At 36.6% G+C, this 117,190-nt stretch overlaps 8 protein-coding genes and 1 gene segment (V, D, J or C); 2 read left to right on the top strand and 7 right to left on the bottom strand.

Moving 5' to 3' along the window:
• Positions 1–22,981: 22,981 nt before the first annotated feature.
• crp1 (C-reactive protein 1) lies at positions 22,982–32,760 on the bottom strand. 2 transcript variants are annotated; one of them, XM_073863797.1, is made up of 4 exons: positions 32,733–32,760; positions 30,206–30,258; positions 29,161–29,757; positions 22,982–24,492 (listed from the first exon to the last, which is right to left on the bottom strand). In XM_073863797.1, exons 1-4 carry the CDS (start codon positions 32,750–32,752, stop codon positions 23,876–23,878), a joined length of 1,287 nt encoding a protein of 428 aa, XP_073719898.1. In that variant the 5' UTR covers positions 32,753–32,760; the 3' UTR covers positions 22,982–23,875. The 2 variants fall into 2 exon arrangements, with proteins under 2 accessions (XP_073719898.1, XP_055038963.2); XM_055182988.2 differs by lacking the exons at positions 29,161–29,757; positions 30,206–30,258; positions 32,733–32,760 and adding exons at positions 24,577–24,649; positions 26,187–26,335.
• A 7,282-nt stretch (positions 32,761–40,042) lies between these two features.
• Positions 40,043–67,494, bottom strand: LOC129425957 (C-reactive protein). 13 transcript variants are annotated; one of them, XM_073864260.1, is made up of 3 exons: positions 67,429–67,494; positions 42,735–42,794; positions 40,043–40,759 (listed from the first exon to the last, which is right to left on the bottom strand). In XM_073864260.1, exons 2-3 carry the CDS (start codon positions 42,787–42,789, stop codon positions 40,140–40,142), a joined length of 675 nt encoding a protein of 224 aa, XP_073720361.1. In that variant the 5' UTR covers positions 42,790–42,794; positions 67,429–67,494; the 3' UTR covers positions 40,043–40,139. The 13 variants fall into 13 exon arrangements, with proteins under 13 accessions (XP_073720361.1, XP_073720356.1, XP_073720358.1 ...); XM_073864255.1 differs by having other exon boundaries at positions 42,735–42,793; positions 67,424–67,486; XM_073864257.1 differs by having other exon boundaries at positions 40,043–40,756; positions 42,735–42,793; positions 67,424–67,476.
• On the bottom strand, positions 43,992–46,355 carry LOC129425961 (C-reactive protein-like). 2 transcript variants are annotated; one of them, XM_055182060.2, is made up of 3 exons: positions 46,275–46,355; positions 45,751–45,803; positions 43,992–44,731 (listed from the first exon to the last, which is right to left on the bottom strand). In XM_055182060.2, exons 2-3 carry the CDS (start codon positions 45,797–45,799, stop codon positions 44,109–44,111), a joined length of 672 nt encoding a protein of 223 aa, XP_055038035.2. In that variant the 5' UTR covers positions 45,800–45,803; positions 46,275–46,355; the 3' UTR covers positions 43,992–44,108. The 2 variants fall into 2 exon arrangements, with proteins under 2 accessions (XP_055038035.2, XP_055038034.2); XM_055182059.2 differs by having other exon boundaries at positions 43,992–44,734; positions 46,275–46,352.
• Positions 50,700–53,764, bottom strand: LOC129425959 (C-reactive protein-like). Of its 2 annotated transcripts, none has more exons than XM_055182053.2 (3): positions 53,622–53,764; positions 51,913–51,965; positions 50,700–51,417 (listed from the first exon to the last, which is right to left on the bottom strand). In XM_055182053.2, the coding sequence occupies exons 1-3, from the start codon at positions 53,624–53,626 to the stop codon at positions 50,795–50,797; spliced, it is 681 nt and encodes a 226-aa protein (XP_055038028.2). In that variant the 5' UTR covers positions 53,627–53,764; the 3' UTR covers positions 50,700–50,794. The 2 variants fall into 2 exon arrangements, with proteins under 2 accessions (XP_055038028.2, XP_055038027.2); XM_055182052.2 differs by having other exon boundaries at positions 50,700–51,420; positions 53,622–53,761.
• Positions 56,057–58,426, bottom strand: LOC129425762 (C-reactive protein-like). The gene is made up of 2 exons (XM_055181890.2): positions 58,372–58,426; positions 56,057–56,776 (listed from the first exon to the last, which is right to left on the bottom strand). The coding sequence occupies exons 1-2, from the start codon at positions 58,424–58,426 to the stop codon at positions 56,172–56,174; spliced, it is 660 nt and encodes a 219-aa protein (XP_055037865.2). The 3' UTR covers positions 56,057–56,171.
• On the bottom strand, positions 64,580–65,430 carry LOC141362021 (C-reactive protein-like; the record flags this gene model as incomplete). The annotated part of the gene is made up of 1 exon (XM_073863591.1): positions 64,580–65,430. A coding segment is annotated over one exon (648 nt), but the record flags the coding sequence as incomplete, so codon positions are not given.
• Positions 67,495–67,862: 368 nt separating the features above from the next.
• Positions 67,863–96,689, top strand: plekha4 (pleckstrin homology domain containing A4). 4 transcript variants are annotated; one of them, XM_055182895.2, is made up of 19 exons: positions 67,864–68,197; positions 75,480–75,552; positions 75,631–75,726; positions 75,872–75,944; positions 76,610–76,710; positions 76,800–76,918; positions 77,076–77,285; positions 84,657–84,879; positions 84,977–85,042; positions 88,386–88,454; positions 88,744–88,824; positions 89,404–89,541; positions 89,963–90,061; positions 90,141–90,249; positions 90,329–90,384; positions 90,794–91,255; positions 91,511–91,626; positions 93,677–93,757; positions 95,118–95,283. In XM_055182895.2, exons 1-19 carry the CDS (start codon positions 68,157–68,159, stop codon positions 95,131–95,133), a joined length of 2,229 nt encoding a protein of 742 aa, XP_055038870.2. In that variant the 5' UTR covers positions 67,864–68,156; the 3' UTR covers positions 95,134–95,283. The 4 variants fall into 4 exon arrangements, with proteins under 4 accessions (XP_055038869.2, XP_055038870.2, XP_055038867.2 ...); XM_055182892.2 differs by having other exon boundaries at positions 67,865–68,197; positions 93,677–93,768; positions 95,118–96,689; XM_055182893.2 differs by lacking the exon at positions 67,864–68,197 and adding an exon at positions 72,195–72,316 and having other exon boundaries at positions 93,677–93,768; positions 95,118–96,689.
• A 2,826-nt stretch (positions 96,690–99,515) lies between these two features.
• On the top strand, positions 99,516–106,942 carry LOC129426519 (uncharacterized). The gene is made up of 6 exons (XM_055182905.2): positions 99,516–99,657; positions 100,240–100,697; positions 100,792–100,887; positions 100,961–101,110; positions 102,900–102,990; positions 104,852–106,942. Exons 2-6 carry the CDS (start codon positions 100,413–100,415, stop codon positions 105,145–105,147), a joined length of 918 nt encoding a protein of 305 aa, XP_055038880.2. The 5' UTR covers positions 99,516–99,657; positions 100,240–100,412; the 3' UTR covers positions 105,148–106,942.
• A 662-nt stretch (positions 106,943–107,604) lies between these two features.
• LOC129425785 (Ig lambda-2 chain C region-like) lies at positions 107,605–109,275 on the bottom strand. The segment is given in 2 exon segments: positions 107,605–108,063; positions 109,144–109,275. Coding segments are annotated over 2 exon segments (339 nt in total).
• Between the last annotated feature and the right edge of the window lie 7,915 nt (positions 109,276–117,190).

The following is a 117,190-nucleotide window of genomic DNA, read 5'->3' on the forward strand; positions in this document are numbered from 1 at the left end:
TGGAGGGCCGGTGTCCTGCAGAGTTTGGCTCCGACTTGCTTCAGCACACCTGCCTAAAAATTTCTAGTATGCCTAGTAAGACCTTAATTGGCTGCTTCAGGTGTGTTTAATTAAGGTTGGAGCTAAACTCTGCAGGACACCCGCCCTCCAGGACCCAAGTTGCCCATCCCTGACATAGAGCATGGGACTGCCAGAACCGCAAACTGCCATCATAACTAGATATAAATACAAACAAGACTCCTTGGCAGGATCCTGACAATAGATAAATACATAACACAAGGAATCACAAAATTAAACTAAACAGAACAAATTTTCTGTAGAATTGGCAAAATAAGATAAGATAACAAAAAGCAATAATATAAACAAAGAACACTGCCACAGCATGACAGTTAAACCAAAACTAACAAAATCATACTCCAAAACAATGCAATCAAATAACATTCAGGTTATTTATTGGTATTTATTCCAAATCTGCAGTTATTCAACATAATTTAAATGATCTTCTTTTATTCTTACAATTCAAGCATTAACAAAAATGCTTCATATAACACGAAGTAGAAACGAGAAATTAAGCTCTGTTTTTTGCACAGGCCTACTAAAGGGTTAATGGTGCCACATGGTGATCAACAGTAAAAATGACAAATTTTACCTTTTTGCAAAAGGAAAAACCACCATCAATCAAAAATGCATGATAATAAGGTGTCATGGCTTTGCAATCAAAAAATTTTGCTATAATGGAAGTCAATGGGGCAAAAATGACCACAAACCATAAATAAGGAATAAAAAAAATCTAATCTGATGCTGCACAAAAACTAAAAATTCATCAAAGCCAATGTTTTTTCTAATCGTTGAAATGCCCAAGACCGTGAAAAGGGTTTTTAAAAAATCCAGTCCAAAATCACTTTTTATATTGAAAATAAGTCATTTTGTGTTTTTTCCCAAATACTTATTTGGGAAGTTCACTTATAAACTTGGCAAATAAAGAGTTACAATCATGGAATTTTTGTAAATATTTGGTAATTTTGATCAGCATTGAGGTTGATTAACTGATTAATTTTTTTTTATATTAATCTGATAATTTTTTACAACAGTTTTATTTAGTGGCGTTTTTTGGCCACAAACAACACGATAAGGCAGTGAATTTGAACAATGCACAAGGGTTAACGTTGATAGGAGATGCTAAAAGCTATTTGGAACCTTAACTTTATGTGTTTTAAAGACACTCACAAATATTTTAACAGTTTACTTACTCATTTTCAGCTTTTAAACATACAAATCCACTATTATATTGTTCAACACAGCATGAGTAAACAAACAATCAAACAAGATTATCAATGCAAATTGGTGACACCTGCACCTGTGGATGTGTGTGTGTGTGTGTGTGTGTGTGTGTGTGTGTGTGTGTGTGTGTGTGTGCGTGCGTGCGTGCGTGTGTGTGCCAGTAATTTACCAGATAATATTACAGTTATTTTCCTTAATTGGTGCAAAGAGTAATTTACTGTAGTTTATTATTAGTGCAGCATAACTGCACCTCATATCACAGTAAAATACATTTCACTGATGTTAAAGCTAAATACTGTCATTTTTACAGTTATTTACCCAGAAATCTACAGCAAGGGTTAACAGTGTGCCATGGCCCCTTTAAGATATTGAACAAATAGTGTTTTGGAGGCATGAAAGTAAATTTCTTCATCTTAAGTTTTTTTCAATTTCTGAGTTGCAAGTCATCAAATCCAACCGTATATTATTTTTTTATCGCTGTCCTGTTACCTAAAACATTAGCCCATTTTAAAACATGTCAGCAACTCCTAGTAACTAATAGCTGGGATTGAAAACATTTTTTACACAGAGGGGTTAGTTGTCACAGTGCTACAATGAAGCCTCAGGTATACAATGATAATGAAACAAAAACTAAATACTATTCATCAAAATGATAACTGTTAATACAATATCAGTGGAAATAACTCACAATTATGAGTTTTATTGTCTTAATTGTGTAGCACTTTCAAAAAATCTATTTATCTATTTCTACACTGTAAAAAATACTTTGCTGCCTTAAAATATTTTGTTAACTCAACTCAGATTTACAAGTCATGTCAACAGAGATGAGTTGTTACAACTTATAAAATATGAGAAAATTTAATTTAATTTTTAAAGTTATAACAACTCGCCTGTAGTTATAACAACTCATCTCTAGTCAAGATAAATAATAGTAAGTTGAAATGACTTGTAAATCCGAGTTGATTCAACAAAAATTTTTAAGGCAGCAAAGTATTTTTTTACAGTGTATGCATTGCTGCATAATACAAGGATGTTAGATGAAGGATCATGGATGGATGAATGTGTGGATATCTATCGATTAGGCAGATATACAAACAATATCCACCTTTAGTATATAGATAGAATTTTATTTTATTCAATTATTTGTGTTTAAACTAAATTTTACAAAAAAACTCTATGTTTGTTACAATGAACCCCACCTATGGGATAAGTTGTAACATTTGCACTCCTGTCACTTTCAGTGTAATTGTATGGCAACAGTAGGTCCCACAAACAAACTTTTAGTGTTCATTTGGAGCATTTGTGTGTTGATCGTGTAAAAAATAATTCATCTAATGATTCATTTAGACCCAAAGACAAATGACGTTCGTTTGTACCCCCTCTCCCCTAATTGTTTTCTTGTTTAAAGCAAAACTGTGTGGTAAAATTTCTCTTAAAGGTCATGGGTTCGAACCCAGGGCACACACATACTTATAAAAATGTATACCTTGTAATCCACTGTAAGTCGCTTTGGATAAAAGCATCTGACAAATGCATAATGTTGAATATTTTTACTAGAAAGCTAAAAAGCATCATTCTTAAAAAATGGTCCCTGAACGTTCTTCCCATCATGATTTTACTAAAGCGATTGTTGGTTTGTGATAAACCATGGTTAACCAAGTTTTGCCATAGTTTTTGTTACATTGTTTTATAGTGCTAATAAATGTGCCAAAAACATGGTTACAACACTTTTAAAAACAATGAAGTTATGTTTGGGCCTTTATTTGATAGACACTAGGAGAGAGGGGTACGGGATCAGCAGACCTCAAGTCGGGATTTGGTTGTTGAAAGTGCGTCTGCACCATGTGAGCACTTCATTGTTTTGCAGTGAAGCAAAAATCATCCACTAGAAAATGTAAAAACGCTCATCGTCATGCATTTGCAGATTTTTCCCAAGCAGGTTTCAAAGAGTACTTGAGCTGAAAACTGCAGCCCATTCAGATGTTATGAGAAGTCTGTCAGGATTATTATTTTGTCCAAAATAGCATAGAGAAGTGATGGAAAAAATGTCTCTATCACAACGCAGAAGAGATAATCAGTGCACATTGTCAGAGGAACCATGCAGTACCCTGCCCTGTGTGTTCATGTGTGAGTTATACAGTGAGACAGAGCGCCCTGTGGGTGTGGGGAAGACAAGTCCACGCTTTAGTACACCATATGTTCACCCATCTCTCCGCCATACATAAACAAGTCAAGAAGCCATAGCTAGAGGGAAGCCATGCTGCAATATTAGTCACTCTGCCACCCTCTCTCTCTCTCTTTTACCCTGTGTCTCTTTATCATTTTCCCTTGCTCTTTTCATATTCACTTTGAGTTTTTGGCAGTCGTGTTCTCCTCTTATATCTGCATCTCTCATCACGGCACAATCTTCCTAACGTCTATCAAAAGAGCCTGGCTGAAGCTCTTATTTGTTTTTTTATATTTGCTCTTTTTGTAGGTTTGTAACCTTGATTTGTTTAAATAGGTACAGGATTAAACATTGGACGCAGATGAGTGATTTTTGAAATCCAGTTTGTTAAGAAGACATCTGCTGTCACTGTTTAACCACTTTACTGTCTTTACTTTACTCTACTTTAACCTCTTAACTTTATTGTCTTGAAGCCTAATTTTGGTCTTGTTTTAAAGAAGACTAAGACTTTAGTTTTTTGAATGAGATGAGAATATTAAACAGTTTGTTTTAATAAATAAAAATAATGCAATAACATAATCATTTTATAAATAAAGTTATAAAAATGTAAATGTTTCATGACAAATGCTATAAACATGAAGCCTGCATAAGTCTCAAGTAGTTTTGTTTCAAATTTCAATGAGGTTTGTGTCACTTATTTAGTGGTTTTACCAACAGCAGCCACTAGGTGTCAACGGTTTGCTGCATACTCTTGTCACAAATTAATAAATTACTGTCACTGCATTATTATTACTGCTAAAAGGTTTTGAAATATGAATAATATTCATTACATTCTTAGAACTTTCCAATGATATATAGTTTGTCAACATTTTTTAAGATTAATAATATAGGAAATATAGTGTTATAAATATATACTAGTCAACATTTGAAGTGCATCAAAAATGTTTATCAAAGTTGTCCGAAGACAAGAACGGGTATTGGGTATTGATTTTAAGACAACTTTTCGAAAAGGTTTTGATCCACTTCAATTGTTGACTAGTGTATATTAAAATACAGTTTTTGCCTATTGCTTACACACTAAATCCGAATGCTTAGACCAAAGCCTCAATACCTAAACTTCTTGTAACATATGCTTAAACACAGTGTTACCATAGCTTAAACACATTGTCAACTTTGCACTTTGTTTGCAATTCTGTAGCACACTTATTGCGAAACACTACACACGTTTTCTTACATTAGACACATTTTTCAAAAACGAAATCATCTATTATCATTGGGAAAACACTCTGGTCAAAATGCAAAAGTCATCTGGCAATTATAGGCACTTACATACACACCTGAAAACACTTGCACAGACAACAGAACATCAATTGGTCTGAGCCTTAGCACTACAAATAGGCCTCAGGTAAGCCATTATGAGAACTTTGCAAGCATGGAGGCAATGCGAGTAAGAGTAAGAGGAGGACAAAGAGAGAGAGAGGAGTTGGACGTGGACGTGGACATGGAAGAGGACAAAGGACCAGTGCGGAGACGTGTATCGGATGACATCAGGGCTACTCTGGTGGACCATGTCATAAATCATGGCCTATCTATGAGGGAGGCTGGGCAAAGAGTCCACCCTAACCTCAGTCGCTACACAGTAGCGTCAATACTAAGAACATTCCGACTGGAGAACAGGTATATCTTCAAGTTTCTACTCCTGTACCTACTGTATGTGTCACATGATTCTGTATCATATTACAGTATTACTCTACAGTACTATTTAAAAATGAGTAGTGCTGTGAAGTATATGTCGCCTGTGATGTCGACGAGGTCTTGTGGCCAGATCCGAACAGAAGGAGGGATCCATAAGACCCCCCAGGCCCCCACCACACACATACATGCGCACACAAACACAAAACAAGTGTGTTTTTCCCCACAATAGCAGTTTATCCAGTATTTGTTTTGTTTTTTACTTTTGTTTTGTGGTTAAATGTGATGACTTGTGGTTCTATTTTTCTTTATTTCTTTAAGAATGTTTTTTTTTTAGGGTAAAAACTCTTGTTTGATTACTGAATAAATTTAAACAAATAAATATATCTTTAAATAAATCTACTTTTGAGTTTTACTAAAGACTGAGTCTAAGAAAATTACGATAAAAATAAAACCACAAAGACTGCAGTGTTATATATAAAGCGGATCAGTGTGTTGCTGGTGATATGAAAAAGTAATTCAAATGGTGCTTGTGTGTATGGTTTTGTTACAAGAATTTCATTTTTAGAAAGGAGTGCTAAGTTTTGATTGCAGTGTTTCATTTTGGCATGGATGTGAGTTGTTAATCTCCAAGTGCTATGTCTGTGTGGCTTGTGTGTAGAGTTTTGACATAATGAGCCAAATTTTGCAAAAAGTGTGTAAGCAATAGGCAAAAACTGTAATATGCATTCTATGGGTGGGGGTGGGGGTCATGTAACAAAAAACTGTCACAACATAATTTCTATCATCAGATGACTGAGAGCTTTCCAGCAATATATTGTTTGTCAAGGTTTTTTTAGGTTTAGAATAGGGTTTTAGTTTTATAAATATGTATAAACAGATTGGGCCCACCTGTGGGCCTGTGACCTTTTAGAAATTGACTCTCACAATGTCATTTTATCTGCAAAATAGTGATGAAATATGAAAACAACACTCTTAGAGCTTTCCAGTGATACATTTGTCAAGGTGTTAAAGGTTTGGAATATAATTAGTGTTATAAATATGTAATAACAAATTGGGCCCACCTGTGGGCCCATGACAGGCCCACAGGTTTAGAAACTGACTCTGACTATGTCATAATTTTCCAAAAATGGTGATGAAATATGAAAACTACACTCTAAGAGCTTTCCAAAGACAGGGCCGTGCACAGACATTTTGAGGGGCAGTGGCCCAAACCAAAAAAGGGGCACGGGGGGCACAATTTATATGGTTTTAACAATATGATGTGTTATAGATTAGTATCAAATAATATAAGTGATTATAATGGAAAATAGACTTTATAACAAGATTTAGAGTGTGACAAAACTTCTTAATATTCTATATGATTTACATGCTGAAGCTTTGAATCCATGTTTGCAATTTTTAACAGCTTTTGCAGCCTCCCTTCCAACTCTGTCTTTTTTTAAAAAAAACATTGTTTTTTATTTTTTGTTGACAAAGTTTGCCAACAACAGCAAATTTGGTGTTATTTATATTAGATCTCATCGGGTACATTACACATTAGACAATCACTGTAATTCTAAAAATGTTTGCTAAGTTGTTAGCACTTTAAGAAGAAAGAGAGCAAATCATTACCCACAGAAATACAAAAACATAGGAAAGCCGAGAGAGGTCATCCATATTTTTATTTTTGCTGCTTGTTTTCTCATGATCTCGAGATAAAAAAGTTGTTTTCTCGCTATCCAGACATAATAATCCAAATGCCATAATGTAATTTCCTGTCCACAATATTTCATTTATTTTGAAGTGGACTGCTGACGCACATGGAGTCTTCGCTGTTACCCCGCGTAGCTAATTGTCGATAGACTTAATAAATAAATAAAGTTTGATGTTCGTGAATTTAGGGACCATCTCTAAAGTGCACTGTACACGTTTCTATCTTCAATACTATTTAACAGTTTATTTGAATACATATAAAACATCTAAAAAAGTGTGCATTATAGTTGACAACCACGAACACTTTACATTTGGTTTTGTGACTGTTTGTTGACTTTAAGTTATTCCATTGTAATGCTGTTTAAAGTAGAAACGTATATGGAGTACTTTAAAGACGGTCCCTAAATTCACCGCGCCATCAAATGGTCAATTATTGGCATATCTGTTTCATCTTGAGCGAATCCCTGATCTAAGTAAAATCTCATTTGTTCATCCATACTAATTTAGCAAAATATGCTTTTGCTGTCTAAAAATTATGTTCTATTGAGTACACGTAAGCTTTAATCACATCACAAGAATACAACTTTTGTTATGTCAAGATCACGAGAAAACAACTGTTGTTATCTTGAGATAACGAGAAAATTAAGTAGTGATCACGAGAACACAAGCAAGCAAAAATAAATATAGAACACGACCTCTCTCGGCTTCAAACTACCAAATTAATTGAGCAGCTAAACAACTGAGGTAATGTAATGAATCTACCTGTTAATACAACAAACTGTCGTCTTCGCCCTTCAAAGAGCGGACACAGAATGTGAGAGATGCTGCGGAGCGGGCGGGAAAATACGAAGTGGATTACCAGAAACAGTGGATCTTTAAACGAGCGGTAACAGAACACTTTGACTTTGGCGAGAGGGGCACCTCAGCCGATTAGGGCAGAAGGGCAGTTGCTCTAGCCACCGGGCCACCCCCCTGTGCACGGCCCTGTCCAAAGATATATAGTTTGTCAAAATGTTTCAGTTTAGAATAGGGTATTATTACATAAGTTATAATAAACTATCTTGTATTATGTGTTACAATTTATAAGCAAAACTAGAAAATATTAATTACCAAAAGTATATTTCTTCTTTACATTATTGAAAAATTCCTTTCCTACCAAATTCCTGTACCTCAGCATTAGCAGTGTTAGCAGCAGAAAGGTCATAGGTTTGATCCTAGGGAACACATACGGATAGAAAGTATACTGTAGGTGTCAGTCACTTTGAATCAAAACATCTGCCAAATGCATGCATGTAAATGTAAATTGCTCGTCCTGGAAAATTTTGATTTTAAAATCCAAAAGATCAAACCATTATTTTTAACACAAATATAAAGTAAGACGCAAACCTCGATGTACATTATATTAGCATTTATTTCTAGATAAACCTGTTTGATTGACAGCCGAGGGTGTTAAGAAATGACATCACATTGAGTAAGTCTGCCTCAGGCCGAACACTGCCCATTACTGGACTGATGAAATAAAACACAACATCAGCTCATGTACACAACACACAAATATCTTTCTTTATTATCACCAGACTTTATCTTTTATAAAACTATAACTGTACACGTGACCTGATGCTTTAAAGAAAGGTGTTTGTGTGCTTTTGTAGCATGTTTACTTTATTGTGGAGAGAAACATCTCTGTATGAAAGAGCTGAATGCAACTTTTATGCCATAAATTTGTTGCTTTAAAAATGTATCATTTCTGATTCGTCTGGTTTCAGTGACATCTATTATTAACACAAGACTTCTGTCATATGTAATGTTTATTCAGAGTAAAGAAAACTCAACAGAAATAAATCTGTCTGTCTGTCTATCTGTCTGTCTGTGAGTTTGCAGCCTGTCTAATAAAAATGTTATATAAATTTGTCTGTCTATTATTAAATCTGTCTGTCTGTCTGTCTACTATCTGTCCAGCTGTCTGCCTGTCAATATGTCTATTTTAAAATTTGTCTGCCTGTCTGTCTACTGTAAAAATCTGTCTGTCCATGATAAAATCTGTCTGTTTGCCAGCCTGTCTGTCTCTGTGTCTGTCTGTCTCTCTGTCTGTCTTTCAACTAAACAAATCTGTCTGTCTGCCTGTCAATATGTCTATTTTAAAATCGGTCTGCCTGTCTGTCTACTATAAAAATCTGTCTGTCTGTCTGTCTGTCTGTCTGTTTTTCTCCTATGAGACCTGTCTATCTCGTATAAAATCTGTCTGTCTGTGTATAATGAAGTTTGTCTGTCTGTCTATCTATTATAACATTTGTCTGAGTATTATAAATTCTGTCCATCCATCTCTCCTCATCTGTCTGTGTTTTTTAAGCACAAATGTGTACACAGAGAGGTTTGCGAGCGCTGTATGTGTGACTGGTCTGCTGGCGTGTTACAGGGTTTGACTGCTATAGGATGTGCCAGGCCAATTGACCAAATCACTGATCTTTAAGACTGACTCGGAGGGGTTGTGTTGAGAGGGGGTGGGCATCACTAAACACACACACACACACACACACACACACACACACACACACACACACACACACACACACACACACACACACACACACACACACACACACACGCACTCACACACACGCACACAGTAGCTCTAATCATGGAACATGGTCACCACAAAGATGTTAACAAGAAACGACAGCTTCTCTTCGCTTGCGGCAACGACCAGCTCGACTGTGCAGATAGACCGGCAGGCACGAAACCAAGCGAGAAAAATAAAGAGAGAGAAAGACAAAGTGTGTGAGAGAGGTGGAGTGATAAATAACAGACTGAAAACTCAAGAAGAAAACTCAAGAAGCATTTAAACCTCCATACAAATATACATACATAATGACATCTCTACCGTTTCTGACTCTTAACCCTAAATGTGTATACGAGAGACAGAGAGAGCAGGTGAAAGACAGAGATATGACAGGTTGTTAATGGACACTTCAAACAGACATTTTAGGACATATTAGTAACTGTTAATAATTCACCAGCCCAAGAGCACATCTCTGTCCCTGGGTGACCATTTTTTTCTGTTTGTCTGTTTATGTCTTCCTATGTGGTGGTCCAGATACGTGTATGGACAAATACATTGGACAAAATGGATGAACTGTAAAAATTCTTACATATAGCATTAGATAAGGAAATGAAGAGTTTCGTTGCAAAACGAGATAAATCCATTTTTTAACATTTTTGTCAAAACATGTTTATTTTTATGTTATCATGTTATTATTTTGTTTTATGGTGCTACTTAGCTGTATTTTTTAAGTAATGAAGGTTTAAATCAAAACAAACCAACTGCAGTTGCACTGAAATTAATTGGAATGCACAACCAAAAAACAAGATTTCTGATCAATTAAAAAAACGGTGGTTATCTCGTTTTGCAACGAAACTCTTCAAATGTTTATTTTACCTAGGCGGCCTAAGCATATTTCTCAGGGAAAAATTGACAAAAAAAGAAAAGTTTGTTTCTTTAAAATGTTAACAGTAGATACTGTACAGTGACTTTTACAAAAGTTATGAAATTATGTGAAACATAAAATAATTTTAAATTGACGTAGTTGACATATATGTGTTTCCCTGGGTTTGTTTCTCTCTCTCTCTCTACAGGTATCTCATTCTCTGTATGTGTGTGTGTGTTGCGTGTTTCTCTATGTTTGTGTCTCTGTATATGTGTGTGTATGTGTGTGGATGCATGCGTGCATGTGTCTCTGTGTTTCTTTGTGTTTGTCTCTGTATGTGTTTGTGCATGTTTCTCCGTGTTTATTTGTGTTTCTGTTTGTGCGTGTGTCTGTGTGTCTCTGTGTTTCTGTCTGTGCATGTGTTTTTTGTTTCTTTGTGTTTGTGTCTGTATTTGTGTGTGCATGTGTCTGTGTGTCTCTGTGTTTCTTTGTGTTTCTGTCTGTGTGTCTCTGTGTTTCTTTGTGTTTCTGTCTGTGTGTTTCTATGCTTCTTTGTGTTTCGGTCTGTGCGTGTCTGTGTGTCTCTGTGTTTCTTTGTGTTTCTGTCTGTGCATGTGTTTTTGTGTTTCTTTGTGTTTCGGTCTGTGCGTGTCTATGTGTCTCTGTGTTTCTTTGTGTTTCTTTGTGTTTCTGTCTGTACATGTGTCTCTGTGTTTCTTTGTGTTTCTGTCTGTGTGTTTCTGTGTTTCTTTGTGTTTCGGTCTGTGCGTGTCTGTGTGTCTCTGTGTTTCTTTGTGTTTCTGTCTGTGTGTTTTTGTGTTTCTTTGTGTTTCGGTCTGTGCGTGTCTGTGTGTCTCTGTGTTTCTTTGTGTTTCTGTATGTGCATGTGTCTCTGTGTTTCTTTGTGTTTCTGTCTGTTTGTTTCTGTCTTTCTTTGTGTTTCGGTCTGTGCGTGTCTGTGTGTCTCTGTGTTTCTATCTTTGTGTCTCTGTGTTTCTTTGTGTTTCTGTCTGTGCGTGTCTCTGTGTTTCTTTGTGTTTCTGTCTGTGTGTTTCTGTCTGTGTGTTTCTGTGTGTTTCGGTCTGTGCGTGTCTGTGTGTCTCTGTGTTTCTTTGTGATTCTGTCTGTGCATGTGTCTCTGTGTTTCTTTGTGTTTGTTTCTGTATGTGTTTGTGCCTGTTTCTCTATGTTTCTGTCTGTGCGTGTGTCATGTGTGTTTCTTTGTGTTTGTCTCTGTATGTGTTTGTGTCTGTGTGTTTCTTTGTGTTTCTGTCTGTGGGTGTGTCTGTTTGTCTCTGTGTGTATGCGTGTGTCTGTGTATCTCTGTGTTTTTTCGTGTTTGTCTCTGTGTGTGTGTTTTTCTCGGGGTTTGTCTCTCTCTCTCTCTCTCTGTGTTTGTGTGTGTATGTTTGTGTATATCTGTGTGTGTGTGTTTCTATGTTTGTGTCTGTCTATGTGTGTCTGTCTGTGTGTATGTCCCTGTTTCTCTGTGTTTGTGTCTGTGTGTGTGTCTCTGTGTTTATTTGTGTTTCTGTTTGTGCATGCATCTGTGTGTCTTTGTGTTTCTGTGTGTGTGTGTGTGTTTGTGTGTCTGTGTGTGTTTGTGTTTCCGTCTCTCTCTCTCTGTGTGTGTGTGTGTTTGTGTGTCTGTGTGTGTTTGTGTTTCCGTCTCTCTCTCTCTCTCTCTCTCTCTCTCTCTCTCTCTCTCTCTCTCTCTCTCTGTGTGTGTGTGTTTGTGTGTCTGTGTGTGTTTGTGTTTCCGTCTCTCTCTCTCTCTCTCTCTCTGTGTGTGTATGTGTGTGTGTGTGTGTGTGTGTGTTTGTGGCCGTACTCTCCTGTCTGACCCCTGAATATCAGTACAGATGTAGACAGTGATGTAGTCTGGCACCACAGGTCGCCCTCGATTGTCCCTGCACTGAAATCTATATGTGTCTGTGTATCAGGAGAGGTGATGGCTCATGACGGTCGTATGTGAGTGTGTGGACCTAACACACGGGTTTGTGTTCCTGTCTGTCCTCTGCTTGCTGTAGGATATATGGACAGTGATGTGGCACAGCACCGCAGGGTCCGTCCTGACTGAGATGAGTGACTGTGTGTATGAATGTGTATATGTGTGTGTGTGTGTGAGAGAGTGATGGGTTCTGGCACCCGAGGGCTGGGTCGACTGGTTCTGGGCTGGTGGCACGGACAGCGATTAGGAATGCGATATCAACCTGTCACTCTGAACAACTCGACCTGTCACTGAGAAACAGAGAGAGACAGAGAAGAATGAGAAGAGATAATGTAGACACTGAGTTAGTGTGACATCTCTGCAGACAGAAGAAATGAACAAAAATGAGGAAAATATGAAGAGTTGGAATCACAGTTAGATTTTGTTCAGTTTTTACTCACGTCTGACTGCTTAATTCTGTTCACACAGAGTCTGGTCATTTACTCACAATTTTACTGAACTAAATTAGACATATATTTGCATGCACCAGCCTGATCTCACAAGAATTTGTACATTTTACGAGTTGGCTAATTTGTATGAATTTGTACGAAAGTTAATTGTGCAAAAACGTACGATTATCATAAAAAACAATGAAACCCCACCCCTAACCCCAACATCACAGGGGAAAGGGGAAATCATAAAAACATTTTTCCGAATGTGGTCATATGAAGTAATACGAATTAGCCACCTCGTAAAATACGTATGAATCACCATGAGATAGTGTTGGATGCACCGATACAAAATGTTTGTGCCGATACCAATTGTTTTTAAATGATCGGCCGATGTCAGATAGTAGAAAAAAAAATGCTTTCTGTATCTGTCGATACTGACTATTGGACAATTTTGTTGCATTAAATCTGTACTATGTGTACAAAAACATCTAGTCTATAATAACTAGTTCAAGACATAATTTACAGCTCAGATTAATTCTGAAACAGTCTTGATATTGTGTGACCTCCTCACAGAGAGATGTGTCTTATGACAAAATGTTAATGTCGAGGTATTTTTCTTTCTTTCACTCAAAATAACAAAAACAAGCTGATATGTACCTTGTTTATAGCATTTTTATCAGTGGTGTATAAAGACCTTACAAAATGAACTGTTATGTATTTGTCACACCCCGGGGGCGGACCCGACTATGCTAAGGGTCACACCCCTCTCAACTCTTCCACCTCGAGGAGTTTCCCAAGACCACCCCAATGACCAGACAGACGAGTATACTACAGTTAAAACAAGCTTTATTAAATATTTAAAAGGAAAGGGGGAAGGGGAAAGGGTAATTTAAAACTAAGGTGTCTCTTCTTCGCCTCCAGGGCCACTTGGGGGAAAGACTGGGGACAGGGGCTCCTTTGGGGGCTCCGGCCCAATAATCCGTGGCGCGCTCCGCTTCTCCTGGAGGCAGAATCAAATTACAGTCAGACAGGGGTAAGGTACTTTGCTATTGGTCGCTGTTCGTTCAACACGGGACCTTCGTTGGAACGGTAAGTGATGGCTATAGACACAGGTCAAATTCACTCCACAGGTTACGTTACTCACAGTACTGGAGGATCTTCGTCCACACACAGAGCTTCACTTGTACAGGTAGGTAATTGCTATAAGCACAGAACAGGTTTACTTCACAGGTTACGTTACTCACAGCACTGGGGATCTTCATGCACACAGAGCTTCACTTGTACAGGTAGGTAATTGCTATAAGCACAGAGCAGATTTACTTCACAGGTTACGTTACTCACAGCACTGGGGATCTTCATGCACACAGAGCTTCACTTGTACAGGTAGGTAATTGCTATAAGCACAGAACAGGTTTACTTCACAGGTTACGTTACTCACAGCACTGGGGATCTTCATGCACACAGAGCTTCACTTGTACGGGTAGGTAATTGCTATAAGCACAGAGCAGATTTACTTCACAGGTTACGTTACTCAAAGCACTGGGGATCTTCATGCACACAGAGCTTCACTTGTACAGGTAGGTAATTGCTATAAGCACAGGACAGGTTTACTTCACAGGTTATGTTACTCACAGCACTGGGGATCTTCATGCACACAGAGCTTCACTTGTACAGGTAGGTAATTGCTATAAGCACAGAACAGGTTTACTTCACAGGTTACGTTACTCACAGCACTGGGGATCTTCATACACACAGAGCTTCACTTGTACAGGTAGGTAATTGCTATAAGCACAGAACAGGTTTACTTCACAGGTTACGTTACTCACAGCACTGGGGATCTTCATGCACACAGAGCTTTGCTTGCAAACAGTGGGCTTTCGCTACAGTGTTGGTGCACCGCATTCCTTCGCCCATCCACTCAAACGGTCCGGGCGTCATAGGGGCTAGTGGGTCTGATGACACGGAGCCAAACGCTTCCCAAACTCCCCCTCCTTCTTCCACGACCGGGGTCACGAGTTGGGGCGAACTTTCGTCGGGGCTCCGCTCACCACGAGCTTCTGTTGGAAAGGTCAGTACACACACTGCTACAACCCACAGTCCGCACGGTGCACACTTGGTAATACTCACTGGGTCTCACCACTGTCTGCTCTATGGACAACGAAGCTCTCGTCAACACACCCCGGGCACAGGGCTCAAATTTTCTCGCTCTCCTTAGGACCCAGGCCACAACGGATGTCGCCGTCTCGTGACTCGTCAGGGCTAGGCGGTTAGAACGCTACAAGCACAGCATACACACAGCAAGTAAAGCGTAAACACCATCAATCAGTGAAACTCACCCACAGCACTCTTATACAACTTCACGTGGTTTTTAGATTGCTCTTGCCACCTGGCTACGACGACCTCGAGAGGATGGTTGGGCGATCGCTGGACCGCCGATGAGAGTGAGATGTGTGTTATTCACAGGCCCGGCGTGTTGATTATCACTCCTCTGGCTCACCTGCGCTTCCTTTTTCCCACAGGGCCACTGTTCTACTGGTGAACGATGCTTCCTACCAAGTGCGTCGTCCGTGCTTCCGGTCAAACCACGGCTCGCCCACGCTTCCCTCTCCAGTGGGGCCAGGGACCTCAAAAACACAAAGGAACACACCAAACACTCTTTGTACAAGTATTGCACAGATAAGTACCACAGCTGTTACTCACACTTCGTTGGCAACAACAGCTATTAACTGCACTCTTGATGGCTCTGTGTACGCTCTTTCTCAATGAAACTCCACAATATTCCTTCGTCAGCTAACTGCCCCTTTCTCTCTTCCCCAGGAGAGCGATCCAGCCAGCGTGGTCCGTCTGCAAAGCAGCAACACGGCATATACAAAGTACACCACCAGCCCCGTTTGATGTCTGCAAAGGTGTTTTTATACACTGACTCTTCTCCTTGTCAGCCTATTAGCAACCGCTGTGTTAATATCCCCACCTGCGCGCAATCAGGCTTAATTTTGACTTCGGGGAAACCCCGGAAATGAAATGTGGAAGACGGGTTCCGCCCGTCGTCGGTTCAACCAAAGATGTGGAAGACGGGTTCCGCCCGTCGTTGGTTCAAAACATCACCTGTGACATCTTTATTCCCTTAAAATTAGCCGTTTTTTATCTACATCTTTCATGGAAGTCGCCGTCATGTTTCTATAATTGGTCAAACTGCTCTACAGAGCTAGTTTTGTCCCTACAAAGGCCCTGTCCCAAATGACGCCCTTCATGTGGACTTTCGTTCTTGTGGCCTTAAATTGCGCATGCTCGCTTGGGTCCGTAGGGTGTCCCATCTGTCATTTTTACACTCCGAAGTGTGCTCATCAGCGCCCCCTTCACACCCTTGATGCGATCTTCCGAGAAGCCCGCACTGCAGCAGGCTTCGCGCACTTTACCAACCCAGAAGTCCTTGCGAAAGAGCAATCAGACCAATCAGACAACGGAAGGGAGGAGTGTACACTGACGGGCAACTTCTCTTCCTATTTCCGGCTTGACGCTCGAGTCTGTCCCAAAATACGACTCCGGTGTGCCCTCGTAGACTTGCGTCAGGGGTCCCTAAGGTCTGCACTACATGATGTCATCAAAGTGTGCACTCTGAGGAAGTTTAAGGGGTTGTGTATACCAAAACTTTTAAACGCGGGCTGAAAACGCCTGGACAACGCCAGCTTTCTTCAGCTAAGCGCTTTGGTAGCTCTGATACGTCAGCTGTGAGACGGTTGGTTGCTGTGATACTTGCCCGCCCCACCTCCACTGTGATTGGATGGCCGCGTGAGAACTGACATTGACGAGCGGAGCTTTTCTTACAAAGTTGAACATTTCTCAACTCTCGGCGCTCAGCGCGGAAAAACCGCCGGGCGCCGGTTTTCAGCGCGGAAGAAAACCGCTAGCTGCTGGCTTATTTGAAAAACGCTGAGCTTCCATTGAAAACAATTGAAAACATGCGCCGGCCACGGGCGTAAAAGTGCTGGTGTGCACGCCCCCTATGTCCGGAGTGTGCCATTTGGGACAAGTCAATAGTCTCAGATGATGACGTGTTTGTCCTGTGGCGGCTACCGTAGCTTCTCTATGCGTTTCGAAAGACAGCGGTGAGCTGTGGACTGAGCCGTTGGTTGCAATTCACAATCTCATCACTAGATGCCACTAAAAATCTACACAGTGGACCTTTAAGTGACTTCTGATACCCTGAAGAGGAACAGTAATATAAATTCACTTTTGTATTGTGTAAGTTTACCAGAAGTAGTTAATTCAATGGTTTAGTGTTGAAATAAAAGCAGTAATATGTGAAGTTTACAGTGAATTGACGAATGGTTAAGATGATGGGTAAGAGATGAAGGTTGTAACCTGTGCAAATTTAGATTAGACTGTCATTGTGGATTCAGTTCTGTTTCTCTTATGAGATTCCCATATCTGTGATTCAAATAGAGTTTATTATCTATACTGCTGTTATACGAACAGCTTCTGCACTGTATTAATATCTTGTGTTGGTGGCCATCTAGTGCCAAATATAATATCTCCTTCATTTGTCTCTCGGTCTCTCTCTCTCTGGAGTCTGATGCAGGCTGGCAGCTCTTGCTTGCAGCCACAGGCCTGCCTAAAGCCATTGCAGATGATAGTTTTAATTGCTTTCAATCTTTCAGGCAAGTCCTTGCCTACTGGCACCAAGAACCGGTGTGTGTGTGTGTGTACGTGTCTGTGTATGTGTGTGTGACTTTAGTAGAAGTCCTCTTGTAGTGATGCTTCTACAGAAGTCAAATTGAGATATTTTTTATTTGTTTATGTGGATGAAAAACTGGATAATGAAGTGTGTACCGTCTGACTGTTTTGGTCTTTCTCTGTCCCAGGATGATAATGTTCCTGTGCTCATAGAAACGGTTTAGTGAGTCTGATGTGGTCCACACCTGAACCCCACTGATAAAGTCGTATGAGACCAGACCCTGACCTCACTGATGTGTTCCTGTATCCATGTTTCATCTCAAGTCCTTTCAGCGGAGAAGATGTCACAGAGATAAGATTGACTTTGGTGGATTATTTAGGTGTCTATGATGTGCATCTCAGTGTTAAAGAGAAAATGCTGTTATCATTTACTCGCCCTTAATACTCGCTATTCTTGTCCCTACTGTACAACAAAAGTAAACAGCATCAGATTTTCAGTTCAGTATCGAGTTGTAGATACAGTTGTGTCAAATTTCTCCATATTGATCTGGACATCAATAAAACATTATGCCATGTGCTGGGACACATCTTCGGTAATGTTAATGTCGGGTGTTCTGGTGTTTCAGGTTCTTTGAGCATCATGCACCATCACCCAGGTGACCCGGTTTCTTGTATGAACAATGTTTTGGGGAAAAGCTAACAATGACAATGATCGTATGTTTTGTCTTTCTCTTTATTCACATTTCTTTTATTGATGCATCTTCTTTCAGCACTTCTGCACGCTCACTGAATAATACTTATATTATCATATGCATGTTTATGTGTGTGTGTTTGTGTGCCATCTCTTAGCCATGAGGCGTATTAAGTCAACATTCCCACTGTGAATAATCTCTACATGTGATTTTTAATCATCTCATTCTCTCTCTCTCTCTCTCTCGCCCCCAGTCTCACCCTCTCTCTTGTACACTGGCAGCTTGCATATGTTCATAAGGGCGAGTGACTAACACCTCTGAAATCATGGAGGGGTGACGGCAGGGGAATCCAGCATTAAAAGAGACTCGGCTCGTTTCTCTGTCTGATGAGTTTGACGTTCAACTAGTTTATTTTTTTAAGTAATAAAAGTATTTTTATTTATTAGTTATTTAAACATTTTCTCAAGTCAATTAATGTATTACCGTGCGTTTACACCAGCCGCGGTAGAGGCGGCAAAAACGCGCTATTCGCGCATATAGTTGTACGCTTGAACATTTGAGTGCGTGAAATTCTAGTCATTCAATATATTCTCGCGGCAATTCGCGTCATGGGAGGGGCTTCCTATTACCAAGTCACTACTACAGCAAGGTCCTGATTGGTTAATGCGACAAGAAAATCCGCCGAAATTCGGATTTTTGAACTTGCGTGTTTCCAGCGGCAACGCTCAATTCCCGTGGAACGCGCCGCAGGATGCCTTATCGGGTCTTTGCATTGACTTAACTCTTTCACCGCCAGCATTTTAAAAAAAGTTGCCAGCCAGCGCCAGCGTTTTTCATGATTTTCACAAATGTTTAATGCCTTCCAGAAAATGTTCTGTTTAAATATATAAACATACAATATACCAAATAAAAGAACAGACCCTCTGCTTTCAAACTAAAAAAAAAACGTTTCATCCTACCTTGAGTATGGACAGACTGTGATGGACTTCTCATAGAGATCCCATTCAGAGCGATCTTTAAAACAAACACGGACATGCAGCAGCTTGCCATAGGGCAATACTTCCGGTTTTAAAAAGTTGCGGAAGGGCGCCACCTAGTGGATTATAGCGGTATTGCGGAAAGACGGAAATACTCGTCATTGGCGGGGAAGCGTTTTCTCTTGATTGACGAGATATCTCGTCAATGGCGGGGGAAGAGTTAACATGTAAATCATCCGCGCTTGCCGCCTCTACCACGGGTGGTGTAAACGCAGCTTTACACAGTCGCAACTGCAGTTTCCTTTCTACATCAATCATTTTCCTTTATCTTCATATATTCCACACATTATTTTTAAGTTAGTGCTTTAAGATGCTTACTTTCAACTTAAAGTTTGTGAATATGAAGCCGTTAGTTACGGCTTTTTTATTTTGCTGACTCTTTTAAAGCTCAATCCTGTTCTCTGACTCCTTTAATTGTGTGAAACAGCCGAAAAAATTATCAGTAGCTTATCAGTTTTGGAACTACTGTCCCTGTGCAGATGTCCATACCAATGGACCTGATTCAGGTCGTTATGGTTACTGTGTCCTGTAGGACAAATAAAGCATCTCTGACATACACACGTTACAGATGACTTTTTACACCTCTGAAAGATCACCTGACACTAAAGGTGTGAGAAAAGATGCCAACGAGGTCTCGGTGTTGAGACTCGGGGTATGAGGGTTGTGTCGTGCAGTACGGTCGCTCGAATGCTGCGCTTTTAAATGCTAAGCGTCTGTGTGTCTCTCTGTGTGTGCGCTGGTGCTTTTCTCTTTCGTCCTGATGTAGTTTGACTGTAATGGGACCCAGTGGTGAATTTTTCATTCTGCCCAGAGGGAAGCAACATTGTACTGCAGAGAGAGAAAGAGAAAGAGAGAGAGACAGACAGACAGATAGACAGAAAAGTATTTTTTTTGTCGTACTTGTCTTCTTCATTGCATTTAATGGCTATGAAACACCAGCAAACACTGATTTGTGTGAAGTTCATCACTTCAATTATAATCAACAAATCAATTTTGTCCAAAATTACTTTCTGGGCATTCAAGCTTAACATTTTGTCAGTAAGTTTTTCCCTTAAAAAATCAAACCCATGGCCTTCTGCGCTTCCAATGCAATGCTTTATCATTTGAGATACAAGAATAACATTTTAATCACACTTTTTGTCATTTTTGGAGTTGTTAATTCTTACATTCTCACTCCCAACTCCTCAAATAGTGACAATTGGTCAGGACACCTCGCATGCATTTTTTATGCCGGATACTTTTATTGTTTACAGTTGTTTGCTTTATGCATCAGATTTAATTATTTGCATTTGTCAAAGTGGAAATACTTTTATAAATATTTATACTTTCAAAGATATTTTGGGTACCTAACCCCAACTCGACCCTAAACCTACCCATAGGCTGAGTTCCCCCCAGACCAGAGCCAATTATGATTTTATCTTAGCTATTAATAAAAAGAAATATAAGAATTCATATTTAATTTGTGAAATCTTAATTTTTTAACTCATTCACCGCCAGCTATTTTTTAAAAAGTTGCATTTTTTTGTGATTTTCACAAAAGTTTCACAAAGTGCCTTCCAGGAAATTTTTCTTCTAAAAATATATAAACACACAAATATATTAAATGAAAGAACAGAACCACTGCTTTCAAACAAATAATAAACAAACAAACAAAACAGGAAAAAAAATTCATCCTATCTATTATGTTCTCTGCTTATAAACTCTTAAGTATAGGTAGGCTATTTTTCTTAAAAAATAAAAAAATAGAAAAAGCTGCAATAAATACATTTTTGTGAAGGAATTTGTTTAGAGATCAGATTTAGAATGATTATCAAACATACACAGATTTTAAAATGAGTAAATAATTTTTTTGCTTCAGTTTTTTAATAAATTGGGTAAGTGTGCCATCTAGTGGATAATCGCGGTATTAAAGATTAACATAAAACCTCATCAGAAACAAATTTTTTATGTAAATTTTTTCTCTTAATTGACCAGATCACTTGTCAAAGGCTAAAATGGTTTTAATGCATTTAAACCAGATTTAAAAATCATTAAGCCGCAGTCTCTAGCTAATCTAAAAGCATGCAATACCATTGTTTGCTGATATTTGCCCTTGTTGTGCCCTCCAAAGCACAAATACGAGCCTACTTCTCAACAACATAAAATATAACAGACAAAAGTGCACGCACAGGTATTTAGTGCAAAAACTGACTGAACAAGTTATACAATTATTTCAAACCACTTAAATTGCAAGTCTTATGAAGCCATACATTAACTTTATATAAGGAACAGAAAGGAACTTAATGTTTTTTTTTTTTGCTAAATATTGATTCCACTCCAACACACAGATAATTTTGTCATTTTTTAGACATTTATGACTTCATTGTAAATTATGACTTTAGTTAAAGTTAATAACATTCCATATAAGACTGGAAATGATCCATAACACCATTTATAAACATTGATACATTTTCTTCATTTTTATGCCACCTTACAGGTTACCCACTTTTATTCTTCAGAGATGATTATTATAAAGCCAAAGTTCAGACTTCGGGTTTTTTCAGGACGCAAACACACTTTTATGTTTGAATAAGTTGTAATTTCTGCAGGAGAGCCCAGAGATTATTCCATCTGTTCATTGAGCACATGCCTCGCTCCACCACGACTTTGAGCCCCGTCTAACTTATGCAAATATCTTTTGCCTTGAAATCTATTTGGAGTTGCTTGAAGCCTTCCAGAATGTTGCCCTGCTGTTGTCTTTACACACACACACACACACACACACACACACATGCGCGCGCACACACACACTCCTGCTGTCTGGCCCAGCGGCCTGCCCCTGTTCCTCATCTCTTCTGTCATGTGGAAAACTTTATACCAGCACATACACGCAGACACATGCCCAGAATAACCCTCATCTATATCTCTATGTCTCTCTCATCCTTAAAAGACACAAAATCATCTACAATTTTGTTATCTTCCTGCTATATTTTCTTCTCACAATACTGTCATGATATGAAATTCATACGAAATATGAATTCTACCTTTATTTTTCAAGTCCATGTTGCAATAAAATCTCCAGAGATTTGGATTGTATTACTTACGAACAACACCAGCACAAAGATCACAAAGTGTATCCCAGTTCGTACACTTGCTGTATACACTGTCAGAAAAAATTGTCAAAATATCTACCCCACCTGTCACTGGGGCGGTACCCTTTAAAAAATCTAGTTCTTACGTCAGAGGTACATAATGTTACCAAATCTTTTCCACATATTGTTTTTCAGGACACAAACACGTCATCTTGTTAAAAACCACTTGCTTATAATGATTATCAAATGCATAGCCTTCTTTATAGTTGATAAGCCATGAATGCAACGTGTGGTAAGCTCATAAATCATGCTCCAATCCATCATTATTTAAACCCTTCTGACAGACAAATATAAAAGAAAGCAAATCTATAGGTAATGCTTAGAGTCATACAGCTGTTATCAGGGTCTCGAATCATTCTGGAGGTTCATGTGATGTTTGTCAATGAGGTAAAGCTGTATCATTATTGCTTAGTCAATGCAAAGTCTGACTTCAATGCCTGCAGGCCGTCTGTAACGCAAGCACTGACATTAATAATCTGAGCTCAATCCCACGATGTACTGATAAAAAAAGCCTTGAATGCATACCATGACTTATTATATATTATATATTTTTGGGTAAAGTATAAAATGTATAAGTTACATGAAGATTTGAACATTCCAGGGTGTTTATTTATATTTTGTCAGTCACAGATTAACTGCATGGAAAACAAGATATTGTACCTTTGTAATTGCATTTTTAGCGTTATTTGTACACATATTTTCAGTGTATTTGGGTGTATATACAACACTTACGCATTGACATATGCATTCTTTACATTTGAAATTCCAGAAAGTATAACTTAATTCACACAATAAGACATTTAGCACTGTTTTGATCCTGTTTTAATACATGAAAGTGCATCTTGAGTATTTTAGGTTAGTGCTGCCATCTTGTGGTCACATTCAGACAATGCAATCTTACCCATGAGTAACTTAACACTTTCAACATATACTCATACATATTTTAATAAAATGCTAATAAATTGTTAGGTTTACTGTACATTCCCTATTTCCCCTTAATTTTTAAAATCATGACAAAAATGTTCAATATTGTTATATGCTGTTAAAATAATGCAAGCATCAGGCTTGTTTACATTGTATGTTTGAAACAAGTCAAACCAATTTTATCCTTGTAATATGTTGTATTTTTAGATGAAACATGACAATCAACATAAATGTTAAATCAGAGTTTGCAGTGGATTGTGGGGGATTAAAATCAGCAGTAAACAAAATCTGAGGAACTTCATCTCCTGGATATCTCCATGTATCTCAATGGTAAATATTCTTTTTTAAATCTATTGTTGTTTGTTATTATTGCTGTAAAATATTTGTTAATACTAACTGCACATTGTTGTATGTGTTCAAAGCTGTCATTGGGGTGGTGCCCTTTAAAAAGTCCTAATATGAATCATTTGGGTACAGATATATATCAATTTGGTACCAATATGTACCTCTATGGTATAATACTGTATGCACAAAGGTATATTTTTTAAAAGGTAGGCTTAGTACTGCCCCAGTGACAGCTTATCTAACTTTTTTGTGTGTTAGTGTTTCTCAACCAGTGGGCCAAACCTCAAAATTAGGTACTTAAAATTATTTAAAATATGCATTCAAATAATATTTTCCAAGGAATTGTGAGGGGTTTCAAATATTGTTGTGGAGAATGGGGGGCCTTAAAGTCAATAAGGTTGAGATCCACTTGGTTAATGTGTGCTGTGAATTATTCATCTTGCACCACCAACACATTCCCATGAATCTCATATTCAATGGTGCTCCAATCGAACACGTTTCCGTTGGGCACGCGCTGTGCGTGGTTTAAATACAGGGCTTTAATCTGACTCCCGGTGAGGACGTAATCCCACATGTTCAGATCCGTGAGCTCACCAGCAAAACTCTGCACCGTCTCAAAGTCACCGAGATATTTGTCCGCGTCCTGACCGAGAAGCGCGGTGCCGCGCGGACGGATGCTGTGACCCGCTTTGTACAGCTGGAACGCGGTGCGCCTCCCGTCCACCCAAAAGGCGGTGAGCCCACTGCGCGAGGCCCAGGTGAGGCACAGGTGAGCCCGGAAGGTGGAAAGAGGAGGCAGGTGGAAAAACGCCCCATCACCGCTGAGATAGAAGGACACGCGCCCGTCTTTCTCTCTCCACACGTTCAGCTCGTCATAGTCGGGTGTGCGGTACGCGAACAGGATGATCTGACGCTCGCCCTGCAGCTCTGTCGCGATGCGCATGCAGAGGGTGAACGCAGAAAGCGCGAGAGGTTTCTTAGGGGTCAGTTTAACAAAACTGAAATCTGTCTCGTATGGGAACAGCAGGACTTTGCCACTAAGACCCACTGCAAGAAAAACAAACAATAAAACAATAAAATAAAGATATGGAGCAAAGCTTTTGATTCATTATGTGAAATGTGGTACTGTACCTTCTGTAGCTGCTGTGGTCAGAGAAAACATAAAGGAAACTAAAAGCACTGATAAAATCATCTTGATGCAAGTCTAAGAGAAACAGAGCAATATGTTAATGTTAAAAGATAACAATTGAGTTTGAGAAATCAATGCAGAAGATTTAAAAAAATTCCTCTTAGGAGGCATTTACAACAAAGCATTTAGAATTGATTGGACGGCCGAGTGAAAAGTGACATTGACGAGCTGAGCTTTTCACCTAAAGTTGAACTTTTTTAAATTCTTGGCGCTCAGCGATAAGTGCTGAAAAACTGCTGAGTGCTGGCACTCAGAGAAAACTTTTTTTTGAAAATAGCGGCGCTTCCATTGGAAACAAATTAAACATACGCCAGCGTAAACGCTTAAAGGCGAGCGTGCATGATCTCTGAAAGCCAATGTTGATATTTGAAATCACCTAAACAAACGCGCCCCTAACCCAACAGAATCTGGACCTTCTTTTGATAGACCCATACGCAACCCAGGCAGCAATGTCAGTTTGTAGACACGCCTCTTACTGCTGATTGGCTACAAGTGTGTTTTGGTATTCGGCCGACTCCCTTTTCCAAAGTGATTTTGTTCAAAATCATGCACCCCACCTTTAAGGTCCACTTTGTAGATTTTTAGTGGCATCTAGTGGTGAGATTGCGAATTGCAACTAGCAACTTTTTCCCTTCCTCACTCCTCCTTTTCGAAACGCATAGAGAAGCTACGGACAAACACGTCATTGTCTGAGACAGTTTTTCTATTTAGGGCTTCACGCCGGTGCGGAATGGCGACTTCCACATAAGGTGACCCACAGTGTATGTAAATAAAAATGGTAATATACACAAAACGTTCATTAATATACGAATACATTCATTATCTAATGTCTTTATACACCACTGGTGATATAGTTATGTCGATTATGTTGCATACAATTTACACACTGCACCTTTAACTGATACTGTTAATAAAACATACTAAGACAATTTCATTCACTTATCCTGGAAAGGATCACATGATCGTAATTGGTGAATGACATAAATCCTGTCTTATTGTACACTCATAGACATTGCAGGTTATTTTAACAGGAACAATTGTATTTTCATATACGCAATTTTCAATATCCTGGACTGTCAGAAAAATGGTCGGCAGCTGTCACGCAATACCTTTAAAAACAGGTCCTATACATACCATTTAAGTACAAGTGTGTATACATTTACTGTACTTCTGACTAATATGATCTCTTTAAAGGTGTACTTTTTAAAATGGTACTACCCCAGTGACATCTAGTGACATTTTTTTGACCATTTGTTTCCTGAAGTACTTTAATACTATGTAATCTAAAAATATAATACTTTTTATTTTAATATAAAAGTAATAATCATAAATAAAGAACAATAAAATATACATTAGTTGAAGTGAATGAATGATAAATTTATGGAAAATCTCAGCATATGATTTATTTACCCTATACACAGTAGCCTAAATAAAATGAAAGAGATGCCACGCAAAAATCTTGCATTTTACAAAGTCTTACATTTAATATGATTTAAAATACATGATTTATAATGTTATGTAAAATACAAATGTAAGGTTTTAAATGACTTACTGTGTGGAGATGGATGTTAGTTTCTTTCTCAGAGTAAAGAGACACTGGAGATCTGCTTCCCTCCTGACACAATGACATCGCCTCAAACAAACCAAACCAAACAAAGGATGATACTGTGTGTCAATTCAAACAGTCATGAGACCAAAGTCACAAAGACACTTTCATATATATCAAATCATCAAAAAACATAGATTAATATAGTGCTGAAGAAAATTAAGTCAATTTAATTTGAAAAGTAGATACATATTAAATACTATACTTAAATACTATAAAAAAGAACTAAATACTGTATCATTTTACAACTTGTACCCCTTGTTATTGAATCTTGAATTGAGTTTTTAGGGTTCTTTCTCTCTCTTTGACACAGATTTTTGGGATGTTGGCCTCAGTGGTCCTGGTTCCTTGAATCCCACACTGTAAACATTTTTTGCTGCCTTAAAATGTTTTGTTGAATCAACTAGAATTTACAAGTCATTTCAACTTACTATTATTTATCTTGACTAGAGATGAGTTGTTATAACTACAGGTGAGTTGTTATAACTTATAAAATTAAGTTGACTTTTCTAAACTATATTTTATAAGTTTATATATTTTTACAGTGCAGGTAACACACATACGGATGACATGTTCCTGGAATGCACTGTAAGTCATTTGGCAGGGACGTGCGCAGACATTTTGAGGGGCATGGCCTCAAGTGAAATAAAGGGCACTTCTCATAATTACATTTTTTTTTAAACAAAAAAGTATATATATATATATATATATATATATATATATATATATATATATATATATATATATATATATATATATATATATATATATATATATATATATATATATATATATATATATTAACGCAACTCTGACTTCCTTTTTAAAATAAAAAAAAATTTTTAAATTAATTTTATCTTCCTCAAAATAACGCAATTGTTTCATTTTCAAAAGATGTCTACAAAATAATCAGTTGACACAGAAACCATGGTCTCCTTAGGTTTATAGAGCAGCAAAGGAAACCATTCCACAATGTGCATGTTTTGAAAACATTTTCTATGGTACTATACTAAAGTATATATTTAGAATAACCTAAATAACTGCTTCAAGCATAGGGGCGTGTTTTACTATTTGTTTATTTTTGCACATAAGGCACTACATTATTTTAATTATTTTGGTGTTATCAGAATACATAACACTTTAAAATCAACACAAATATTCACTCTCTTAACTATTTTGTTAACTTTACTGAAAAAAATCACTGCAAAAATGATTGACAAAATACAGCAACTTAATAATTATTTTTAGTGTTAACTTATTTACTCAGTTTTATTTATTAATGTACCAGATCCAGTTACACAGATTTAATACATTTTTTAGAGACTGAAAGGTTGGCACTTAGTTTAAATCTACACAATCTACACATGAATACACAAAAAAATTAAATGTTGGGTTTAATTAAAAATATTATGTCAACAGGTTACACACAATTTGATTAAGTAATCTCAACAAACAAAAATTTAGTTCATTTTACAAAAGAAGTTTAACAAACCTTAGCAGAGTCAACAAATAAAAATATGAAAAATATGAAAGAACTAAGTAAAATTGGCAAAGTGAAAGTTCATTTTTTGAGTGCCTCTTAGGTAAGGGTGAGTATACAGTAAGTAGGCTAAGTTTTGTATATGATATGGCTTTTGTTTTGTGTTCTTATTTGAAATTTGTACTTTGTATTTGTTGGAAATTGTGTGATATGTCTGGTGTTTGTTTTTGATCATCCTGTCTTGCAAAGTTCTCCAGATCAGGGGTCCTTGCCAAGGACCCCAGATATGATGAACCATTTGTGATGGGCACCCCTGCCTATTTCAGTTTATGTTTAATGTATAGAGAACGAATATAATTAGATGTAAAAACCTGAAGAGAATCATTTTCAATTTAAATGTATTTGTACTGCAGCCACTTTGAAAATAAATCTTGTTTCACAGCAGTTTTACAAGGAATGCTGCCTTAGAAATTAGTAAGAAAAACACACAGCAAATATAAATGATTCTGAAATGTTTATAGCAAAAAATAAGAGAAAAACTATAAAATAAATACATTTTATAAATTTTCTTTGCCGTTTTCTCAGAAATGTTCTAAGGACCACATAGAGCCTATTGGAGGGGTTTAATAACCGTTGATGATAATAGTAATAAACACATACCTTATTTCTGTATCGCTTTTAGGCTAAAATGACCTGACTGTTATTCAAGATACAGTGCAACTTCAATGACTTCATATCACGAAATTACGTACCTTTATCACGTACGGACCAACGTGAAAATGTCACGCCCCGCCGCGCCCGAGCGCGAGCATGCCACGCCACTCTGCCCGTGTCACTGTCACGCACTGGCCACCCAACCTTTTTTGTCCTAATTTCTTATCATTGTCGCTTCGGTTTAGGGTTTAATTTACATAAAATGACATGCCTACCCAAACCCAACTCTAACCCCAATGTCAGGCGACAATTGGTTAAAGTTTAGAAAATATAAAAGAATAAGTCCTGTATATTAAAGTGACAAATACTTAAAGTGACATATAACACAAGCACCAAATCTAACCCTAAACCGAAGCGACAATGGTTTGAAAAAGTTGAGTACAATACGCTACAGTGACACAAACAGAACAGCGCGACATGCCCACGCCCAAACGCGGCAAAACGCGACACCCCCACGCCGGTCCACACGCGACACAGGCACGTAATTTCGTGATATAGGGTTGCAACGACAGTATAAGATAATAATAGCATCTATACTGTTGTATAGGATCCCCTTCAGTTGTCAGCATGATTGGAATTTGTTATTTTCCCAATGATGCAAAAACACTTAAGTTAATGCTCAGAAAGATTTATTGGTTAAATCATATGAATGTATATGATGAACAGACTTAAAACAGATGAAAGAAATCTGTGTGTGAAATCAAATATCCACCAATTTCACATTGCCGTGTATTTCATATTCAGCTCTGCGCCAATTAATTACATTTGGCACTTTTGCTGTTGCTGTATTTGCATTTACTCCCTCAATCTCTTTCGCAGTGAGAACCTCATCCCACAAGTTCACATCTGTAATTTCACCTACAAAGCTCTGATCGGCCCAAAAATCACCCAAAAATGAATTAGGATTCTGACCGAGCACCACGGCGCCACCGGGACCGACGGTGAGACCTATTTTGTGTATCTGGTTAATACTGCGTTGTCCATTCATCCAAACGGCAGTGAGACCGGTCGATGAACTCCAGGTGAGGCACAGGTGTGATCGAAAGGTGGAGAGAAGAGTAGGCAAGTTAAAACGCAATTTATAATAATGAGGACTAATATGCACGCTTATGGATTTGTCTCTTTCCATCCAAACACTAAGATCACCCAAATCAGGCGTACGGTAGGCAAAGAGAATGACCTCTCTTGCTCCTTGCAGCTCTGTGGCGACACGCATGCATAAAGTGAAAGCTGTGAGGTTCAGGGGTTTTTCTGGAGTGATTTTAACATAGCTGTCATCAGTCTTCTGTGGAAACAGCAGTACTTTATCCGCCAGACCCCCTGCTAAACAAAAGGAGACAATTAACAAACATCATTACTGCACTACAGTATAAAAATTTGTTTAAAATGCCTTACTGTTTATATCCAACAGAGGTTTATACCCGGTGAGTTAGGACCCCAAAATCGTTACGTTCTAAAATGTGTTTTGTATTTGTGACTCTGTCTGTGAAATCCCGGTTGAAGTCTCAAATAATCATGAGATATGGAGCATCAAATTTAATTTTAGTCATTGATTTCATTTCAGTTTCTTTGACATGATCATACAAAATCAAAGATTTCAAGGATATATTTTCACAGAGTGTTCTTTACATAAATCACAAAAAACATGACTTTAAATGCACTCTTAAGAAAAAAAGGTAACTGTTGTATAAATGTAAATATTATATAATATTATAGAGTGAAATTCTGCCTTAATGAATTATTGTAATTTACTAAATATAACATTTGTTACCAGATGTCATAGGCAGCAAACAGAGGAGGAAAACTGCTAACTCCAGCATCTTGCTGCAGATAAAAAAACAGAGTAAGAATAACGATGAAAAAATAATTTATTTAATCAGTTAAAAATAACATTTCAATTTGACAGTAAAAAGTTGATAATAAAAAAAGTATAATGGACAACTAAAAATACAGTTTTACTATATAGTAAGTTAAACTTTATTTAATTGGCTATCCTGCACTGTTAAAAATAAACCGTAAATTTTACGGTAGAAAACCGGCAGCTGTGGTTGCCAGAACTAACCCTAACCGTCAAAAATAAGGTAGCAATATTATTGGTTTTACGGGATTGCACCCATTGTACTGTATATTTTACAAATTTTAAATGTTTTTTTTACAGTTTTTTTCCAAATATATTCTCTAAAAGTTTTAATGTTACATCAATAACGCATAATGCCATATCTATTATGCTGATATTGCTCAAGATTTTTTTTCCATTTTTATGGTAATACAGTATCTTGTTAATTTTACTGCAATAAACCGTATTTTTATGTTTTTAACTGTTAAAAGTCTGTAAAACTAATTAAAGTTTTTCACAGTGAATCCTACGGTTATCACATGTTTTGTGAAATACGGTTTTATTCTGTATCATTTATACGGTATTTTACTGTTCGATTTACAGACATTTTTTACAGTGTGTGTTAAATTGTATTAGGTTATTTCGCAATCTATCTTTGCACATTAATAATTATTGTAGCAAAAAGTTACCTTCAGAGCAGGACCGGCCCATGGGGTTGGAGCCCTATGTGAGACCATGAAAATGGGTTCCACTGGTTTAAAATTGTCATAGCACTGCAGTTTCACGACAAGTGAAATTAAAACACACGAAAATGACATTATAGGCTATATTTTAGTGTTTGAGTTTTTATTAAGTGCAACATATTAAACAATGTTGTTATAGTATAGCCTAGGGCAGTAGGTGTTGCCATAATAGCTGATACAAACGCAGTAAATCTCTACAAAAACATTTGTTTCAACTATAATACACGCACAAGAACCAACCTGATCTCACAACTTTCCGTGAAATAGTCACGCATTATCTTGCTCAGCTTTGCGTGCCATTGTCACGCATCTCCACCATTTTACGTGCCCGTGCCATGCATTTCTTTTCCGTGTGAGTTTTTCCTATTTTTAAACAATTGTCGCTTCGGTTTGGCGTTAGATTTGCTGTTTGCGTTAGGATGTCACTTTAAGTATTGGTTTATACTATTTTTTCGTATGCTTTATTGTCGCCTGACGTTAGGGTTAGAGTTGGGTTTGGGTAAGCATGCCATTTTATGTAACAGAAAGTTGTTCTAACCCCATAAGTAAAACAGTTGAGTAACCAATATGATGGAAATACGTGACAATGCCACGCAAAACTGAGCAAAATAATGCGTGACTATTTCACGTATTTTGTGGCGCACGTGCATTTATTAACTGTATCCACACATCCATCCAGTAAAACATTTAATAGAAACTGACAGTGAACAATAAATACAATAATTATACAATATGTTAGTCAACAACTAATATTATACTGAGAAACATATGCTGATTAAGCTGGTCTACACCTTCTGCTACTAAATCTTATTATAAAATTAGATTAAATATATAGCCTTGCCCTTACTACATATTAGTAAATGTTTATAATAGTTCGTGATGTGTTTGCGCGTAACGTTACTTTTGTTATTTTTTAAATTAATTTTTTTTAAATAAGCAAATAATTTCATAAGCTCATGTCTTAGGATAATAATACTATTTCCATAAAACGAAAACAATACTGAAAACATGTAATAGTAGTTTAATATGTTTATTATGGTTTGTTTAAATAACGTTCAATGTGTTGAATGAGAAGCATAAGTTACTGCTGCTGTCAGATCGCCTGAAGCTTGATGTGTCGCCATAAAAACTCAAACAAATCGATTAAAAATTGCCGTTTAAAAAAAACTCACACCAGAGGGACAGTTATGACATTTTAAACCATCACCTGAAAAGATTATAAACAGTCTCGGTATATTCCATGTATTAAACACTCGACTGACTGTCCCACTATATAGATACTGTCTGTTATGTTTCCGTGCTTTTATATTTGCGCATTGAAGACCCGTCACCCCCGAGGAACAACATGAAACGATTAAGTATATCTTCATATGATGTATCAGTACACTTCTTAATTTCATCCTCACACTGGCTCATACATGAAATTATGACCGTAATCATCATGGAAAATGCCGGCTCCGGTTCAGTGACAGTACGCGCAGAAAGTCGCACCCTAATTCGCGCAAATTTGCGTCATTGGGCGTAGGAATAGTTTGGATAAAGAATACTATAGTAATTATTTTGTAGTAATATCCATGATATTTGTATTAATTACTGTAGCCCTGTTGCACAGTTGTTGCACTTTAACAACAATACACTTAAATATATAAGTTGGCATTTTTTTGTGTATCAACTTCACCTGTCAAACTGCAGTGCTAGGACAATTTTCATGCTCTCACCTAGTGCCCCACAACCCCATGGGCCGGCCTTGCTTGCAACAGACAACAAAACATTTCCCAATAATTTTAGGGTACACTATTTTATCCTCAACTCATACCTATAGCGCATTATTATATGATAATATATCATTAATATGCAAACTATGGCTTCTCCCCTCATTCATTGACATACAATGTATAAACACACAATAACTCTTTACTTTAATAACATACACTACTTAGCTGTTTACTAAAACTTAATATTAAGAAACAGGCTAAACAAACTAGCACTGGTAAACATGAATAGCTGCATTACACTACATTAACACAACATAAGAACATGCATAACTCAATCAATTATTATGATCGTCTGCACTCCACTTATAAGACGCACATGGGCACACAATACAATGTAATCTGACGATTGCAACTACAAAATGGGACGTATTTTGTCCCGCACAGGTTGTAAATTCACTCGTCAGCAGCATCTGTTTTCTATTCGCTTAATAAAAGAAGAAGAGGTTTAAGTGCAGAATACTCACCACATATTAATATAAAAGAAGTTCAGTCAGATCAGGTGAACAATTTATCTGATCACAACTGAGCGAATGTTGAGAAATCAAATGCGTCAGGCAGGGGCGTTACAAGACTTTAAGGTCTACTGGGGCTCACGCCCCTCATTTTTCTGACTGTTTTCTTGAAAGTCTGCTGCATGCAAGAATTGCGCAACACTTCGATACAAAGTTTTTTGCTTAACCCACTATTCCTACACTGCAACAAGTAATGGGAAAGATAAAGTATTTATTTAAAAATATTTAAGTAGCATCTTTATCATACTTAATGGATGAATAAAGCTATACTCTTATGTTGAATAGACCTTGTACCAGAGCACCAGGGTTTACACGCAGGATCCTGGGAACAAATAAGCTACGGACAGGCAATTGCTTAATGCTCAGTTTATTGTGGGGTTACATGGGCTTTTTAAAGACAGTTTCAGGGTGGGGTCTTAAAACAAAAACTTTCTGTATACGTGGCATATTGGCAGACAAGAACATCTGGTATTAATAAAATAACCTCACAGTACCAAGAGCCATGTATACTAAAGCAACTAAGTTGTGAAACATTTCATGAAAGATATCTGGAGCACTACACTTCACCTAAACCCTTGATTATTAAAAATATTATTAAAAATGCATAAGAAAAGCAATAAAGCAGGTAAAAAGCATACCTTACTTCTGTCTTAACTGTTAGCACATACAGTATACTATTGCAAAATCTACTACACTTTCTGCCATTTATTCTGTACAAAATGTGCTGTACAATATGTATGTAACTTCTTGCTAATGCTAACAAAGTTTCTGTAAATTCCAACAAGTTAACCTTGTTTAAAAAAATCACCATTTGCCTTGGATAAAACAAGCAACCTAAAATATAAACATGTTGTACTAACATTCTTTTTACAAACCCCAATTCAAAATAAAGTTATGTAGATGTAATTAAAGAATGCAATGATTTGCAAACCTTTTTTCTATTTATTTATAATGTCTATTCTTCTCTCTCACCATAAAATAATGCGTTTGAATGATTGTGGCAAATATTGATATTTGTAATAAAAGTTTATCATTTTAAGTTGGTTGTTGTTTAACATTGATGCTTTTTTCTCCAGGATGGAGGATCAGGACAGAGTTGCCGCATGCCAACCAGAGACAAGGGCTGTGTCCGAAACCGCATACTGTATAGTAGGTACTGAATTAGATGAAGTACCTACTTACTTGGCGTTAAAACAGTAGGTACTGTATAGTATGAATCCAGGTAGTATGAATGAGATTAGGACGTACTACATCCGCCATGTTGCTGCATCACGTGACATACGTCGTCATCACGTCGTGTCATTTCAGCGCGAAAACAGCCGCGTGCCTCTTCTTCTTCGTTGGATAACTCCTCGTCCGGGGCATCATGGGATAGTGTAGCGTCCATCGTATGCACACTGCAAAATCTAACCGGAAGTAGTAGGTCATCCGGGTACTTTTCGCATACTGTTTTTCGAATACTATGTATTCGGACATACTACTCGCTTCGCCTACTGCTTTTCGCGTACTATATAGTATGTAGTAGGCGGTTTCGGACGCAGCAAAGGTCACTTATAAGCACACATACATAAACATATACGAGTTCATGCACACTGATGTGTGATTATCTGCTTACAGTGTCAAGAAAAGGTGCAGATGTTTGGAAAGAGATGACAGGCAGTGAAGAGAGACCCAAACTGTCCTGTGCTGATGAGAGGAGATTTACAAAAGAGGAACACCGACTTTTTCTCCCTACTTTGTTTTTTGTGAGCAATGAAATGCTAACTCTTACTGTCTCTATCTGTAGGACAGCACTGGGTTGAAGTTATGGAAGAGAAGATTGTTTTATAACTCAAATGCAGTGTCAGTCACTTTAGATAAAGGTATCTGCAAAGTGTGTAAACACAAAGCCAAAGTCGGTCCTGGACAGTATTCCTCTTTCCAGCTAAAGGATTCTGTACTGCTCACCTCGAGAATGCAGGAACCACAAATCTGTGTTAAAAATATAGTAATTTATTACTTTGTCACAACTTGTCACAACCTCCATTTCCATTCTGTACCATCTGCATTCCTGTGCTTACTGATGGTGATCAAAGACTGTTTATCCAATACAGTGGGGGTTAAAGGTGGTCTTCTGATTGATCAGTTTGAATGTATCATGTACGTTTAGTCACATGGTCAAGGGATAGAGGATAAAGGTTAAGGTTTTCATGAGCTCTGGGCTTTTGCCTTTTGCCTTTTTCTCTTTGCTTTTCTTCTTCACCTGAGTTCTTAGGCCAAGATTCCAGTTCTCAATGATTCTCTTTCTTTTACACTTTCTTTCTTTCTTTGTTCTTTATACTATCAGGTAATATCTCACATACATTAGAAACAGTTAATTGTTTGTATTATTTACCATTTCATGCATTTATAGTGTAACCATCTCAATTGTAACTTGTAACTCAGTACAGTTAGTAAACCTTTTCATTTACAAATCTATTGTTTAGTTTTGATTTAGTGTTAATAATTAAACGCTACAGACCGCAATGGTGAACGTGATTTCTGATACTGGTTTTAATCAAAGAAACCCCAAATTACCATTAACTCAAACCCTATACATTTTTTATCCCTCAAATTAGTATGAAACACTGGCAAGGCCAGACATTTTAAACAGAATGGGGTGAAATAGGGTGGACCTCAATGTCTACTTTCAAATTACATAATTTTACTATATAGTATTGGTTAAAGCAACACTATGTAGTTTCCATGTAAAAATGACTTACAGCTCCCCCAGGTGGTTGAAAAGCACAACAGTGCCTGGTATCAGACACTCTTCTGCAGGCAGGGGGAGGGGCGGGGCTGTGTTTCCTACCCTCCACCGCCACTTTCAGAGTGTGCTTGTAGCAGCTAGGAGGCTGCTCAGGTTGCAGCAACAGTAGAATTTGTCCAGAAATAATTTTAGAGACATTATTTAAAAGTAAAAAAACTACATAGTGTTGCTTTAAATGGATTACAATGCGTTTTTTGATTCATAGATCGAATAAATTTCGGATCAGCAAAACTGGGGGTGGAAAAATAAAATAAGAACAAATTAAGAAATTATGAGCATACAAAAATAAAAAAGAACAAAGTTACAAATAAAGTAAGATCTAACAGTAGTATTTAGGTAGCCTACATAAATAGAATCAAATGAATAACACTGTCTTCTTCATTTTATACATTAATTCGTCTTTTTAAAGATACAGAAGCGATTTTTATTTGTTTTCTGTTAATATAAATGACACAAACATAAGCAGATAAGAACTGCTAATTTCAGACCACCACAAAGATCTGTTATCGTTTGCACCCACTTTAAGACTGAATGTTTTTATGAAAATAGGTGTCGTATTTCAAGATCATTTTGTGTTTGCATGCTGTAGGAAACGCGCGTCTCCGTGCGTCCACTCATGAGTATGTGTGTACGTCATTGTCTGTGCGCACACAAAACAGCTCACTTTAACATCTTGCGGTCTAACTGCTTGCATGTTAACATTTGCAAGGTTTAAAAAACACATGCAAAAGATTTTATAAAAGTTATTTATTTCTGAATGATGCGTATTTGAGCTATTTGTATTAAAGAGACTGATTTATATCATTTATGCGTGATTTCTTCTGCTTTTCCCAAAAAAATATTTGGTGTCTCTTTTGACTGGGTGGACCAGCCGTCAATCTGAGTGGGTAGCCTCGCCACTGTTATGAAACAATACTTTGAGAATACTTTTTAAAAACCCTAACCCTAAAGAAACCACCACTGAGGTGAAAATAATCCACACGCAGACAAACATTAACTCGTCTGTCAATTCCTCCAGAAAACAGCACAAGGCGCACATGAGAGTTTATATTTATTTCAGACAGAAATCATTTGAATTAGTTTATTTAATTTAATATTTATATGTTTGTACTTTATGGGGGTCCCTCAAGGCTCATAGAAGGTCCGGGACCCCCAGACCCCCTTAATTCGAACGCTGAAACACATGCAATGGATTATGGGAAGAAGAATGTGTATATATATATACACTGCCTTCAAAAAAAGACCAATTAAACTCATCTTAGTAGACAAGATTTAAAACATTTCCACACAGAAACATCCAGACAGCAGGAAAACTGACCTGTGTAGACACCGACTGTGTATGATCAACTGTTCTTCTGACTGTTCTGAGAAAAAGATTCAAAGCATCAAAGTGTTGAAAACAGCACCATCTGTTGGCTAGTAAGCACTGAACACAATAAACACAAACCATGAAAGCTGTTTGTTAAGTCATCACAAAGAAGAAGACCCCTACCATTCTTTAACCTATGAACTTTGTAACATGAATGGCATAACTGTGTACAGCAGTATTTAACCAAAATCTTCACCCTTGAGAATGTTGTATCCGGTGACCTTTGTACGTCTGTATGTTGATGTGTGTTTGAATCATAGACTGTTAAAAATATGGACGTAGTATCTGTGATGTCACCCGTAGGTTTGTGAAGAGCTTTTTGACAGGCTCCGCTAACTATTGGCTTAAAAAGGACTAGTCGGTTTTACAGACTGGGTCACATGTTAACCCTTCGAAGCTGCTTCAACGAGGGGCCCTTATAGCTGGATTGGGTCAAAAGTGACTGCATCAACTTTAATGGTTTAAAACAGCTGTAACCCTAATTATTTACATTTAAAATGACATCTACACTGTAAAAAAATGCAGCATGAAGTTAAAACAACTTGGTTTTGCAAGTCAATTTAAACTACTATTTTAAGTTTTGGCTTGTGAAAAGTTGACATAACTTTAAAAGATCAAGTATTTTTTTAAGTTAAAGTAACATTAAAATATATGTTGATTTGACAAAAATGCTGCATTTTTCGTGTATTTAACAAACTTTTTCATGATGTAGTTACAATAAAATTGTCTGAACGTTTTCGCATGACAATTTTTCAATAGTACCATGCAAATGCATATGAACTCTTTTATTCCCAAAACATTTTGGGTAAGTTACCCAGACAGGTTCAAATTAGTCCAGGACGAGGTCTAAGTTATATTAGGACATTTAAGTTGTTTTTACAAACGTACCATACAAAAAACAAAAAACAATACTGGTGTGCATCTTAAGACAAACAATATCACTGATATTTTTAAGATGCATTGAGGCAAGTAAGGGATAATGTAGAGGCAGCCGGTAGTTATCCGCTTCGCGTCGGGTCCTGATCACACTGCCGGGGCTTATTTCCCGATAACTACCGGCTGTCTCTACATTATCCCGCTTATTACACGGCTACTTGCCACATAAGAAAAAAACTGGACATGAATATAAATTTGAACCATTTTATTGGCATATTTGTTTAAAATTTAAATTTTTCTCCTTTCGCGAAACTTTGCACAGATGCATAAAATGATCGTAATACCTTTCATACTTGTCTGTCTCCATTTTTTTCTCTTTTAGCCAGTCTTTGAGAAGTTTTAATGCCCATTCTGTGTTTTTTGTGTGTTGGCTTCGTAGCTGTCATGCTCTATTTTGTCAAATTCAGTCTCAGTAAACTCTCTGTGTCTTGTCGTTGTTCGTTCTTCTATCCAATGTTTTGTTTTTTCCGTACATGTTAAAATTAATGTCAAAATTTTCCATTCTTAATTGTGGCTGTCCAGTGTTTGTCACAAGATGGCGCCAAACAGTAATCTTTATTGATCTTTATTGGCGCGGAGCGATTTTACTCGTACAAGTAGTGCTGGCTATGCGTTATTACTTTGGAGCAGTTATTATTTGAAAAGAACGAACCTGCAAATGTCTCAACTGACCAATCAGAATCAAGCATTCCAGAGAGCCGTGTAATAAGATGTTTTAAAATGAAGGGAGCTCAAACATGCATTTTAGTCTGGGACTAGGATAAGCCCTGTCCAAAAAACACCCCTTTATAATGATGATAATGCACTTTAAATGATTTGCCCAACCTGATCTCACGAATTTCTGTGGTATAGTCATGGAATATATTGCTCATTTATCCGTGTCATTTTCACGGATCTCCGCACATTTCCGTGGCCGTACCACAGACTTTCTTTTCCGTATCAATGTCACGGATTGGTTTCTCAACTGTTTTCTCCTATTCTCCTACCATTGTTGCTTCGGTTTAGCCACCCAACCATGACACGAACGAGTGGCTGTCTTCAAAAAGACACATTTATTATTATTTTAGAGGAAATAACTCTTTCAGTGCTGAGTTGATGAAACACGAAGGGGAGAGCCAATGCACATCAACAAACACAACGCGTCTCAGACAATCATTTCGAAACCCAAACAAAACAGCACATTCAGTAAAAGACAGAATATAGAATATAGAAGCGTATTAGGACATTTAAGTTGTTTTTACAAACATACCGTACTGTTTTTTTTTACTGTAATTGTCAGATTTCTGTAAACAACAACAACACGGGAGTGGGAGGGAATGGGAGGGAATAGGAGTCATTCTTCTGGGATCGGGACAGGATTGGATGTTTTTTCGTGGAATTTGGATGGGACAGAATGTTTTTGTGGGAGTGGAAAATCCACTCCCGTGTCACCCTCTACCCCCTTTCTGTATCACTTTTGGGCTAAAATTACTTTTTTTTGAGAAAATACAGTGTAACTTCAGTGACTTCATGGGGTAATAACAGTATCTGTTACATTTTTAAGATCATTAAAACATCCCCTTTACTTGTCAGCATGATGTCATTTTTTTTCTATAGCACCTTAATAATTATTTACCACTGTTTTTCCAAATAATGCAAACCACTCAAGTTGTAATGCTCAGGAAGATTTATTGGTTAATTCATATGACTCTGTATATGACAAAGAGACTTAAAACAGATCAATAGAAAGACATCTGTGTGTGGAATCAAATATAATCCTTCACCTCTTCCACAATGCCGTATTTGTCAAATTCAGCTCTGCGCCAATGAATTACATTTGGCATGTATACTAATGTGTTGTGTGAATATAACCCCTTGATATCTTTCGCAGTGAGAACCTCATCCCACATGTTCACATCTGTAATTTCACCTACAAAGCTCTGCTCTGCATCAAAATCACCCAGAAATGAATCAGGATCTTGACCAAGCACCACAATGCCATTGGGACGGATGGTGTGACCTTTTTTGTATATCCGGTAAATACTGCGTTGTCCATTCACCCAAGCGGCAGCGAGACCGGTCGATGAGCTCCAGGTGAAGCACAGATGCGTCCGGAAGGTGGAGAGAGGAGGCAAGTTAAAATACACTCCATCACCACTGAGATAGAAAGATATGCGTCCGTCGCTCTCAATCCAAACGTTTAACTCATCGAAATAAGGTGTACGGTAGGCAAAAAGAATAACCTCTCTCTTTCCTTGCTGCTCTGTGGCGACACGCATGCATAAAGTAAAGGCTGTAAGGCGCAGTGGTTTTACTGGAGTGATTTTAACAAAGCTGTCATTGGTCTGCTTTGGAAACAGAAATACTTTATCAAGATGACCCCCTGCTGAACAAAACAAAAAATTAAATTAACAAACATCATTAACATCCAACAGAGGTTTAGTTAGGGTCCTAAAAATGTTACATTCTGAACGCCTTATTTGATTTGTATTTATGACCCTGTCTGTGAAATCCAAGCTGAAGTCTCAAAATATAATCATGAGATTTGGAGCATCAGCCGTTTTTATTGTTTTATTCTGTTGTCTGAGCTCTACTTATGATGTTTGCGTGGTTTTTACATTTAAAAGCATGAAATGCAATAAGTAATAGGCTATTTGTACCCTGGTTTTGAGGCTGGCTCAAGAAACGCACAATGTAACACACAATAGGCTTGATACCCATCTGCACTACTTCCTGAACTTCAGCCAGCTCCTTGTTTCCTGTCTGCCATTATTGGACAAACTTTAATTAATTAATTCAGGTGTGCCTGACCTCAGTAGTCACAACAACAATAATCAGACACACCTGGAGTAATCAGTTTGCTTTTACGCCAGGGGAAAGCGCAGCGTTTTAAAAAAAAGCCAGCAGCTTCACCAACAACTTTGGTGAAGAAATGTGGATGTTAACTTCAGGTGTGCTCGACTTTTAAGCAACATGTGTGTGGAAACGTCCGTAAACAGTCTGGGGGAAACCGCGTCACCTGTATAAAAAACTTTCCGATTGGCCCGCCCGATCTGTCAGCGCGGTCTGACGTCATCTAAATGCCGGTAATGCTATATTTTTCGTTCACACACAGCGCTTACCGGCAAATTACCGTTAATCTTACAACCTGTCTTACTGGTAAATTGGGAGCACTGATTTACCGGAAAGGTTCTGTTCACACATGACATGTTAACTGCAATTTACCAGTAAATTACCAGTAAACACTGTATGTGTGAAAGGGACTAATGTCATTTCTCACACGTCTGTCCAATCACAGTGGAGGAGGGGCGGGATAAACATCACAACAACCAACTGGCGCATTGTTCAATGACTGATAAACATAGCAGAAGTATCAAAGCAACCAAAATCCTCAGCTGAAAAAAGCTGGCAGTCAGCTGAAAAAAAGCTGGCATTCGGTGTCCACCTGGCGTTTTTTAGCCGCATTTAAAAACTTTGGTTTGTACCCCCCCCCCAGTCCCCATAGTCCTGGAGAAGCGTTGTTTCATTTCACTGTGTATTGCATCAGCTGTAGGTTTAAATGATAACAAAGCTTCTTGAACCTTGATATTGGGATTTTGTATTTTTATTTACTTTTCTTCAAAAATTAACCAACCGAAGCTACTTCAACGAGGGGCCCTTAGCTGGATTAGGTCAACAATGACTGCAACAACTTTAATGGTTGAAAACAGTTCATTTATTGACATTTCGTAAAATTACATGTATTTAACAAAATTTTCCCTGATTACAATATCATTGTCTGCACTTTTTGTGATTTTTAGATTGCATCCGCGCACTGTAAAAAATGCTGCATGAAGTTAATGTGCAATGTGGTTTTGCAAGTCAATTCCACCTACTGTTTTAATTTTTGACTTGTGAATACTTGACATATAAAAACTAGTTGAAGTTGTTTAACTTATTTTTTTTTTTTAAGTTAAAGTTGAAATAAAATATGTATACATTTTTAGACTACAAACTGCTTTAACAATTTTAAGTTATGTCAACTTTTCACAAGCTAAAACTTAAAATAGTACAGGGATGTTAAACTGACTTGCGAAAGTTGTTTTAACTTCATGCTGCTTTTTTACAGCGTAAGCTTTTTAGTCTGTTTGTATTAAAACAACAGTAACCACAAATTTACAATCCCACCACAATTATCAAATGTTATCTGTGGTATGTCCAAAAATGACCTGAAAAGCTTAAGAGCATTAACTTTGGTGTGTCACTTGATGCCTGATGTAAAATATGAGTTCTGAAGCAAAGCCTCTTGTGTAGAAGAGTCAAATCCTTCATTTGGAAATAATATGATTTTCTAAATAATACTTATAAAATGTTACCATTACCAAATCCTGATGTCATAGGCAGCAAACAGAGGAGGAAAACTGCTAACATCAACATCTTGCTGCAAAACAGCATGAATCATAATAAAAAGAATGAAAAAATCATAAATATAATATTTTAATTGCCAGTAAATAGTCGATAAGTCAATGGGTTAAAAGGCTTGACCTAAAATTAAAAATGCAATTTTATAATTGTGTATATAACAGGACCCCTGCACATCATCTTTATGTATACCAATAGTTTCTAGGCCTATAAAGGAAAGACTTAGTATTATACTATTTACTTTATTAATGACAACCATATAGTAATATCTTATCCCTACTGTATAAAGCATGCTTAATAAACGGTTTATATATCTTTAAAAGAAGATGTTCAAGTGCAGAAAACTTACTCACCACATACAGCTTGATATATATATAAGAGTTTAGTTATATATAAATATATAAGTTGAGTCAAATCAGGAAAATGGTTTATCTGATCACAACTGAGTGAGTCTTGAGAATTTAAATGCATCAGGGGTTGAGCTCAAACTCAGGTAGGAGGGTCCAGGGTCGCCCAAACATGTTAATTATTTATTTTAATGTACATGGGCAGTTGACATATAATATTACAAAAATATTTTTTGTGTGTTTTTCGCATTTGAAAGCTGCATACTTCATAAAGACGTATTTCAGAATAATAAAAATGATAAAATTGATGATTATTCTTGGTAATGGTAAATTGTTATAATTTTCTTATGAAATGCTCCTTTAACTTTAATAAACCAAGCTTGATGCCGTATGCAGCTGCAGCTTGCATATGCGACCTCCGGAGGTTGCGGATTGAGAAACGGTCGCAGTGCATGACGCAGGAAAGTGAAGTGCTAAGCCTAACAGTGCCCATATCATATTCCCCACATAAATAAATTTTAGAATTAGTCTTTGCCTTTCTCTCTGAAATTTTCTAAGGACCCCTTAGAACCTCTTGGAGGACCCTTGGGGGTCCCCAAACCCCAGTTTTAATCCCCTGCTCTAGATGATAATACACACATACCCCCTTTCTGTATCGCTTTTGGGCTCAAATTACCTGACTGATATTTTCAGAAGAGTGCAACAGTGACTTCATAGACAGTATAATGTAATAACAAGATAATCATACTGTTACAATTACAAGATCATTAAAACATCCCCTAGTTGTCAGCATCAATGGAATTTGTTATTTTTCTTCTACACCCTTAAAAAACTTTTTTCCCAAAAAATACAAAACCACTCAAGTTGTAATGCTCAGAAAGATTTATTGATTAATTCATAAGTTGTAATGCTCAGAAAGATTGATTGGTTAATTCATATGATGTACAGACTTGAAACAGATCAATAAAAAGACATCTGTGTGTGGAATCAAAAATCCACCACTTCCACAATGCTTCCTGGAATTATAGCATACACAGCTGTGCGCCAATTAATTACATTTGGCACTTTTACTGATGTGCTTTGTGAATATAACCCCTGAATCTCTTTCGCAGTGAGTACCTGATCCCACAGGTTCACATCTCCAATTTCACCTACAAAGCACTGCTCTGCATTAAAACCACCCAAACGTGAATCAGGATCCTGACCGAGCACCACAGTGCCACCGGAACGGATGGTGAGACCTTTTTTATATTTCTGGTAAATAATGCGTTGTCCATTCATCCAAGCGGCCGCGAGACCGGTCGATGAGCTCCAGGTGAAGCACAGGTGCGTCCGGAAGGTGGAGAGAGGTGGCAAGTGAAAACGCACTCCCGCACTAGAACTACCAAGATACAAGCCTATGGTTCTGTCTTTTTCAATCCAAACATTAAGCTCATCGACTTCAGGCATACGGTAGACAAAGAGAATAACCTCTCTCTTTCCTTGCAGCTCTGTGGCGACACGCATGCATAAAGTGAAAGCTGTGAGGTTTAGGGGTTTTTCTGGAGTGATTTTAACATAGCTGTTATCAGTCTTCTGTGGAAACAGCAGTACTTTATTGGCAAGACCCCCTGCTAAACAAAAAAAGACAATTAATAAACATCACTATACAAAAATTTATCAAAGGGACTACTTCTGGTGAGAAAGTAAAAAAAAAACGTTACTTAAAATTATTACTCTATTGTTTACATCCAACAGAGATTTATACCTGGTGAGTTAAGACCCCAAAATTGTGATCCTGGCTGTGAAATCCAGGCTGAAGTCTCATAATATAATCATGAGATTTGGAGCATCAAAGTTTACTTTTAGTCATTGATTAGACACTTCAGTTTCAATCTTTAACATGATCTTACAAAATTAAAGATATCAAGGTTATATTTTCACAAAGTGTTCTTTACATTATGTTGGATGATTTTTATCAACTCACAAAAAACATTTTTATGGGTTTCATACTGGTTCACATGTTGGGGTTTTGCATTTTTGCTTACTTTTCTGCAAAGAATGACCCTCTGGAGCTGAATGCTTAATTTTGTGCTTTTTAGATTGCATTTGCATGAACATTTTTCAATATTTAATATATAGACGGTTTCAGCAGAAACAACATAAACAAACAGCTTTTGTGGATTAAACGCAACTTACACTTCCACAGAGAATAAATAACAGCAGAGTCCTTTTATGTAGTTTATTTCTGATAACAAGGGAAATAGATGACAAGTAAATTTCCTTTGTTAATATATTAAGCTACATAATGCTTATCAACTATTGAGCTAATGTTACTGTGTAAAATGAATGTACAGTACAGTGTTAGCAACAGGTCATTGAATTATTGTCTGGCTGCCAAACATCTCAGCACAGCTGTGATCCATGCTCGTCATCTTCCCTCGTTTTTAGCAAACCAAAAAATTTTATTATCCAAAGGTATTTGTTTCAGAGATCAGTTTAACCACTAGCCAAACCAATAAATAAATTCAGACTGGAAGTTCAATCCGGTTCAGATGCTGCATGCTTCTGATGAAACAGTCTATATATTTTTTTATATTATAGAGACAAATTCTGCTTAGTGTAATTTACTAAATATAAAATGTGTTACCAGATGCCAAAGGCAGCACACAGAGGAGGAAAACAGCTAACTTCAGCATCTTGCTGCAGATCAAAAGGAAAACAAAACAGAATAACAATGAAAAAATATATATGTAATATTTCAATTTGACAGTAAATAGTTAGTTGGTAATAAATAAAGTATAATGGACGATTGAAAATATATTTTTACTAAAAGTTAAAATGTTAAATGGTATTAGGTTATTTAAAGATGTAATCTATCTTTGCACATTAATAATTATTATTGCCTCATGTTATTACGTTATGCAAATGTTATAACATACACACTGTTGTAGCAGGCCCAACTTAAATTAAAAGTGAAAAAAGTATAATGTCATACATAACAGGACCCCTGCACCAACATCGTTTTGTACGTCAATAGTTTCGTAGGCTAGACAATTTTGTAGTATTTACATTGTTAATAGCTACTGTAGTAATTGAAATTCACTGCTAATGATATTTCATAACTACGTGTAAAATGCGTAATATATAACAGATTAAGTGCAGAATACTCACCCGTTATTAATATAAGAGAAGTTGAGTCAGATCAGGTGAACGGTTTATCTGATCACAACTGAGCGAATCTTGAGAATTTAAATGCATCAGGGGTTGAGCCCAAACTCAGGTAGGGCCCAGCGACGCCCAAAAGTGTCATCATTTTTTTATGTACATGGGCAGTTGATGTAACATATTATTACACAAATATTATTTTATTAATCATTATGTAATGACACTTATTAATGGAGGCACACAGATAAGAGTGCACATACATACTTACAGTTAAAGATTTAGGATGGAGTGACTTAATTTAGCAATTTATTAATCACAAATCACATTAAAGTGAAATGCTTAAAAAGGATTATAATTGTGAAAACAGCAAATGATGACCATATGGAAGAATATTTACTTTTGTATTAACGATACAATGAATGATAAAGTTGTCATCAATAAAAGTGCTGGGTTTAAACTAAGATCTGGTGTAAGAAGTTTATTTCTCAGTGCTGAGAGTAAAGTAAGGATTCAGGATTCAGTGTTCATGGATGAAAGAGGGATTTAAATGTGTCCGCGTTTTTTTAATCTTATCAGGGTGAGTATTGATATTGTTTTACTGTGAGTGGTTTGTGTTTGCAGCTGTTTTGTTAATGTTAAATTATTTTCATCATTTAAGACACTGTGTGTTTGTGTTATCTATTTGACTTTAGCCATTTTAACAGTTTATGGTTTCCTTTTTTTGTGTATGATTGTGAGGCTTTGTGACTTTTCTCAATTACTCCACTTCATTAACATAAATAGGCTTTATGTCCAGCTGCACTACTTCCTGAAGTTCAGCCAGCTCCTTGTTTCCTGTCTGCCATTATTGGACAGACTGATTAATCCAGATGTGTCTGATTATTGTTGATTTGACTACTGAGGTCATGCACACCTGAATTAATCAGTTTGTCCAATAATGGCAGACAGGAAACAAAAAGCTGGCTGAAGTTCAGGAAGTAGTGCAGCTGGGCATAAAGCCTATTGATATCCTGATATATATATATATTCGTCAGTGATGCACATGATATTCAATCCCAAAGAAACTTATCTTAATCCCTAATGTACTTATCAGTCATATAATAACACTATAAAAGTTTATCACATCATTTGATTACATTTATGAATGTCAGTGTTTGATTAGGGCTGGAGCTAAACTTTGCAGGACAGTGGCCATCCAAGACCAGGAATGCCCACCCTGGTTTATATCATTTTAATATCAGTTGTTCATGTTATTAGCATGCTAACAGATACAAGTTTTAACAAGTTATTAAGATAAGATAAAATAAAGGCTATCCATAATATACACAAAGTCATAATAAAAAAGACAATAATCATTAAAATACTGCACATAATCAAATGACCAGATAAAAAATATATCAAATAAATAATATCAAACAAATAAATACACATATGTATAAACAGTCTTAGCAAGACTTAAACTTTATTGGTTGGTTATCCACAACATGGTAGTCCACAATTATAATCCATAAAACAGGTAAAGGTAAATACATGTGCAATAAATTTTTTCCTAAAAATATGTTTTTCACAATGGGATATAAAGGGAATCATGTCTTCTGAAACAAATTTACCTTCATGGGGGATAATACTATTTTAATTCATATGGGCATAAAATAAGAAAGAATTTGAGCCTGTGGTGCATCATTATATGAAAGATGAGGTGGACAGCACTATAATTCAAAACATCAACTTAGGGATGCAATACTAGCGTCTTATACCACGGGTCTGTTGAATGCTGCATTCTGATTGGCTGAGAAATGTTCTATGCGTGTTGATTATTTTTCTGTAAACCGCACACCTAATTTTTCAAATGTCTTAAAAATAGGCACCAGAGCAATGTTTGTGGTAACCGTGGTATAAGCGGAACAATTGACTCCGGTCCCCTGAACTATTTGAAAATAATGCACACCTGCGGTGTGCCGCATTACCACCTTGGTGTGCATTATTTTCTTATAATGCAATGGCCCGTCGTCAATTATTCCTTACTTAAAGTGAAATAAAGACAAAATCTATATTTGTATACTAAAGTTTAATGAATGGGGCAGTTAAAGTCATGTCAAAGATATGCATATATATGTAACTTTTGTAAATACATTTTTTATTTTACATTGTGTTTGTTTTTTGGACAATGTTTGTTTTGTGTCCATGCAGCACATTTGACAGATATCTGTTTTTGGATCATTTTAATCCCTTATATCATTATAAATCTGGTTAGTGCAAAAGTGCATTCTGCATAATAATTTGAGAGTAAAAAAGTGTTGGGAGTAAAATAAACTCGTAAACTTATGGACTGTATTGGAAGAATAAATTCAAATCAAAACTACGCCCTTGCAAAATATTAAGTGCCGTTTACTTTATGGTTTAAGTAAAGGCAATATCTGTGTTAACATTGTGCACACATGCACACGCTTGGCTTCTGCCTCGTCAATTCCAATGAAACCAAATAAAAAACATTTAGGAAAAACGTCATTGTTTCCTGAAGGGCTTATCTTCATCATATTTACAAAAAAATTTGATGGGCAGTGGTTCTTTGTTACAAGGAACAATAAAAAAGATAACACTTTATTTTATTTTGGGTGGCTCTTTACACAGTATAAGGTTACATTTGTTAACATCATTAAAGTTAAGTTTACATGAAGTAAAAATGAACACTACTTCTACATTATATGAATTTACATAAACTAATGCTTTTTTTGTATCTGTTAGCATTACTGCACAATGAGTTAACATGAACATCTGTTATAGAGGGTATGCACATGACGTCACCTTCGGCAAAAGTGACTGCGGTTACGCTCACTGAGTGGCAAAAGACAAAGCGGCAGAATTTCTGTACAGTGTGAAATCAGCAAAAACACGGTGAAAACGCGTCTAAATTGGAAAACGCTGTTGTGCGATATACTGTAGGCCTACTAACAGATTCAACAAGAATTCAGAGATACCGTTTTACAGGCTGCCAAGAAACACAGAAAGGAGAAGTAAAGATCATCCATGTCAACGTCCACTGACCACAGGTGGGTTGATAAGTTGCTGGAGTCACTATCAGGTGCAACTAAATTTCATTTTTGCTGATAATTCTCAGTTATACTGACATTTTCGCAGCCACCGCTAGAACAGCCAGCCATTTTGTTGAATGTTTTGCCACTCAAAGGAGAAGTAAATCAGTAGCAGAACCATATGTCAGGTATGTAAAATTTTGGGATAAAATCCTATAAAAATACACCAATGAATACTCTTATTCTGTGTAATTGCAAAGTTTTGTCAGTGAGCCGTCATGAAAAAAACATCCATTATGATGAGCCTTGTGTTCCACAAAGGTGGGATGGTTACAAACATATATGTCAGGAAAAGCGATGTCTGGCCATATGTCAATGTCCACATACTGGTTGTTTGGCAAGTTATTAGGGTCACTGCTAAGGCCAACTAAATTCAATTTAAGGTGATAATAGTCAGTTTTACTGCCATTTTCGCAGCAGCCGCTATGTAAACCAGCCATTTTGTTGAATTTTTGCCACTCAACAGGGCGAGCTCCAGTGTGGTCACGTGGAAAAGTGATGTAAATGCATACCCTCTATAGAAATAATATACAGTAAACTAACATTAACAAATGATAATAATAAATGCTATAAACAGCTTATTATTCATTTAAGCTAAGGCATTTACTAATGTTAATGAATAAGACTCTTAAGCAAATGTGTGTTTTCATGTTTGCAACTAAACTTTTGTTTGTAACATCAAAAGTTTCTTTAAAGTCAAAGACTCAAGCATTTAGGTGTGTATGGTCAACTTCATATTTGATATCACTTGAACAGATGTCAACCATGATGTGTTCTGAATAAACAGACCCGGGTCCAGAGGTTGTTCTTATGACCATGTGTGTGTGTGTGTGTGTGTGTGTGTGTGTGTACCTGGTAATTATCACGTTGTGGGGACCAATTGTTTGCCATGTTTGTAGTTCTGTGTAGTTCTTTTGTTTCATTGGTCTGTGTGGTGATTATTGCCCCAGGTGTTTCTATACCCAGTGTATTTAATGCCGCGTTCCAGGCAACCTGTAACCCGTGTTTTTCCAACCTTTTACCCGTGAAAGTGCATTGGAACGGCAGTCAAACCCATGACTTCCCACCTGTGAACTCGAGATCGATGTACTCCCAGTTCCGATCTCTGATGTCACATAGCCCGCGAAACCATACAAAATAACAATGGCGCTAAAATCACCTGATTGTTATTAAGAGGATACAGTGCAACGCCAGTGACTTCATAGACAGTATAAGATGATAACAGCATACTTTTTTATTGGATCATTAAAACATCTCCTTCAGTTGTCAGTATGATTGGAATTTGTTATTTTTCTTCAGCACTAAAACTGTTTTTCCAAATGATGCAAAAACACTCAAGTTAATGCTTAGAAAGATTTATTGGTTAATTCATATGACTGTATATATGATAAACAGACTTAAAACAGATCAATAGAAATACATCTGTATATGGAATCAGAAATCCTCCTGTATCACTTCCACAATGCCCTGTTTGTCATATTCAGCTGTACGCCAATTAATTACATTTGGCATTTTTACTGTTGCTGTATTTGCATAAACCCCCTTAATCTCTTTCGCAGGGAGAACCTCATCCCACAAGTTCACATCTGTAATTTCACCTACAAAGCTCTGCTCTGCATCAAAACCACCCAGAAGTTCATAAGGATTCTGACCGAGCACCACGGCGCCACCGGGACGCACGGCACAACCTATTCCATATTTCCGGTAAATACTGCGTTGTCCATTCATCCAAGCGGCAGTGTGACCGGTCAATGAGCTCCAGGTGAAGCACAGGTGCGTCAGGAAGTTGGAGAGAGGCGGCAAGTTAAAATACACTCTACTATTGGCCCGACTAATATACAAGGCTATGGTTTTATCTTTTTCAATCCAAACACGAAGATCATTCATATCAGGAATACGATAGGAAAAGACAAACATATCTCTTTGTCCTTGTTGCTCTGTGGCGACACGCATGCATAGAGTGAAAGCTGTGAGGTTCAGGGGCTTTTCTGGAGTGATTTTAACATAGCTGTCATCAGTCTTCTGTGGAAACAGCAGCACTTTATCGGCAAGACCACCTGCTAAACAAAAAGATGACAATTAACAAACATTATTACTGCACTACAAAAATGAGGCAAAGGTACTTCTTCTGGTGAGAAAGTAAAAAAGTCTTCACTAAAAATCATTACTCTAGTGTTTACATCCAATGGAGGTGCCCGGTGAGTTAGTACACCAAAATTGTTACATTCTGAAAATGTGTTTTGTATTTGTGAAATTTCGTGTCTGTGAAATCCAGGCTGAAGTTTCAAAATATACTCATGAGATTTGGAGCATCAAAGTTTAATTTGGTCATTGATTTAACTTCAGTTTCAATCTTACATGATCTTACAAAATTAAAGATTTCAAGGTTATATTTCAGTGTTCTGTATGTTGGATGATTTTATGTAGAAAACAGTAAATCACAAAACATGACTTTAACTATAAGACTGGGTCACATGTTGGGGTTTTGTATTTTGTAAAGTAAAATTCTGCCTTTGAAATTAATGTAATTTACTAAATATAAAATGTGTTACCAGATGTCATAGGCAGCAGACAGAGGAGGAAAACCGCTAACTCCAGCATCTTGCTGCAGATCAAAAGAAAAAAAACTAAGAGTAAGTAAGAATAACAATGAAAAAGTAATATTTCAATTTGACAGTATAGTTGATAATAAATCAAAGGACAAGTTCGGTATTTTACACTTAAAGCCCTGTTTTCAGATTGTTTCGACATATGCGGCTGCCCAGAAAATTTTCGGGTGTTTGTGTTTCACCTCCCACCTCTATAATGGGTGTATAGGTGCACTGGAACAATCCTTCCTAAAATGCATTAAACTTTCGTTTACAAAGACGTGAAACTCACCAAGTGGTCAGGGGTGTTCACTGATATGCTCACACAAAAATCGCTGCAAATTACTCATTTCAACAGGTTTTATCGTAGTTTTTGTCAACTCCATTGACTTGTATTAGATGTGCTGTGAGGTACGATATTACTCCGCGCCGAGAACTTTGTTTCTATTCTTGCAATTGGCAAAGGTGGATTATCACCAGCAACTGGGCTGGAGTGTCTATTATTCAAGCTCTAAGCGGAAGAATATATACGGGTGTGAGGCGTTTGGAAAAATAGGTCCACAAGTTAACAACGATTGCTAAAACACGTGTTGGAAAGCATCTTTCGCAGCGATTTTTGTGTAAGCATACCACTGAACACCCCCGACCCCTCGGTGAGTTTCACGTCTTTGTAAACGAAAGTTTAATGCATTTTAGGAAGGATTGTTCCAGTGCACCTATAAACCCTTTGTTGAGGTGGGAGATGAAACACAAACACCCGAAAATTCTCGGGCAGCTGCATATGTCGAAATTTCAGTCAAAACCGTTCTATTTCATCATAAACAATCTGAAAACAGGGCTTTAAGTGTAAAATACTGAACTTGTCCTTTAAGTATAATGGACAACAAATCTGCCAATGAGGTAAGCAAATTTTTCTTGAATTTTTCTTGAATTTAATGTTTAAGAAAACATTGCTAGGACATTGTTATGGACTTACCTAGGGCCCCATAATAATAATAATAAACTTTATTTTGTATAGCCCCTTTAAAAGTATCATCTCAAAGGGCTTGACATAAGATACACATAACATTACAGGCACTAAAACTAGCAAAAAATAAATAAATAAATAAATAAAAGCCAATAAATAACAAATTAATCACATAAAAGCTACCCTAAAAAAGTACGTTTTGAGGTGGGATTTAAAAACACCCAGGGATTCTGCATTTCTAATCTCTGAGGGCAAGGAATTCCACAATTTATGAGCCAAAGAAGAAAAAGCCTGCATAGTTAACCCCATGGGTCACCCTGCCTGCAGCAAACAACAAAACATTCCCCAATAACACCAAATTTTACACTATTTTACACTCATCTGTATAGCAACAGCGCATTATTACATGAAAATGTATCATTAACATACAAATTATGGCTCAAACACTGACATAAAATATATAAACACATAATATAACACATCTCTTTACTTTAATTTCAGTTACACTACTTACATAGCTTTTTACTATAACTTAATATCAAGAAACAGTCTAAACAAACTAGCACTGGTAAACGTGAATACAGTAGCTGCATAACACAACATAAGATGCACATGAGCAATTGCAACTTCAAAACGATACGTATTTTGTCCTGCACAGGTAATAAAAGTAATAAAAGAAGAAGTGGTTCAAGTGCAGAATACTCACCACATACAGCCTGTTATTAATGTAAGAAAAGTTCAGTCAGATCAGGTGAACGGTTTATCTGATCACAACTGAGTGAGTCTTGAGAATTTAAATGTGTCTGTCAGGGGCGTTTTGTAAGACATAAATCTTTACTGGGGTTCAGGCCCCTCAGGCTGTTTTCTTGAAAGTTTGCTGCATGCAAGAATTGTGCAACACATCTATACAAAGTTTTTTGCTTAACCCACTATTCCTACAATGCGACAAGTACTGGGAAAAATTATTTACTTAGAAATATTTAAGTATTATCTTTATCATACTTAATGTATGAATAAATCTATAGTACTCTTATGTTGAATAGACCTTGTTCCAGAGCGGTTACAGGTTTTTTTTGTAAAGACAGTTTCAGGGTGGGGTCTTAAAACAAAAACTTTATTTCTGTATACGTGGCATAGGCAGACAAGAACATCTGGTAATAGTAAAATGACCTCACAGGTTATGTCCCACATATTATAAAAGCACCTAAACTCACAAAGAGAGTGAAACATTTCATGAAAAATATCTGGAGCACTAAACTTCACTTAAACCCCTGATTATTAAAAATCGGTCCTTGGGGTCTTTATGACCCCAATCGACATTTCATTAGTTAAAAAAGTGGTTCCCTTCATCTCAGAGATATACAATTTTGTGATTTTTCCTACTGTCAATAATCTATCTATACATACTATACAACTATACATACGCAGGGCACAGTAAAACTCTCCCTCTCATTATGAGAGGGAGAAGGGGAGCGGATTTTTCAGGCGTGACTTTTAACTGCGTCGAGTCGAAGTATTCCCAAAAGTGCTATTCCACCATACATTATAGTTACCCTTTTTAACCCGCTTTTAAAAGCAACACGTTTTATTTTGTGCCACCATATTTGATCGTCTAACTACTCGTTTCAAATAAGAAAAAAGTTGATGTGTTTGGTCATTTCTAACTTTATCTCTGTTTGGTATCATTGAATGAACTGGGCTAAGCTAAGTGCTACCAAAGTGTCGACGCGCGCCACAGTGTTTAGATGATAGAGGTATGTATCAACTCTTCTTAGGCTCTGTTTACACGTACATGGTTATTTTTAAAGCAACACTATGTAGTTTCCATGTAAAAATGACTTACAGCTCCCCCATGTGGTTGAAAAGCGCAACAGTGCCTGGTATCAGACACTCTTCTGCAGGCAGGGCGAGGGGCGGGGCTGTGTGCTCTACCCTCCACCGCCACTTTCAGAGTGTGCTTGTAGCAGCTAGGAGGCTGCTCAGGTTGCAGCAACAGTACAATTTGTCCAGTTAAAAGTTGTTCTATCACTGAAATAATTTTAGAGACATTATTTAAAGGTAAAAAAACTACATAGTGTTGCTTTAAAAACTGAGAGATTTACTTTCGTTTGTGCCCCTCGTTTACACGCAAACGGAGAACTCGCCTCTGAAACCGATTGTTTCTAAAATCTCCGGCTAAAGTGGAGATCTTGAAAATCGTTGGTTGCATGTAAACAGAGACAAACGGATGTTTAAGCAGGCAACGTCACAGACTATGCGCCAGAACTCGTACCTACGTCAAAAGTGCGACCTATGTTTACATGTGACTGCTACTCTGGACGCTTCCAAGATCACATTTATGTTCGTGCAAACTCGTTTCGTGTGTTTGTATTCGCAAATACAGCTGCTCCATTATGTCAAGGAGTAGAGAGGAGTGCTCGGAGGTCAGCAATTTTACTTTTATTTGACTTCATGCGGCGCTGCAAGAACCGACAGACGGATGATGTCAAAGTACCGCGAGAGCGATTCGAAATTAGACCTCTACGTGTGATTCCTCAACTCGCTCTCGTGGTAGGTTGACGTCATCGATCACCTACTGCAACAACTCCTCCTTCCAACAAGAAGAACCAGTTCGCGTCACCACCAGCGCTGCCGTGTAAACATAGCCTTAGTTAAGGTAATAACATAGTTTAAAATGACAAAACAATGGAGTATACCTTTAAATTAATGCTGGATGTATAAACCTGAAGAGAAACATTTCAATTTAAATGTATTTGTACTGCAGCCACTTTGACAATAAATCTTGTTTTACAGCAGCTTTACAAGGAATCCTGCCTTACAAACCCCATTGAGTGAAATTAAGGGGATATAAGTAAGGAAAACACGCAGCAAATATAAATGATTCTGAAATGTGTGTAACAAGAAATAAGAGATTACGGAGCCCCTAAGGGGACATGGAGCAAAAATTTAATAAAGTCTAGTTTCATGTGCTCACGTGAAACCCTCATTCAAGTTTAGTTTTGCGAAATTAAACTTAAAAAAAAATTCTGCACATGAAGGTTTCACGTGAGCAAATGAAACCAAACTTTTTAGTTTCTTTCTATTTTTTTTACTACAATGTCACCTTAGGGGCTCGGCAAGAGATAAACACCTAATAAATACATTTTATTTTAAGTTATGTTTTTAAGAGAGACCTCATATAACCTCTTGATTTATTGGTTAATTATATGACTGTATATGATGAACAGACTCAATAGAAAGACATCCGTGTGTGGAATCAGACATCATCATTTATCACTTCCACATTGATACCTGGTAGTATTTCAGGTTCAACTGTGAACCAATCAATTACTTTTGCCACTTTTACTGATGTGGTGTGTGCATATACCCCCTTGATCTCTTTTGCAGTGAGAACCTCATCCCACAAGTTCATATCTGTAATTTCACCTACAAAGTTCTCCATATTAGGATACTGACCGAGCTTCACAACACCACCGGGACGGATGGCTTGACCTTTTCTGTATAGCTGGTAAACACTGCGTTGTCCATTCATCCAAGCGGCAGTGAAACCGGTCGATGAGCTCCAGGTGAAGCACAGGTGTGTGCGGAGGGTGAAGAGAGAAGGAGGCAAGGAAAAATGCACTGCATCATTATTACCACTAAGATACAAGCCCGTGCCTCCGTCTTTATCAATCCAAATATAAAACTCATAGGCATCAGTATGGTAGGCAAACAGAATAACATCTTTCTGTTCTTGCTGCTCTGTGGTAACGCGCATGCATAGAGTAAAAGCTGTGAAGTTCAGAGGTATTTGTGGAGTGATTGCAACCAAGCTGTTGTTAGTCTTTTGTGGAAACAGCAGTACTTTATCTTCAAGACCTCCTGCTAAACAATAAAGGAGACAATTAAAAAACATCAGTGAGTTAGGACCCCAAAATTGTTACATTTTGAAAGGCTTATTTGTTTCTGTATACTTGACCTTGACTTGAGATTTGGATTTCAATGACTGATTGTAATATTTGACATGATCTTACTCGTGCAGTCATATTAAATATATAGTCTTAGTAATATAGTCATATTAAATATATCAAGATTATATTTTCACAGAATATTCTTTAGGATGATTCTATGTTGTAAATCACAAAAAAGGACCTTAGTTGCACTGAAAAAAAATGATTCATTGAAGGTAAGTGGTTGCAATTAATTTATTTAAGCTACATTTAAACAAAAGTTTTATATTTTATTTTACTTTACTAATCTTTTTTTGTTTAAAAATAAATTAATTGCAACAACTTACCTTAAAAAAATTTATTAAATTCAATGAATATTTTTTTTCAGTGTGGGTTTTACAGATGGGTCACATGTTAACCCTCAACATGGGGCCCTAAGCTGGATTGGGTTAAAAGTGACTGCAACAACTTTAATGGTTAAAAACAGTTGTTTAAACTGTTTTGCAAGTCAATTCAACCTACAATTTTAAGTTTTGGCTAGTGAAAAGTTGACAATTTACAAAATTAAGTAATTTTTTTTTAAGTTGAATTAACACAAAATATGTTGATTGGATAAAATGCTGCATTTTTTAACATTGTATTTAATGACATTTTTCATGATGTAGTTACAATAACATTGTCTGCATTTTTCAACATTTAAGACAATTTTTCAATAGTACCATTCAAATGCAAGAACTCTTTTATTCCCAAAACATTTTGGGTCAGTTTCCCAGACAGGGTTTAAATTAATCCAGGACTATGCCTAAGTTATATTAGGACATTTAAGTCATTTAAAAAAAAAAAACAATACTGGTGGGCAAAAAATGTCAATGATATATGTTAAGATACATCAAGGCAAGATGTTTTAAAAGATGTTCTAAGACTAGAATAAGCCCTGTTCAAAAAACACCCATTTCAAATTTAAGCAATAATTTTTCAATTAAATTTAATTGTAAGTTTTTAAGTTAGATGTAAGTTACCTTTTCCAATAAATTAAATATGATTGCAATTGCATTATGATTTTGGTCCAAAGACTACAGCCTGTGTTACTACTTTGTTTTCAACAAATATATTTTCAGTGTGATAATTATCCACCAATGCACTTTAGATGATTTGCCCTTAAAATAACCCACAATTTGACTATAGTGAGCAACTTCAACGCAACGTAAGAGAGCTGACATGTGGAACGCATACAGCATGGCAGCGCTCCCCATAGCGTCAGCTCTCTGATGCAGCGTCTCGTTCCCTTCTCAGAGAACCAGGGTTACTGTACATACGTAACCCGAGATGTTTTTAGACCACAGTAACCACAAATTTATAATGATTTACTATGTCACCACAATAACCAAAAAATGTATCGTAAAGCTTAGGAGCGTTAACTTTGGTACTGTGTCTGATGTAAAATATGTGTGCTGAAAGCCACTTGTTTAGAAGAGTGAAAATCAGCCTTTGGATTTAATGTGGTTTACTTAGTATAAAATGTGTTACCAGTAGCAGCTCCTGACGTCAGCAAACAGAGGAGGAAGACGGCTAACTCCAGCATCTTGCTGAAGAATAATAATAAAGAAATAATCTATGTAATATTTTAATTTGACAGTAAATAGTTGATAATAAAAAAGAATAGTAGACAACTGAAAATACAGTTTTAGTATATTTACAATAGTAAGTTAAAATTAATGTAATTGGCTCTCCTGTGTTAAAAGGTATTAGGTTATATTACATAATGTAAATAATATATCTTTGCACATTAATAATTATTGTTGGCTTTGATGTAATTACATTATGCAAATGTTGTAGCAAGCCTGACTTAAAATAAAATGCAATTTTGTAATGTTATATACGTATAACAGGACATCTGCACCATCATCTTTCTGTACACCAATAGTTTCTTGGCCTATAAAAATTATTAATGGCAACCGTATAGTAATTGAAATACATTTTTTTATATTTCATAACTATGTGTTATAATGCGTGAAATATAACTCTTTAAAAATGATGCTCAAATGCAGAATACTCACCACATACAGCTTGTTATTAATCTGAGAGAAGTTCAGTCAGATCAGTTGAACGGTTTATCTGATCATAACTGAGTAAGTCTCGAGAGTTTAAATGCTTCAGGGGTTGAGCCCAAACTCAGGTAGGAGGGCCCATGACGCCCAAATGTGGGCAGTTGATGTAACATATTATTACAAAATTACTTTTTGATAGTATATTATTGTAATTGCATTTTTAAAATTATTGTTCTCAAATTTAAGTTTTATGTTACAGTTATTTTATACTTATGTCACGATCAAGTAAACAAACAATCAATCAATCAACACAATACACATTAAAACTTTATAACAAATAGACAATGTTTGCTTGTACCACCTGACATTTATTAGGTGGAGCAATCAAAAATATAAAAAAAACTTATTTAAATGGATTGAAATCTTGTTTAATTAACTTTTCAAAACACAATATTCCTGACTCCAAATATACATTCAATCTGTTTAAAAAGTATACATTTTTTGTAGCTTGTTTTGTTATTGACACATATATGCTACCCTATCTCACGTCAAGATTAATGTATTCATGTTATTGACACGATTTTCCACAGTTTTTCGTGCCACTGGAGCACGAATTCCTATAAATAGTTTTTCGTGTCTGTGCCACGACTTTTTTTATCGTGTCATGTTAAATATTTTTTCTCATCATTTTTCCTATTTTTAAATCATTGTCGCTTGGAGTAAGGGTTAGATTTGGGGTTTGGGTTAGGATGTACTTTTATGTATTGGTTTCTACATGTTTTCTTCCCACTTTAAAACTATTGTCGTCTGGAGTTGGGGTTAAAGTTGGGGTTTGGGTTAGGAAGTCGCAGAAAGTGATTCTAACCCAAATTCAAAGTGACAATGGTAAAAAAAAGGAAAAAACAGTTAGAAAACAAAATATAAAATGACACTATAAAGAAAGTCGTGACACAGACACGAAAAACTATTTATAGAAATTCGTGCTGAGTGGCACGGAAAACAGGCAAAATTCGTGTCAATAACACGAATACATTATTCACATTTTCCGTGACTAACTTGAATTTCCGTGAGATTGAAAGTAGTAGACATTTAATAGACATATTAAGTCTCTCTCTCTCTCTCTCTCTCTCTCTCTCTCTCTCTCTCTCTCTCTCTCTGTCTTTCTCTTTCTCTCTCAATAGTAAGTTGACATGACTTGTACATCTGAGTTAATTCAACAACAACAAATTAGCAAAGATCTTTTAACAGTGTGGTGACAATCAACAAAATAATTCAGATAAACCGCTGGGAGTCATCGATGAGCTTTAACCTGCATGAATTGTGGCATGATGTGGTTTTGTTATTGAGATTGTTATGCTGATTATGCCTGATTTATTTCTTCATGCAACAATTTAATCCTTAAAAGCATAAAAGTGTAGTTAACTTGACACTTTATGTTGACATAGCTTTGGTACCAGAATGAATTGCAAAAAAATTACTGTCGTTGAAACAAGTAGACCAAACAGATTTTGCAATGGTAGGATGTGCTAACAGTTAAGAGAGAAGTAAGGTAAGGATAATCTCAATATCTAAATGCTGAATCAGCCAGATGCATCAGACTGTGTGTGACCAACATTAATGTAAAATATAAACTTTGCTTCTGTGTCACTCCAATTATTTTCTTTACAGTAGACCTAATTGTAACAATAGTGAACCTTTATAGTACTTGTATTTCATTTAATGACGTCACTCGCAGCAGACATTGACTCTATGCAATACACTTTCAGCAGGTAAGTAAAATGTATGAATAAAATCATATCAGACTTAATATAATACTATATACGAATATATAATTCCCTGATATTACCAGTTTTGTTGTTAAGTAATCTCCTTCATGTTTTCAGAGTAAAAATAGAAATAAAAAATGTATTGTTACAAATAAGTAAACTAGAAATAGTTTTGAGATAAAAGATAATATTTTGCATTGGAGTAATGCAGAAGCAAAGTTTATATTTTACAGTAATGTTGGTCACAGACAGTCTGATGCATTTGGCTCATTCAGCATTTAGATATTGAGATAATACTTCCCTTACTTCTGTATTAACTGTTAGCACATTGTAGTATTGCAAAATTATTTTAGGTTTTGCACTTTTTGCTATTCATTCTGTACAAAACATGCTGTACAGTTTGTTATCTATTTAAAGTCTTGGTAATGCTAACACAGTTTAGGCACTGCTCAGTAGTGTTGTAGTCAAGACCACCTAAACCAAGACCAAGTCATGACCAAGACCAAGACAGGCCGAGACCGAGACAAGACCAAGACTTGAAAGGGTCGAGACCAAGTCAAGACCAAGACAGGCCGAGACCAAGTCAAGACCAAGACCAGTGCAAGTCACTGCATTAAAACACTTATGATAAAATGTGGAATATGCAAATGATTAGGCATTTCTTGTCTGTGTGTGTGTGTGTGTGTGTGTGTGTGTGTGTGTGTGTGTGTCTGTGTGTGTGTGTGTGTGTGTCTGTGTGTGTGTGTGTGTGTGTGTGTGTGTGTGTGCGTGCGTGCGTGCGTGCGTGCGTGCGTGCGTGCGTGCGTGCGTGCGTGTGTGTGTGTGTGTGTGTGTGTCATCAGAGAAGTTGATAAAATAATCAAAGGCATTGCAGATATGTGGGAATTTATCTTTGTCTATAAGCAAATAAAAGTGAACAAAGACTAAAGAGCTGAAATCAACTTAACCATTTATTCTGAACTGTCTTTCCATGGCTTGCCATCCACTTAACACAATGCAGGTGTTTTTAGTAATAAAATTAGAAAAATTGTCATTGGGAGAAACTTAAACAATGCTTAAACAATGCCAACATCATATGCCAAACCTGAATAAACTGCATAAAAATAATGATAAAAAATAAATTTGTGATGTGCCATCAATTGTGGTCTTGACCGGTCTTGAAATAAAATTCCGAGTCCTCTTTGTCTGAGACCGAGTAAAAATGCGGTCAATTCCAAGACGAGACCGAGACCTTTAAAATGTGGTCTTGAGACTGAGACCGGTCTCGAGAATTACAACACTACTGCTCAGTGCTCACTGTAAATTAACCTTGTTCAAAAAAAATCACAAATTGCCTTGAAAAAAACAAGACACATAAAATATGAACAGTAACCCCAATTCAAAATAAAGTTGTGAATGTAAATAAAAGAATACAATGATTTGCAAACCTTTTTTCTACTTTTTTTTAATGTCTATTCTCATCTCCCATCATAAAATAATGCATTTGATTGATCAAGGCAAATATTGATATATAAGATTAATTTGTAATTAAAAGTTTATCATTTTAAGTTGATTGCATTTTTTATCAATTAACAGCTCTAATTTCTAGTTTTGTCAGAAGGTAAACCTTCATGTATTTTTGCACCTGTTAAAATAAAATGTAAAAGTCAAAATTCATGTTGTTTTGCCACTTGTTATTTTAACAAAAATCTGAGTTGTCATTTAGTGTTAATTTGACCTTTGTTGTTGTTGTTTAACATGATATTGATGTTTCTTTCTGTTTCATTTCTTCAGGATGGAGGATCAGGACAGAGTGAGTCAAGCATCAAGCATTGCCACAGTGTCCTTCATGCCAACCAGAGACAAGCACACATACATAAACATATGAGTACATAATTCATGCACACTGATGTGTGATTATCTGCTTACAGTGTCATGAAAAGGTACAGACGTTTGGAAAGAGATGCCAGGCAGTAAAGAGAGACCCAAACTGTCCTGTGCTGATCAGAGGATGGCTTTACAAAAGGATAAAGACTTTTTTACATTACATTACTTCTACTTTGGTTTTTGTGAGCAATGTAATGCTTACTCTTACTATTTCTAGTAGACAGCACTGGGTTGAAGTTTTGGAAGAGACTAAGGTTTGTGTCTAGTGTTATACCTGGTTTTTTTTCAGTTAACCCTTGCTATGCAGTCTTATGGGCTATGGTAGTCCTAATTATCTATACTAGAATTAAGCTGTTATACAGCTATGTTCAAAATAATAGCAGTGCTACATCAGTAACCTGATAAAGCACTGTTATTCGTTGTAATATTTCTGCATTGGAAATGATTTACCTACAGATGTAGTAGTGTAATAGAAAAACAATAGACCCATTTGTAATGATATCCACACTATTTGTTCTGAGTTATACAATCATTTATTGAAAGTGCCATGATCAAAATAATATTAGTGTGAAGTTTAATTGGAAAATGAATCTGGAAAATCTGCTTTTGGCCCTTTATTAGGAAAGAGTGGAAGCACATGTTTCAGCCATTGTTATAAAATATATCGGTAACACTTTACAATAAGGGTGCACCAATAATCATGAATTCATGCTTAACTAATGCACAGATAATACTGAATTAATGTATTACTAATGATTATCTAAGCTATTCATTAGCTATTCATTAATGATCGCCTCATTAGCAACTAATGAAGAGTCTGTCTGATTAATATATTAGTTCATATGAATTGTTATTAATTAAATATGTAATTGTGGATTAATTCCATCATCACTTCTTTTATGAACTAATAGAGTTAATTAATTTGTTAATTACCACAATGAGCCAAAGCCTTATAATACAGGTAAACTAATATGCATTAATACATTATTAATTACAGTGTTAGTAGTGTGTTAATTAATACACTTACTAAATAACGAGTTAACAATGATGTGCCTCAACAAGCAAAGTCACAACATAATGATATATTTGCAAACCATTATCTAATGATTTATTAATAATTAATGACCATCACTAGAGTTTATAAAAGCTATTTATTAAACACTGCTTCCAAAAACCTTGCCAAAAACACATTTCCATAACACACTACATTTAAACACAACATTAAAAAATAATATAAAATGAAATAATACAGAAAGAAGACTGATCAAAATTAGACAACACGTTCAGATACCTCACAGATATCTGTTTTAATCTGGCACTGGTGCTAATACATAACACAAATGTACATTTTTAAGTCCAACCGTTTCAGTCTGTCAGTCGTAAAAATTGGATGGCAACAAACTCTGATAGAAAAAAAAAAACATGCACAGACAAATCCAAATTAAACCCTGCGGCTCGTGACGACACATCGAAGTCCTAAGACACTAAACGATCGGTTTGTGTGAAAAACCGAACAGTATTTATATAATTTTTTACCTCTAATACAACACTAACCCCAGAGCAACACGTGCGTTCACATCTCTTCACATCACCATCTTATTCATCTAATGTTTAATGGCGGGTTGCGAAACAACTTTATAGGCGCATACTGCCAAACCTGAAGAGAAACATTTTCAATTAAAATTTAATTGTACTGCAGCCACTTTGAAAATAAATCTTGTTTCACAACAGTTTCAAAAGGAATACTGCCTTACAAACCTCATTGAGTGAAAAAAGGGGACAGTAATAAGGAAAAAACATAAGAAACATACACTGTAAAAAATACTTTGCTGCCCCAAAATTTTTTGTTGAATCAACTCAGATTTACAAGTCATTTCAACTTACTATTATTTATCTTGACTAGAGATGAGTTGTTATAACTACAGGTGAGTTGTTATAACTTATAAAATTAAGTTGACTTTTCTCAACTATCTTTTATAATTTGTGACAACTCATCTCTGTTGATATATCTTGTAAATCTGAGTTGATTTAACAAAAAAAATTAAGGCTGCAAAGTATTTTTTACAGTGTACAAAGCAAATATAAATGATTTTGAAATTTATGTAGCAAGTAAACACCTAATAAATACATTTGATAAGTTTTCTTCGCTGTTTTCTCTGACATTTACTAGGGACCTCATAGAACCTCATGATTTATTGGTTAATTCATATGACTCTGTATATGATGAACAGACTTAAAAAAGACATCCGTGTGGGGAATCAGAAATCAAAATCATCCTTCATCACTTCCACAATGCCCTGTTTGTCATATTCAGCTGTGCGCCAATTAATTACATTTGGCACTTTTACAGCTGTGGTGTGTGCATATAACCTCTTGATCTCTTTCGCAGTGAGAACCTCATCCCACAAGTTCACATCTGTAATTTCACCTACAAAACTCAGCTGTGCAACAAACCATTGATCAAGCCAGTCTTTGTTCATCTGTTGTTGACCCAGCACCACAATGTTACCTAGACGGATGGTTTGACCTTTTCCGTATATCTGGTAAACACGACGTTGTCCATTCACCCAAGCGGCAGTGAGACCGGTCGATGAGCTCCAGGTGAAGCACAGGTGTGTCCGGAAGATGAAGAGAGGAGGATGCAAGTTAAAATGCACTACATCATTATTACCATTAAAATACAAGCCTATTCCATCTTTATCAATCCAAACATGAAACTCATTGGCAATAAACATACTGTAGGTAAACAGAATACCAGCTGTATTTCCTTGCAGGTCTGTGGCAACACGCATGCATAGAGTAAAAGCTGTGAGGTTCAGGGGTTTTTCTGGAGTGATTGCAATAAAGCTGTTGTTAGTCTTTTGTGGAAACAGCAGTACTTTATCGGCAAGACCCCCTGCTAAACAAAAATAAGACAATTAACAAACATCAGTTTATACCTGGTGAGTTAGGACCCCAAAATTATAACATTCTGAACGGCTTATTTGTTTTTGTATGCTTGACCCTGTCTGTGAAATCCAAGCTGAAGTCTCATGATATAATGATGAGATTTGGATTTCAATCATTTGATATTATCTTACTCATGCAGTCAATATTAAATATACTGTATCAAGATTGTATTTTCACAGAATATTATTTAGGATGATTTTATGTTGTAAATCACAAAAAAAGGACTATAATTGGGTTTTACAGACTGGGTCATATTTTAACCCGTTCGATGCTGCTTTAACGAGGGGCCCTTAGTTAGCTGGATTGGGTCAAAAGTGACTACAACAACTTTAATGGTTTAAAACAGTTGTAACTGTAATTTAATTACATTTTGTAAAATTACGTCTAGACTGTTAAAAATGCAGCATGAAGTTAAAACAACTTGTTTTTGCAAGTCAATTCAAACTACTATTTTAAGTTTTGGCTTGTGAAAAGTTGACATAACTTACAAAATCAAGTACATTTTTTAAATTAAAGTAACATGAAATTAAATATATTTTGATTTGACAAAAATGCTACATATTTTTTACAGTGTATTTTTCATGATGTAGTTACAATAACATTGTCTGAACTTTTACATGACAATTTTTCAATAGTACCATTCAAATTCAAGAACTCTTTTATTGCCAAAACATTTTGGGTCAGTTTCCCTGACAAGGTTTAAATCCAGGACTAGGCCTAAGTTATATTAGGACATTTAAGTCATTTTTACAAACATACCGTACAAAAACCCCCAATAATGGTGTGCAAAAAATGTCACTGACATATGTTAAGATACATCAAAGCAAGATGTTTAAAAATTAAGAGAGCTCAAACATGCATTTTAGTCTAGGACTAGGATAAGCCCTGTTCAAAAAAACACCACAAAATCAAATAGATGGTGTATGTGTGTGATTTACCAAAAACATTTTAAAGTTTTTAAAAACTACAGCCTGTGATACTTATTTGTTTTAAACAAATATATTTTCAGTGTGATAATTATCCAGCAATGCACTTTAGATGATTTGCCCTTACAAAAATAATCTACAATTTGACTATAGTGAGCAACTTCAACGCTGCGTCAGCTCTCTGACGCAGCGTCTCGTTCCCTTTTCAGGGCGCTAGGGTTTCATATGTAACCCGAGACATTTTTAGACTTTTGTAGTAAAACCACAGTAACCACAACTTTATTATGATTTACTATGTCACCACAATAACCAAAGTTTTTCTGTGGTATGTCGAAAAAATGACCCGAAAAGCTTAGGAGCGTTAACTTTTATACTGTGTCACTATTTGATGCCTGATGTAAAATATGGGTGCTGAAAAAAGCCTCTTGTGTAGAAGAGTCAAATTCTGCTGTAAGTCTTTGGATTTAATGTGATTTACTAAATATAAAATGTTGTTACCAGTAGCAGCTCCTGATGTCATAGGCAGCAAACAGAGGAGGAAAACTGCTAACATCAGCATCTTGCTATAGAATAATAATGAAAAAAAGGTCATATTTAAATTTGACAGTAAATAGTTAATAGAAAGAATAGTGGACAACTGAAAATACAATTTTACTATATTTACAATAGTAAGTTAACAATTGGCTGTTCTGTGTTAGGTTTTATTATGTACATAATATTTCTTTGCACAATAATAATTATTGTTGGCTTTGATGTATTACGTTACGCAAATGCTGTAGCAAGCCCGACTTAAAATAAAAATGCAATTTTATAATGTAATATATAACAGGACCCCTGCACCATCATCTTTCTTTACACCAATAGTTTCTTGGCTTATAAAGGGTGAACACTAGACAATTTTGTAGTATATTTACAGTATTAATGGCAACCGTATAGTAATTGAAATTGACATTGTTTTTGATATTTCATAACTATGTGTATAATGCATACGTAATATATAACAGAATAAGTGCAGAATACTCACCACATACAGCTTGTTATTAATATAAGAGAAGTTGAGTCAGATCAGGTGAACGGTTTTTCTGATCATAACTGAGTGAGTCTTGAGAATTTAAATGCATCAGGGGTTGAGCCCAAACTCAGGTAGGAGGGCCCATGACACCCAAACGTGTCAATGATTTTTTTAGCATACATGGACATTTTATTATACATAAATGTATTTATTGAATCACACAGAATAGATTGAATATAAATTTATGAATTTAGTAGTGACTTGAGAGACAATTTAACAATTAAATGTAATAATGAATGCAATAAACCTTAACTTCGTAATTGGCACTTCTTGTAGGATTGCCTCCCTATCACTTTATTGTTTCTTAATCTTTGTAAGTCGCTTTGGATAAAAGTGTCTGCTAAATGCAGTATGTAATACAGTATGTTAATGTAAACTGCAAAATAAATGAAGGATTAAAATAATGACCACATGGAAAACATATACTTGTGTAACTTACTACACAATGATTGATAAAATTGTCATTTGTATGTATAGTGAGATTAAAAGTGTTAGGTTTAGTAAACTAAGATCTGGTGTGAGAGGTTAATTTCTAAATGCTGAGAGTGAAGTGAGGAAACAGAGGATTCAGTGTTCATGGATGAAAGAGAGATTTAAACCTCCGCAGAGTTTGTGTGTCTGTGTTGTGCGTTTGTGTGGCCGTGTTGTGCGTTCGTCTCTTACAGGGTGAGATGCTCGAAGCGTCATGTCGCTGGAACTTGCTGTCGGGTACAAAAAACAGAGCAGGTAATTATTTTTCATTACTTTATCTTATACAGGGTGAATATTGAGATTTTTTTACTTAAAGTGGTTTGTATTTGCAGCTGTTTTGTTGGTGTAAAATTCATTCATCATTTAAGACACTTGTTAATGTCTTATGCGTTTGGCTTCAGTCATTTTGTTTTTTGCTTGTGTATTTTTGTGTCCAGATAAAGACTCCACTTCATTATTTCTAACCTGAAATTATATCCTAAAATATATTACAGTGCTACATATGATATGCAGTATATACACAAACTAGTTTATCACGTCATTTGATTATAACATTGAGTAAATTATTGAAAAATGTAATATCATAAATTCTACCATCACTTTCTGTTCACATACATGAGAGAGAGAGAGAGAGAGAGAGAGAGAGAGAGAGAGAGACAGAGAGAGAGAGAGAGAGAGAGACCTTTAACAATTCCTGCTTTGTCATTCACAAGCTTCATCTGTATGTGCGCTACATAGCAGACATTGTGCAGTCATATTTCAGACACGCACACTCCTACACCTAAAATACTCAATCTTCATATGTTGGTGATTCTTCAGTTAATGCTTTTGAATAGTTTCTTAAGGATAAACGAAAACAGCTTTACTAATAAAACTATACAGCAACATCATCTCAATTCCGGTGAAACAAAAAAATATTTAGGAAAAAATAATTGTTGCCTAATGATAATGACATATGATGACCATTGATTCTTTGTTACAAGAAACAATAAAAATATTTGTTAACATTAGTATATTAGTTGACATGATCTAACAATGAACAATATCTACATCATTTAGACTTAGCTTGTGTTATTTTTAACATGGAAAACATCCAGGGGCATTATTTACTTTAAAAGGCATTCTATCAAACTTGTAAAATGGCAGTGTCCATACAATTTAACAGTTTAAAACAACTATTGAAATACTTTGCCTTTAAATCACATTTCACAAATATCAGTTGATGTTAGGATAATTGAAAAGCGTCTGACCAACAATTTGGATGTTATCAATGTCAGTGTGGTACAACCACAATCATGGGCCAAAACAGACCATTTTGCAATATGTAAACAACACTGATCCAGAAGCACTTTCTGTTGTTTTTAAGTTTATAGTTCACATTTATTTTACATTTTTGGTTCAGTTCAAAATGTTCTTGTTTTTCTTATTTTGTTCAAATATTAATTAATATTAACATTAATATTTTGTTCAGTGTTAAAAAAACAAAACAGAAAGTGCTTCTGGACAAGTGTTTTTTACATTTTGCAAAATGGTCTAAAGCTACTTTAATGGGTAGAATGGTATACTTTTTGTGTCATGTGGTACAACCAATGTAAAACTAGGAAAAATAATATTTTATCAAACATCTTTTAATTACCGAGCTCCTAAGGTGACATTGGAGTAAAAGAAATCTGAAGTTTAGTTGCATGTGCTCACACAAACCTTCATGTGCAGAATTTTTTTTTAAAGTTTAGTTTTGCGTGAAGCTTTTGTGCGCGCACGTGAAACTATTGCGTGCGCACCTGTAAGCGAAAGTTTCATGTGAGCACGCGATAGTTTCACATGCACATGCGAAACTCAACGCGATAGTTTCTTGTGCGCACGCAATTGTTTTAACTAAACTAAAAAATTTTTTTTTGCTCTATGTCCCCTTAGGAGCTCCGTCTTTAATTGTTATATTTTAATTATATTTATGAACTAGGTATCAGAGGTAAAGTTTATAATGGCATCCAAGCAGAAGCCTGTTCAATGTGAATAAGTTGCAAAAGTCAAAGGGAGCAACCAAGTGAAAAGGTCCAACTGCAATGAATGTCACTATGAAATAAAAAAATATTTTAAAATTATTGTTCTCAAAATGTTTCATTTAAAAAGTTATTTTACACTTTCAAACTAATAATTTTTATAATTATAATGTTTATTGCCACGATTACGTAAACAAACAGCACAATCAGCACAATACAGGGAGCACATTAAAACTTTATGGCAAATAAACAATGTTTGGTTGTACAACCTGACATTTACTAGGTAAAGCAATCAAAAATATTAAAAAACAAAACAAATTTAATGTACTGAAATGTTGTTCCTGACTTAAAGATACAATTTGTAAAATGTGCCGAAAGATGGCGCCAGATCAAACAAAAACAATGATGTTGTTTACTGACGCTCTGGAGCAGCGTGGAATTATGGGATTTGTAGTCTTTAACTTTAGCCATATCAGACGATAACGAGAAATCACGTTGATGGATAAGGTAATCAAGTCTTATAAATGTTGCGTTTGATGACATCGTTTATTTCATTATGTAAGTTTATATGTGATGTTCAAAACGAAATTGTTAGTCATATTGATATAACAGTAGTCCAAATTCGATGGTAAACACAGCTCAGAATTAAGTTTTCAACTTACAATCTACAATTATTTTTCACATAATGTATTGACAGTACAAATCTTATTGTTAAGTGTCTTAAAATGACCATTTATATTGCTGTACAATACCTTTTGATGTGCATATCGTCCGCGGGAAGACGCGCTGATTACAATCTACACACTAATGTTGTGATCAATATAATAGCATACGTTTTTTGAAGGGTTACGAATCAAAACAACTCACCCATCGCGTAAAACACAAGCAGGATCAGAATCTCGGTCTAGTTAAATGTTGTCGTGAAGCTCTCTCTATCCAGATAATGCAACACCAAATTGATCCTCCCTCGTTTTGTTCCAAACTCTTCTTGGGTCGTTTGGTTGGCCCGTACGCTAACAGGAGCTGACACAACCAGCGGCAGACGGTACAGAGATATCCATAAGTCCATAAGCAAGCGCGTAGTTCCGCATTTGTCCACGACACTGGCTGCGTCCAAAACCTCAAGACTGTGAGGACTGTGAGGACTTGTGGCCTCGCTGCCTCATGAGGACATGACTTCGGATTCGGAGGCCTGAAGGCCGCTCAGAGAAAGGCTTTCCGACGCACTTCTAAGGCAGCGTGTTTGAAATATAAACAGAGAGCGCCTTTGTGATAACTAATCACATATTTGAAAACTACGATACTAATTTCTCGCTAGAAATGAAATTAAAATGCCTAAAAAGTGAAAATATACGTTTATTTTCACTAAATTTGTGCTCCAGCCGCTTCCTTGGCCGCCATTTTATTTTTTCGAGCTCGACCAGTGTTCTCATGTGGGTTACGTCAGTAAAGGCGGTGACAAAGGGTCACATGGATATTAACGTCATTGACAGGAGACTGCACTGCCCCGTGTCAATGTTTTGAATGGAAATTTTCTCAGGATTTACAAGTAGTTGAAAACATTACAGATATTGATAGTAATCAGCTGGACAAAATATATAACACTGGCCTAGTGGTTTTTGGAGATTTTACTGCAAATATCTTACAAATTGCACCTTTAAACTATTCATTACACGAGACATGCAAGACACCTCTCTATTTGTCATCTCTTCTTCATGCTGTTCATAACACCTATCACACAAGATCAAGTAATTTAATTAAATTTAGTACCCCCCCTACTTCTACTACCTTTGGACGTAATGCCTTCCGCTTTGCAGCAGTACATGACTGGAACACACTACAAAATACCCTGAAACTTACATCTCTGATCCCAATCTCTACTTTTAAGCAAAACCTCCAAAATTACATAGTTGACTCTTGTTCGTGTTGACAATCATGAACCATTTTTGTATACATATATTTAAGCACTTTATTCTTTTTTTCTTTTCTTTGTTGTCTACCTTTTTTTTGTTTAATTGTTTGTTCTGTGTGACATGTGTTTTACAATGTATAGTTGTACAGTTTATTCCTATTTATTCTTGTAGCCTCTTGGCCAGGTCATGTTTGTAAATGAGAAGTGGTTCTCAAACAGTTTACCTGGATAAATAAAGGTATAATAAAATTACATCTGGTTTAAAAATATTTTTTTCTTTTGTAGTTTATTTTGTCTGTATATACTGCATTAAGTAGTTACATTTAATGGAGACATTAAGTCTAAATTATGGGATGGATGTTCCCAGAATAGAATAAGGACACAGTAGAATCTATAAGACATCTTGAATTTGTGTATGAATGATATCTGGAGCACTACACTTCACTTAAACCCTTGAGCTCGGTCAGTATTTAAAGTCTTTGTGCATGTAAACTAATCCTCCTACTGTATGTCTGACACTTCTGATGCGGTGTTCTTTGCATGAGAATGAACTTTGTCTTGTTTGCATCTGTACAATAGCGCTCTTATTCTGATAAATAACAAATGACTAAAGAATGTCAGTGGGACTACAAGAAATGACGTAGACAAAGTGAATGTCTGAATAATAAAATGCATCAGGATTTCCCAACAATCACTGAACAGTACTGGATTACAGTGCTGGTTTACAGTGTCTATCAGCAGTAGGTTTCACAGTAGCTTGGTAGAAAGATGACCTATAAAAAATGTGAAAGTTAAGCAATAAAGCAGGTATAAAAAAAGAATGTTACAGACAGCAGACACTTCTAAAATCAACGACAAAGACTAGTTGTCTACTGTATGTACACCCATTTATCTTCCAAAAAATGAACGATATTAGTTGATTTAATGTTGTTTTGCACCACTAGTGTAATTAAACAGAACTGCAAAAATAGTGACTGCATAGTTTAATGTTGACAATAAACGGGCCTTTCATATTGACACTATTTAGAAGATTTTTACACATGTTAAAAGCCGTCCTTACTTACATATGAATACTTTACTCAGTGTCACTCACTAGTTACAGTTATTGGTATGGTGAATCAAACTATTTGCTATTGCTTTGAGTAATGTAACCAGCTTAAATCAACCAGATACACTGGAAAAAAGGATATTACTGTATATCAACTAGGGTTGTGCAAAAATATCGATACAGCTAACTAACACGATACAATTTTCGCGATAGTGTATCGATATTTCGATCTCTACTATCGATAAATCAAAACACTCTGTGTGCGTCAAACGATCTTCTCCACCACTGCTGTAGTTGTCGCTGTCCAGTTGTCTATCGTATATGAGCATTCAGCCAATGTCTCAGACGTTAGCAGGAGTGAGAAAATGGCAGAAAATTTGAAAACGCCTGCAGCTTTCAAAGCTGACGTGTGGAAAAAGTAGTGGCTCTATTTTTTACATTTTTTATATACAAAATAAGGGAAAAAAATATTGCAATGTATCGCAACGGCAATGTATCATATCGTGATTCATTGTATTATGCAACACGTATTGTTATATGTAATGTATCGTGAGGCCCTTGCCAATACCCAGACCTAATATCCACATACTGTATATTTTATTTTACTTTAACTTTACTTTACAACTTTACTGTTAAATGGATGCAAAACTCAACAATAATAACAAAATAATTCAGATAAACCACTGGGAGTCATCAATGAGCTTTGTTCTGTGCTGATAACCAGCATGACCTGTAGCATGAAACGTTTTTGTTATTGAGATTATGATTATGCCTGATTTATTTAATCTTTAAAAGCTTAAAAGTGCAGTAAACTTAACACTTTATGTTGACATAGCTTTGGTTTTGTACCAGGATGAATTGCAAACAAATTACTGTCAATGAAACAAGTAGGTCTAAAAGATTTTGCAATAGTAAAATTGCAAAAACAGTCTCAATATCTCAATATCTAAATTCTGAATCAGCCAGATGCATCAGACTGTGTGACAACATTATTTCCCTTACAGTAGACCTACTGTAATCGTAACAATAGTGTTCTTCTTGTATTTTATTTGTTGACGTCACTCACAGCAGACATTGACGGTATGCAGTACACTTTAAGCAGGTATCTTATATAAAAAAATGTATTAATAAAATCATATCAGACATGGAATATAACATTTCTGTAAAAAAATAGCTGTAATTATGCAGCTGGTTACCAGTAACTTATTGTAGAAGATAAAGAATGAAAATGTTTCATGTTCATTTAACTTTAAACAAACTGTTGCCAGTAAAAACACTGACTTACTAGTATTACTTAGTATTATAAAACGGTTAGTTCCAATCCTTGATTCTGATTGGTCAATAGGTGTGCTTTATTCATGATAAAACACTGCTATGACCGCTTCACCCAACGGTTCTATTTAATATTACTGCACCCTTAGCAACACCCTTAGCAACACATAAACATATAATGAGACAAAGTCTGATAACAGTTTGTTGTTTTTATTTGAACTTTCATGTTGTTGTTTGCATTCAGGGACTATTTTTTCTAGCGGAAGGAATGCTTTTATTGATTTAACTTCATGAAAGTTGCACTAATATTTGTTTTACTTTAATATTGTGTGGTAACCGTTTTATAAAAGCAATAAGGTACTCGAGGCAAGTGCTGTATCGTGAATAAGTAACGGCTGAAGGGGTTGCAGGCACTCCGCTTCGCGTCGTGCCTAACAACGCCCTTCAGCCGTTACTTATTCACGATACAGCACAGCCTCTCGTACCTTATTGCTTACATATATTATCTTACTTAGTATTTTTCTCTTGTTATCAATACAAATATCTAAATAAGCTTAAAAATATGCATTTTCTTGATGAGCAAAATGACCTAAGAAAACACGTCTGTAGAGTAACACAGAAGCAAAGTTTTGTAATAATGTTGGTCACACACAGTCTGATTCAGCATGAACTAATATATTGAGATAATACTTACCTTACTTCTGTCTTAACTGTTGGCACATTGGAGTATTGCAAAATCTGTAATTTTTACAACACTTTTTGCTATTCATTCTGTTCAAAATGTGCTGTTTTGTTATCTATTTAACTTCTTGCTGATGCTAGCACAGTTTAGGCACTGCTTACTGTAAATTCCAACAGTTAACATTTTTTTAAAGAAAGATCACCAATTGCCTCGGATAAAAAAAGCAACATAAAATATAAACAATATGTCGTACAAAATTTTTTTTGCAAACCCCAATTCCTTATCAAATTATATGAATGTAAATAATAAAATGCAATGATTTGCAAACCTTTTTTCTAATTATTTCTACTTGGAAAATATTGATAATATTAATTTGTAATTAAAAGTTAATAATTTTAAGTTCTTTGCATTTTTTTAAATAAATTGACAGCTCTATTTTTAAATTTTTCTCAGTACCAAGTCTAACTTGTATTTTTGCACTTGTTGAAATACACGTTAAATGTTGTTTTTCCACCTGTTATTTTAACAAAAAAACATATTTGTCATTTAAAGTTCATTTCATCTTTGTTGTTGTTGTTGTTGTTTAATATGATATTGATGTTTCTTTCTGTTTCTTTCTCCAGGATGGAGGATCAGGACAGAGTGAGTCAGTCATCCAGCGTTGCCACAGTGTCCTTCATGCCAACCAGAGACAAGGTCACTTATAAGCACACATACATAAACATATACGAGTATATACTTCAAGTACACTGATGTGTGAATATCCGCTTACAGTGTCATGAAAAGGTACAGACGTTTGGAAAGAGATGCCAGGCAGTAAAGAGAGACCCAAACTGTCCTGTGGTGATCAGAGGATGGCTTTACAAAAGGGTAACACAGACTTTTACCTAAAAATCTCTCTTTTTACTTTTTTGTTTTACACTTTTTCTCATGGGCCATTCATAGGTACACAAATGTAATGCTAATGCTTTTATTGTCTCTAATGCTAATGCTTTTATTGTCTCTATATCTGTAGGACAGCACTGGGTTGAAGTTATGGAAAAGAAGATGGTTTGTTCTCTCAAATTACTGCCTGTATTATTATAAAGGTAATCTAAATTATTATTTTATACATTAGTGTAAACAATGGGCTGTGTTTTGTTGATATATCGAAATATTGCAGATGTGCATATTGCAATACACATATCACAATGGTTTGCAAAAACTGGATGATCTTAAAACTTCAAAATATTAGGTCGATGCAGATTGCAATTTTTTTTTACATTTTTGACTGTTATATATGTATGCATAATCCTGATAAAATTATGTATTTAAAATGTATATGCAGTGTTAGTCACTTTGGAAAAAGGCATTTGCCAAGTGTGTAAATATAAAGGCAAAAAGGCAAACGCAACATTTTCGTCTGTGTATTAAAGCGGATATTTTACTTTTTTTAAGATGTTGAATAAATATTTGGTGTCCCCAGAGTACGTATGTGAGGTTTTGGCTCAAATTACCATATAGATAATTTATTATAACAGGTTAAAATTTCTTCTAGGCCGTATTATCCCCTTATGACATCACAAGGGGAGCCATATTTCAATGACCTATTTTTTCACATGCTTGCAGAGAATGGTTTACCAAAACCCAATTATAGCACTTAAACATGGAAAAGTCAGATTTTCATGATGTGTCCCCTTTAAATAGTTTTTTTCTAGCACATATCATTCATTAGTATTTAATCGTTCTTCTCAATCCGATCTGTAATGTTTAGACAGCAGAGAGGAGTCGGTCTTGGGCAGTATTCCTCTTCCCAGCTACAGGATTCTGTACTGCTCACCTCGAGAATGCAGGAATCGCAAATATGCATTCAAGGTGAGAGTCGGTGTCTTCTGTGCATCCTGCATGTAAACATATCAGTAACAGGTTTCTGTATAATCATGTAAATGTAAATGTGTGTGCAGATTGTTCATCAGGGGATGCGCCCGTATATCTTAAGTGCAGACACTCAGGAGGATATGTTAGGTTGGGTCAGGGCTCTCAGCCAATCGGCAAACATGGAAGCTGATGACATCATCAACAGGTGAATTTAGTTATATTAAAGATATATTACATATTTTCACAGAATATTCTTTACATTGTATACAATGATTTTATGTAGAAAACAAAGTCAATCACAAAAATATGACTCACAGACTGGGTCAAACATTTTAGGTTTATCTTGATGTCTTCTTATCTAGACGCTGTAGCAGTTTTCAGGATTTCACTCAGATGAGAGATGACACAGAAATGGATGAGGTCCAGCAGACACCCACATTTTCAGACAGAAACGCCCAGATTGCAGGAAAACTGACCCGGGTACAGACAGAACCGACTTTGCATGATCAACACATGATGGGAATTCAAATGAAGACACCGGAGCTTAGAGGAAGACATGGATTTAAACTATGGTACATGATCGAAAAGCTAGAGGGACAATAACAGTATCGACTTGCACATTTGTAGCATTTAATCTTTTCAATTTAATGTTATTAAAGGTTTTATTCACCAATAATAAGTTTTTTTTCAATTCAATTCAATTCAATTTTATTTATATAGCGCTTTTCACAATACTCAATTGTTTCAAAGCAGCTTTACATTAATAGAAGCAGTAAAAGCACAGAAAAATGACAGATAGCACAACATAATACACAATAGCATAAGCTGTCAAATTTGCTGAGGCTATGACTCGACATTATGAACGAGCGTATTACTAATGTAACGTCTAGGAGAAGAAGCTAAATTAAGCCCAAGCAGGCTACCTCCCCGGGGTAAAAAACCCCCTAGGAGAAAAAAAAAACAAAAACCCCGGGTTGTTTAGCCGAGGAAATAAAAAATAAAAAGTCCTAGGAGGGAAAAACCCTTGGGAGATATATATGTATATAAACACATATAAACGGATAAGGAGATTAAGCGGGGATTAAGCGGAGATTAAGCGGGTTCTGCCGGTGGTCGTTGGTCAGGCATCAGCTGGGCATCACAGTGATGGACGACCAGTAGAACAGAGGTGAGTCGACTTTCACATCTACCGGAACTGGGTCTGTTTGTCCCATTGTCCTCAGGGTCGAGGACAGGACAGGGAGAGAAAAACAAAATCATATTAGCGTAGGGGCCGTTCACATGTAATGCAAGTGTCACACAGTGATGTGGTTTAATCAGCTTAGTTTCAGACAGACTAACTATTGCGGCATAATTATATTATCCACAGTTGAGGATTTTGCAAATTGGGGGCCCATCTGCGACGGTATATATGGTAACTAAGGGTCACCTTCTGATTTTTAATATAAAGAGAAAATGAAACCTGTCGACCCGTTTGACTAAGGCCTGTAACCCCACTGTCGTCGTTAATGCAGGTTCAGTGGCAAACGGGTCTATATTGCATGCTATTTACAAGATCACGAGAAAACGCCAACATCGCAACCTGACCATACGTGCCAACCCGTTTGACTAAGGCTGGAGGCCCCACTGTCGTCGTTAATGCAGGTTCAGTGGCAAACGGGTCTGTATGGCATACTATTCACAAGACACAAAAAAGCGCCAAAATCGCAACCCGACCATACGTGCCAACCCGTTTGACTAAGGCTGGAAGCCCAACTGTCGTCGTTAATGCAGGTTCAGTGGCAAACGGGTCTGTATGGCATAGTATTCGCAATATAAAGAAAGCGCCAAAAGCCCAACCCAACCGTACGTGCCAACCCGTTTGACTAAGGCCGGATGCCCCACTGTCGTCGTTAATGCAGGTTCAGTGGCAAACGGGTTTGTATGGCATACTATTCACAAGAACACGAAAGTTCCAAAATCGCAATCCGACTATACGTTAAGATAAGGTTTTTATTTATTTATTTGGTTGGTCTGTTTTATGACCGCGAGTGCTTTGTTCGGTACAAATAACTATTTCGAGTTAAGTACTTTTACTAGACAAATTATGCGAATGCTTTGTTGAAGAGAAAAGTTTTAAGTCTAGATTTAAAATTATCGACTGTGTCTGATTCTCGGACATCGGTTGGTAAATCATTCCAGAGCTTAGGGGCTAAGTAGGAAAATGACCTTCCACTTTTAGACACTTTTGATAGTCTAGGGATAATCAAGAGACCAGAATTTTGTGACCGTAGTGTGCGTGATGGATTGTATTCTGATAGTAATTCTCTAAGATATGAGGGTGCTAGGCCATTTAAAGCTTTGTAGGTGAGTAGTGATATTTTAAATTGTATGCGATATTTAACTGGTAGCCAGTGTAAAGATGCCAGAATTGGGCTTATGTGGTCGTACTTTTTAGATCGAGTAAGTACCCTTGCGGAAGCGTTTTGAACTAGCTGAAGCTTGTTTACTTGATTTGCATGGCATCCCCCGAGTAGCGAGTTACAATAGTCTATTCTAGAGGTCATAAAAGCATGGATAAGCTTCTCTGCGTCAGATGTAGACAGTATATGGCGTATTTTCGAGATATTTCTAAGGTGGAAGAAAGCTGTACGGCAGACGTTGGCGATATGACTATCGAAGGATAAGTTGCTGTCGAACATCACACCTAAGTTCCTTACCGTGGAAGATGGCACCACAGTGCAGCCATCTATGTGCAACGTGTAATCTGACATATTATGTTTGTAGCGATTCGGTTCAATAATAAGTATCTCTGTCTTATTGGAGTTCAGCTTAAGAAAGTTATGTGCCATCCAGTCACTAACATCGCTAAGGCAGTCTGTTAGCTTAGAAAACGTGTGTGTTTCGCTGGGATGTGAGGAGATGTAAAGCTGTTTATCATCCGCATAGCAGTGAAAACTTATGTTATGTTTCCTGATAATGTCTCCTAGAGGTAACATGTATAACGAGAACAGGATAGGACCTAAAACCGATCCCTGCGGTACACCGTATTTAACCAGGGAGTGATATGACTCTTCCTCGTTTACATAAACAAAGTGATAGAGATTGGTTAGATACGAACTAAACCATGCTATCGCCTGACCACTGATACCAACATAGTTTTCTAGTCTATTGAGTAAGATTGTATGATCTATTGTGTCAAAGGCTGCACTAAGGTCTAATAATATAAGAATTGAGATTTCACCACGATCGGATGTTAATAGGAGGTCATTTGTAACTCTAAGCAACGCTGTCTCTGTGCTATGGTGGGGCCTGAATCCTTATTGTAACTTTTCATATGTACTATTAATTGTCAAAAATTTGCGTAACTGGCTTGCAACTACCTTTTATAATATTTTAGAAAGAAAATGGAGATTTTAGATTGGTCTAAATTTATTAAGCTCTCCCTGATCAAGCTGTGGTTTTTTAATCAGCGGTTTAATAACTGCTAGTTTGAAAGATGTTGGAACGTATCCTATTTCTAGCGATGAGTTAAGGATTTTTAGAACCGGGGTTGACACTACAGGAAATACCTCTTTAAGTAGTTTTGTGGGAACGGGGTCTAATATACAGGACGATGATTTGGATGACGTTACTAATTTAGAGAGCTCTTCTATTGTAGTAGGTTTAAATGAATCAAGATGTTCGTGTGGTAGTCTAGTGTTAAGTGAACTAACGGGTAGAGTGGTGGCTGCCTGTGTAGCTACGATGTTTTCCCTTATAGCCGTAATTTTGTTAGAAAAGAAGTTCATGAAGTCGTTACTATTGTGTTGGAGTTTACTATTGGTTTCTGTTTGTTCTTTGTTTCTAGTCAGTTTTGCAACGGTGCTAAAGAGGAAACGAGGGTTATTATGATTCTCATTTATAAGCTTGCTAAGATAGGTAGATCTGGCGGTTTTAATAGCCTGTCTGTAGTGTTTAACACTATCTTTCCATGCTGCACGCCATACTTCTAATTTTGTGCTTCTATAATTTCTTTCCATTTTCCTAGTTGCCTTTTTAAGAGCAGCGGTGTGATGATCATACCATGGAGCTGGCGGTTTTTCTTTGATTTTCTTTTTTCGAATGGGAGCAACGGCATCCAATGTGTTAGAACAGACATTGTTTAGGTTTTCTATTACAATATCTAGATCATCACAGTTATCTGCATGTTTAATTTGGGACAGGTCTGGAAGAGTGCTAATAAATCTATCTTTAGTGGTGGAAATTATTGTTCTGGCTAATCTGTAGCATGTTGTGGATTGAGTGATCATATCTAGAAGTACAGTGTATGACACAAGGTAATGGTCAGAAACTGCATCACTCTGAGGTGATATTTTGATGTCATTAATATTAAGCCCGAGTGACAGAATTAAGTCTAATGTGTGCTTACGAGTATGCGTTGGCCCTGTCACGTTTTGTCTAATATTGAGAGAATTTAGAACATCCATAAACGCACGTCCTAATGCATCTTTATGGTTATCCACATGAATATTAAAATCACCAACGATAAGAGCTTTATCTACAGTGACTACAAGCTCAGACAGAAAATCTGCTATTTCTTTAAGAAAATCTACATGATGGCCCGGAGGTCTATAGATTGTAGCTAAGGCAAAAGAGAGCTGTTTGTGGTTACGATCAGTTATTTCCATATTTAACAACATTAGTTCAAATGATTTAAATTTTAGTTCAGATTTTTGGTTTACTTTAAAAATTTTGTTGTATATTGTAGCTACACCACCCCCTCTCCCCTTTAACCTAGGTTCGTGTTTATAATAATAGTCTTGTGGGGTGGATTCGTTTAAACTAATGTAGTCGTCTGCTTTAAGCCAGGTTTCTGTTAAACAGAGTGCATCTAAGTTTTGGTCATTAATTATTTCATTAACAATAGGTTCTTTATTGGTAAGCGATCTAATGTTAAGAAGGCCGAATTTTAACATTCGAGGTTCATCTTGTAATGTATTGTTTTCTAATTTTATGTTGGTCAAATTTGTACGTGATGTGGCAAGCGGTGCTCTGTATTTGCTTGTTCGGGGAACAGATACAGTTGAAATGTGTTGATATTCTGGTAAGATCGACTCGAAGTGCTGGGATATAAGTGATCTAGACATATCATGCCAGCTAACAGACGGACAGTTAAGCTGATCCGTCTGTTTCCTGACCTGGGCCCTGGATAGTCATACTATATCAGAATTAAGAATATTAATCAGATTTCTGGTGAGTATAGCACTTCCTTCTGATGTCGGATGAAGGCCATCTCGGGTTAGGAGAACTGGTCTACCCCAGAAATGCTTCCAATTGTCTATAAACCCTACATTATGCTGAGGGCACCACTTTGACATCCAGCCATTGAGAGACACTAATCTACTATGTGTTTCATCTCCCCGGTAGGCGGGGAGGGGACCAGAGCATATTACATTGTCTGACATTGTTTTTGCAATTTCACAGATCTCCTTAATATTATCTTTGGTGATTTCCGACTGTCGGAGTCTGGTGTCATTTGTTCCGGCGTGAATAACAATCTTAGAAAACTTCCGTTTAGCATTAGCCAGCACTTTAAGTTTGGATCTAATGTCAGACGTTCTGGCTCCCGGTATACAGTCGACTAGGGTGTTTGGTGCCTCAATGTTAGTGTTCCTGAGTATAGAATCTCCAATGACCAGGGCACTTTTAACAGGTGTTTCAGCTAGTGTATTCCTTAGGGGATCGAATCTGTTAGAAAGTACCGTAACGTTATGGGTCTTAGATGGACGCCGTATATGACTATGCCGCCTGACAGTCACCCAGTTAGACCGCCGACTTGACTCTGATGTCGGAACCGAGCCATGTGTATTATGATAAACACTATGCGCGCTCGATACAGTATTTGTAATGTTTACATTAGCATCTGATGTCGGAACACTATGTGCGCTCGATACATTGTTTGTAATGTTTACATTAGCATCTGATGTCGGAACCGAGCCATTAGTCTTTTCGCTCGATACAGTATTTACAACAGTAACATTAGCGGTTTTGCTATCCTCAACTAGCGTTCGGATGCGCGATTCTAGTTCAGCAACCTTCTCAGTTAATCTTATTACTTCAATACACTTAGTGCATGTAAACCCATCTATGCTAACGGCAGAAGCTAAACTATACATGTAGCAAGTAGTACATGTTACAATAACAAGCGGAGTCTTACCGCTTTCATGCTGGGCGATGGCGTCTTTGTTTACCCGAACGCGCTCCGCGGAGCTGCATCGCGTTGGGGGTTTGGTTGTGGTATGCCTCAGTCGCCTGCGAACGTCTGGGTCCAGGGTGATGTTGGGCATGCTGAATCTGCGAAGGCCGGGCAGCGGCTCCTCCACAGCTTCCCGATCGCTTTCATGTTGGGCAATGGCGTCTCCGTTCACTCGCTTACGGTCCGTAAAGCTGCATCGCGTGGAGCACTCGTTTGTCGCATTCCTCGGTCGCTTGTGGACGTCCGGAGACATGGTGAAGTGGGCGCTGTAGCTCGCGTTGGATCTGCTCAAACCGATCAACTCCTTCGCAGCTTCCCGCTCAGGCGAGGACAGGTCAGAAAAGCATATATCAGATGAATCCGCCATTAGATCGGAAAATGCTAGCTTCAGTCGGCAGCGTTTGTTGAAGCTAGCGGGCTATATGCTAACACTGTGGGTGTTTATTAGTGATAAATAGTTTCACGTGGTAGTACTGCTCAATAATCCTCACGGTAAAGTATTCCTAGGTAAAACTTAATATATAAATAGGAATAAGATAGTAAAAAAGGCTTTTAGATGAAGAACTCGACGGAGCTCCGATGCACGATCTGTTCAGCGTGAAACCGGAAGACTTTCGTGGTCATCACGTAACTTCCGGTAAACTCTGTCCATAAGAGCATGCCCATAAGTCTTAATTTAGATTTCTCTGACCATCTTTCACCACACCTCTCCCAATTTGATTTACATTACAATTCATTTACAACTAAATTGAAGTTGAACGTGGAAGATTTTTATATAAATAACTAAAAAGTCAACATTAAAAAACAGCTAAAACAAGTAGATACATTTTTATTTATAAAATGAATAAAAACAAGGACAAATTATTTTTTTATGCAAATTAATTACATCTTACCTTAAACCAGTGCTTCTCAAATAGTGGGGCGGGACCCCCAGGGGGGGCTCGAAGCGACACCGGGGGGGGCGCGCGAGACCCCAGGGAAAATACTTTTTCAAGAAGTGATTTTTAAAGACATTACACCCCAACCACGCTGTAAACCGCTTGTGTTATTTATTGATTATATTTAATTTTTCAGTATCAAATGGTCAAAAAATATTATACTTTAAATAAGGATTGATTTTTTTATTTCAGGCAAATTGATGCATTTTAAGTCTTTTCTGTTACAGACTAAAAAACAATGTTAATAAAGTTATTCTTTGTTGTAAGTTTTCTTTTTGTGTTTTCTCAATGTTAATAAGGATACAATGTTTTGCAGATGTGTAATTTTATAGGCAAATTATACTATTTACAGTCGCGGCGAAGAGTTGGGGGGGCGCGAAATGTTTACCTCTTCCTAGGGGGGGGGGGGGGGGGCGTGACAGAAAATAATTGAGAAGCACTGCCTTAAACCAAGTATCAGAAAAAGCACTATAAAAATACTTTCCTGCCTTAAATTTTTTTGTTAAATCAACTCAGATTTACAAGTCATGTCAACAGAGATGAGTTGTCACAACTTATAAAATATAGTTGAGAAAAGTCAACTTAATTTTATAAGTTATAACAATTCACATGTAGTTATAACAACTCATCTCTAGTCAAGATAAATAAGTTGAAATGACTTGTAAAAAAATAGTTGATTCAACAAAAAATTTTAAGGCATCAAAGTATTTTTTACAGTGAGGGAAAGATATCAGAATGTGTTTATGTATTTCTACACAACCTCATTCATCTGTCATTTTCTTTTCCAGTGATCCTGAAGCTATGCAGCCCTCTCAGAGTTTGGGAAAAACAGATGAAGAGCCTTTTACCTTCCTACTTCCGAGAGATACCTTGGGAACGCTACCTCCATTTCCCAGAGATCAGTTTGGTTTGCAGTGTCATGGTAATATTGACGGCTGGCCGATGGATAACTGCTCAAGTGCTCCTCTATCACCCTGCATCTACACAGAGAGAAGACATCTGCCCGACACTGTGAGGATCAAGATTATATTTATTTAGATAACTGCTGATCATATCATAAATAAACTCAATTTTATATACTCACTTTACCTCTTTATATGAATTTCAGAGTTTTCCATGTGCATTGTGTTACTGTTCAAACTATCACACAGCCGAACACATGACACTGTGTAAGGTAAGAAAAAATACCCAAAACCAGTGCTTTAAGTGGCCCAAAAGAGGTGCCGGTACTCTATTTTTTTTTTTTTTTTTTGCTGACTCGACTCCTATATTGAAGGGGTTTTATATTTAGCAGTAAACAGACGACCTTTTAAAAAATAATTAATCATTTTATAAATTTGTGGATTTGCTTGAGCTAGAAATATCTACTGAACATAAATAAAATGTGCAAAAGGATTTTTAAAAAATACCATTAGAAAGCGCTACTGTAGAAAGAGTTTTTGAACATAAATAAAATGTGCAAAAGGTAGATATGTGAGTAAAATTTTCAGCATGGTTAAATGCTAAAACTAGTGGTTCAGATGGAAAAAGCTTGAAAAAAAACTTTAAAATGACACCAAGACCATGTCTATGGGGTCAAGAATAACAAAATACTGGCCATTTGAAACTCTAATTAAAGTCATTTATTTTGTCCCATTGTTTTCCATTTTGCGGGTGATAAAACTACTGTGCACGTCGTTCAAATTCATTGAAATTTCGTTTACTTTTAGTTTAGCAATTAAACTAAATGTATATTACAATTTCAAGAATGTTTTCTGCACATCGCCTGAGAAAATCCGAAGTTGCGTCGAGGGGAACCAAACTGACAGCCGCGACAGCGGAGATTATCACGTACCTACAAGGCTTGCGTCTGACCTGCAGCTATCATTCTGGCTTGGTGGGATGTCAGCGAGTCCTCTGATTCTGACGGCGTTCTTTTACTACTCAGAGTCTAAAACAAGGAGGGCATATACGTGTTCATTGTATTTTCATTTTAACCGAGCAGCTATGGTTGCGCGTTTCACACACAAACACACACCTCTCCAGAGCACGTTGACACTGACTGAAGGACGCATGCGCTTTTAACTTGTAAACGCAAGGGTGTATGGGTAATGTAGCCTCTGCTCTCGGTGGAACGAATTAGGAAGCGTACATTAAGGACGCTCTGAAAAGCGGCAGCGCAGCCAAATGATTAAATTAAACCTCTGATTTTTAAACAGATGAGCGTTCCGGTACGCTAAAAGCACGTTCTGGGCGCACGTAGAGGTGGTGGTACGCTCAAGAGCTATTTTTAGAAGTGGCGGTACTGAGTACCGGGGCGTTCCGGCCCACTTAAAGCACTGCCCAAAACTTATATCAGATTATATCTTATAACATAATTCTGCAAAACTCGAAAACTTCCACAAAACACATCAGAACTTCATCACGCATCATTCACAATATGTGCATGTTTAACTCATTCCCGCCAGCCATTTTTTGAAAAGTTGCCCGCCAGCATTTTTTCCACAAAAGTTTCACAAAACGCCTTCCAGGAAAAAATTCTTCTAAAAATATATAAACATACAAATATATCAAATGAAAGAACAGACCTTGGGGAAAAAATGGAGAAAAGTTATTAAAAAGTCTATATTTTTTCTCTGCTTATAAACTCTTAAATATGGATATTTTTCTTGAAATAATTGCATTTTTGTGAAAGATTTTTTTCAGAGATCAGATTCAGAACGATTATCAAAACATACACAGAGTTTAAAATTAATAAATAACGTTTTTGCTTCAGTTTTTTCATAAATTTGGTAAGCCATCTAGTGGACTATTGTGGTATTGCAGATTAAAGCGTAACTAAACCCCTGGTCAGAGCCTGACTCCACCCACTGGCAATATTTGAAAAATGCAAGAAAAGTGGGCAGATCCCAACGGAGATAGAGGGGACGAACTAAGCTCGTACCAAGCATGTGGTGAGATCATAACAAGGGCGTGGTGAGCTTGAACCTGTTTACGTCACGAGTTACTTTTTGGACCCAACATCCAATAGGAAAATTCAACTGCAGTAGCCACCGTTCAACCTGAAGAGGGCAGCACTCAGACGTTTTTACACCATACATTGTGGTATTGAAACACTTTGGGCCCTATTTTAACGATCTGAAACGCAAGTCCGAAGCGCAAAGCGCAAGTGACTTTGTGGGCGGATCTTGGGCGCTGTTGCTATTTTCACGGCGGGAGAAATAAGTCTTGCGCCGGGCGCAAATCAATAAGGGGTTGGTCTGAAGTAGGTTCATTATTCATAGGTGTGGTTTGGGCGTAACATCAAATAAACCAATCAGAACGCTATCCAACATTCCCTTTAAACGCAAGGGCGCAAGTTCCATGGCGGGTTGCTATTATTATAACGGATTTGACAGGCGCACGCCAGGAGCGGTTCACAGCAGAGGAGACCGACGTTCTTGTAAGAGCAGTCAAAGACAGAGAAGTTGTTTTGTATGGGGATAGGGGAAACCCGCCCAAATCAGCGTCGGTTAAACAGGCGTGAGAGGAAATAGCCACAATTGTCTCATCAGCTGCGCCAAGCACTACAATGATGTCAGGAGACGGGGGGATCCCAAGCTTGCCAGCATAAATCGGGCACACCGGGCACACAGGAGGACATCGCTGCGTCCACCCTCACCGCTGAAAGGGTTTGGGAGCTTTGAAATCGGACACAAGAAACGCAAGCAAGGTCCAACCCCAAAGTACACTTACAAATCAAGTTCACATACATGAATGTTTCTTATGAAAACATTTTAATTATTATTTAGATAAAATAAACGCAATACAGCCACACAACAAACTTATGAAAATATTTTAATCGTTATTTGCATGATAATTGTTTAACGCTGCCACACAAAATAAATAAAAACTATCACCACAATGCTCACCACAATGATTTCCCTTATCTCATGTATTAATATTTTTTATTGTAACAATTTATGATTAGCAAAAATAACTGTTGCATCTGTGTAGATTAGATAAGCAATGCGCGTTGTGCACGCTATACATTATGGTCAAGCATGCGCTCTTAAAATAGCATAATGAACCACGCGCAACGCGCCACTGACTTTAGACTAGTTTTTTTTGGTTAGTAGCGCAATTGCTTTTTGAAACTGCAAAATAGCATAAGAGATGGTTTGCGCCGGAGCACGCCTCCTTTTTTGCGCTGAACCGCCCAGGGAGCGCAAGTTCATTCCCTAGTTTGCCGACGTGCGTCTGTGGAGGGAAAAACCCGCTGTGCGCCAGTGCAAAATACGAAATGATACATGCGTCACTGACAAAGTCAATTGCGCTGGGTGCAAGATAGGGCCCTTTATATCCAAATGTCAAAAAACCTACTAAAATCAATGAACAGCATTAATAAAGCATCATTCTAACAGATCATTAAAAAAGTTGGTTAAGTGTTTAGTTACTCTTTAACATAATTCTTCAGAAACACACTTTATGCAATTTTTTCTCTTAATTGATGATGTCAGGAAAAATTCACCTTCAGTCAAATTTCTTTTTGGTCCCAGATGGGGAAATCTGACGTTCACATAGAGAGAGAAATACAACCAATCAGAGATCTGGAGAATGATACAGATGTAAGTTTACTCTTAAAACTGTGTGTGTGTTTGTATATGTGTGTGTGTGTTTTGTGTTTTTATGTGTGATTTTTGTTTGTATATGTGGGTGGGTTTTCTGTGTTGTTTAGTTTGTGTATGTATGTGTGTGTGTGCGGGCACATGTTTTTGTGTGTATGCGTGTTTTGTGTGTTGTTTTGTTTGTGTGCGTGTGTGGGGTATAGATGTTTGGCCATGTTGAATCTCTCTCTCTCTCTCTCTCTCTCTCTCTCTCTCTCTCTCTCTCTCTCTCTCTCTCTCTCTCTCTCAGGTGGTGTTGACCCGTTTGTGTGGTTGTGATAAACTCTTACAGTCACTCTCAAAGCAGTTGTCTCAGCTACAAGCAGATAAAGTCAGTCTCATACAAACACACATTAAAAATAAAGGTGTCTCAAAAGTACAATTTTGAGCTTTATGGTTCCATAAATATACTTATAAAAGATTGTTTATAATGGAAAATGGTTTTACAGAATATAAATTGTTTATCTAATGTCAAACTCTTGCTCATATATAATTGTCATGTAAGAAAGCATGTTTAGTTTAATATGACGACTGTTAGTCATTATATTAGTTGACTAAATGTCGTATAGTCAAAGGATAATTATCATTACATTTTAATTGTCGATTTATGAGGACAATACAAAGACTTTTCTTCATCTTTCATGTAAAGCGGCTTTAAAAATGCAACAATGTTTAAAGAAAGCGCTATTTTATTAACGTTTTAATTAAATTGAAATGTATTAAAAGATCAGTTTTAAACAGAAGAAATTTCTTTATGAAACCAAAAATGGTTCCTCTGCATCACTGTAAAGAACCCTTTAAGTGTCTTTATTTTGAAAAGCGTATCTATAAACCGATAAACTGAAGCAATGGATGCATTTAAATAATGCATGTAACTACTTTCTTTATTCCATCTTTTGAATTTTGTTAGAAAAGTGTCGAGTACACTTTAGAAATGAAATGGCTTGAGATGGATGAGATGCATCCTGAGGAACTGAAAGTATCCCAGAAGGCTTTGCTTCAGGAGGAACTGGTTACACTCAGAGCCAAAATATGTGATGTGTCATTGGTACAGTATTGTTTGTGTCTTTTTGCTTTAAAAAAGTTTGTGAAATAAAATGGCGTGTGCAATGAACATTTCATGTTGTAGTGCGTGCTGGTGTTACATGACCTCACATTGCATGTTTCAAAGTTATGACATCTAACATAAATTATTATTCTTTTGCATTTTTTTAAGTAAAAGTGCACACTGCATACAACTACTTCCAAATCCACAGTTATGAAATAGTTATTTTGTACTAATAATAACCATGTTATAACTGTAGTAAAACCATGATTAATTTTCATAAGGGCAGCAAATACATTAATCCAAAGCATGACTGCCTTACACAAACAGACTAACAGGTGATGTCACATCTTCATTTTAATATAAAATTAAACAATTGCAAGCAACAAATGACTTGTAACCTGTCTGGTGTTGTGTGTTTCAGGAGATGGACCGACTATGGACCGATTATGAACGGATGGAGAGTGAACTCTCCGTGTTTCATTCACATCTCCAACATATTTTACATTTTGGATCGCAACAGGTACTCTAACACACACACACGCATAACCTATCGCTGTGACAGCGATAAACAGGACTTATAATGTTTATCGCTGTCACAGGAGCAGATTCAAGCCCAGCGACAGCTCTGGATGATGGAGGACATCTTGTGTGGTTTGGGAGTCAATAAGAATCGCTTCATGACATTAATGGGTCTACAGACACACGCAGGTGTGTACACGTTTTTAACTCCCTCTATGTGTTTGTTTATCATGCGTGTGATCGATTTCTCTCTCTTTATATCCCCCAGTTCCTCATCCAAAACCTGTTTCCTACTTTGAAGGAGAGTTCAGAGGTCATGACATGGTAATGCAAAGCAAAGCGTTCAACAGCCTCACCATAGAAAACATTTAAATTTAAAAAATGATCAACATACAGTACAATAAATGCACAGCTGAATCACACGCTGATAAACATTGAACCACTGGAGGTCGCTGTGTAGTCTGTGTTCAAACTTTATGACGGTGGCTTCATTGATAAAATTCGTCATCAGGGCAAATTTTCCCTGTACATGCATGTAGTAAACTAGTTAACATCTGGTTAGATCATCAGATCGACCCATAAAAGTAAAAAATTGAGCAACCTGTTGTAAGTGTCTCGCTCAGGATCAGCTCATTGGTTTAAGCTTTGCATGATTCGCGTTGGTCACTATGCTCATTTTTTTACCAAAATGCTTAATGTTATAGCTTTAAAGATTAATTAATTCATGTAACAGGACTGCATGACTCAACTTGAGCAGCAGGACTTCACGAAAATTCACCAGAGCTATACGAGATGCCCTCGAGACATCTCTGCCGGTGACGGTCAGACCAACACTGAACATGACACCAACCTGCACCTGTCCACCGAAACCTCTCACGAGCCGCTGCGATTGACACGTGTCGTAACATCGACCCTCCCGACATCACTCATCGCCGAGCGCATTTTTGTAGAGGACCCCTTTCCTGAACAAATCCCCCAGCAGTCCGGTCTGAAAAACAGCAGGACGAGCAACCTGAAGAAACCCAGCAGAATGTCCAGCGAGGTGACCGACAAGACCAGACGCTGCCGTTGGGCAGATCTTTCAGAAGAGAGACAGCCGAAGACACCGAATCCAAACAGAGAAGTCAAAGATTCCCAAGAGAAGGAATTTCCTGCAGTGGTTGATGGGAAGAGCTGGAAATATCACCAGCAGCAGGTACAAGTTATGCAAAAACTTGAATTTTCTTTCAAATACGGGTAATCCTGCTTCCTTTACCGAAGCTTGTGGTTGACGTGAAATTAAGCATTTTGATCGTAATGTGTAGTTACTAGTTCTACCAGCATGGCCTGCTGAAGCTAACCAACTATAACCAACCAACCAACCAAAGAGTTGCATATTTGCTCCATTATTTTTGCACCAGCAGTCATTATAATATGTTTATGCGCTTGTGTGCATAAATGCATGTTTCAGCTCGAACCCGGAGCCTTGAGTCTCACGAACAGTGAATCTGACAGTGAGCTCACCATGACCTCTCAGAAACCAGAAAATAAAGTCAGACACAAGGAGCGTGAAGACAGAAATCGGAGGTATGAATATTTACACCAACAACTAACAATTTATTTTTAGTAGCAACAAAATTTCTCATACACTGCAAAAAAAATATTTTCAAGAAATTTTTTTTTAGTATTTTTGTCTTGTTTTCAGTAAAAATATCTAAAAATTCTTAAATTAAGATGCTTTTTCTTGATAAGCAAAACCACCCAAGAAAACAAGTAAATTTTTTAGACCAAAAATATCAAATTTAAGTGATTTTGTGCATAAAACAAGCAAAAAAATCTGCTAATGGGATAAGCAAAAAAATATTGAAAATTTTTTAAACAATAAATTCATATAAAATTATTGATTATATTTTTTGTATAATAGCTAGAATTATTTTCTTGGGTAATATTGGTCATCAAGAAAATCGTCTTAGTTTAATTATTTTTATATATTTTTACTGAAAACGGGACAAGGATACTAAGATTTTTTTTTCTTGACAATCATTTTTTGCATTGTATGTACTTTTATTTTAAGATAAATTATGCTTTTATTTGTCCTCACGTCTGTTGCTCTGGATAAAAGTATCTAAATGCCATAATGTAAAGTGTTTGTTATGATAGGACTATATTCGATCAAGATACAACTAAAACTGAAAACCTGGAATCATTCGTCTTTAACTCTTTCCCCGCCACTGACAAGTTATTTCAACAATTAAGAGTAAACATTTGCATAAAAAATGTGTTTCTGAAGAATTTTTATGTTAATCTGTAATACTATCGGGGATTATCCAAATGTCAGCTTTTTGCAAAAAAAAAAATATTTTTAAAGAAAAATACCCATATTTAAGAGTATATAAGCAGAGAACAAAATATAGATAGCATGAAACATTTTTTTCCCTTTTGTTTGTTTGTTTATTGTTTGTATTAAAGCAGAGGGTCTGTTCTTTCATTTAATACATTTGTATGTTTATATATTTTTAAAAGAAAAATTTTCTGAAAGGCATGTTGTGAAACTTTTGTGAAAATCACAAAAAATGCTGGCAGGCAACTTAAAAAAAAAAAATCTGTTTGAAATCTGAATGAATTAAAGTTGACCAAATGCAGTCTTTAGCAACTGCATCCATTCACAAAAATAACTTTTTAATATATTTACGGTAGAAAATTTACAAAATATCTTCATGACACATGATCTTTAATATCCTAATTTTAGGCATAAAAGAAAAATCAATCATTTTTGACCCATACAATGTATTGTTGGCTATTGCTACAAATATAGCCTACCTGTGTGACATATGACTGATTTTGTGGTCCAAAAATCCCCTAGTATATCTTAGAGATGTGTGGCTTAATGTACAACCTACTTTATTTCTAAATAACATTTTTATTGTGTCACAGAAATGTCATAAACCTTATCAAATCTTGTAGCTTATAAAGTTGATTGTTGCTCAATCATTTACTGGATGTTTTCATCAGGCACTTCCTTAAAATTTTAGTTTTTACTTGCTTCTGCTTTATTATGGAACATGAATACAGTATCTGCTTGTGTGTGATGCTTTAATCTTCAGCTTTCATGCAATTTTAGCTCAAAAGTATGAATAACATGTCTGTGAAATCCAGTCTAAAGTCTCAATATAATGATGAGATTAGTAGCAAAAGTTTTCACATTGATTTCAATCTTTGACATGATTTACTCAGTCAATATTAAAGATATCAAAATATTTTTTTAAAAGAATGTTCTTTATATTATGTAGGATGTATGTAAACAGTTTTCACAAACTGGATCCCATACTTTTTTTTGGTTTAGTCTGACAATGGCATAATCAATGATTTTCTATATTTCCTCTTGACAAACACAGTGTTTCCATAGTGAACCCAAACATTTACCCTTTCGTGTGACATTCATCCATGGTGCACATGAGGATATTTACAATAATATTTACAGTATCACACTGTTTTTTCCATATAGTAAAATGGTAAATGGCGATTTGGGTTGCCATACACCATAAAAGCACTGCAGCACATACAACATTTTATTTTTGTGGTTAACCATTTTCCACTGTTAAAATTACAATATTATAAAAAACTTTTTATCTTCAAGTGCGGCCACAGGACACTTCACAGACGACATTCATCGCTTGGGACTTATTACAGCCAATAAGAAAGAGACTGATACCAACAAGTGCGCACCAGGTGTTTAAAATCATCCTGATATCAATATCTGTATTAATGTAAAGCGTTAAAGGATTACTACATTTTCATAAAAAAAAAGTCCTAATAATTTACTCACCCCCATGTCATCCAAGATGTTTTTGTCTTTTAAAAGTGCACCTATTTCATTGCTAAAAAACAATGTTATTTTGTTTTGCGTACTTGGTATAATACAATGTGTTTGCATGGTTTATGGTTAAAAAGCACATTATTTTCCACATACTGTACATTTTTGTAGCACCAGATTTCACTCTTTTCCTGAAACACACAGATTTGAAAAGCTCTGTGTCCCTGATTGGTCAGCAAATCTGTACATTGTAATTGGCCTGAATACCTCTGATGTCAGCCGAAATGTGACGCTCCTTACCATGTTTGAAAGACTCGCTCACAATGCAATGCTAACAGCACTGCAAAAAATGTAAAAGGAATAAGAAAAAAATTCTTGAATTAAGAAAATTAATTAATTAAAATATTTTTTTTGTTTGTTTAAGCACTAATTTACTTAAAATTTATATTTTTGTCTAAAATCTAGACTTATTTTTCTAGGTAATTTTGCTCATCAAGAAAATACATCTTAATTTAAAAATTGTAAGACATTTTTTACTTAAAACAAGACAAAAATACTAAGTAAGAAGACATTTTTTGCAGTGTGAGACAAAGCGGGAGGAATTATCATATCATATGTGTGTTTGTTGTAGTCCAAGAAAAGAGATTTTTGTTGGAGACGATAACTTGCAGCATCGTTTACATTGGGGTTTGTACTTTTAGCATATCGTTGACGTACTAATATACACTTACACACCAAAGGAAATGTAAAAACGTATTTGGACAATATGTGCTCTTTAAGTCTTTTTTCAGTCGAAAAGAAATTATGTTTTTTAAGGAAAACAAGATTTTTCTCCATATAGTGGACTTTAGCTGACAGTTTACTTAAACGATCCCAACCGAGGCATAAGGGGTCTGATCTAATGAAAGATCGTCATTTTCGCAAATTTTTTCTTTTAAATCACACCGTCTCGTCTTGTGCCAGCCGTGTGATGCGTCGGTGCAACCTTGTTTCACTAGATAAGACTCTTATGCCTCAATTGGGATCATTTAGAGTCCTTTGAAGCTGCATTGAAACTTTAAACTGTTGAGGTCCACTAAAGTCCACTATATGGAGAAACATCGTGGAATGTTTGCCTCGAAAAACTTGGTTTGTTTTTGACTGAACAAAGAAATACATGGACATCTTGAATGACATGGGGTAAGTTAATTATCAGAACTTTTTATGAAAGTAGAGTAATCCTTTGATTGTTTCTCATCTCCTTATCTGTTTTTTTAATTTTCAGATTCTGCCTCAAGTAACAGCTACAGCACTGACAGACGCAAAATTCAGGGGGACAGCACAGAAGCCAGCCCTCCAATAACCCCTCAGTGTGATGATGCAAAAGTGCGCACTAAATTAGAGAATATGACATCACAACAATCTTCTCGCAATGACATCATCGTCATAGAAAGCCACTCCATCAATCATGTTTCAACTCTCACTGTGTTTAAAGGACATCAGAGAAATAATCAAACACACAAACCTCAAAAGAAGAACCGAAGCTCTGACGGACAAAAGTTCACCGTTTCCACTAATCTGAAATCAGAGTGCTTTCGGTCGAAAAGGCAGTGGTGCGAGCTCGTCCCCGTCTACCGTAAGAATCCAAAACCTCAAGCATCTCTCCTGTCTCTGGAAAACCAAGAAACCAATCAAAAACAAAATGCTGAAAACACCTCAACTTCTGAAGAAAGCAAGTTAGTTGGACCTTTACGTCCATCTGGTGTTCATGAGGAACAAAATGGAGTAGACTCTGAGAAAGACCAGAGTCCTAAAGAAACACTCACATTGACAAAACTCAGGGAAACCAATGGAAAATCCTTCAATGACCACAATCAACCATTAGACACTCAACCAATCACGACATCTGACGATCAATCGACATGCACCTCTGACCAATCCAAACCAGACCAGTGCATCTATGAGGAAATCCAGATGATATCACCCACATCAGAAAATGCCAATGAAACACAAACATCAAACCTCACAGTAGATGATGAATCTCACTCGCTGAAATACCCCACTAAGGTTAATGGAAAGTACAACACATTGAATACAGAAGGTAGTAGGTGTCAAGAGGTGTCAAAAAGTAAAACAGGAAGTGATGTCACATGGAAACGAGAGAAGGGCCAGAAAGTTTTTAGCTCTGTCATGAAGAGTTCTGTTGTCAATCATCATGTGCATGATTGCAGGCCACGGATTACCGTGGTAAGCACCAGCCTGTAAAGTGTTAACTTAAGAAAGTTTAAGGGAAAGAGTCAGTTTGACAAAAAAATAAATAAATAAATAAGACTGAACAGTAAGTCAAAGCAAGGTGAAAGAATTGAATAAGATTGTCTTTTACTTTTATTGTGAACTGTGTAGTGAAATAGTAAACCAATCACAAAAGCATACGAACTTTGGAATAACTGCAGGTTATATTAATAACTGTGTTGCTGTTTAGGGGGCGTTTACACCAAAGCGTTTAAACCATAAACTGTAAAAAATATAGACGTAGTGTCCTTGACGTCACCCATAGGAGCTTTTTAGAAGCCAATTGTTGGCGGGGCCTGCCATCGCCATCTTGGCAGCACGTCACCATGCTCACTTGCAGATTACCGAAAATGGGTAAAGGGGCGGGACGTGGGTGGACCTAAGGTGACTGGTTGCTGAAACCACGCTTGCTAGCTCGAGGGTAATGACAACAACTTACCCAATTTATAAAAAAACTGAAGCAAATTTTTTGTTACTAATTTTAAACTCTGTGTATGTTTTCATAATCGTTCTGAATCTGATCTCTACAAAATTCTTTCACAAAAATGAAATTATTTCAAATTTTTGGAAAAAATTTTTTTTAAAGAAAAATGCCCATATTTAAGAGTTTATAACCAGAGAAAAAATATAGATAGAATGAAAAAAAAATGATTGTTTTGTTTGTTTGTTTGTTTGAAAGCAGAGGGTCTGTTCTTTCATTTGATATATTTTTATGTTTATATATTTTTTAGAAGAAAAATTTTCTGAAATTCATTTTGTGAAACTTTTATGAAAATTACAAAAAATGCTGACGGGCAACTTTAAAAAAAAAGGCTTGCAGCGAATAAGTTAATATAACTTAAATGGATAAGTTATAAAATAATTCACCCCCCTCAGAGTTAGAATTAGCTATATAGACCAAAAACACTTTTTGTACTAGGATGTAAACATATTATTTTCTGCTGTAAAGTTGGACATTTAACATGGGGGACTATGAGGATTCACTACATTTTGGAGTCAGCCTCTAGTGGCCAGTCGATGAATTGCAGTTTAAGTCACTTCCATGTTGGCTTCATCAGAGAGATCTGGGCTGCGTTCCCCGAAACCTTCTTAGCTCTACGTCGTTCTTAAGTTGTACCTTAAGCTGTACCTTATCGTTAATACGTGTTTCCCGAAACGTTCTTAGTTACGTATCCCTTCTGTAAGTCGTTCGTTCGGAAGGTTGGTCTGAAGCACTCTTAGCTATACCTTATCCCACTTGACTCCGCTAGGGGCCATGACTGTGATAAAAGCTTGTGTAGATTGCAGTCTATATAACTAAATATCTGTAAAAAAAAGTTGAAGTACACTCCGTGTTAAATTAGGCATTTTTTATAAAATATTAGTAAAATATTCACATAATTAGACATTATTACACTGATGGTTGTTAGATTTTTTATATTTTTTCCAAAGGAACATCAGCTTCGAACTATTACAGGCTTAAGAAACTATTTAAAAAGAGGTTGGGTGGAGGAGTTGGTGAAACTATGGCAGGGCGAATCTATTTTAGCTGCAATAACACAAATAAAGTAAAATTGCATGCCACGGGAGCACATTCATCACGAAATCATAATTGTTGATTTTCCTAAATATTATTATTGATGTTAAGTCGACTTTGCATCGAAGTTTTTTAATGTTTTCTAACTTTGAGGCAGCTGCATGCCATATACACTCAAAAGAAAATGCTCCACTTGATTATTGCTTGTATAAGGTCAACACATTTTCCACATTAAAACTAATCAAAGCTAAAACCTAAAACAATCATATACAACAATTATATATCACATAATATATATTTTATGTTATATTTAAGGTAAACAGACAGGCGCGGCTCCAGAAACGCGTCCATTAAGCGTTATCCGCATTTTAAACGCGCTGCTTGCGCAGTGTCCAAGCACATAAACGCGTGAACTAATGAACAACAATTTGTTTTTATATATTTTTAGTGTAATGCCAAGCCAGGTGACTTGCACGACCCACCTTATTCCCCTGTGCAACGCATTTATTAACCCCTAATATAAATTATCATTTAAAGTGAAGGAATAATGGATGCATTGGAGCAGTTTATGCATTATACTTTTGGACATGAAGTTGCGAGTTTTGCATGGGTTTGATAAAAAATAAAATATACAAGGTTTATATTAAATTTGAAATATTTTTACCAGATATTCCTAATAAATGAAACTTTTTCTATTTCTGAAATGTTTCTTTAATAAATAACACCGCTCTCTCATAACGCAGCGAAGTACCTATTACATAAAGTGAACAATTGATTGTCGAGCAATCGATATCAACCTATTCAGCACCATCGCCATGGACAGCACCTGGTAACGTCGTACGTAAGAAAGTATACCTTAAGAAACCCGCTAAGGTACAGTTCGGGAAACGCGCCTAGAAAAGGTAAACCTGTAGTTAAGGTTTAACTTAAGAGTCTTCGTAGCGCGCTAAGGGAGAACGTTATCGGGAAACGCAGCCCAGAAGGTTTCCCTGTGAGTGCTTGCCAGCATTTTTTCAGGTAAGAAGTCTGAAGAGACTTCTGCTTTGTTTATCAGACGTTGAACGATACGCCGTTGAACGATTTGTTATGCCCGTCCTCCACTGAACCACTGCAAACTGAGCATTTCACCCAAAATAAAAAATTTTCAACTCTGTGAGCGTGAAAAAAAATGCCAACTGATGGTGTTTTTGAAAAGCGCGACCCTTCCATTGGAAAGTCGCCGTCGTAATGCCTCCGTGTACACGCCCCCTTACTGTAGATAGGATCATGAGAAAAATGTATCTTATAAAACTTAAAAAATCTCAGCTAGTTTATTCTGTATATTAAAGAAAAGCTTAAAAAAATTTTTCATTGTGGCAAAGCAGCGTTATAGAATAAAGATGTTAAGGATAAAACATTACAGAAAAGAGGATGTTAAATAAACAAGAGCATTTTCATAAGATGTAATGTTAACTGTAAAAGGTAACGCCTCAGAATGAATAAAAAAATCACTGAGATTAAATGGAACCTGTGTGAACATTGAACTATTTTAACATGTTGTCTAACTTTGTAATCTCATATGTGGCTAATTATGGTCTATACATAATAAAAAGTGATAACTAAAAGAACTTTGTACTTTTATTGTTATATTATTATGCACTTTTAAGTTGTTTTGTTGGTATCTTTTACTTTTCCAGATGTGTGTAACATTTTCATACTTTTTTTAGTTACATTTTTAAAATCTTTTTTCAAAGCCCGTGGTTTGAACAACACTTTTTTATTTTGGTAAACCTTTAGCATTGTGTAGGTTTATCGTAAATGTAAGGGTAATATAATCATTTAGTCATCCAATACTGTAACAAGCACATCTACCAATCACCTTCAATCCAGTACAGTATTTTTTACTGGAAATACATCCTTCATGACCTTTGGTCTTAATAAAAGACATTTATTATGAGACACCACAACAAAGTTTCTCTATATTGCACGTAGCCTCCTGGAGCAGTAGAGATGACATCGATATCATGGTAACTAAAAGGTAAATTTACAAACATTTTTAATATCATGTTTAATCTTGAAAAACTCTGTGCTGATAAATATCTTTATAACAAGGTGCGCTTGCAAGTGTTGAACTTTTTTATCGCTAAACAGTAGGATGAATTTGTTTGAATAGTATTTGTTAAATATAATCTACAATATCATATTAATTTTTTGTTATTTTTGTTACCTGTATTATTTTTTAACGATTCAGTCGCTGAATGAGCTGTCCGACAGTCTGTTTCTCAATTGGAAGGCTGCAGCCTCCGGAGGTCGCATTTGTGGGTGGCGTACGTTATCAAGACTGATTTCTGAATTTGAACGATTATAAAGTTTACTATTATACTTTAATTTTAAATTGTTGTAATACGCTATTACTTGCGAATATAATGCTCGGTTAACTTAAACCAGGCTTGATGATGTATGCAGCCTGCGTGTGCGGCCTCTGGAGGCTGCAGCCTTCCCATTGAGAAGCGGCCACTATCTCACAAAATGATTCAAATCTCGTTTGACCAGTTCATTAAAAAGAATAGTAATATTTAGTTTCCTTGCTTAAGCATCTGATAAAGCGTTTCTTTTCCAGGTATGTGCAGTGATTAAGTGATTGCGGGTTTGGCACAGACTGAAGAAACGACTGAATGGAGCTCAGCACTCTCACAGATTAACCTTTGAAACCTGAAATGTTTAATACACACATACAACTTTAATATTACAAAACTAGTGCAACTTTAAGTTGTTGTGACGTAATCCTGTGTAATGAATATGGCAGAACCCAATATTTTTGGGGACCAGTTTAACTGTTCAGTGTGTCTGGGTCAAATGACTGATCCTGTGACAATACCCTGTGGACACAGTTACTGTATGATCTGTATTAAAGACTACTGGGCTCGAGATGATCAGAAAGGTGTCTACAGCTGTCCCATGTTGCAAATGTTCATTAAAAGACCTGATTTAAATAAAAACACCATTATGGCTGAAATGATAGAGCAACTGAAGATGATTCAGATTCCTGGTCGCCTCCATGCTGGACCTGCTGAACAGGTATTATTAATAATGGTTATTATTGTTTTTGTTACACTTCATGTTACATGTTGAAAAGTAATATCATCCCTAAGGTAATTTCTTGGCTGAACAGAAACAACTAGAGGAAGCACAGAGAAAATACCAGAAAATAATCCAGTTGACAGATAAAAATCTTCAGATGCTAAGAGAAGATGTGAAGTCATACAAGGTGAGTTAGCAGCTGATAAAAAGGAGACTTCTGCTCTTACCGAGGACTGACTGTATAATGTGTCTCCTAACAGCACTATATAGAGACACAGCTGATCAAAGATCAGAAGTCTGCAGTAAGTCAGGCCAAAAGACTTCTGGAGCGGGAGACTAATGAACCGGGGAGGACAGATGCTGAACTGAAGAAGCATTTGCTCACACGTGATCACATCAGTTTAATGCAGGTAACAAAAAAGATAAAAGTGGTATTGTGTATGTACTGTATTGCAAGACAATCACATTTACCAATTCACTGATAAATTAAAACAATGTACTATATTTCCGTTTTTAAGTTTTTAAGATCCGGAAAATGTTGTCATGTTTTTATCATGGCATATTTGGACGATTAGTTGATTTTATTGATACTGATACTAGGTTGGTCCGTACTTGCCGATAACCGATTAATCATTTAATAAGGTAATTTTTAGTAAAGAGTTTCATATTTTCTTGTCACACTGCACTATAACAACCCAGTCTCACCCCATGGCATCAATATTTGACGACACTTGACTATGCGTCAATATGTTGACGCGGAGGGTATACCTTTCGCGTCATTTTTTGACGAACTGGGGACTTCAATACTATTAAGTCCGTTGCATTCTCTTTCCTATTTTCTTACCATTTGCTACCATTTTTGCGTCGGTTTAGGGTTAGATTTACATAATGACATCCCTACCCAAACCTAACCCTAACCCCAATGCCAGGTGACAACTGTTTAATTTCGCCTAATAGTATTGAAGCCCCCAGTTCGTCAAAAAATGAAAGGTATACCCTCCGCGTCAACATATTGACGCATGGTCAAGTGTCGTCAAATATTGACGCCATGGGTGTGAGACTGTTAACTATAAAAGTAAAAATTTGGTTCCACGTAAAATTTTACTTCAATTGGTAACACCTAAAAATGAAAGTTTTCACTTTTTTAGTGCGTGTGTACATGACTTTATTAATTCTCATTACCGATGCCACATTTAAATTTTTTTTACATTTATAATTTTCTATAAAGAGATTTGTTTATAAGTTTAAAAGATCCAGGAAAGGTTGTCATGTTTTTATCATGGCATGTTTGGACTGAATAAGTCAAAAAGTGAAAATTATTGATTTTATTATACCGATACCAGGTTGGTCCGTAATTACCGATAACCGATTAATCGTTTAATAAGGTATTGAAGTAAATACTTTGTGAAATAGACCCACTGAGGACAACTATCGGCAAAAAATGTAAGCCAATTGTTACACCAATGAACAATCGGTGCCGATTAATCGGCAAAACCAATTAATCGGCAAAACCGATTAATCTGTCTACCACTATTCTCTACTCCAAAAATGTGGAAAAGTTTTCCCCTTTTTAGTTTGCAGGCCACATCAATGAGGTTTTTAAGTCTCAGATAGGGATAGTGTGTCAAAAACATGACATTTATCCCATGATTGTCTCACCCACAAGCCATCCGAGATATATATGTCCTTTATTTTTCAGACGAACACAATTTGATTTATTTTAGTAAATGTCCTGGCTCTTCCAAACTTTATAACGTTAAACAGGGTCCACAACTTTCAAGCCCAAAAAGTGTGTCTATCCCTCACAGAAGTATGTCTCCAGGGGTAAATAAAGGCCTTCTGAGGGTAACTAATGTGATTATGTAAGAAAAATATCCATATTTAAAAATTTAAAAAACTACAATAACTAGCTTCCATTGATGCCCAATGCACTTTTACCAGAAGGTTTTGTCGTAGGACGTAGGGTACGATGAGTAGTGATGAACAGAAACAGAAATGTTTTTTAGATGTTTAAGTTTTTTTTTTTAATCATTTAGCAAAACATGGTTCTTCTATAGCATCATGAAGCACCTTTACTGTTAAGTGTGTCTGAAATATTGTTTAATTCTGTTAGGTGTTGTAATGTTTGTTATCATTATGATGTTATTGAAAAGAAAGGATTGAATGATCTACACTTCTATTTTGTGTGTTTGTCTGTAGAGTTTGCGGTCTTTGTCTGATTCTGGTTCTCTTTATGGAGAGACACTTGAAGACTTTCGCAAAGTGAGAATGCAAAATATAACGGGTATAGGTAAGTCATCAAACCTCATGTGTGTGCTAGGAGTGTATACAGATTACAGAACATACTAAAAAAGCCCATACATAAGCTAGTTTACTTAGTTTAGGATGGAGAGATGAATGCAAAACTAAGAACAAAACAGTGAACAGTAAAGAAATTGTTTAGAGAGAAAAATCCAGATAAAAGGTATCTGGTGCTATTTTGTGATTGGTTGTGTGTTGGTAAGGCAAAAAAAAAATCATGAAAATTTTAATCGTGTTCTCGACCTTGTACAAAGAATAATTATAACATGATTATATTGATTATAAAGTAACAATCATTACCGTAACATGTCCCGCTATGTCTGAGTGCATTAGTAATTTAAACAAAAGTAAAGTTCAAATATTTTGAAAAAAAATTGGATGTTGAAATATTCTCAAATGACAAAAAAGAAGAATAAAAATATGACAGAATATTCATATATAATGAAATTAAAGAAATAGTGGAAACTGAAGAACTGTCAGTTATCCTCTGTAACATTTGTAAAGTTTACAGACACACACACAGCGGCGTAGCATCTGGGCATGCAGGGTATGCACGTGCAAATGGGCCTGGGCCAATAGGGGGCCCGGCCCTGGGCCCGCCCCAGCTTTTAATAAAAAATAAATTCAATTTAATTTTATTTGTGGCCGCAATAAATATATTTTGTATGCCTATCATGTGTAGTGATTTCTTATTTCTCCATAATGTCTAATTTCTCTGTCATTTCTTGTTTGCGTTTATTTATTTTTTTGCACTCCGCGGCTGCCGTAAACTACTACACCATCATCTTTTACATGACACATCGCTGTGCCAAAAAAAAGAAAACACAGTGTGAGAGGTTACTATAGCAGCTATCTACATGAACATTAAGGATGGACAAATATAAACATAAAAGTGGTGCCTTAAAGAGAAAAGAGAAGGCAGAGAAGTTAGTCACGAGTCAAAAACTACCCAAAACATTTTGTTTTTCTTTATTTAAATCTACCCTTTAAAGTAAAAAAGTTAAGTAAAAATATTTGACTACCTTATTAAAAGTATATGTTGTTAACAGACCTGCGCGCCACAGTTAACAGTGCCAACGGGCATGGTTGGGGGGCTTTGGCTTAAGGGGGCCCGTACATTTTTTTTGTATAGGGGCCCGAGACTGACTTGCTACGCCACTGCACACACATACACATATTTTTGATCGTTATGTTTGATTTTGCATCTGCCAGTACCTTTCAAATGGCTACCAGGTTATTAGTTTACTTTATAAACTTTTAGTAAAAAGTTTAATATTATCTTGTCACACTGCACTATAAAAAGTGAAAAGTTGGTTTAACTTAAAATTTTATTTCAATTAACACCTAAAATGTAAGTTTATTCAACTTTCACTTTTTTCAGAGCGTTTAAATGATTGTCATTACTGATGCGGGAAGTTTGTCACATTTAAGTTTTTTTTACATTTATAATTTTCTATAAAGATGCATATTTTATTTTAGCCTCCTTTTTGTAACAAAAATATTAGTGAATGTTTCAAATGGAAGATCAATTTTTAAAGCCTTTTTTAAAGAAATGTTAAAAATTTTGCTCATTTGAAATAAATGCTTTTAATCATATCTGACCTTGTTCTAAATAAATAAATACAAATTGTTGATGCCAATATTTATTATAAAAATCATGTTTGACATACAGAAGCCAAGATTTTGAGAGAATCAACATTTGTGCCCTCGGGGTCTGTTTAATTTCTTCATAGTCTCTGTTTTAGCTGAAACTCATAACATTCTCAGTTGTATGTTTTCAAACTTCCCATTTTTTAAATAAATGCTTGACTGTGTGAATATCACTGATGAACATGTGCTTACCTTTACAGCACCAGACTCACTGTTCAGGACACTGCCAAAGACCAGTCCCTTTTCAGTGGCACTACCATGGTCAGGGTCTACTTCAACTTCACACTCACTGCCCTGGTCCATCACATTTCCATTGTTATTGCACAGTTATGGCTTAACAGCACAAAAGCCACAGCCCAGGGCCTTCACATCTTCAGATTCACAGCCCAGGTCCCTTATAGAGCTAAACCCACGGTTTAGGACACCTACAGCACCAGAGTCAAAATTCAGTAATGTTGTGGAAGAATTAAAGTACAGGTTCCTTGAGAAAAAATAATATGTGTTTTAATATGTGCTGCAGCTTTCTCTCTTTTTATTTAGTGATGATACTTCACAATATCTTATGATCAATGTGTAACACTTTATATTTCAGTTGCTATCTTTATTACTTATACAAAAGTAGAAAATTACAGCACAGCCTAAAGTCTAAAATTGTTAAAGTTATTGCACAGCATACTTTAACCTGAAGGGTGTTTGGTATCACTGTCTAGTCAGTACAACAGAAGTTAAGAGTGTGTAAAACCTGTGAAACCTTGAGGTGGTCAGTTTTTGTTATAAATGCAATCCAGTCTCGTGCAATACATGCGCCGGGTTCCACTTTGGCGTGCATGTGATGCGCCACTCCTTCCCATTCACTTAAATGTGGTTTTATTTATTGGTTTCTCCATTTTTTTTTTGCTTTTTTTACCATTTCGCTTGGGTTAAGAGTTAGAACAACTTTTTGTTATATAAAAATGACATCCTAACCCAAACCCCAATTCTAACCCCGACTCCAAGGGATCATGGCTTAAATATAGACAAAAACATGGAGAAACCTGTATATTAAATAACCTCCTTATGCAAATGTGAAATCTTACCCTAAACCCAAGCAAAAATGGTTTAAAAACAGAAAAGGTGGAGAAAGCAATAAATAAAACGACAAAAAAGATGTGCTGTTTGGGTGAATGGGAGGGACTGGAGTATCATGTGCACGCCAAAGTGGATTTTGGCGGATATGTATTGCATGATTTTTACACTTCGTGCTATTTGTATGCATCTACATGAGACTGGGTAGTATAAATGATAAGTGATTATGTGTGTAATACATGATTTCTTTAACACCTTTGACATTTTCAATTATGTAATATGTATTAAATATGTTATTTTCCTTTTTTATGTTATTGGGTGATCGTACAATAGTTTATTGGAAAAAGTTTTAAAATGACGACCTCAACGTCTAAGCTATAGAATAAAATTGCATTTAACCAATTATACTTTAACAAAGTTATTTAAATTTATTTTAAAATGCCATTCAAATTATTTAAAGGGCACATATTATACAAAATCCACTTTTACAAGGTGTTTAGACATAAATGTGTGTTGGCAGTGTGTGAACGCAACAACCCTACAATGAAAAAAAATATTTACCCCTTCTTTTTTAATCCCCATTAATGCAAAACATTCTCATTAGACATGCTGTTTTGATTATCTTAGCAATGTGATGTCACACTGCTAAAGCCCCGCCCACGGCCACTGACTGACAGTCTTGTACTACCATAGTTTCTGCCTTCAGTGAGTTGGACACTGTCTGCTATTTTTTGCGCTTCTTTGTGAAATCACATCTATTTAACCAAAGCATTTCTTTTGATAAAGGAGTGAATAGCAGTAGCTCATTTGCATATAAAAGTACACACACACAAAACTGTGTTTTTGCTCCCACCCAAATAGGGCATTTTGGACATGCTATAATAAATGATCTGTGGGGTATTTTGAACTGAAACTTTACAGATACATTCTGAACACACCTGAGACTTATATTACATCTTGTAAAAATTGACATAATATGTGCACTTTAAAAACTGTGACTATGCTCCATGAGAGGTAAACTAAAATATTAGAAGTAACCTGTTCTGTTCTGTTTCGGTTCAGTCAATCAAACAGTGAATGTAATAATGTGTCTGAATTTGTCTGAATATATTTCATGAATTTTTTTGATGCAACCTGAAGCATTTATTCATGTGAGGGTTGTGTGTGTATAAATCACATTTTCATTAGTGATTTTGAAACTCTCAAAATAAAGTCAGTGAAACTCATATTTGCATGACAGTTTCAATTCCTCTTAGATCACAGCAGATGTTCATACACAAGAGTTTGATGTTCCTCTGGGGTTTCAAACTTTTTTGTCAGCCAATCCTCTCTGACTTAAATTAGGCATATTTACTTGTTGCACATTTTAAGTAAATGTTTCAATAATTTATAAGCATTTGCATGTTTAACTTTAAAAACAATTATTTTTCATCGGTTATAAAGTTTTCACCAAAAGTATTTTAAATAGTTTTTGTTGGACATTCTCTGGTAGGCTAATTTTCTTTTATTTGTTCATAAAACAAAGTTCTAATTTTTCTGATATATTAGTGTTGTGAATGACATGCACATTAAACAAATAAAATTAAATACATTTTATTTGTTTTATTACACATTTTTTAATTTCATTGTTATTGTTTTATCAACTCACAACCCCCCTGCAATTCCCCGTGAACCACGAGGGGTTCCCAAAGCCCAGTTTAGGAAACCCTGCTTTAATATACAATTAACATACACAATAATAACTATTAATGATTTTTTTTATTTATAATATGAAAATTTGTAGGATGTTCATGGTTTGGTTACAAGTTATTGTGTGATTTTATCTGCAAGTCCATTTACAAACTTGAACCAACACACTTTTAGGTTCAAAGAACAAATAGAAACAAAATAAAATGTTCTTTTTTAACTTTTATTGAAGTTTAGTAAAGCAAAAATGAATAAAGCAGAGACATAGAATTTTGTATGAATAGTTGTCCACTGTTGATGTGAGACATGAATGAGAAGAAGAGATGAGAAGAAGAGAGGATCTACTCAGAACACAGATCTTTCTTCACTTCTCCAGTGACTGTCTGACCTTCCCGACTGATCTCACAGATCACTGAGTCTCTGTTGATCCATTCTTGTTCAGTGAGAGTCAGACTGCTGCTCCAGCTGTACAGACCGCCGTCTTTCTGTAGGACTCCAGCTCTGTTCTCCTGAGATCCTGACATCTTCCCATTCACTTTCCAGCTCAGACTCCAGTCTGAAGGGAAACCATTGCTGGCCACACACATCACTGTTGCTGTCTTCTTGATGGAAATCTCTTCACTGGACGGCGGCAGGACGATCACTTTAGGAGCAGACACACCTGACATACACAGATACACAGAGAAAAAGATCAAGAGATGAAGTGACAAATTAAAATAAATAAAACAAACATTTAAATATCAAATAATGTTTCAAAGTATTGACTATAACCTATCTGATTTTGTTATTATAAAATTAGAAGCCTAAAACGATCAAGCTTATGCATTTCAGTTCATGTCTTCAGTTTTATGCATGGCTCTTCTATTCTTTAATAAAGTGTACGAATACCGCTTCCTTACACCTTATAACAACAGTTCCCTTACAAAAAATAACAATGGTTTCACTACATTTAAAACTAAAAAACCTGATTACTGTAGTAAAAGCATGGTAAACACAAAATAACCATGATTTTGACAACCAGTTTTCAAAAACTATATTTAAACCATGGTCAGTGTAGTAAAACCACGGTTTGGCTATAGTATTCAATACACCAAAAACCACTTTTACCATATAACATTTTTGTAAGGTAGTCTTTGTGACTTTATTTCTTGTTCTTCTGAGCGATGTTTTTCAATTTCACATTTTAATTGGAGACATCTGAGCTTAGTTATCCATTAAGTATTGTGTTATGTTTAAATTAATGATTAATATAATGGTTTATTCTCTGAACTGAAGTGAGATCTTCCTTTAACTTGTGTTTACTGTGTATATGAAGTGGCATGAAAAAAATGAAAGTACACACACGCCGCTGTCAGATACACGGATGAGCACAAATAGAGGAAAAGTCGAAAAATATACACAATTAAACAAAGTATTGCATGCTTAATCTTTTCGATCTTTGTCTTTATTTATATGTTATTATGTTTTCATTTAAAACAAAATTATATTTATATATTTTATCCACGAGTTTAATACAGCATGGTAATGACTTTAAATATTGATGTTATTTTTTCATTTGGCTTTATGATCATTTAACACATTCAATAGTACAATATGGCACAAAGTCTGAATGTTAATACTCAAAGCACCCTGACTGAGACTTAAAAACACATTAATGAATAAATAGAAGGATTGTAAGATGATACTTAACTGTACATTAAAAAGCTTTTGCAAGCAAATATTAAGATATTTTTGTACTTACTGCCAACTTCCAGTCTCATGCCGGGGCCGAATGTGTACCACAGTGATGGAAACAAACCGAGCAGCTGTACAAAAACCTCTGAACGCTTCACTAACTCTATAACAAACACATTTAACACAACACAAATTCATGCTTAACCCTTAAGAGTTCCTAGGGACATTTTGTGCCATTTTGATTTTGATTTTTAAACCATCTTGACTGTGATGATTGATATTGCCCAAACTTGCCAAAGGTTAATCATTTTTGATACATTTTCGAATTTTGGTTTCAGTTTTTTAAATTAGCTTAAAATGGCTAAGCTACGCAAAAACCGACTAATGTGTTCCTAAGGACAAAAAATGCCACTTTGAAAACCATTATAACCTCCATTTTTGACCCCCCAATTCATCTTAACATAAACTAATACATACCTTTATGTCAATATATCATTTTGAACTACTGGCCTTGAAGTTTTCATTTTTATACTTGTCCACCAGGTGGCGCTACTTTTTACCATTTCATGCATTCATCAAAATGTCACAATTTTTGCTGTTTTCTGCGGACCGCATAGCTGCTGAAAAGATAAACCTTTAATGTTGAAAATTGGTGTGTGTGTAAAAAAAGTGTGTCTGAGTGGTAAGGGGGTGGTGGTGATGTCGGGGTGGAGTCGGTGTTGAGTGGGGCAGGGGGGCATATTCAACATATCCAAATTCTTCTCTCTTTGAAGGGCACATTCTGCGTTATAAACTAATTCAGTAATAAAAACGATGAGAGCCCAGAACCGAAACAAAATCAATGTTCATTTTGGTTCTCGCTCATGTTGTTTATGCAAGTACACTGCTATAAGTATGAACAGGATAGCAGAAGTAGTAAAAATGGCAAGGCATTACAGCACACATAAGGCTCCTGAAATCATCATGCACTTCAAGAGTGAGGATGGCTCCTCATCTTCCTCCGAGAATTCTGAGGTCGACACGGAGGCCTCAGAGGTAGAAGTAGATCAGCTGGAGTCTAATTCATTAGAAAGATCTTCAGAAGACTTGTCAGAAGGTGAGAGCGGAGAGGAGATGGATGAAGTGGCGGCAGGATGGACGTCAAAAATTTAAAAATCTTCTGGTCTCCCACAAATATGGAGACGCTCCGCTACTTCCCAGCAGCCAGAGATTTGATCCCAGGGCTCACACACTATGCCACTGCCCGAATCAGTGCCCTGACTTCAAGCTTTTCATTGATGCTGATGCATGAAATCCTGCAGCATATTGGGGCCATGACAAACCTACATGGGAGACAATCACAGACTGGAGAGATCTTGAGACAGAGAAACTGCAGGCTTATGTGGGGCTGCTCATTCTGACCGGTGTTTACAGATAAAAAAAAATGAATCAGCCCTCAGTCTCTGGAGTGAGAAATCAGGACAGGTCACTATCTGGGCTACGATGTCCCACAAAAGTTTTCACGACATCAGCTGAACACTGTGGTTTGATTAATGTTAACATATTGGCATTTAAAGGGTTAAAATTTCCACAAATTTAATTAATTTTTGACGTGTATGTTTCAGGAAGAAGTAGTGTTAAAAGATTTAATAGTTTAAAGGGGAAAAAATTATTGATGTATGATATTTTTAGAGCAGTTTTTGGGAAGGTGTCATTTTGGCCATAGGATCATTTTGGCCTTAGGAAGTGTGAGTTTTGTATAAAATCTGACCCTGTTCAAAAAATAACAATGCATCAAAATCAATGTTGCTACCAATCTTTTACCCATCCTAGGGTCTAATAATAATTATAATCAAATGGTAGTTCAAATGTTTTTTGGGGGGGAAATATTTAGATTTTTGTTTTTTTCTGTTAAAAAAACATGGGTTAATGTAAACAAACTGGCATGTAAAGGTTTAAAATTTCCACAAATTTAATTAATATTTGATATGTATGTTTCAGGCAGAAGTAGTTCTAAAAGACTGCATCGTTTAAAGTGGAAAAAAATATTGACATATGATATTTTTAGAGCAATTTTTAGGAAGGTGTCATTTTGTGGCCTTAGGAACACTTAAGGAAGTTTTTTATAAAATCTGACCTTGTTCAAAAAATAACAATGCATGAAAATTAATGTTTCTACCAATATAAGACCCATCTCAGGGTATAATAATAATAATAATCACATGGTGGTTCAAATGTGTTTTTTGGAAAATATTTATATTTTTTGTTTTTTCTGTTAAAAAAAACATGGGCTAATGTAAACAAACAGGCATATAAAGGGTTAAAATTTTCACAAATTATATTAATATTTGATATGTATGTTTCAGGCAGAAGTAGTTCCAAAAGACTGCATCGTTTAAAATGAAAAAAAATATTGACATATGATATTTTTAGAGCAGTTTTTGGGAAGGTGTCATTTTGTGGCCTTAGGAACACTTAAGGAAGTTTTTTAAAGGAACTCTTGAGGGTTAACAATGCTTCATTTCATTTAGTTGTTAGTCATCTCTCTGACACTATACAAAATAACAAAATGTAAAAGTAAATGTTTGTTGTCAAATCTCAGCTGAACGTTTGATAGTCAGTGATTCACTGTGAATCAAAGATTGAATCAGACATCTAAGACTCAAGGTTTTTAGCTTTAGTCCTGGACCTGACCTGTAGACCCGTTCGCAACTCGGTGTTGGGGGAACCTCCCACCTGAACCGAGCCAGTGGGTCCCCAGACATGACAAACCACTGAGGTGCTCGTCCGCCACAGCGCCACGAACTACGCAATGGTCATTTCAAATATGGCTGCCGATGGATGATGATGAAAATCCAACTTCTTTGTTTCTGAATGTTTATACACATGTAATACCTCTATTTTGACTAATTATGGTATGTAGAATTCATTTCTGATATTTCTGTGACCATATTGGGTGATTTTGACCCATGGGTATGGTCAAAGTCCTTTTCATACTCTGAAGAATCTCAAAAGACATGTACATGTGAAATAACTTAAATGTACAGTCTGTCCCTATACTGTGTGTTTGTATGACACTAGACAGAGTTCACAGAAAAAAGGAAGACAAGGTTTAACTTAGTATTAATGAGAAAATAAAGTGTGGCACATGCTCAATGTTAAAAAGAGTTAAAATAGACACAATTAGGAGCAAAAAAAAACCTTCAATGCAGTATTTATTTTAAATTGTATTTTTGTATTTTCAACTTACAAATTACTTGTACTTTAATTAAATACATATTTTCACTGCAGTATTCAGAATTTTATTTAAATACATTTGATGAGTAAGTATTTGTAATTCGTAACTAAATACTTTTTGCTGTATTTGCGCCCATTTCTATTTGTACACCACTAGAAGAAGACATGGTTTTATTGACTTGTCTTGAATTTTACCAGATGTAGTCATATTTTACATATTTCCAAGGTTTCTTTTGTTTTCGTCTTACTACTGAGCATCACACATATTGATCAACATGGAGCATTCTAAAAAACATGGCCCCAAAAGCTTGAATTTGGTTGCTTCAATGGCAGATCAGGACAATCCTAATGAAAGGTTGTGCATCATCTGCCAAGAAGATAATAAATTGCCTGTAACAAGTGAAAAGACAGGACGTGAGAGAATCAAACAAGCTGCTAAAATCTGTAATGATGTGGTTGCAAATCGTATCAAAACTCTGATCGGGGATGATGATGAGGATAATGATATCATTTTTGTTTACCATAATACCAACAAATGCTACAAGTCATACACCCATTCTCGCAAACTGACATCTATTGAGAAGAAAAGAATTGAAGAATCTAAGCTGTGCGAGAAAGAAGATGAGGCTTCTACAAGTGTTAAATTCATGACAACCTTACGGAGAAGTGTTACACCTTGTGCACCTCCAAGTTCTGACAAGGATGCAAGAACATTGCCATGTGTTATATGTGGATATATGGAACACAAGAAATGTCGTGACAAGTACAGAATTTGTGAGTATGATAGTGCGAAGAAACTAATTGCTGCAGCAAACCATAACCAAGATGTAGTTTTCACACAAATTGCAGATCGACTGAAGGATGATGAAGATAGCTCTGTTAAATCAGTAATATCAGCTGATTTATTTTGCCACAATCTCTGTCGCCAGAACTACATGCGAAAATATGAACGTGACATCAAAGCCAAAGCACTAGATAAACCAGCCATTACCAACATCAAGCAAGTACTGTTTGCTCGTGCTCTTTCATATATTGAGAAGCTTTTGGCGAATGGAGAGTGTTGCACTCTGAGTGATATTGTGGAATTTGCATTGAGCCTGTTGGAAGAAGGCGAGGTGCTTACAAGTACCTTCCAAACCCGTTATATGAAACAACTGATCATTAATCACTACGGAGAATTGGTCACATTCGCTCCCAATAGTAGGATGAATGAATCTGATATTTTTTTTCATCTGACATTAACGCTACTGATTTGCCCATCAAGCTCAAGAATCAGGACATAATGAGAGAGGCAGGCACCAAGTTGAGAGAAGTGCTCCTGGACGTTGATTTTGGTCTGCAAGACAGCTTCTGTGACAGTACTGACTTGAAAACATCATGGGAGACAACAATGATGCCAGCGCCTCTTCTTACTTTCTTAGCAGCTCTGTTCAAGGTCCCCAAGCACAAGCTCTTTAGAAGCAGTGCCAGAGACCTAGAGGACCTTCTCCAGCCTCTACAGGATGAGGAAAATCAGTCAGAAGCAGAGGAACTGCTATCACAGCAGCCATATTCCACAGAGGGAGATGATAATGGACAGTCCACACAGGGGGAGGATAAGGGCAGCCAGCTAGCAGAGGAACCGCCACAGCAGCAACAGCCCACACATGTAGAAGAACCTCTACTAAGAGAACAGTCTCTACTAGAAGAAGAGGGGAAATGGGTGAGAGATCACAAGAGTACACAACTACACTGTCTCTTCCAAATGCTTGTGTATAACATTCACAATGGAGTAAAGCGAACACCGTTGCATATTATGCTTGGCCATGCCATTTATGCAAGAGATCGCAGCAAGAGCCTTCTCACAACTTTCAACAGGATTGGTTCATGTTCAAGCTACCAGACAATCAGATCTGCCCGCAGTCTTCTCGCTAGCTATGCTGTGAAATGCTCAGAAGATGGAGAGACACCCATACCAAGTACTTTTACAAGGGAGGATTATACTATGGCAGGCATGGACAACTCCAATTATGCTGATAAAGCATCACTGTCTGGTACCAAGGGTTCACACTATGCAGCATTAGTACTGTTCCAAGACACCACAGTTAACAGACCCCTTCATAAGCCTCCAGTGTCAAGCACAGGATTAAGCCATTCTGATCCAATCTTGCGGACAAAGTTGCCATGCTAAGAGGTACCTTACCATGCCAAGCCAGTGGTTCGACCTGCCCTGCCACCAGATATGCTCTTGCATCCTGAAAACAAGCAAGCAACATTACTTGATGTTGCAACTGCCAAAAGTGTATCTGGAAAGCGAGAATTCTTGATCAGTCTGATCCGCTGTGGTGCATCAGCAGGAGACCCTCTGATATGGGCAGCTGTGCACACACTTGTCTCATCTGCTGTGGTGCCGATGATGCGTGTTGGCTTTCTCCCTGTCATACCAAGACCCATTACTGAGCGTGCAACCATCAGACATTGCCTCACCAACTTCCAGAGTGTTCGCAGACAATTGAATCAGGCATCAATAGCTATTTGGTGTGATGAAAGCGTTTTTGCTCTGGGTGTAGATATTTACCTACATGAGACAGAACAGTTCAAGGATCTGTTCCTCTGCATGGGCCCTTTTCATTGGACGCGTGTTCTACTCAGATGCCAGGGAAAACTGCTTCGTGGTTCTGGCCTGGATGATGCATTGGTGGAGTGTGAAGTGTTTGGACCTGGCGTGATAGAGTCGGTGTTAAATGGTAGTCATTATGTCCGGGCTCTCACTGGGATGCTGATTGTGGAGAATGTGATCAGGTCGCTCCAGTGGGAGATATTCTGGCATCACAAGGACAAAGCAGAATATCCAGTGCTAGCACAGGTAGAGGCACTGCACACTACATTGACTGCAAATCAACGTTGCTCAGAGCAGTTTGAGGCCTGGGTTGAACAAGTGCAGAAGCTAAATCAGGACTTTCTGGAGTTTGAGGAGGAGTGTGAAGCGAAGTCAGAGCTCTGCCAATTCTTTTGAGTTTGGCTGGAATTGGTGGCCGTAATTAAAAATGCTGTAGTCTCCGAAAGAGAAGGAAACTGGAACCTACACGTGGCTACTATAGAGGATTCTATGCCTATCTTTGCAGAATGTGACTGCATAAACTACCTTCGTCATGGTTCATGGTATCTTGAACAAATCAAGGTGCTGGAGTTCACACATCCTGAGCTCTACCGGTGCTTCTCTATAGGGCATTGGGTTGTGCAGGATTGCCCTGGCTGGTTCTGTGCTGTGGGAGGTGACATAAAGGTCGAGCAGACCATTCAGCGAGTGTCAAAGGGTCCTGGGGGTCACTATGTAGTAGGAGCCACACACAATGCAAATGCTGTAGCAGAGTTTGAGCTCTGAATCCATACTCTGTGACAGTCAATGTGCCTGTTCCACTGCACAATATACTCACCAAGCAGGCTGTTAACCAAGGTGTCGCTCTTCGCTTGCTCAACTGTCTCCAAAATGGGAAACATGTCTACTGCTCATACAGGCAGGAGAGGTTAGTTGAGAAGAACAAGAAAATTAGCACAACTGTATCAAAGAGAAAACTACCTCAGTTCAATGAACAACCACAAAATACACCAACAATCAGTATGAAGGAGCAGAAGTTAGTCTCATCCAAAGACATGGCAGAGGCACATAGCAGTATGGACATTGCTAAAGAGCGGGGAATGAGTATTCGGCAGATACTTTCTCATGATGTGCTTTCAGCATCTCCCCTGTTTGATGGTGACCTTCCAGCTCATGTCAACAAGTCAAAACTTGTCAGTGAGATTGAGCCTCAACTTGATCTCACCCAATGGAGTCCTGAGTCTACTTATGCCACTCATGTTGTGGTAGACTTCATGTTGAAGATGCGACAGATGCCTCTAGCACAATTCCCTACTTTAGGTGCTGTCATCAATGCCATCATCAGCTCAACATAATCCCTCTGCCAAAAACCAGAGTTCATCCATCTTGTACTAGATTCCTACATCGAGATGTCCCTGAAAGAAGGGGAGCGCATGCGGCGTACAGACTCAACAACATGCATCAACATTATTGACATGAACAGACACACACCCATCCCTCAGCAACTTGACAAGTTCTGGGCGTCTGAGGAGAACAAGCGGAATCTCCAACTGTTAGCTCGGGATATAGTGTGCAATCGAGCCAGTGCCAATGCTACTGTTATTGTCAGCTCTATTGTCATTGATGATGAGGTGCTACCAGCAAAGGCAGCTGGTGGTGAAGAGATCCCAGATCTCTGGAACTGGATTGAGGAGGCTGATGCCAGGTTGCTGGTGCATGTTGAGTGGGCTGTTCGTGTGAAGCAGTGCAAGAGAGTTGTCATAGTCTCCAATGACACAGACACCTTTGCATTGCTTCTCCACTACAGCCCATACTTCCAAGAGCTCGGGATGAAGGAGATCTGGCAGCAGTATGGCACTGGTGAGAGGCGGCGAATGCTTCCACTCCATCAAGCAATCTCTCGTCTTGGAGATTCACTGTCAAAGACAGTGATTAAAGCACATATCCTGACTGGAGATGACTGTATTCAATTCAATTCAATTCAATTTTATTTATATAGCGCTTTTCACAATTTGGTAATTGTATCAAAGCAGCTTTACATAATAGATGCAGTGAAAAGCACAGAAAATCGACAGATAGCACAACATAATAAACGATAGCACAAGCAGTTAAATTTGCTACGGCTATAAATCAACATTATAAGCAAACGTATTACTAATGTAACGTATAGAAGTTAAGCCCAAAAAGGCTGCCTCCCCGGGTTGAAAAACCCCCTAGGAGAAAAAAAAAATGAGCAAGGTGGGGACTAAACATGCTGCTATGGCTTCTGACCCAGTCCAATACTTAGCCAACTTTGGAGAGGCAGACACCTTGACAGAGC

The sequence above is a fragment of the Misgurnus anguillicaudatus genome, chromosome 25, assembly GCF_027580225.2.
Source record: "Misgurnus anguillicaudatus chromosome 25, ASM2758022v2, whole genome shotgun sequence".
Taxonomy (NCBI): Eukaryota; Metazoa; Chordata; class Actinopteri; order Cypriniformes; family Cobitidae; genus Misgurnus; species Misgurnus anguillicaudatus.

What these genes read in the sequence shown, in the direction of transcription:
- crp1 (XM_073863797.1), bottom strand. Translation starts at nt 32,752, where the DNA reads ATGGGGTTGTGGGGCACTAG. An exon ending in TTTGCTGCCTATGACATCTG is followed by an intron (nt 29,758 to 30,205) that starts GTAACAAATGTT and finishes CCTTTTGTTTAG; the next exon opens with CAGGGGGTCTGGCGGATAAA. An exon ending in AGCTGAATATGAAATACACG is followed by an intron (nt 24,493 to 29,160) that starts GCAATGTGAAAT and finishes TTTTTCTTGCAG; the next exon opens with TGGGTCTTAGTGGCAAAGTC.
- LOC129425961 (XM_055182059.2), bottom strand. Translation starts at nt 45,799, where the DNA reads ATGCTGAAGTTAGCTGTTTTCCTCCTCTGTGTGCTGCCTTTGGCATCT. An exon ending in TGTGCTGCCTTTGGCATCTG is followed by an intron (nt 44,735 to 45,750) that starts GTAACACATTTT and finishes TTTTTTGTTTAG; the next exon opens with CAGGGGGTCTTGCCAATAAA.
- LOC129425959 (XM_055182052.2), bottom strand. An exon ending in TCTGCTGCCTATGACATCTG is followed by an intron (nt 51,421 to 51,912) that starts GTAACACATTTT and finishes CTTTTTGTTTAG; the next exon opens with CAGGTGGTCTTGCCGATAAA.
- LOC129425762 (XM_055181890.2), bottom strand. Translation starts at nt 58,426, where the DNA reads ATGCTGGAGTTAGCCGTCTTCCTCCTCTGTTTGCTGACGTCAGGAGCT. An exon ending in GACGTCAGGAGCTGCTACTG is followed by an intron (nt 56,777 to 58,371) that starts GTAACACATTTT and finishes ATTGTTTAGCAG; the next exon opens with GAGGTCTTGAAGATAAAGTA.
- LOC129425957 (XM_073864254.1), bottom strand. An exon ending in GACATCAGGATTTGGTAATG is followed by an intron (nt 40,760 to 42,728) that starts GTAACATTTTAT and finishes TGTTTTGTTCAG; the next exon opens with CAGGGGGTCATCTTGATAAA.
- plekha4 (XM_055182892.2), top strand. Translation starts at nt 68,157, where the DNA reads ATGTCGCTGGAACTTGCTGTCGGGTACAAAAAACAGAGCAG. An exon ending in GCTGATGACATCATCAACAG is followed by an intron (nt 76,919 to 77,075) that starts GTGAATTTAGTT and finishes CTTCTTATCTAG; the next exon opens with ACGCTGTAGCAGTTTTCAGG. An exon ending in GAAGACATCTGCCCGACACT is followed by an intron (nt 84,880 to 84,976) that starts GTGAGGATCAAG and finishes TATGAATTTCAG; the next exon opens with AGTTTTCCATGTGCATTGTG.
- LOC129426519 (XM_055182905.2), top strand. Translation starts at nt 100,413, where the DNA reads ATGAATATGGCAGAACCCAATATTTTTGGGGACCAGTTTAACTGTTCA. An exon ending in AAGATGTGAAGTCATACAAG is followed by an intron (nt 100,888 to 100,960) that starts GTGAGTTAGCAG and finishes GTCTCCTAACAG; the next exon opens with CACTATATAGAGACACAGCT. An exon ending in GCAAAATATAACGGGTATAG is followed by an intron (nt 102,991 to 104,851) that starts GTAAGTCATCAA and finishes TTACCTTTACAG; the next exon opens with CACCAGACTCACTGTTCAGG.